Below are 125,676 nucleotides of genomic sequence, written 5' to 3'. Positions count from 1 at the left end.
GCCCATTCTCACGACATGACCAAGCCAGCACAGGTGTCTCTGTTTCAGCAGTGCATACATGCTAGGGATTCCAGTTCGTTCCAGGACTCCGCTTCGGATGTCAAAGGGGTCTGATGTGGAGCCATCGAAGACAACAGTGCCCTTCATGTCCTTGTGGAAACATCTGATGATGCTGAGGAGCCTGGGTGGACATCTGATCTTGGAGAGAATCTTGAAGAGGCCGTCCCTGCTGACCAGGTCGAAAGCCTGAGCAGGTTGAAAGCCAGGTCGAAAGCAGTTTCACTCCGCTGCACACCAAGAAGCCCACCACTCCACAGTTCTTCTTCTGCTCCATTCACCTCTTCCTTTTCAAAGTCAGGGAGTAGGAGGCAGAAGAGTAGTAGAGGTGGGTGGGTAGGTGGCAGGTACTCTTAGCCACCTCAGCTGACCTCTTGGATGGGCCATCCTGTCACCTGAGAACTGATCTTGGTCTCAGTCATGCTACCCTGTGGCTACTGTTTAACTTCTTTAAAAAGCAAACATTGGGTGTCAAACTAGTTTGCACCTTTCACGTGGCAGGTGGACTGCACCACATCACATGGTGTGGAGGTGACATTTTTGAATCTCCTCTTTGAAACAAAGGCATCTTGTCTCTGAGGTTATAGTTCATGGAAAAACACCTGCTTTGCATGCAGAAGAACCTGGGTTCACCTTGATATCTTCAGGTAGGGTGGACCAGTGGTCGGACTCAGGATATCACAGTTTTGTATGTAACCCAATATATCATGTCCTAGTCAATTTCTAGTTTAGTTCCTTTGGGGGGGGGCGGTTATAATGTTGCATTAGGCCATATGCTCGGAATTAAGAAGTTTCCAGGTTCAGTCCCTGTTGTTTCCAAGCAGGACTGGGTAAGACTCGCACCCTTCTGTCTGAAACCCTGGAGAGCTGCTGCCAGTCTGTGTTGCCAAGTGATGGACCAGTCTGTGATGGACCAAGGGTCTGACTCAGGATAAGGCAGATCCCTCTGTTTCTGTGTTGTTTTCTAAGGGCGCAATCCTAACCCCCTATGCCAGTGCTTTCCAGCACTGGCACAGTGGTGCCAGTGGGAGGTGTGCTGCATCCTGCAGTTGGGTGACACTCACAGAGGCCTCCTCAAAGTAAGGGAATGTTTGTTCCCTTAGCTCAGGGCTGATACAGGCTGGAAAGCACTGACATAAGGGGCTAGGATTGGGCCCTATGTCTTTTATGTACTCCAAAGGAAAGGTCACTATATTATAAAGAGTAAAACAAAGCAAGAAAAGTCTCCCAGAATGTCGAAAACTCCAGCACATTACAGAAGAAGGTTCTCATCCACTTCCTATTGTGCTGCTTTTCTGTTGTAGGGAAGTTCTGGGTTGGTTAGTTAGTTTATATGAGGAAGCATTAAAAACATGGGAGTGGGCTGGTGCTCTTTGCTGGCGGCACTTCAGCCACTCTGCTTTTCATCCTGTAAAAGGGTTTAAAGAACCTTGTGTGTTCATGCAAAGCGTTTTGCAGCTTTCCCTTCACCTCCTGGCAATGGGGGAAGTTCATCCCAACCCCTGCTGAGTTCTCTCTGCCCAGCAGGGCAAGCCTGGATTTGACTTGTTTTTGCTCTTGGGGAATTGCTGGACAGCTCCCAGGTGAAGGATCGCTTCAGTCTGCAGTTCATGGCTGTTCCGTCCAACTCGGAGCAAATATTGATTTCAGTGTTTGTCAATGCCTGACCCCTTTGCCAGGGATCAATTAGATGCAAGAAAACTCGATCAACAGTGCTGTCCAAACAGTCAAAGGACTTCACATTGCCAGTCTTCATAGCCAGTTCTCTTCATCTCCTGTTTCAGTTGTGAGTGAGAGGCTGTGGGAGGTCAGACCATCTGTGAGGCCAACTGAGGTCGTGGCCTCGGCTAGCAGACTGACAAGGAGGCGCCTACATTTCTCTGCCCACTGGGGACCCGCCGCCCTCCTGGGACCAGATCTGCTTACTCCACCCCATCACTGCACATACCCCGCCTGCCCCGCTCCCCCTCCCTCCTGTGTCTCCACAGCAACCTGTGGGCAGCCGCCCGAGCAGGGCTGGTCTTAGGAGCTGCAAGGCAAGACCGTGAGAAGAGCCTCTGCAGAATTCTGTCAAGAACTCCATTTTGAGAAGGCAGCACCACGACTGGATTGGATCCAGGTCTTCTCTTGCACGGGCTTTGAAACCCCCCAAACGAGGCTTTGCGGCCCCAGAGTCCCTTCTGTCCAGGCCCCTCTTTCCTTTCCAGCCCAGGGAGTAGGAGGAGCAGAGGCCGACCAGCGTTACGTCCATGAAGACAGCCCTGGCACCCCATCCGGGGTTGTGGGAGCTATTTGGCCAGGCCTAGAGAGCTTGTCTAAGGCTGCTGGCAGCCCAGTCCTAAGCTGCCCCCAAAGGGCTGCTGCTCCATCCTACGGGGCTCAGGCAGACACTGGAGTCTCCTCAGGAAAAGGGCATATTTGTTCCCTCGCCTGGGCAAGGGCGCTGCGGCCCCAGTGGGTCTCCTCAGAGCAGCACCAGTCATTTTGCTGGCGCAGGAGGCCCGTGCCTGGCTTTCTGGCCAGGAAGGGGGCAGAGGGGTCATCGGCAGAGTCTGCTGCTCCTCCTGCCCCCTCCTGGGACCAATGCTCCCTCTGGCCTGCCCAGTTCTGCCCCTTCCCTGCCCCCCAAAACCTCACCACTGGCCGGCAAAAGGACTTGCTGCCAAAGCAGCTCCAGCATCGTCTTTGGCAGCCTCAGTGCCAGCCCAGCAGGTTCACTGCATCACAGGAGTGCCTGACAACACTTTTGTGATGCCCGTTTCTGGTGCAGGGCGGCAGCCACCAGCGCTTGCCCAGCAGAGGACGGGTCCTTAGTAGGCTATGGCAAAGACTGGATGTGAACCAGAGACTTCCTGGCTTGTAGCTCGGTCTATACCCCTGACTCGCTTGTCCAGTTTATTGCTCCGGCTTCTGGCATGCGCAGTTCTTCTGTTGCTCGTCCCAGTTGCTGTTCACGTCCGTTCTGTTTTTGGAGTAGCATCCCAGGATTGCACGGCATTTGTCTGTCCAGCAGAGGGATTTTGAAACTGGAGGAAAAGATGATCTGCCACCTGGATGTGGAGCTTTACAGTGTTCCTCTGGGGTTAAATGCCCAATACACTGATTGAGTTGGCAGGGGTGGTGTTGGAGGTTGTAATGGAAGATCAGAAGATCATCGGGTGGGTGATGCGGTGTTGACAGCGATCCCATGTTTTGACAGCTCGGAGAAGGGCAGGGCTGGCTCCTCAGCTGTAATCAGTCAAGGCCAATGGGGACTCTGATGGACACCTGAGCTTCATCTGACGTTGATGGGGCTCTGAATGGTCAGGGGCTAACAAGGTAGCTCACAGCTGAGCTGCATTTTGGATAATGGGACATCCAAGGATAAAAGGCAGCTTCAGCAGGAGCAAAGACCTATCCCAGACCTATGGAACGGACACACCAGGAGAAGGGGACTGCCAGGACACTGCTGGAGGACTCTACAGAAGAAGGGACAGCCCAATCCTCAACTGCCCAGAGCGTAGTGCTGTCGCGGTGTTGAAAATGGCTGCTGCAGCATCCTAAACGCAACTGAGCAGCCAATGGCTTCTCGAGGGAAGGGGACTTCGTCCCCCTCTGGAGCTGCCACAGATTGTTCCATGTCAGGCCACACGGCCCAACACAGAGCTCAGGATCCAATGGAGCTGATCTCCACTGATCCCGCCTTCCTCCCACCCCACTTCCTCCCCGTTCTCCCCTCCTCGCACGGGGCTAGCTCCGGCGCTGGGCCAGCGTTAAGCCCCATAAAAGTGCCTTATGGCAGTAAGCCAGCACACAGAGCTCAGGATTTGGCTCTGAGTTAAGTGGGATTTACTCCCAGGTAAGTGTGCATAAGATTGCAACTTAAGATAAGTCAGTATAATTAGCAGTACACAGTTGCTTGGAGGGTGGAGGCGTGAAAAATGCCTTATTTATGAACTTTAAAGAATGGAGAAGGCTCAGGCAGATCAGAGGCGTAACTCCGAGGGTAGAGTAACTGCTTTGTATGCTGGAGGTCCCAGATTCCGTCCCTGACGTCTCCAGGTAGAGTTGCCTGAATGTCTTGACCACTGCTAGCAGTCTGTGATGGTGACAGTGACTAAACTAGGTGGATAAAGAAGCGGATGCAGTCAAAGGAGCTTCCTGGGCTGCTCACTTCCGGTTTGCTACACCGCATCTGTCTTGACCTCATGCATCTGGGGCACAAGGTGTTTGCAGTGGGGCAAGGCAGAAGATAATTCTCTGTGTACCTTGGCACCCTCTGGTCACCTCTTTATGCATTCTACTCCCAGGAAAGTGTGTCTGAGATTGCAGCCTTAGCTGCCTCACTCTTTGATAGTGGTTTGGCCTTGGAGCTACGACTGGGCGGAGTGAGTGAGCAATTCAAACAACTGCCAGTGTGTTTATGATGCATTTGTGGAAAATTACCCTCTGGGTAATTCCGAGCGCGATACCATAGTCTTTCGAGACTGAAGGTTGCCAACAACAACCCTCTTTGGGCTGAGCTTGAACAAAGTCGTTAATTGGTTGATTGATTGATTGAACTGAAGAAAGAAGTGAAAGCTGGAGGCTGGTAGTGGAGTTCACTTCATAATGGCCCAGTTAATAACGTGAATACCAGCCACTAAAATCTAGTGGATTTTAATGGTGCAGACCTGACAGGCCTATTGCTTCCTTTCCGTGTCGTCCTCCCTGTTTCCCAGAGGTGTGCTAGCTGTTTTTTGTCCAGCTCTCTGGATCTGGAAGGAAAGAGGAGAAGTGTTGGTGAGGAGCAAGAAGGGCTAGGGCATCAGAGACATTCTAGCCCACCACTCATCTCTCTTCCACACTTCCTCTTTCGCTCCATTCCCCTCCTTATTTTCAAATTCAGGGAGCAAGAGGAAGAGGAGCTGGCACCCTGCCAGATACAGAAGATGAAAACACAGAGAAGAAACCATAGATCAGTTTGTACCTTTACAGAGAGGAAGAGGAAGTATGGAATCTGACACGTGACCCCTCCACTTTGTCATTCTCCCCACACTTCCTCTTCTGTTTCATTCTCCTTTTTTAATCTAGGGAGTGGGGGAGCAGTGGAGGCAGATGGAGGTGGGCTTCCCACTGCCAATCTGCCAATTCACTGCCTGAGAGCCCAATCCTGGGCTTGGCAGGCTGGCTCACCGCTGGCGTGCACTGTCACAAACGTGCCATAAGGCACACTTGCAGGGCCTGCTGCTGGGCTGGTGTCTGACCTCTGCTGCTCAGCAGTCTCAAGCAGCGGAGAGGTAAACGGGGGGGTGTAACAGGATGAGGTAAACAGGTGGGAAGGAGGCGTTCCAGGGAGAGGGGAGGCAGGCGGAGGGTGGGGAGGGGGCAGGGAGAGGCATGCTGGGGGAGGGAGGGGTGCAGGCCCGGTGCAGCGACACTCCTCCAGATCTAGAGCCTCCGTGTTGGGCTCGCCGCCCTACACGGAGGCTCTTGATTCACCACTGACCTTTTGGTTGGCAACCTTCAGTCTCGAAAGACTATGGCAGAAGCCTACAGCACCCGGCATTCCCAGGCGGTCTCCCATCCAAGAACTAACCAGGCCTGACCCTGCTTAGCTTCCGAGATCAGACAAGATCAGGCATGTGCAGGGTAACAGTTGCTGCCACTGACCACTGACCTTTTGGCTGCTGGTGAATCAAGTAGCTCCATTGCAGGGCTACTCTCTTTACCCGCAGGAAAGGGACGAAAGTCTCTTTCTCCCAAGGAGCTGCCGGCGGCTGCCCAAAATGCGCAGGATGAGGTGGCAGCCATTTTTTGCGCTGCCACAGCCACGCGCCCCGGGCAGCTCAGGATTGGGCTGTGAGTCAGTCAGCCTCATGAAGGGTCTGGCCTTGTGTTCACTGCTCTATAGCACACTGCCGCCTCTTAGCATTTATGTGGGTTCCAGACGTCTGGGGCCGAGCCCTCAGCCGTTCTAATCCTAAACAAAAAATACATTCTGTAGACATGGGGAATATAGTTGCCTCTGAAGCATATTTCAAAGCACCAGAATGCATCCATAAAAATATTGATGACCAGAGAAACCCCTGACATTTCACAACAACTTCCCCTCTTCTTTTATCCAAGATCTTCTGATTATCAGATGTTCATTGTCATTCTCCATACAAAGCCTATAGATGCTACTCCATTCAGGGCAAAGAAAAAGGCTTTCCTTACCTTTCAGTAAAAATAGTGCCACAGAAACGCCACCCTTTTGTCTCTGATACTTGAGTGGCTGTTTAACCCTCCAGCTTTACCATTGAAAAAGGAGGGGGAGGAGAAGGAAGAACTTCCTGGAACATGATTTCCTTGGACATGATTTCATTTTTTGTGGATTTGAACGTGCTCAGTCACACTTCTTACAACAGACACCTTTCCACAAGGCACACCAGTAGCAGATTCTCACTGTGGTAGGGAATTGCTTAAGCCAGTTGGGGTTGGCTTGGCCCAGATTAAAGATTTCACTGGAGATTAATTTTGAAGCTTTCTTGCTAAGTGAGACAGAGTATTATGAGAAAATGAATGAAGAACTAAAAAATGGGAAGGAAAGAGATATAATTCAGGGAGGAGACTTTCATACTGTCAATGATCCGTTAGAAGATTCTTTTAATCAGAGCTCAAAGCATGTCAGAATATGGCAAATATTTAAGAAAGAGTTAACATAAGAACATAAGAACAGCCCCACTGGATCAGGCCATAGGCCCATCTAGTCCAGCTTCCTGTATCTCACAGCGGCCCACCAAATGCCCCAGGGAGCACACCAGATAACAAGAGACCTGCATCCTGGTGCCCTCCCTTGCATCTGACATAGCCCATTTCTGAAATCAGGAGGTTGCACATACGCATCATGGCTTGTACCCCGTAATGGATTTTTCCTCCAGAAACTTGTCGAATCCCCTTTTAAAGGCATCCAGGCCAGATACCGTCACCACATCCTGTGGCAAGGAGTTCCACAGACCAACCACCTGCTGAGTAAAGAAATATTTTCTTTTGTCTGTTCTAACTCTCCCAACACTCAACTATACTGTCCCACAAGGCAGTGGACAATCAAACAAAAACTATAATAAAAGTGACATAAGAAAAGCCCTGCTGGATCAGGCCAAAGGCCCAGCAACTCCAGCTTCCTGTATAAGAACATAAGAACAGCCCCACAGGATCAGGCCATCTAGTCCAGCTTCCTGGATCTCACAGCGGCCCACCAAATGCCCCAGGGAGCACACCAGATCACAAGAGACCTTGCATCTGGCATTCTGACATAGCCCATTAAACTATATAAAGACAAACTTCCAAGGAATACCTTTTGAGAAGAACACAAGTTGAAAGATAGTGCCCTTGAAAGAGGACGGATATGTGAAACAAAGACACAGGCCCCAGCAGTGTCAGCAGTCTGCTGCCTTACCCCCTCACCTCACTCCTGCCTCATGAGGTCCCTTTAAACCAGGGGTCGGCAACCTTCTTGCACACAGGGTCTGTGGAACTCCTTGCCACAGGATGGTGATGGCATCTGGCCTGGATGCCTTTAAAAGGCGATTGGACAAGTTTCTGGAGGAAAAATCCATTACGAGGTACAAGCCATGATGCGTATGCGCAACCTCCTGATTTGAGAAATGGGTTATGTCAGATGCAAGGGAGGGCAGCAGGATGCAGGTCTCTTGTTATCTGGTGTGCTCCCTGGGCATTTGGTGGGCCGCTGTGAGATACAGGAAGCTGGACTAGATGGGCCTGTGGCCTGATCCAGTGGGGCTGTTCTTATGTTCTTAACTACAATTCCCAGGAGGCCTTGCAGGTCTCTTGTTATCTGGTGTGCTCCCTGGGCATTTGGTGGGCCGCTGTGAGATACAGGAAGCTGGACTAGATGGGCCCTTGGCCTGATCCAGTGAGGCTGTTCTTATGTTCTTAACTACAATTCCCAGGAAGCCTTGCAGGTCTCTTGTTATCTGGTGTGCTCCCTGGGGCATTTGGCGGGCCATTGTGAGATACAGGAAGCTGGACTAGATGGGCCTGTGGCCTGATCCAGTGGGGCTGTTCTTATGTTCTTAACTACAATTCCCAGGAGGCCTTGCAGGTCTCTTGTTATCTGGTGTGCTCCCTGGGGCATTTGGTGGGCCGCTGTGAGATACAGGAAGCTGGACTAGATGGGCCCTTGGCCTGATCCAGTGAGGCTGTTCTTATGTTCTTAACTACAATTCCCAGGAAGCCTTGCAGGTCTCTTGTTATCTGGTGTGCTCCCTGGGGCATTTGGCGGGCCATTGTGAGATACAGGAAGCTGGACTAGATGGGCCCTTGGCCTGATCCAGTGAGGCTGTTCTTATGTTCTTAACTACAATTCCCAGGAAGCCTTGCAGGTCTCTTGTTATCTGGTGTGCTCCCTGGGGCATTTGGCGGGCCATTGTGAGATACAGGAAGCTGGACTAGATGGGCCTGTGGCCTGATCCAGTGGGGCTGTTCTTATGTTCTTAACTACAATTCCCAGGAGGCCTTGCAGGTCTCTTGTTATCTGGTGTGCTCCCTGGGGCATGTGGTGGGCCGCTGTGAGATACAGGAAGCTGGACTAGATGGGCCCTTGGCCTGATCCAGTGAGGCTGTTCTTATGTTCTTAACTACAATTCCCAGGAAGCCTTGCAGGTCTCTTGTTATCTGGTGTGCTCCCTGGGGCATTTGGCGGGCCATTGTGAGATACAGGAAGCTGGACTAGATGGGCCCTTGGCCTGATCCAGTGAGGCTGTTCTTATGTTCTTAACTACAATTCCCAGGAAGCCTTGCAGTTCTCTTGTTATCTGGTGTGCTCCCTGGGGCATTTGGTAGGCCGCTGTGAGATACAGGAAGCTGAACTAGATGGGCCTATGGCCTGATCCAGTGGGGCTGTTCTTATGTTCTTAACTACAATTCCCAGGAGGCCTTGCAGGTCTCTTGTTATCTGGTGTGCTCCCTGAGGCATTTGGTGGGCCTCTGTGGGAATCAAGAAACTGGACTAGATGGGCCTATGGCCTGATCCAGTGGGGCTGTCCTTATGTTCTTAACTACAATTCCCAGGAGGCCTTGCAGGTCTCTTGTTATCTGGTGTGCTCCCTGGGGCATTTGGTGGGCCACTGTGAGATACAGGAAGCTGGACTAGATGGGCCTGTGGCCTGATCCAGTGGGGCGGTTCTTATGTTCTTAACTACAATTCCCAGGAAGCCTTGCAGGTCTCTTGTTATCTGGCGTGCTCCCTGGGGCATTTGGTGGGCCGCTGTGAGATACAGGAAGCTGGACTAGATGGGCCTATGGCCTGATCCAGTGGGGCTGTTCTTATGTTCTTAAACTACAATTCCCAGGAGGCCTTGCAGGTCTTCTTGTTATCTGGTGTGCTCCCTGGGGCATTTGGTGGGCCGCTGTGAGATACAGGAAGCTGGACTAGATGGGCCTATGGCCTGATCCAGCGGGGCTGTTCTTATGTTCTTAAACTACAATTCCCAGGAGGCCATGCATGTCTTTTTGTTGTCTGGTGTGCTCTCTGGGGCATTTGGTGGGACACTGTGAGTTACAGGAAGCTGGACTAGATGGGCCTATGGCCTGATCCAGTGGGGCTGTTCTTATGTTCTTAACCACAATTCCCAGGAAGCCTTGCAGGTCTCTTGTTATCTGGTGTGCTCCCTGGGGCATTTGGTGGGCCGCTGTGAGATCCAGGAAGCTGGACTAGATGGGCCTATGGCCTGATCCAGTGGGGCTGTTCTTATGTTCTTAACTACAATTCCCAGGAAGCCTTGCAGGTCTCTTGTTATCTGGTGTGCTCCCTGGGGCATTTGGTGGGCCGCTGTGAGATCCAGGAAGCTGGACTAGATGGGCCTGTGGCCTGATCCAGTGGGGCGGTTCTTATGTTCTTATAGGGGCCAGGCATTGGGTGCATCAACAGTAGGATCACACGCACATTCAATATGCATGCATCAACCTCCCAATAACACAATGTGCCAAGGCGGAATGAGGAAGGAAGCATCTTGTACAAACCACCATGGAGTCAGGTGGTGGTGGACGGAAAGGAGGAAGGCAGTGGCAGTGAAGAAGAGGAGGAGAATGAGTGCGGTGAGACAACCAGTGAGTTAATGAACAGGGTGTCCCTGATGACGTGTCTGAGGTGACCCCCTTGAGCTGCTTCATTATAGGTCTACACTGGCATCAAATCCTTGTTTGTCTTCCAGTAGAGTCAAAAATCTAATGTACACTTTGGAATCAAACAGAACAGACAAAGGTCAGGCTTGGAACACTGCTGAAGAGAAGCTTCCCACCGCTTATCATGGCTTTCCTGTTTATAAATACAAGAGTTCAAGGTAGCACAATCTCTGGAAACCTCGGAGGGTGGCTGTCACCTGCATTCTTTACAGTCAAGTCACCTTTGAGTTTATTATTACAAAAAGAATAAATAAATGAAGACACTTGGCAGCCACCTGGTAAATCAATGACCCATCACATGATAGTGACTCCTTGGGCCTCCCAGCCAGTACTGAAGAAAAGATACCACCATAATGCCCCCAATCCTATCCCACACCACTTGCACTAATGCAGCCGTGCCATGGAGGTGTGTGCTGCATCCTGGGGGAGGGGGGAGGTGATCAGGCCTCCTCGAAGTAAAGGAATGGCTGTTCCCTTACATCCAGGTAAGCCCCCTATTACCCTATTTGGACAATGGGTCTATTTGGAACTGCAAGCTCTTTCAGCAAGGCCGAGAGCACCCAAGGGGACATGGCAAGGCCAAGAGGGGGGTCATAGAATACTGGCAGCAAAGAATACTTTGCTACTGGTAACTGCCCTCAACATGCCTCCTGGTGGCCCTGATCTCCACCCTTATCCTCCCCCTCCCTGCCTGCCCCCTGCACCAACTTACCAGTGCCAGGGAAACCAGGCAAACCACTGCCACATAGCCAGCACCATTGGCCATTTACAGCAGCGGCCCAGTAGCATGCGACAACATGTTGTGTTTTATGACACCACAAGCAGCGCAGATGGGGATTGAACAGCATGTTTACTAGTGTTACTAGTAGAGCTGGCCCCCAGTCTCAGATGGGCTCACAATCAGAAAAGAAAGTCAGTTTCATATGTCATCCAGTATTTTGCAGATGAATACAGAGATGCATTTAGGATACTTTTATTCTTACATCAAAGGTTTTAAGTGCTATGCACACTTTCCTGGAACAAACTCCCATTGAACACCATGGAACTTATTCTCAGTAAAAATGGCATGATGTTGCAGTGTTAATTTATGTCTTATAAATTATGTCTTAATTTATGTAATATAAATATTACAACTTCCTTGAAAGTTGAAGGTGAAAGTTGGTTACCAGGCTATGTAGGCTAGCATTGTATGTCATGTTGCCACAGAATATCTACAAAGGGACAGGGAGAGAGCACGAATTGGAGGGGAGAGGGTCTTCAACCCTTGTGTTCCTGGTCAGGCAGAGTTAACTCGTCTACTGATTTGAGCAATCTCCCTGAGTGTCAGTTTTCCCATCTGTAAAATAGAGAAAATAGTGACCAGAGGATACAAAAATTCAAAAGAATTTTCAGCATTCCAAAATGTGATATAAACAAAGACTTCCAAATGTTCAGTTCAGAATCACATTCCTTCTCTAGGGCTGCAATCCTAAGCACCTTTACTTGGTAGTACTCAGCACTGAACATAATGGGATTTATCTCTGAGTAAACATGCATAGGGTTGCACTGTATGTTATAGGGAATTGTGGGGTGGTAGATTTTGCCCTTGCTTCTGGGGTTCTTGAAATGCTTTTCTCTTTCAGCCTACCATGCTACAGAGTTGCAGGAGAGAGGCTTGCACCATTGTGAAAGGACCAAAATTAAATACAGATTACCCAGTAATTCCACACATGTTCATATGACAAAAACAAGACTTAAATATCTCACATCTGCTTTCAAGTTTTAATCTATAAATAAAATCTTGCCCAAATGTTTTTGGTCTTGTAAATTGCTAGCAAATGAGGAACAGGCCACCCAGATCGTGAAAGATCAGTCCTCTAAAACAGCTGCCATGGGTACATCTACTTGTGTGAAGATATCTAGACAAGACATTTACAGCGCAATCCTATCTTGTGCTGGAACAGGCAGACCAGAAGGCCTGTGCTGTATCCAGTGCAAGATTGGGGCCAGAAGTGGCTTAGGGCCCAATCCTATCCAGCTTTTCAGTACCAGTGCAGCCGCCCAAGGTAAGGATGCAAACATTCCCTTATCTTGAGGAGGCCTCTGTGACTTCCTCCCCACCAAAGGATGCAGTGCACACCTCACTGGCACAGCTGCACAAGCACTGGAAAATTGGATAGGATTGGGCCCTTAGACAGGGGTAAGGGGAAACTCTTCCCCTTACCTCTGAGTAAACCACCAGGGCCCCAATGGGCCTCCTTGAACTTGTGCCACCTCAGGAGGTGGAACAAGTTTGAGGAGAATGAAGTGGCTTCAACCTGCTCCGCGCTGCTTGGGGAATGGGGTTAAGATCCAGCATAACAGCCAGGTCCCAGACCTGCTTCCCACCTGCCCACCCCCGGGACCACTGAGAATGCCTCCCTCCCTCCCACCTCCTCCCTGCCTTCCCCAGACTCCTGTGTTGGCCGAGCTTAGTCAATGCATCTCCCAAGGAGGTACAAACGTGCTTGATGGCACATTTACAACCCTCCTGGGCCGGCGCAAGGGACTTGCACCAGCCTAATCCAAGATTAGGATTGCGTCCTTAGAGGAGGCTTGCTCATGAGGCAAACTGGGGCCGTGGCTTCAGGTCAGGGCTGGCAGGCTGATGAGGCCAGCCAAAGCCTTTGTGTAGACTGCCAAATCTGGGAGACAGCAAAATTCACCGCCACATTAATACTGTTTGGCCTCATCACTCTTCCTGGCCCAGCCCAGCCCATCTAGTGGGGCTACTTACTCCCAGTTAAGTGTGCCTAGGACTGTAGCTAAACTCTGCATAAACATGCACAGGGTTGCAGTGTTTACCAGCAGTCCTAGGCACACTCAGAAATGCCCTGCCCCCAGTGCAGCCAGTGCCTTCTGTGCCTGTCAGCTGGGAACTCTGTGCGAGTCTGGAAGGCAGCTCAGTGCTGGGGGTGTGGACTGCACCAGAGAGCAGCAGCTGTAAGTCGTTTGCTGCTGGGTGGGCCTTGCTGTGCAGCCTTGTCAGTGTCCACCTCTCTTTTTCACCAGATGGAGAAACCATTCACCAATCACTGAGTGTGCTTTGATTTTCAAAGTGAGAGGGTGGACTGTGTTCTCTTCTCTTGTCTCCCCCTTCCCCTCTCCTCTTCCCCCTGACTACCTTCTCTCTTCTCCCCCCATTTTCTCTAGCTTTGTCCTGATTCCAACCCTGATTCCAACCCTAATCACTACAGTCGTCTCCCCATCTCTGCATTTTAAATAGCCTGCATTTTTCAGGTTTGGACTGTAAACTAGACTTGCATGGACTGGAAACGTAGGCAAGCCTATGCCTGTCTACTCAGAAGTAAGTCCCGTTCTCTTCACTGGGGCTCACTCTTGGGGAAACTGTGTATACAATTTCATGGAATGTCAGGCACAACCCATTATGACAGTGGAAGTGAATTCTGCTGTCGTACAACAGGGTGTACCCAGGTGAATATACTTAGGGTTGTAGGCATAATCTAACAGGAACTACATGCCACCCATCAGGCAGCCCCCCCCCCCCCGCAAAAGACGACGGCCTAAACACAAATATGTACCCTTAGGCAAATTTCTCCATTTGCTTTCTCTTAGCCTGATGTTCAGCCTGATGATCCTGCTGATGACATCACTGTTCCTTCTGTAGAGAAGTCCTGGATCTCCACCCCTTCCATGTTCCACCTCAGTGATGCCCCTTCACACACTCAGACATCTTTTACATACATCCTTTCACATATGAATGAGAAATTGTGCCAGTCATCACAAGGATGACATGTGGGTGACACTCATCTTCTTCTGAGCATGCACTGCAGCCACGGTCCTCTCGTGCTTGGATCTGGCATTTCTCTAAACTGGAGTCCCGTCAGCTCTGATCTTACCTGCAACCCTCGTCCTATAAGATGATGATGACGGCTCCAAGGTCACTTGGTTAAAACGTAAGCATGGATGCCGTCTCCTCTGTGCTATTAACCCTCTGGGAGTAATCACTAACTCAGGCAGGGTGCAGTTCACAGCTTTGCCGTGCGACACTTTCCAGCGCGACTGGAGCACTGTCGCCTTCCTTTGGAGGCCCTGTTTCCGTGCAGAGTGCACTGCCAAGATTGCTTCTTTCTCAGGAGTAGTGGAATGTCAGCAGAAAAACACCCAGGCTGATCTGGGATTGTGGGACACACATCCTTTCTCACTAATGTACCCAAATGAACTCAGTAGCAATAAGCTGAGCATTCACAGCCATGAACCACCCTCAGTTAAACACTCAGAGCAGGGGTCCAGGCTGCCAGAGGAAAGTAACACCCTTGCTACTTTTTCAAATTCATGTCCCACTTTTTCTTTGTTCAGAATTCCTCTCCAAAATCTACTTGTTGGGTGATGTACTTGACTCCATTCGTTGGTTCTTATCTCAAACTACCATAACTTCTAAGTACATGTAGCTTCACTTGATTATATGCATCCCTTTCCATGCATGCCCCACCCTTTCCCAGGGCTAGTCCAAGACCCCCCAACACTGGAGGTGGTGCACCAAATGCTACCTCCCCTTACCTGGCACTGTGCCAGCTGCCACCACTGAGCCTCGCACTCCCACTCCCTGGATGAAAATCAAGAAGGGAATGCAGTGTTGGTCTCGTGGATGGGCAGGCGCTGTCCTTTCCTCCCTCTCCCTTTGCCCCTCCCTGCGTCAGAGCTCTATTCTCAGGGCAGAGCTCTGTCTATTTTGTTATCTCAATAAACCATGTTTGTCGGTGGTGTTCTATTTTTAAACCTATAACTCTAAAACAATGTGCTAACTGTGTTCAGCAGCATCAGGTTGATCATCCCTGTGCACAATCACTCCAGTGCAACCACTGGGCGACGCCAGTGCCATACAATCCCCAGTGCAACTGCATAGGCTGCTGGTCAGCTGGCTCTGTGATGCAGGTCTCCTACCTCCCTGCCCCGGTGCTTGTCAGCAAGTGCTACTTCACAGTATGGCATGTTGTTAAAAGTTGAATCACAATCCAAAATATTTAGGAGTGACTCTTGATTGGTCTTTAACTTATAGGGAACATTTAAGGAAAATTAGGGACCAAATGAAAACTAGGAACAATATTTTGCATAAAGTTTCTGGCAGCAGCTGGGGAGCAAGCACCTCAACTCTTAGAGCAGCAGCTCTTGCCCTAGTATATTCAGTGGCTGGGTACTGTAGCCATGCATGGTTACATAGCGCCCACCCAAAAGTAGTGGACAGCCAGCTGGCAGTGCAATCCTGTCTTGCGCTGAACAGGCAGGCAAGGAGGCCTGCACTGCAGCCAGTGCAAGATAGGGGCCCAAAGTGGCTCAGCAGGAGGTATGGGGAAACTCTTCCCCTTACTCCCAGGTAAGCCATTGCAGCCCTAATGGGTCTCCTAGGACTTGCACTTCTTCCGGCAGTGGCATAAGTCCAAGGAGAGAGGAGTGGCTTGTAGCTGCTCCGCGCTGTTCGGGAATGGGGGCTGGGACTGGGCAGCAAAATGGCAGATGCGCTTCAATGTCAGTAAGTGTGAAGTCATGCACATTGGGGCAAAAAATCAAAACTTTAGATATAGGCTGATGGGTTCTGAGCTGTCTGTGACAGATCAGGAGAGAGATCTTGGGGTGGTGGTGGACAGGTCGATGAAAGTGTCGACCCAATGTGCGGCGGCAGTGAAGAAGGCCAATTCTATGCTTGGAATCATTGGGAAGGGTATTGAGAACAAAACGGCTAGTATTATAATGCCGTTGTACAAATCTATGGTAAGGCCACACCTGGAGTATTGTGTCCAGTTCTGGTCGCCGCATCTCAAAAAGACATAGTGGAAATGGAAAAGGTGCAAAAGAGAGCGACTAAGATGATTGCGGGGCTGGGGCACCTTCCTTACGAGGAAAGGCTACGGCGTTTGGGCCTCTTCAGCCTAGAAAAGAGACGCCTGAGGGGGGACATGATTGAGACATACAAAATTATGCAGGGGATGGACAGAGTGGATAGGGAGATGCTCTTTACACTCTCACATAATACCAGAACCAGGGGACATCCACTAAAATTGAGTGTTGGGCGGGTTAGGACAGACAAAAGAAAATATTTCTTTACTCAGCGCGTGGTCGGTCTGTGGAACTCCTTGCCACAGGATGTGGTGCTGGCGTCTAGCCTAGACGCCTTTAAAAGGGGATTGGACGAGTTTCTGGAGGAAAAATCCATTATGGGGTACAAGCCATGATGTGTATGCGCAACCTCCTGATTTTAGGAATGGGTTAAGTCAGAATGCCAGATGTAGGGGAGAGCACCAGGATGAGGTCTCTTGTTATCTGGTGTGCTCCCTGGGGCATTTGGTGGGCCGCTGTGAGATACAGGAAGCTGGACTAGATGGGCCTATGGCCTGATCCAGTGGGGCTGTTCTTATGTTCTTATGTTCTTATGTTCTCCAGAAACTCATCCAATCCCCTTTTAAAGGCGTCTAGGCTAGACGCCAGCACCACATCCTGTGGCAAGGAGTTCCACAGACCGACCACGCGCTGAGTAAAGAAATATTTTCTTTTGTCTGTCCTAACCCGCCCAACACTCAATTTTAGTGGATGTCCCCTGGTTCTGGTATTATGTGAGAGTGTAAAGAGCATCTCCCTATCCACTCTGTCCATCCCCTGCATAATTTTGTATGTCTCAATCATGTCCCCCCTCAAGCGTCTCTTTTCTAGGCTGAAGAGGCCCAAACGCCGTAGCCTTTCCTGGTAAGGAAGGTGCCCCAGCCCCGTAATCATCTTAGTCGCTCTCTTTTGCACCTTTTCCATTTCCACTATGTCTTTTTTGAGATGCGGCGACCAGAACTGGACACAATACTCCAGGTGTGGCCTTACCATCGATTTGTACAACGGCATTATAATACTAACCGTTTTGTTCTCAATACCCTTCCTAATGATCCCAAGCATAGAATTGGCCTTCTTCACTGCCGCCGCACATTGGGTCAACACTTTCATCGACCTGTCCACCATTGTATTGGCAACCTTCAGTCTCGAAAGACTATGGTATCGCGCTCTGAAAGGTGGTTCTGGCACAGCGTCTAGTGTGGCTGAAAAGGCCAATCCGGGAGTGACAATCCTTTCCACACCGGGAGCAAGTGCAGTCTGTCCCTGGTCTGTCTCCCTGGCCATGGGCCTTCCTTCAATCAATCAATCAACAGTATTTATATACCGCTTTTCAACTAAAAGTTCACAAAGCGGTTTACAGAGAAAAATCACATAACTAAATCAACTAAATCAACTAAATCAACACATAACTATATACAACATATAATGTAATTTTATTCATAATTTTATTCTTTGTGTGAGTTTAAACCATTATGGTGGTCACCTGACACTGGTCTAGCTGATCTGACCTCAGTGGAAGTGAAGACAACTGGGGTGGTGGCAGTCCGGTGGGCAAGATGTGACTGCAGCTTCCTAGCGCTTCACAAGAGGCACAGTTTGGACTCTCCAGTTCCCCACTCTCTTCTCCTCTACACATCCTCTTCAACTTTGTCCCCTTTTTCCTTTTTGACTACAAGAGAAGTGCTGATCTCGTTTGTGCTTTCTTTCTTTCTTTCTTTCTTTCTTTCTTTCTTTCTTTCTTTTGACTTATATTACCATTGAACCTTCTCTTCACTTCGATTGAGCTTCAGCTCAGGGTGTGGCCAGGACTTGTCTTTTCATCCCATTGTCCTCCTTTGTTGAGGCGTACACCATGTCCCCAAGATGGATTTCATTCAGAGTCTGTAACAGAAGCAAAGTCAGAACATTATGCAAGGAAGTGATGGGTGGAATGATGCAGAATGACAGCTGCTTTTCTTGCAAGCAATGGCAAGTTACTTCTGCACATATTGACACTGTTGTGGTTCCTTAGCTATCAAAAACCAATTGCATTACAAAACCACTTGTCCATGTTGTGTTGTGGTAACATGCTGTGTTGCCATGATGTCATTGATCGGTCCACACCTCTGTGGTTAATTATGTTGGCAAGAAGAGCAAGAAAATCAGAGGCAGTGCTGGGTGTTCTTTGTCTTTCCATGTTCTGGTACCTGCAGTGCATTTCCTTTGAGGGTAGGTGCTATTTTGAAGAGAGATGCTTTATTTATGCTCCTGAGTCCTCTGTAGCATTTGTTTCAGAATGTGGGTTACAACTTGCTTTCACCTAATATAGGAGTGGCTCCACAGCTGGGGTCTGTATGACCATGCTTGGCCATGTCAATACATGACCACCCCATGAGGCAATAAGAGACTGCTGCTGTCACTGATCCCTGGGGGGGGGGGAGCTGTCTTTGCCCCCGATTAAGTCCCTCTGATAGGTGGCATTTTCTCCCAAACTTCATGGATCCCAACAGGAAAAGAACTGTGCTGTCGGAATCTGGCAACCTAACCATCAACAAAATGTCTTGCAGGCCACACTTAAAACCCTAATGGACTGATGCGGTCCATTCATAGCCCACTGCTGAACTAGAGGGTGGAACAGAGGTGCTGAGATTTTGCTTGGGTTCACAGCTGAAAAGATGTTCATGCCAGGTGATCTCTTTACATCATCCCTGTGAATCTACCTAGATGAAAAGTCCTGGACAAAAAAAAAATAGCAGGAGTTACGTACCGCCTTGTTGCACTAAACTCTATGTTCTAAATAAATGTTGGATTAGGTGACAGTTCTCTTTCAACCCTTGAAAAAGGTTCACTGCATGTGAAAAGAGCTTCTAAAATTTCGCCCATTGATATTACTCATGCAATTCCCATTTAGGGATTAGTTCCCACTCAAGGGAAGCCAGAAGGCAGAATAAATTCCCAAATTCCTGGTTCATATGAAATGCTGCAACTTCCATACCACAGTTTTCAACCATGTTGGGTCAGCATTGGCTGGTCCTGTGTTCCTATGAGCAACCAAAGGGCTGTTATCATAAGTCTCTTAGTGCCCCTCCCATCTGCCCAGTGCTTTTTTTGTAAATAAAAAGGTGCAGGAACTCACAACTTGTTAATCTTTTATTTATTTATTTATTTATTTATTTATTTATTTATTTATTTATTTATTTATTTATTTATTTATTTATAAACCATTTTTTATTGGAGAAATAAAATATTTATGTGCTTCCCCCCTAAAGATGAACTTACTTCCGAGTAGACATGCATAGGATTGGGCTGTCAATCTCCACATCCCCTTCCCCCTAGCTACTTTTTCTACATATGGGGAAAAATACTGTGCAGGTGCACTTGTAGCGTGTAGTATGTAGTGTGGCACTACTTCAAGGAGAGGAAGCAGTGAATGGATTCCGAAAAATGGCTTACATGAGTTCCATGTAATAAAATTACTCGAAGCAGCTGTGGGAGTAAGAACAAAAATTCTTACACGAGAGGGGTCCTTAGGTGCACATAGAAACAGCTACGTTTGCAAACAAGCGATTAAATATGGTTTAATTCAGGTATCAGAATACTTTGTGTCTTTGGGAAGGCGCTTGGCATGCAATTGTATGTTCTCTGCTGCCCTGAGCAGCTGCTGTGCATTGCTGGAGAGGAGCTGCAAACGCTGGCTGGCGGAGGGCATGCTTGTGGGGGAAGGATGAGGAGGATCTCTGGCAAGGCTGGACAGCACGTTGTACACACATAGAATCCCTTTTCACCTGCCCTTAGCATGAGAAAATGGGTGCAGATATATATCTCTGCCAGGATTAAGAGCCCAATCCTAGGTATGTCTACTCTGAAGTAAGTCTCGTTCTAGTCAATGGAGCTTACTCCCAGGAAAGTGCCTAGGATTGCGGCCTAAGAGCCCAATCCTATGCATGTCTACTCAGAAGTCCACTTTAGTGAATGGGGCTTACAGTGGATAGGATGGCAGCCTCAGGGCCCAATCCTGTGCCTGTCTACTCAGAAGTCAGTCCCATTAGAGGCAGTGGGGCTTCCTCCCAGGAAAGTGTGGACAGGACTGCAGCCTCAGAGCCCCTCCTGTGGCTGTCTACTCAGAAGTCAGTCCCACTAGAAGCAGTGGGGCTTTCTCCCAGGAAAGAGGACTGCAGCCTCAGAGCCTTCCTCTGCCTGTCTACTCAGGCTGCAAGGCTATGACACTTTCCCAGGAGCAAGCCCCATTGAGCCCCACCCACCCAGCCCCACCCTTGGAGATGGGGGCAGGAGGGGGTCATTGTGCAGTCAGGCAGGGGCCAGGCACCTGCCCACCCTGCACCCCTCAGCACCCACCCAGTGAATGCCACTATTTTGCTCCCCCCCCTCCTGGAATGCCTCCAAAGGGGAGGGGCCCCTGCAAAAAGGTGCCGGAACTCCGTCCCCCCACGTTCCATTAGAAAAAAAGCCCTGCATCTGCCATAGAAATAATGGAGGGCAGGGTTGCTGGGGAGCTGGGATGAGGAAGAGAAGAGGGTTCTTTCCAAGCCTCACCTCAGCCTTCATTGTCTCAAGAATCCCGGATTCCTAGGCTGACCTGTGTATCTTATCATAAGACTTGGGGCACTGGTAAATGTGCTCCTTGTCCTGCCAGCCAGTTGTTACTTTTCTGATTCTTGTCACATGCAGGATGGGGATGTGCCTTCCACCCCACAGTAGAACCAAAGAACTACAAAGTTGGAAGGGGCCTTCAAGGCTACCTAGTCTGACCCCCTGCATGAAGCAGGAAAATCCTTTCAAGAGCATTTCCAAAAGGTGACCATCAAACCTCTGCATGAAGATCTCCAGTGGGAGAGAACTCACCACTTCCCTTGGTAGTGGTGGTTTCACTGTCAAATCACTCTTACTGTTAAGAATTTCTTTCTGTTATCCATCTGGAATCTTTTCTCTTACAGCTCATGTTCATTAGATTCAGCTCTACTCTCCAGAGCAACCGAGAACTTTTTTTTTCTTTCTTCCATGTGACAGCCCTTCAAGTGTTAGAAGAGCACTTTCATGTCCCCTCTTAACTTCTCTTCTCCAGGCTGAACATAGCAAGATCCTTCAACCTTTCATCATAAGCCTTGTTTTCCAGACCCCTTCTTTGAACCTGCTTCAGTACTTCAAGTGTGGGGCCAAGAATTGGACACAGTACTCTCAATGAGGTCTGGCCAGCATGGAATAAAGTAGAACCACTCTTTGTTAGTTTTACCCAGTATTCCATTCTATCAAGGTTCTCCTGACAGCTTCAACTGTCTTCTGTGGTGTTAGCGATTCCTCCCAGCTTAGTGTCATTGCAGATTTAATAAGGATGCATTTTATCCCTGCATCAAAGATACAGATGTTGAAAAAAACAGGCCAAAGACAGAGGCCGGGGTACTCCACTTGAAACTGTCCTCCAGATTGATGAGGAGCCACTGATTAGCACTCTTTGTGTACAGTTGTCCAACTAATTGTGAATCCATCTAATGGTTGTATCAGCCCATACTTACTAACTTGCTAATCAAAATGTTCTGGGAACAACTAGTCTCTCGGCATGTACATGTGAGGATTCACTTTATACAATTGATGAAGTGGATAAAAGCCTAGGCTGATGTAAATTGGTTAGTTTCTAAAGTGCCACAACGGCATCTGTCTTGGGCTATAGATTAAGGACTACCCTTTGGAAGTTCTCACAAGATGGGTTGTTGTGAGAATAAAAGATGGGAAGCAAGAGATCATATGCGTGGCCTTGATTTCCCTGTAGGGCAGTGTTATTCAAACTGTGAGGCCCAGCTCTTTAGGGCAGCACCAGGAACTCAAAGGGGAGGTGCTGGATGTCCTCTTGCAGCAATACAGTCACACCCCTGGGCAGAATAGAGTCTGCGCTTTTATTTTAAAGCAGATGAAAGGGGAGTTGCTCAGCTTCTGGAGTGGCTGCTGCGCCTCCCTCTTCCGAGGATGCTCGGCTTGCAGTCCTTAACCCTCGCTGATCCTTGTCTGGTTGGTTCTTAGTTCCCAGCCTGGGATCGCTTCTCAACAAAGTGAAATCTCTCTTTTCAACTCTGCCCTCTTCCACTCCCCCCTTTCGATCTCCAAACCTTCCCGCTTTCCTCCCCCTCCCCAAATAAAACGCTTCATATTTGACCAGTCACCAGGGGTCTTAAAGTTGCTTCCATGCAGTTGGCAAAGGGGGGGGGGGAGAGAAGCACACACTTTACTTGGCCAGGAGCAGAAAAAGGGGACTGTTTTTAAAGTGATTGATTAATCTTGTTGTTTGACTGAAGAGGAGAGGCTGTATTTTTAAAGTGATGAATCTTGCTATTTGAAGGGAATTGATGAATGGAATGGAATTCAGCCATTGATGAAGTGATTGCCAGCCCAATCCTATCCACACTTTCCTGGGAGTAAGCCCCATTGACTCTAATGGAACTCACTTCTGAGTAGACATGCATAGGCTTGAGCTGTGCATCTCCTAGTATAGGAGACAAATCAGCTTCCTGACCAAACCCTTATCAGCTCTGATAGATTTTCATGGTCTATTTTTGTTTTCCCCACCAGCTGCTGGAAAAATTTAATTTCATTAAATTAATAAAGGGTTCAATCCTATCCAAGGAGATGGGAGAAATGACTAGTTGGATTGGGGTCCACAGGGGTGTGTGTGTGTAATGTTGGTCAGACTGGTTGTTCACAAAGTTCATTTGATAAAACAATTCTATTGGTATGCTTACAAAGTTAAAAAAACGAGTCTTCCTGGACCAGACAAAATCTACCTACTCCAGCATCCTGTCTCCAACAGTGATCAGCAGCTGATCATTTATAAAGCATGTATATTGCTGTGTATTAATAATATATTTTTAAGATCTGCATTTAATTAATGATATGATTAATATAATTAATATTAATAAAGTCAATATATATTTAATATTTAATATTTAATATTATATTATAATAAATATATTATAATATTATATTTAATACATTTAATATAATTAATATTTCTGGCCACTTCCTGTTTAATGATGTCACTTCCAGCCCTCAGGAACATGATGGGGAGTCATGGCCAACAGCCATGGGGGTCAAGGGAGCCACTGGCTGGAAAGGTTCGAGTGCCACTGCTGTAGGGGGTAGGAAGGGGAGGGCAGACGTAAAAGAAAAAAAATTGGAAAGTTCACGGTTTACACTTTTTCAAGACGTTAATCTTGTAATGGCAACAAATAAACCCTTGAGAACCCTGCTGCTGCTGTTTGCGGCTGGTGTGTTTCATTTTGCAACAGCCTGAAAGTGCCTTACACTGCCTGAATGCTCATTCCAGCAGTGTATAGCACTGATAGGATTGGACCAACAGTCACATACAGTTTGGCCCTAAATCTGAGGTGGGGCAACATCACTGAGAAAGATCAAAGCTCACTGGCAGAAGATAGCAGTTTCAATCCCAGCACCTCTAGGTAGGGCAGAGAAAAATTCTTCCTTGAAACCCTGGAAAACTGCTGCCAGTCAGTGTCCACTACACTCTTAGATGGGCCTGTGCCTGACTCAGTATAAGGCAAATTCCCTCTGCTCCTTTGACCTCCAGTGTCACAGTGGCATATGTTCCAGCTGTCCCAGAGAAGTCCCTATTTCATACTGTCAATCCCTCATGATCAATTGAAACTACAGATATTACTGACAAATGAGGAAATGGTAAAACCCACGGCAGATTTTTTATATGAGATTTTAACTAAACGTAAAATGGAGGGAAATTTTATTTGAACCTACATATATTTTATGTTCTGATGACCTGCTCGAATGTAATCCTTTGTGTAAGTTGCTCAGGCAATTGCCAAGTTTTATGCCTAATTAAGGTCGTCTGTCTGTCTACTGTCAATCCCTGGTAATTCTCAATCCCTATTTTGCCTCTAGTTTTGCTTTGCGGGAACGTTACAGCCACTTTCTAGTTGCTACAGCTACCATCCTTTGGGATTCAGTTCCCTTCCCAGGGTCTCTAGGATATTACAGTAGGGAACAGATGTGTCTTGCCTCTAGCAAACATGTAGAGAATGGAGGGAAACATAATTGTGCCCATGTACAGAAATGTAGGTAAATGTAATGTTTAGTCATCATACAGTACTCAGGGCCTCATCCTATCCAACTTTCCAGCACTGGGGCAGTCCCAATGCAACCCCAAGGTGAGGGAACAAATGTTCTCTTACCTTGAAGAGGCCCCCATGGCTACCCACCCCCACCCATGAATGCCCTGTTGGCGAGGCTGCATCAGTGCTGGAAAGTTGGATAGGATTGGCCCTCAGTATGCCCAGGGGTGGCCAAAGTCTTGCCAGTGTCTGAGTTGAAACACCAAATACTGCCTCTCCTCACTTGTTAAGATACCAGCCACTCCTCCAGTGCTCTTGCTTTCTTATTCCCTGGAATCCAAAGGAAGAGGACAACCATGGAAGAGGAAGTGTGAAGGAGAAGAGTACTTTCGTTTGCTACTCTTGTCTGCAGTTTCTCTCTGTTGCCCTGTTCTTTTCCTATCCAAGGAGTGAGGAAAAAAAGGAGCAGCAGAGATGAAGGGATGGACAGAAGTGGGCACCAATCACTGAGATGACCACCTCCGTTAGTCTCATGGATGAGCTTGGCCATGAATTTGAAACTGGCTAGTTGCTTTTGACAGCTTGCTGCAGAACTATTAGATTCTTCTAACACATCTTGCACTGAAAGCACTCTCCTGGTACTTAAATGGTGCAAGACAAGTGATTGCAGAATAAATTAATACAGCATATTCAGAAATGTGAGATATTCTCTGTATATATTTATTTCTGGATTTACACCACATCTTACTGAGATGTCTTAAGGAAACCAACAATTATGCAGAAACATTTTTAAACAGCTACAATAGAATCATAGAGGTTGGAAGGGACCTACAAGATAATCAAGTCCAACCTCCTTCCAATGCAAGCTGTCCATAATTGCAACAGCCCTGCTAGGTGGCTATCCTACCTCTGCTTATCTCTGTTGGAGATAATGGGCAAAACAGAAAGAACAGAGAGAACAGCAGAGAAGTGCAATTCTGCAGCTGCAGCGTGTGGTGCTCAGAGCACAGGGGAGAACGCCAGAAAAAGGAGGCAAGACCCAGGGAAGTCCCAGCACCAGAGGCTATTTACAGGCAGTATTGACAAGTAGAAGGCAGTTCTAGAAATCGGCAGTCAGAGGCAGTCCAGCAAACAGTCCAAGTAGTCAGCAAGTCAGGTGTCTGGCCAGCAGAGATTCAAGCAGCAACTCGCTCCTACAACCCACACAGTGGAATGTGCTGGTTGGACATTTATACTCCTGTCAGCCAATGGGGGGCGCCATGACCTCATCACTGAGGTATGTCATTGCATCATCCTGGGCGGGGATTGCATCAGCTTTTCCCATCTCTCCTTGTTCTGTGCAATGACTCAGCACTTTGCCCTGATTGGTCCTTGCCCCCTTGTCTGACAGGTATGCTTACACTTGGCACACACATCAGCAGTCTGGTAGGCCTGCCTTTTCCAGCCACCAAATTGCCTTACTGTATGGGGCACATACTGTAACAACTCCAATGATGGAGAGTCTACTGCAGGGGTGCTCAACACGTCGATCGCGATCGACCGGTCGATCGCGAGGCAAAATGAGTAGCTCTTGAGCCAAAAAAGTGTGAGCACCCCTGCACCACGCCTATTGGTCGCTTCTTCAGTCAATCATAGCTTCCACGCTCCCACAGGAGAATTCTTTCTCCTGTCTCTGTCCCCTTCCTGCGACTGCGAGACCAGATGCCGTCACGTGACACGGCCGGCATCTGGAGGAGGTCGTCGCTTTGATTGGTTATGGGGGAGGCTCGGCGCTCCTTGCCACTCCTAAAATGGCATCTGGGCAGCGCTGCGGGGGGTGGGGAATGAGGCGGAAGTGAAGATGGAGTGTGTTGACAGGAGCAGGAACAGAGGGGAGCCTGCCTCCTCTGCCTGGCGTCGGGATGATTCCCACGGAGGAAGCCTCTGCCCGGAGGAAGGAAATAGAAGAGAAGCTCAAGCAGGTGGGACTGGCTTGGACTCAGCCACCCCATACCTGGACTCAGGTGCTCACACCTCACCCCACACCTAGACTCAGGTGCTCCCCTGCCTGCCATCCTTGGAGTCCCCCCAGGCAGCCATGGCCCCCCTTCCCCTCTTGGTGCACTTCTGCAGCCACTGCACCCTGGGCATGGCCTGGGCCTGAATCTGCTCCACAGGCTCTCTTCCTTCCCAGTGGACCTTCTCAAGAGTTTAAGGCTACCGTCCTGTCCACACTTACCTGGGAATCAACCCCATTTTTTTACATTTAAAAATATTTCAATTGGCAGCCTAATCCTAAGCATGCATACTCAGAAGTAAGTCCCATTAGAGTCAATGGGACTTACTCCCAAGAAAATGTGGATAGGATTGGGCTCCCAGTTTCCTCCTCATACATGCCTGCGCACATACAGAACTAAAGAGTAATGTTCTTTTCCCCACCCCTTAACAAATATTTTCCCTGGAGATCCAAAAGCAAAGCCCCCATTCTTTCAATTTGCTCACCTGTTTTCCTACAGGATTTGGGGGGGGGGGGGAAACTGATTTCATCTAGGATAATTCTGTTATGGCAAATGCTATTATTGTAAAAAAAACTCTGGTAGATCTCCGGGCCTTGCTGGGTTTCAAAGTAGCTCTCGAGCCAAAAAAGTATGAGCACCCCTGGTCTACCACCTTCCAAGACAGATTGTTTCACTGCCAAAGAGTTTGTACCAAAAGGAAGTTCTTCCTAATGTTTAATTAAAATATCCCTTGTTATACATAAAACAGAGAAAGTTTTGAGTTGGAAGGAGTTTTAGAGTTGGAAGGGACCTTCAAGACCATCTATTTCACTGCCCTGTTTGAAGCAGGAAAATGGACAGACAGCAGCAAAGCAACAGCTCAACAAAAAGCAATTGCTCCCACAGCAGCACCCATACACCCACCAAAAACATTTGCCCACCAAAAATGGACGAGAATAGGTGCATCTTTAAGGCCATAGTTAAAAGACAGGGTAGAGGGAGAATCAGGAACCCCTGTGGAAGGTCTACAACTTTGAGGGACATTCTTGGGAAGCTTGGGGACATGGCTCAGTGACTGAGAGCCTACTTTGTGTGCAGAAGGTCCTGGGTTCATCCTCAGCATCTTCAGATATGGCTCCCTCCATGACTTGAGAATGGCTCCCTCTCTTGAGATTTTTCAGCGAGGCCTGAAGACCCTGCTGTTTAAATAAGCCTTCTGACTTCATGGCCTTTTTAACATCTTTTATACATCTTTTAGTTGTTTTTTTACAGGCCTGATTCCTCTATGAACTGCTGTTTTATGCTCTTTTTATTCTGACTTTTATCTGACTACTGTTTTTATGGTTTCTGTTAATGTGTTTTTAATATGTTTTTATCTGTTTGTTAAATTATGTTTTAATCTGTTTTTAATATGTTGTAAGCCACCCTGGGTCCCTTTAGGGAGAAGGGCGGGATAGAAATAAAGTTTATTATTATTATTATTATTATTCAGATAGGGCTGGGAAAAACCATGTTATAAAACCCTAGAGAGCCCCTGCCAGTCAATGGAGAGAAGCAAGTACACAGGAGGAATGACCTGACTTAATTTTCTACTATGTGGTTTCATATATTCCCAGCAAGGGACCGCCACAGAGAGAATCCTGTCTCATGTGCTTGTCAAAAGTGAGTAAACTCCAACTGCAAATATATACATTTGGAAATCACTGTGTGTTTTCATATAAATCAAAAAAGCATTCTTATAATACTCTCTATCGCTGGTTCTTCTCCTGTAAAGAAATATGTTAATACAACATCAGTTGCAAAAAGTGCTGAATCCCAAACTCAAAGGGTTTCAAGAAAAAATGATAAAGAATAGCCAGAGTGGAAGAGAATGACTTTCCAGAACTCTGGGACAGCCAGTACTGGCCAACAAATTTTCTAGAGCAGTGTTTCTCAAATTGTGGTTTAGGACCCACTAAGTGGGCTGTGAGTCACTTTCAGGTGGGTCCCCATTCATTTCAATGCTTTATTTTTAATATATTAGACTTGATGTGACTGCATTTGGGGAAATGTTATAGATTTGTACTTTTAACTAGCTATATGCTTTTAACAATGATAGTAAATGGAACTTACTCCTGGGTAAGTGTGAGTAGGATTGCAGCCTAGGAGTGTTAAAACTCTTCCTGTTGATGATGTCACTTCTGGTGGATCCTGACAGATTCTTATTCTGAAAGGTGGGTCCTGGTGCTAAAAGTTTGAGAACCACTGTTCTAGAGAGCCCTTCCCAGGCTCAGTTAAACACACAGCTTATTTTATTTTTAAAGATTATCTTAATCCTGTTATGTCACACTGTGTTCTCCACCCTGTTGTACTCTGCCAGTAGTCAGATTTCAAGGAACTTGGTCTTTCCAGCAAAAGAGGTAGGTTATATAAGATAGTTGAGTTTGGTAGTCAGATTTCAAGGAACTTGGTCTTTCCAGCAAAAGAGGTTATATAAGATAGTTGAGTTTAGTTTCCCCTGACAAGGTCAGATGGACAACATCCAGGAGTGTTGCTCCTAGAGCAGTCACATAACAGGACTCCCAGGACAAAGTGACAAGTACAAAGGGCTGTTGAGCAAACAAAAGGGGCAGAATTCCTCAGGCCATCTGAGAGTGCTAACAAATGCCAGAAATTTGGTTTTGTAGTGGAGGAGACTGATGTCTTCTGAATCCTGCCCCTGACAAGGCTGTATATAGACATGAGCTTTCTCTGGCTTGAAAATACTCGTAGATTGTTCTTTTTCTTCAGGCTGCATTCGGTTGGGTCCAACTTTTGGCAATCCTCTGGGCTAAGTGGCGCCAAGGTTTTCGGTCTTGAACCATTTCTTTCAGTTGCTCTATGTTCCGTTGCTCTATGTTCTGATTAATGTTCTAATTAATGTCAGCCTTGATGGTGTCCAGCCATTTTGTCCTTTGACAACCTGGCTTTCTTCTTCTGCCAACCATTCCAAGCATAATCGCTTTTTCCACTAAATTTGATTGCATGACATGCATGCATTCAAGTTTTATACCATCAACTGTTATCTTAACATTCACATTGTGCATGATTTTCGTCTTTTGGATGTTTAGGGTAAGGCCAAATTTCTCACGGGGGTGGGGCTGGGATCCAGCTGTTATGCTGGATCCCAACCCCCCTTTCCAAGCAGTGTGAAGCAGCTGCAAGCCGCTCCACTCTCTTCAGACTTATAATAATAATAATAATAATAATAATAATAATAATAATAATAATAATAATAATAATAATAATAATAATATACAGTATTTATATACCACCTTTCTTGGTCTTTATTCAAGACTTTATTCAAGGCGGTTTACACAGGAAGGCTTATTAAATCCACGCAGGGATTTTTACAAATTGAAAGAAGGTTCTCTCTTTCAAGAACCACCACATTCAAGGTGTTACACTCCGATCTGGTTTAACATTCTGGCCTCCATCCTCCCACGCTCCGAGCAGATGGAACAGCTCAGCTGCAGCTTGCCAGCTGCTTCAAGGTCGCACGGTGCTGGTGGTCTCGAACTGGCGACCTTGTGGATGTTAATCTTCAGGCAAATGGAGGCTCTACCCTCTAGACCAGACCTCCTGCCACCTCCTGAGGTAGCACAAGTCTGAGAAGACCCAAAGGGGCTGCAGTGGCTTACCCAGCGATAAGCGGAAGAATTTTCTGTTACCTCTTGCTGAGCCACTTTGCGCCCTATCTCGTGCTTGATACAGCGCAAGCCTCCTGGCCTGCCTCTTCCAGCACAAGATAGGATTGCGCTGTGAAGCCTTTTTCTCTTGCATAAGGTGATAATCAGAGAGCTGGACAACGTGACTGAGATTTATAACATTATACGGGCTGTGCACCTGTGGAGAAGGTGGAGAATGAGCCTTTTTTGCCCCCTCTCTCAGAATACTAGACTGAGGGATTGTTCCATGAACTCTGGTTGGCAGGAGACTGAAGACTTACAAAAGGAGGGACTTCTTCACATAGCACATAATTAATCTGTGGAATAAACTACCACAGGAGGTGGTGAAGGCCACTGGCTTGCAAAGGGGATTGGAGACATTTGTGGAGGACAGGCCTATCAATGGCTAGGAGGCATGCTGGTTACGTGCCACTTTGGGGTTCAGCTGTTGCCTGCCTCCAAACCCTGTTGCAGGAGAGCAATGGTGGGCTGGTGGGCTTGCCAGAGCTGAGCCCTGGTGGGAAACAAGAATAGAGGAGGTGGACCCCCTTTGGTCTGATCCAGCAGCGCCTGTCTTATTATGTTCTTAAGGGTATAAAACTAGTCTCTCTTGGTTAGCACTTGGCACAGCTGTTCCGTCTTGCTTGTTCTTTCTTTGCACTGTTGCTTCAGTTTTAATTTTTGTGTGGTCTGGATTCTCCTTTGGGCTCGTGCTCGTACGCTTCTCAGAGTATGGGAAAAGCAGCTAACAAGTGAATTCAATCATCACAATCTCATATGGATGTACATGAAATGAAATGGGACAGAATGTTATGTAAGAGGCATTCAGACGCTTGACACAACTTGTTTTGCACAATTGCATATTAAAACACTGCCTGCATGGTAACAGCGATGGGACCAGGGCCGGGCCCTTTGTTTGGGCTGTCATCACAAAGGACTGGCAACTCACAGGGCAAATCTGGCATGAACAATGATCTGCAGCCTCCGGCACCTTTGCAAGTTTGAATCAAAAGGCAGTGCAAATGTCACAATTTTTCTGAGGAAAAGAAAGTGGCTGAAAACACGGTGACTGATGGAGACACTCCGCTTGCAGCCTTCACATCTCAGAGCCAAGTCCAAAACAGGTTCTCTCACTGGGAAGCCCCTGGGCAGTGGTGTGGGGCAGTGGTCTTCAGCTTGTCAAGATATGGGACCCACCTCCAACTCCCCGCAATATGGGACCCAACTTCAAGAGCACAGTGGGCGTGGAGGATGGGCAAGCAAGCTGCCTGTGCTGCTTTTGTGTTTTTTGCTCCTTCTTTCCTTCCAGGAACAGGAGAAAAAGACAGAGAGCAGCATGGCAGCAACTCACACTTCAGTTTGAAAGACGGAGGGGAGAAAGAGGAGGGGAGGGAAGGAGTGCCGGAGAACAGGGTGGGAAGTTGAGGGGACCTGCTAAAGGTTGGGGGCTTGACCAAAGCAACCCTTCCAAAACCAAAGGCAGGATTTGCCTCCTCTAACACCCCTAACCCTGCCCTTGGCTACTGTTCAGACTGTGCAGGCCTGAGTCTCAACACAAAATGCTGTGACCTGCCTGAGGCTGGATTGCAGCTGACTTCTGGGCCCCAACCCACCTGTCAAAGACTTCTGGTGTAGCGGTAAATGGATGTGTGGGAACTCCTTGTGTGCCCCACAAGGACTATAACGGCAAATTCACTGCGTATTCCTTCATTACACTTTTTCTTCTCTGGTAGATTGAAAAGGTAGATTGAAAATACCCTCTTGCTGAGCCCGACGCCTCTTCTTACCTCAGGGCCCTTGGGAAGCAGCTCCTGAGCACTGCTGCTGCTATCACATTCCTGCCATCAGAGGAATGCTGACACTGTGCTCTGCCCACCCCCCGCTCAACTCTACCCCTGCCAGCAGTACCAGGAGCTACCAGAGCTCCTGCTAGGAGCCCATGACCACGAGTGCAACTGGCCTGCGCACTGAGCCGCCAGATTACAGGTCAGAGCACTTATCTGGGCAGAGTCCCAGGTTCTAGCATGGCACTGCCATTCCATTGGCTTGCCTCCACAGGAAAATGTAACATAAAGCCTTTCTTGTTCAGCTTGAGACTTTGCCTGGGCAGTTATGGTCTTTCCCAAGGACCCCCACTTGATATTCAGCTCACAGCCCAATCCTATCCACACTTTCCTGGGAGTAAGTCCCACCTGACTTTCATGGGACTTATTTCTGAGTAGCTATGCATAGGATTGGGCTGTCGGATACTAATTTATAAGAAGATCCTGTTCAGCAAAGCTCCCTGAAAATGTTCTTTGTCTTCCTCCCCTTGTAGGTTTTGCCCGTGTTATGGATTCCAGTTCAACGTGTCTAGAGGAGTGGTGGTCCCTTCATATCTCAGAATCTGCTCCCTGCAGAGGGCTGGGAACGGGATGGTTTTAACACACTTTTCCATCTATTCTAGACCTAGCAGATAAAGTGTTACTAATTTAACTAATTTCATGATTACTAATTTCACTAATAAAGTGAAATTCACTGCACCAAAACAACTGTGATGATTATATCAAAACCCAGAAAAAACAACTGTGGTGATTCTATCCTGTGAACTCCCTGTTGCTGTGCCTCTCTGAGGAAAATTTCTAGGAAACAAACAATCCTACTAACATAGAACAGATATGGTACCAATCACTGGCACACTGGGAAACAAATGCTAGTCCCTGGTGCATTGGGGGAAAACTGCCAGTTTGCCACATCACATAGTTGAGAAGCACTACTCTAGCCCACAACTCTCCTCTCCAGTCCTGCACAATTTCTTTTCTGCTCGGGATTTGACACATTGCGGGTTCCAAACCCGAGGCTGGAAGACCCACTGAGAACCTCCCGGGTGTGACTGGAACTTTGTTCTGGTCACATCTGGGGGGCTTTCTGAAGCCCACAGAGGCTGCACGCAGCCTCTCCGCGCCTCAGAATGGCTCCAGACATGATCAGAATGAGGTTCTGGTCACGTCTGGAGGCCCTTTAGGACCATAACCCGCTGATCTAATTATCCGCCTGAGGAGACAGGAACAGATCCCCACAGATATGGAGGTCCAACCTGTATACCCGCAATCACTGCTATTGTACAGGCCTAGCTCGCATACTGTCGCACAACGACCGGACTCCTACAGGTGCCATGAAGACGTTTCTTGCAAGCTTGCTTCTCCCTATTCCCAGGGTAATGGTTCCCCGGGCTGAGACTCTGGCTTCAGTAATGGATGCCATCATGCACTGTCAGGAACAATATTCCTAAAAAATATTAATAATGTTTAAAAATTATTTTCCCACAGGTTCTGACATCCGCAGATGCATTTTACAGTGCATTTTAGAGATGATGGAAGGAGAAAGGAAAAAACCGATAATCCTTCACTGCCACCCAGTGGCAAAATTATTTCACAATTTTGGAGAGTTGCCAACAACCATTGCTGTGTGTATATGTGGGTGCTATTTACGTCAAAGGATGCTTCCCTATAGGAGAGGTTGCGGGTATCGGGCATCCTAAACGGTGCTGGCACAACCAGGCCACATGGCCTGCGCTGTATCTAGCACAGGTTAGGAGGCAGCTGGAAGTGTCCTCAGGGTAAGGGGATATTTTTCCCCTTACCCCAGGTAATGCCCTAGCCTGCCCTATGGGGCTACTATAAAACTGGCAGAAGTCAAGAGGCCTCGTGTAAGGCTGTCTGGCCTGGGAGGGAGGACAGGATATGGCCTCTGCTGATTCCACCCCTTTCCAGCCCTGCCCAGAAAAGCCCCCTCCCTGCCTCTGACACACCCTCCCACCACCTTCTCCCAGCCCCTGCGCCACTCAGTGTAAAACTCACTCTGGAGGTGGGCCTGGAACTGGATGCAGTGCCAGCAGGTTGGTGCAGACCTTCCCACCGGTGTTGTCAGCTTTAAAGTAGTCGCAAACGTGCTTTTCAGCATGTTTGTGACACTCTAGGCCAGCAGAGCGCTGCGTAATATACAACTGCTGTGTGCTTTTCTTTTATGAAAGGATGTAATAGTATTGTCAGGATATGGAAGCAGAATTTACAAGCATAAACAGAACAGGGCATGGAGTGTACTAAAGGTCATGCTGAACAGGTGTCTGTAATTAGGCAGAAGGCGCAGAGTCATGATGACGGTGCAAAAGCTGTTGCAATGCATGATTTGATGTTAAACCTGATTGGTTTAAGTAGAAAGGCAGAGGTAATGTACCAGGATGTCGTTTATTTTTTTCTGCTCTGTGCCATTCTGTCTGAACTGTGTGGCTGTGAAACCGCTGTGATTTTTTGGCTGCTGTACATTTTTGTGAATAGACTTAGTAGTGGAAACTACTGTGTCTGTGTTTTTCTCGCTGTGAGGGCCAACAACCTCGAGAGCAGAGATTCCTGCCTTATCTGTGCGCTCTGACAAGTATTTCACAGTTGCTGTTTTTCAAAACAACACAACACAAGATCAGAATTCTCCCCTTCTCTCTCTCTGGCCTCCTTTCATCCCTTGCACACTGGCTCATCTCTTGTCAAATCACCACTGCAGGTGGAACAACCTTGTACATCCACATGGGACCTTTATGTTCCCTTCAGGCTAGAAGCAGCATGTTCTCTGCTCATGTTCCTATTGCAATGACAGAACTGTGTCCTGTACTTTACATGTGATCTATGATTCCTGTTTTATGCTCTCTGGATTACTGGAGAAAGGGGGAGTAGCAACGGCCAGGTGATGGCAAGGGCCTTGTCTAGGGCTAGTCTTCATTTGTGTAGTGCCATGTACTGTATACAAGAGGCCATCATTGCCCCTAATTATAAGGATTTCATTAATTTATTTTCATACTGTATTAAGGTGTTCAAGAGAAGCGTTGCCTCTCCCACCCTTGCACCCTGGAAGAGGTTGCCACCAGTGGCGTCGCTGAGGGGGTGCAGGGGGTAGCAGTTACACCAGGCATCAAGCATCAAGCTTTAGGGGGGCAAAAAGCAGAGCTTGACACTAGTGACCGAAATTGTGAAAATCTTGCTATGTATGAATAATACCATCATGTTATATATCATTGGAAAGGTAATTTAATGCTGAATGCAATGAAACAAACTGCATTGGGATATCTGTATGCTGTCAAAAGTTATGGCCAACTAACCAGAAAATGAAAAAAAAACTGCCTTATGGAACAAAAACTGGATTTTCTTAACTCAAAACCGATCTATGAGATTGATTGTTCTGAGAGCCAGTGGCATGTCATTATGTTATTAACATGTTGTAATGACATGTTATCATGATATAGCATGAAACCAATAAGATGTTAATATGAGCCAGCTCTCATTTCCATCTATCATAATATAGTTACGCCTGCTAACTGGGTAAAAAGGCACTGTTTCAAGTGGTGCCCCTCTTATATTTAGCAGGGGGAGAATGACCATCCCTCTTCATCCCAGCACAGTGTCTCAAACCAATCAGGGGCACACTCTTTATTTACTTAATTAAATTTGATTTTGTCGGGGGGGGGGCTACAAATCTTTTTTGACCCCAGGTAGTAGATAGATGCCTTAACTTTGCCACTGGCTGGGGAGAAGCAACAGAGCAAGTGTTTGCCTTCAAACACAGCCAATATTGATTTCTTACAAGCAGGAGGGGGTGTAAGGTAGGAGAAGACAACATCATATTTGTGGTTCGTGTTTACCTCAGAAATTCTCTTTTTACTTATCTACTTATCTTTCTACTTATCTAATTCTCTTTCTACTTATCCTCCAGTGCTGGGGGAGAGGTAGTGGCTGTGGTGCATGTCGGCACCAACGACGTGGGCAAGTGTAGCCGGGAGGTCCTGGAGGTCAAATTTAGGCTTTTAGGCAGGAAGCTGAAAGCCAGGACCTCAAAGGTAGCGTTCTCTGAAGTGCTACCTGTTCCACGCGCAGGGCCAGCTAGGCAGGCAGAGATCAGGGGTCTCAATGCGTGGATGAGACGGTGGTGTAGGGAGGAGGAGTTTAGATTCGTTAGGCACTGGGGAACGTTTTGGGACAAGCGGGGCCTGTACAAGAGGGACGGGCTCCACTTGAACCAGAATGGAACCAGACTGCTGGTGCATAACATTAAAAAGGTGGCAGAGCAGCTTTTAAACTGATCCCTGGGGGAAGGCCGACAGGAGCCGAGGGGCATCCGGTTTGGGACTCCTCATCCCTATGGGATGAGGATGGGGAGGTTAGAGAACAACAAGACAAAGGCAGAGTAGGAGATGAAATTAGGAAAGGTAGCGTGATGGGATGTGATAGACGGTTTGGCACACTGAGAGGATGCGGGGACAAAGGAGCGAATAAGCAGCCCATCCTAGGGCATTCCGTGTACAAATGCTTTTATGCGAATGCCCAAAGTCTACGAGCAAAGGTGGGAGAACTGGAATGTCTGGTGACAAGGGAAAACGTTGACATAGTGGGCATAACGGAAACCTGGTGGAATGCGGAGAATCAGTGGGATACCGCAATCCCGGGCTATAAACTCTACAGGAGGGACAGGCAGGGGCGTGTTGGAGGTGGGGTGGCCGTTTATGTTAAGGAAGGGATAGAATCCAGCAAAGTAGATATTGAAGACAGGTCAGACTCCACTGTAGAATCTCTGTGGGTTAAATTACCAGGCTTGTGCAGCGATGTAATACTGGGGGCGTGCTATCGTCCTCCAGACCAGAAATCGGATGGGGACCTTGAAATGAGGAAACAGATCAGGGAGGTGACAAGGAGGGACAGGGTTGTAATCATGCGGGACTTCAATTATCCTCATATTGACTGGGTCAATTTGTGTTCTGGTCACGATAAGGAAACCGGATTTCTTGACGTGCTAAATGACTGTGGCTTAGAGCAGCTAGTCACGGAGCCCACCAGAGGACAGGTGACTCTGGATTTAATATTGTGCGGTATGCAGGAACTGGTTAGATATGTAAACGTTACTGAGCCATTGGGGAACAGTGATCATGCTGCGATCCGTTTTGACGTGCACGTTGGGGGAAGAATACCAGGCAAATCTCTAACAAAAACCCTTGACTTCTGACGGGCAGACTTCCCCCAAATGAGGAGGCTGGTTAGAAGGAGGTTGAAAGGGAGGGTAAAAAGAGTCCAATCTCTCCAGAGTGCATGGAGGCTGCTTAAAACAACAGTAATAGAGGCCCAGCAGAGGTGTATACCGCAAAGAAAGAAGGGTTCCACTAAATCCAGGAGAGTGCCCGCATGGCTAACCAGCCAAGTTAGAGAGGCTGTGAAGGGCAAGGAAGCTTTCTTCCGTAAATGGAAGTCTTGCCCTAATGAGGAGAATAAAAAGGAACATAAACTGTGGCAAAAGAAATGTAAGAAGGTGATACGGGAGGCCAAGCGAGACTATGAGGAACGCATGGCCAGCAACATTAAGGGGAATAATAAAAGCTTCTTCAAATATGTTAGAAGCAGGAAACCCGCCAGAGAAGCGGTTGGCCCTCTGGATGGTGAGGGAGGGAAAGGGGAGATAAAAGGAGACTTAGAGATGGCAGAGAAATTAAATGAGTTCTTTGCATCTGTCTTCACGGCAGAAGACCTCGGGCAGATACCGCTGCCCGAACGGCCCCTCCTGACTGAGGAGTTAAGTCAGATAGAGGTTAAAAGAGAAGATGTTTCAGACCTCATTGATAAATTAAAGATCAATAAGTCACTGGGCCCTGATGGCATCCACCCAAGAGTTATTAAGGAATTGAAGAATGAAGTTGCAGGTCTCTTGACTAAGGTATGCAACTTGTCCCTCAAAACGGCCACGGTGCCAGAAGATTGGAGGATAGCAAATGTCACGCCTATTTTTAAAAAGGGAAAGAGGGGGGACCCGGGAAACTATAGGCTGGTCAGCCTAACATCCATACCGGGTAAGATGGTGGAATGCCTCATCAAAGATAGGATCTCAAAACACATAGATGAACAGGCGTTGCTGAGCGAGAGTCAGCATGGCTTCTGTAAGGGTAAGTCTTGCCTCACGAACCTTATAGAATTCTTTGAAAAGGTCAATAGGCATGTGGATTTGGGAGAACCCGTGGACATTATATATCTGGACTTTCAGAAGGCGTTTGACACGGTCCCTGACCAAAGGCTACTGAAAAAACTTCACAGTCAGGGAATTAGAGGACAGGTCCTCTCATGGATTGAGAACTGGTTGGAGGCCAGGAAGCAGAGAGTGGGTGTCAATGGGCAATTTTCACAATGGAGAGAGGTGAAAAGCGGTGTGCCCCAAGGATCTGTCCTGGGACCGGCTTTTCAACCTCTTCATAAATGACCTGGAGACAGGGTTGAGCAGTGAAGTGGCTAAGTTTGCAGACGACACCAAACTTTTCCGAGTGGTGAAGACCAGAAGTGATTGTGAGGAGCTCCAGAAGGATCTCTCCAGACTGGCAGAATGGGCAGCAAAATGGCAGATGCGCTTCAATGTCAGTAAGTGTAAAGTCATGCACATTGGGGCAAAAAATCAAAACTTTAGATATAGGCTGATGGGTTCTGAGCTGTCTGTGACAGATCAGGAGAGAGATCTTGGGGTGGTGGTGGACAGGTCGATGAAAGTGTCGACCCAATGTGCGGCGGCAGTGAAGAAGGCCAATTCTATGCTTGGGATCATTAGGAAGGGTATTGAAAACAAAACGGCTAGTATTATAATGCCGTTGTACAAATCGATGGTAAGGCCACATCTGGAGTATTGTGTCCAGTTCTGGTCGCCGCATCTCAAAAAAGACATAGTGGAAATGGAAAAGGTGCAAAAGAGAGCGACTAAGATGATTACGGGGCTGGGGCACCTTCCTTATGAGGAAAGGCTACGGCGTTTGGGCCTCTTCAGCCTAGAAAAGAGACGCCTGAGGGGGGACATGATTGAGACAAACAAAATTATGCAGGGGATGGACAGAGTGGATAGGGAGATGCTCTTTACACTCTCACATAATACCAGAACCAGGGGACATTCACTAAAATTGAGTGTTGGGCGGGTTAGGACAGACAAAAGAAAATATTTCTTTACTCAGCGTGTGGTCGGTCTGTGGAACTCCTTGCCACAGGATGTGGTGATGGCGTCTAGCCTAGACGCCTTTAAAAGGGGATTGGACAAGTTTCTGGAGGAAAAATCCATTATGGGGTACAAGCCATGATGTGTATGCGCAACCTCCTGATTTTAGAAATGGGTTATGTCAGAATGCCAGATGCAAGGGAGGGCACCAGGATGATGTCTCTTGTTGTCTGGTGTGCTCCCTGGGGCATTTGGTGGGCCGCTGTGAGATACAGGAAGCTGGACTAGATGGGCCTATGGCCTAATCCAGTGGGGCTGTTCTTATGTTCTTATGTTCTCCCCCTTAGGGTGACCAGACAATGTCCTCTTTTTCCAGGACAAGTCCTCTTTTTTAGCCTCGAGTCCTAGAAAAGAACTTAAATTTCCTCCTGTTCCCTGTGAGAAGGCACCTCATAACCTTCTTGTAATTAATAAATTATATGTAATAAAATATGTAATATAGTTTTAAATTTAATAAGTAATATAGTGTTTAAATTAATAATCTGAAATCAATATACGAGTGTTCTTAACTTTTATTTTGTCACATCCTACATTCTTCTTGGATGTCCTACATTTTGGGGTGCCTTGTCCTCTTTTGCGGTTATGACATCTGGTCATAACCTGTCGTCCCCCCTTCACCAATGTTGAGGAACTAAATGATATCCATGTGAGAGAAATTTTTTGGTTTTGTTTCATTGTTTCCATTTTCATTTATTTGTTTTTGAATTCACGGTGTAAAATTCTGTTGTCAGCCTCTTGTTGTCTTCTTTCTTTTTCCTCTCAAAACTTTAATGTCCATTCTTCACTTTCTTTTATCCCTCACCAGCAACATACATTTCCTCATGGATCCATTCACGTCATGAATTCAGTGACTACGGGGGGGGGGGGGCCCTTTGGGGGGCATTGTTTGGTTTTAATGAAATGCTTGGACTTTATTAACCTCAGAGAATATTTCAGGGTGCAATTGTCTATACAGAAAGAGAGAATGAACGATTGCAGGTGTAATTCTTTCACGTTCTGGAAAATGAAATGTTCCCTGAAGACAAAGCGTTTCTGATTTCTTAACAGGATTTGCTCTGAGCCCTCAGAGCCTCTCTGCCATGTTTCTGCAACCCTGTTAACAGCCCAGTCCTAATTTGTGCTGGAGCAGGCAGGCACTGCGGCACAGCCCAAGGCAAGAGAAACTTTTCCCCTTACCCTAGGGACAGCCAGTGGGTCTACTCGAATCTGCGCCCCCTCCAAACAGAGCAGCCTGGAGCCACTCCACATTGCCCAGGGAACGGGGCTAGAATCCGGCATCACTGCCAGGTCCTGCCAGGTCCTGGTCCCACCTCCTGCTACCCACCTGCCCACCCCAGGAGCGTCTCCCTCCTGCCTACGCCTCCTCCACACACTTCCCAAGCCCCCCAGCCCAGACCCCTGCATTGGCTGAGCTCACCCGACACAATCTTACCATGCTGGGCCTGGATCCGGTGCAGAAAGGCCAGCACAACTCCTTGTGCCGACTCTTAAGTCAATGCAAACTTGCTTTATGGCATGTTATGGCATGTTTGCGACACCCCTGGGTTCGCACAAGTGACTTGCACCGGCCTAACCAGGGCATTAGGATTGCACCTGAATTGAACCTAGCTTCCTGTCTGAGCAGAGGCATAGCTAGGTCATTTGACAGCCGGGGCCCATAAATTTTTGTCACCCCATATGACTTAATTAATAATTATATTGCTTAATTAATTAATTCACTTTTTATACCACCCTTCCTCTAAGCAGCTCAGGGGTGGTGTGCATGGTTCCTTCCCTTATTTTGTCCTCACAACAATCCTGTGAGGTAGGTGAGACAGAGATAGTAATAGTCATGACATGGAATGAATAATAATAATGGCCAGAAAAATAAATGCAGTGAATATTTCCCCATTAAGCTATGGATGAAATTCTGCATCAAATGGTACCATAACATGATGATATTATTCCTAAAAGCCACAATTTCCAGAATTTTGGTCACTAGGGTGTCACCCCCCCACCCCGGATGTCTCATTGGCCTGTTTTGAGTTAAGGCAATGGTTCTCAAACTTTTAACACTGGACCCACTTTTTAGAATGACAGTCTGTCCAGGACCCGCCGGAAGTGATGTCATGGCTGGAAGTGACATCATCAAGCAAAATAAAATAATTATAAATAATTAAATTAAAGAAAAACAGATAACTAAGGGGAAGCCGGCCCTGTTTCACCAAGTGAATTTTCTCTGTAGCCTGCCTCAATAACACCCCCCCCCACACACACACACAGATAAATCAGTGAGGTTTTCAGCCCTCCCCAGTGCCCACCTTACCAGCTCAAGCCTCTGGTTTATTCTTTGGGGGGAGGGCTGCCTTCTGGAGCATTTGTTGAGCTCCACTTCCATTAGATGGGGACCATGCAGCTAGCCTTGCATTCCCCTTTGCCTGACTTGACCAGGAGCCAAGGCACATTTGCTTACTCACGAGTAAATGCAACCGTGTGGCTTACTTTTGCTTTCTATAGGGCTCCATACATTCATCTGCTTGGAGGGAGGGACTTCCTTCTTGGGTGTTTTTTGGGGGCTGCTTTCATTGGATAGGAACCATTCTGGTGTCATTGGATTCCTCTCAGCCTGCCCTTTCTGACAAACAATGGCAAGTTTGCCTACTCAAGAGTAAATGCATGATATGGCTCAGTTTCATTTTCCATAGGATTCCATGCATTTTTTGTTTCTGGTTTTTTGGCCACAACTTTTGATGGAAAGGAGTTATTTCAATCCGGTTTTTTGCACTGTGTTCCGCTCAAAATTCCACATCCAACGGTATATGGCATGATGGGGTTACTCCTAACCTCCATGATGTTAGCGATGTTGGAGCATTTGTGGTGTTACACCCCCCCAAGGGTGGTAGCCGGGGTGGACCGCCCCCCGCCCTCCTCTAGCTACACCACTGTGTTTGAGGCAATTTATTTTGACCCTTTTGGAAGTAAGAGAGAGAAGCTGGTGAAATACATTTCATGAGAGTCCCTGAGGGGAGGGGAAGGACTAGATTTTGTGAGGAGATCTGAAAGGAAATTTGAGAGAGGGAAAAGCCTGCAAGCACTGGTGTCGCTAGGGGGGTGCGGGGGTGCGGGCTGCACCAGGTGATGTGCGCGAGGGTGACACGCCCTGGGGAGGACGCGCTAACATCGCGGGGTTAGGAGCTACCGCATCAGGCCATACACTGTTGGATGTGGAATGGCCAGCGGATTGCAGTGAAAAAATAGAATTGAAATAGCTCCTTTTGTTCAAAAGTTATGGGCAAAAACCTGGAAGGAAAAAATGCATGGAGCCCTATGGAAAGTGAAAGTGAGCTGTATCGCATGTTTACTTGTGAGTAGGCATAAAGGGCATTTACTCGTCAGAAAGGGCAGGCTGAGAGGAATCCAACGACACCAGAATGGACCTGATCCAGTGAATGCGGGACCCCCAAAACACCTGAGAAGCTCCCTACATCCCAGCTGCAAGTCTGAGCCCGAAACGAAACCACATGGCTGCGTTTACTCAAGAGTAGGCGGACTTGCCTTAGTCCAGGCTTGCTGAGAGGCTCCAAGGACGTTGGAATGGTCCTCATCCAATGTATGCAGCCTCCAAAAACACGGAGAAGAAGGTTCCTCCCTCCCAGATGCCTCCCTCCCAGTCTATGGAGCCCTATGGAAAGCAAAGCAGCCTCACAGTCGCGTTTACTCGTGAGTAGGCAGACGTGCCTTGGCTGGTGGTCAGGCCAGGCAAAGGGGAATGTGAGGACACCAGAAGGGTCCTGAGTCGATGAAGCTGCTCCAGAAGGCAGCCTCCTCCCCCCTAAAAAGAACATGATTGAGACATACAAAATTATGCAGGGGATGGACAGAGTGGATAGAGAGATGGTCTTTACACTCTCATATAACACCAGAACCAGGGGACATCCACTCAAATTGAGGGTTGGGAGAGTTAGAACAGACAAAAGAAAATATTTCTTTACTCAGCGTGTGGTTGGTCTGTGGAACTCCTTGCCACAGGATGTGGTGACAGCGTCTAGCCTGGACGCCTTTAAAAGGGGATTGGACACGTTTCTGGAGGAAAAATCCATTATGGGGTACAAGCCATGATGTGTATGCACAACCTCCTGATTTTAGAAATGGGTTTCTATGTTATGTTAGAATGCCAGCTGCAAGGGAGGGCACCAGGATGAGGTCTCTTGTTATCTGGTGTGCTCCCTGGGGCATTTGGTGGGCCGCTGTGAGATACAGGAGGCTGGACTAGATGGGCCTATGGCCTGATCCAGTGGGGCTGTTCTTATGTCCTTAACTACAATTCCCAGGAGGCCTTGCAGGTCTCTTGTTATCTGGTGTGCTCCCTGGGGCATTTGGTGGGCCGCTGTGAGATACAGGAGGCTGGACTAGATGGGCCTATGGCCTGATCCAGTGGGGCTGTTCTTATGTCCTTAACTACAATTCCCAGGAGGCCTTGCAGGTCTCTTGTTATCTGGTGTACTCCCTGGGGCATTTGGTGGGCCGCTGTGAGATACAGGAAGCTGGACTAGATGGGCCTGTGGCCTGATCCAGTGGGGCTGTCCTTACATTCTTATGTTAGTAAGTTGACTCGTGTGTGTGTGTGTGTGTGTGTGTGTGTGTGAGACTCTACAAGTTTTCAAAATCACTAAAATTGGAATTTGGAGGACCTTCATGTTATATATCAATCAATGTGTAATTTCATGCAGAATGCAATGAAACAAACCACATTGAAATATCTGTGTTATAACAAAAGGTACAGCCAAAAAACCGGTGGGGGTGGGGCGATGGTACATCACCACGCCCACCTGGGTCGTTGCCCCGCCCACTACCTGGGGTGACGCACAGGCCTCCCGCACTGCGTGACGTGAATCCTAGTGACACCACTGCCTGCAAGGCATGTTACATGATATCCTAAATGTGGTCTGGTGTGTTAGTTTGGTGGAAAGCCACAAAAGGGAGTGAAACTGCAGCAGCTGGATTGGGAGCCGTTTAAGATGTTGCCCCCTTCCTGATAAAGGTCCCACATTGCCCTGCCCTGCTCTACAAAGGCCTCTGGATTTATCCGGCAGCATCTTATTCAGGCCCACTTGCCCCTGGCTCCCTTGCTGTTTTAAGTGTGGGGGGAAAACACAGAAAGGCAGATGAAACACTGAGGAGAAAAATGACCCCAGGAAGGGTGGGGGTCAAAGTATTCAAAGTGCACTAGGAGATAACCCATGGTATATTCATGGCTGTCCTCTGGTAACCATGTCACCAGTTGTTTCATGCACACAATTATCGGGTAAATGTAGCACACCCCTCCCTCCAGAAAAAAAGTGAGAGGTGTAATTTGGCACAGGAAGGGGGGATTTTAAAAGCAGCATTGGATATTTTAAACATCTAATGGAATATGACTAACAAGGGAGGATTAAGAATGCTGACGAGAAGGCTGCAGCCCAGGTGGATGAAGGTTCAACTCCCAGGACAGGGAGGCGGTTGTGATAGCTGAAGGTCAGCATCAGAGTGAAGCATAATTTCTGATCTGTCAACATTGCCTGACTCCAACCTGCTGATGGAGTAACTGAAGGACTGGAACATGGCTTTCTCAGCATGCAGGCTAGCCAGGGCTTTGGTTTCTCTGCTGCTAGAAGAAGAGCAGTACCCACGACTGAAAAAACAAGGCCATTTGAGCAGTATTACTAGTGGAGGCTGCAGAACAGCTCAGGCTAAATATTCTTAGGAATTCTCATATCGGGAGGGGGGAAATATCCCAATCGCCCCCTTTAAGGAGGTGGTCGGAGTTTGTTTTGTCTGACCAGGACACGAGAGTCCCTCCCCAAGGGGGAGGTGTAGGGGGCTGGGTCGGGCAGCTACGGTGGTCCTTTAAAAGGGGGCGAGACCCAGCCCCCTTCCTCCTTGCGCACGTGGGCACCGTGGGAATACCCACCCGCCCACCCTAGAGACAGTCTGAGTTTAACTGGTCGCCGTTTGGGGCCGGGTAGGAATTTTTTGCTGCCTGCCAAGATTGGCCAAAGGGCAGGCAGTTTTTTCGCCTACCCCAGACTGTTATGGGCTAGGGGGTTACACCCCCCGGTTTGCAAAGCTGCCATCGGTCACTTTTAAAGGGCAGGTGGTGCGGGTTAGGAGGCGTTAATGGGACTCTGGCATGCACCTTCAGGCAGCATAGGCAGGGCAGAACCCTATTTCAGTCCTCAGGGGCTTGGCAGCACGAGGACTTAGATGGGGCCGTGGCCGGGATCGCAAGGCACACCTCAGAGGCTCAGCGGCTCGAGGTGGCGCCGTCTGCTGTCCGGCTACCTTCCCCTTAAGGGATAGACATGGATGAGACGCGCTGTCCCAGCAGCGGGGCGTGACTCGGAGTCGGGTGCATGCCCGCCTGGGGGCAGAGGTTTCTGGTACCACCCAGAGGTCCCTCCCCGCACCACAGGGGCTTTCGCTGCCTTGGATACTGCAGGTCTCAGCCTCTGCTCCTCTTGTTAATGTGCAATAAAGTGGCCCTTTCTTCCATATCTGTTGTCTCGAGTGTTCATTGGACAGTGTGTAAACAAACACAGGGATTTCCTTTCCTCAAGTAACATATCCTGTAACTTCCTAGTTCCCGTTATGGCTGAACAGTGGCAGACCTCTCCTCTAAGTGCCCTGGGGCAAAGCTCCATTAAGCCCCCCCCCCGCGTAAAGCCGTCTCCCCCACTCACCTGGACCAACACGGAACCTTGCATGACTCCAGGACTTGCATGACTCCAGAGGCTGTCTGAGGCTTCCTTGCAGTGGTCCTTCTTCTGACAGTGTCAGGAGCCTCATTATGGCTTCCCGCGTGGTCCTGGAGGCGCACGAGTTCCGCTAATGGGAGGTCCACTGCTGTAGCTGAAGGTTCAAACCACACATCTACCCTGACTGTATAGGTCATGCTTCTTTCCTCAGTTAAATAGGCAAAGCTGTTTCTTTCCTTTCCCAAATAGGCAAAGCTGTTTTTCTTCTCCAAGAACACAAGGGCTTAACAGTACTTAAAACTAACCCCACTTTCCCAGTATTGGAGAAATATAACTTGTGTATAAGAGGTTGGAGTAGGTTCCTACCACTTCATAAGAACATAAGAACATAAGAACAGCCCCACTGGATCAGGCCATAGGCCCATCTAGTCCAGCTTCCTGTATCTCACAGCGGCCCACCAAATGCCCCAGGGAGCACACCAGATAACAAGAGACCTCATCCTGGTGCCCTCCCTTGCATCTGGCGTTCTGACAAAACTCATTTCTAAAATCAGGAGGTTGCGCATACACATCATGGCTTGTACCCCGTAATGGATTTTTCCTCCAGAAACTTGTCCAATCCCCTTTTAAAGGCATCCAGGCTAGACACCATGTTTTGTTTTTAAGCATCTTCTTATCAGAAACCACAATGTGAATGTAAACACCTCAGATTTTAGACTTTTTGCAGGAATGGTACTGAAAGCATTTTTATTTGGCTTCTTCAGCAATTCTCTAAGCACTTGATTATGCTGAATTTTATTTAAATTAAGACACGTTATAACTTATCCAAGCATTACAGAATGCCATAAGTATTTCTGAAATTTTAATTTGAGCTATCTGCATGCCTTTGATGCGCTAATTTTGCAACTCATTTATAAACTCTTCTTTGAGGCTATACTTACTCTTAATGTTATGTATCCCAAAATGATAAAATAACTTTCAGTTCGATTCTATTAATATTTACTTGAAAATAGGTATTGCTACATTTGGTGGGGCTTATTCCTGGGTAAGCAAGCATAGGATTTACCCTTAGTTAGCTGAGATGTACAGATGCAGGTATATTTTAGGGGCACTGACAATGTCAGTATTACACATTCATGGAGATTGGTTTCTAATATAGCGAAGTGTCTTTGCAAGAAAGAATTGTTTTATAAGCCATTTCTGCCCAAGGTTGCATATATGCAACAGGGACCAAATGTGTACCCCTGTGGGTTGGGCAAAAAAGGATTAAACAAATAAATAGGCCAAAGCGATTGCAAGGCCCTCATCAGACTTCTGTTTAATACAACTCCTCCCTCTCCCCTTAACTGCAAAATTAAGCACTACATCAGAATCAACAATGAACATAGGTGTAACCAGGGTCAGGCTATATACCAACTGTTCATAAGGCATCTTGGGGGGGGGGGAGCTGATGCATCTTTCTACACCCAAATCTCAGTTTCCCTCTGACACCCCTATGAGAACATCCCTTCTGTTGACAACCACAAAAACATACACACCTACCGAGAAGGTGCTGTACATATCTAAAGGGTAGAGAGAGCAAGATAATACCAGACAGCAACAGAGACAGGTTACTGTCCCCAAGACACATTGTAACAATGCTGTTCACAGGCCTTAAGCATATGGGCAGAGCTTAGTCTCTTGGTCTGCCAGCCAACAAATGCATTTAGCAGATTATAGAATGTATACCACAACACCGTAAACAATTGTGCACCGAAGAAGTGAGAATAGAAGGGAATTTAACACTGTTCTGATGGTGCATTTTCCCTTAGGCAGAAGCAGAGAATCTTCCTTCTTGCTTCTTGCTTCCTTCTTGCTTCTTCCTTCTTGCTTCTCTCTAGTTACCCAGGTTATTTTGTATATATGAATTCTCATGTGCAGGATTCTTCCATAAAGTTTGCAATTGTAAGGACAAATTGCTATCGGAAACACACAAAATATAGATTACATGTTGCAAAAAAGTTGTCATTTATTATAAAAGAATTTAACAAAAGTCATAATTTCTGCTACTTCAAAGCAGAAGATTAAGCATGTCGCAGTGTAGGCCTTAGGCATGGTGACACAACATTCAAAGTTCCTCAACATGAAGGTCCTGTAATGGCTCTCGAAATACTTCAAGTTTCTGCTTATTGATCCTTACTAGACTTATAAGTAGAGGTGTTTCAAAATAGTGTTATTTGTTTTATTCAGAAATAGTGGAGTTGGCAACCTTCAGTCTCGAAAGACTCTGGTATCGCGCTCTGAATGGTGGTTCTGGAACAGCGTCTAGTGCGGCTGAAAAGGCCGATTCGGGAGTGACAATCCCTTCCACACCGGGAGCAAGTGCAGCCTGTCCCTGGTCTGTCTCCCTGGCTATGGGCCTTCCTTCTTTGCCTCTTAGCCTCAGACTGTTGGCCAAGTGTCTCTTCAAACTGGGAAAGGCCATGCTGCACAGCCTGCCTTGCAGTTTTGTACACAAAGAGAAAAAAAGCTAGAGTCCCTGCCCCAATGAATGCACTTCCTGTCTCATCACAGTGGGGAAAACAGGAGGAAAAGGGTGACCTAGGAGAGTGTAAACAAAAATGAAGAAAGAGCTTGTGCTGGAAAGGCACTTCCTACAAAGCTTTCAAGAGAGCTAACCCTTCAAAGGTTTGCATTCTAGCTATGTCCATACCTTGCTGCAATGGTAAGAAGCGACAGCTACATAACCCCATTCAAAGCCGTTTCTGATCGAGCCAGCTATACTGGTTAGGTTGACAATGGCAGCTTTGCTGCAGCTCATTCCTTTCTTTGGGCTTTCTTGAGCTGCCTTCCTCAGCAATGGCAGGAAGGCCTGGAGACGGAAAGAAACAAATAGAAGCAGCTGTATAATTTTGGGGCAGGAACTGGTGAAATGGACATCCCTTCATCAGTGCAAAAAAGAAAATGGGAATCCAAATGAGTGTCCAGCAGTTATTTGCCAGTATTGTGCCAATATTCTGCTGTGGCACATCCACATGGCAGCTGCCCACAATCTTGGTGCAACATTCTTTCAACAATTCGCCTGCATAATGTGGGAAGTATCACCTGTTGAATTTCTGTCTGCCATGCAATTTTTAAAGGCACTGTGATATTGTCCATAAATTGGTAGGAATCCATGTATGGCACCATCACTAGAAAATAGACCAGGTCTGCAAATGTTAAGCACTTCCAAAATGACAAGTTTCCAAGAAGAAAGGGCCTCAAGATGCACTTACCTGGGTCACTACCAAGGGTCCTAGCACATTGATCTTCTACACCTCAGACATGTTTTCTGGTGTTTCGTTTTCCAGAGGTGATGGAACCCCAGCAACCCCAGCATTGTTGATCAGGAGATTCAACCCGGCCCCTTTTAGCTGCTCAGCGACTTGGGCTGCAGCAGCCTTGACACTGGGTAGGTCAGAAACATCTACAGCAGCAAAAGAAAAGATTTCAGCAGGGTTCAGAACAACCCTCCATAGGTAGGACACATCCCAGCAGAACTACCAGCGTTTCTGTCCTCCTGGCCCTCCAGGAGTTCAGAGAACTTCACACATTAATTTTCCTTATGCACTCTTGCATTTATGAATACGAAGAGCCCAATCCTATTTCCCCCTGGCCCCACCCATGCAACAGCACCAGATGGCTACCGCTGCGTCTTGCGGGTGGCAGTTGCGGAGGCCTCCTCTGGGTAAGGGAACAACTGGAGCAAGGGGCTCTACAGACCTGCACTAGCTGAAGATCTGCGTGACTGAAGCCACAGGATCGGATCCATGATATATATACCATGAAGCGAGTTAGGAATTGGTAGCGATTGCTGCCATCAAGCCTGAACCCTTCCAGGACCCAATTTGCCTATCCTCTGTCCCGGTTGCCATACCAATCAGCCCTTCTTCCATCCTAGCGCTGCATTGTTTTGCCTTCCCCAGCCCCTATTCTGCCCTTCCCCTATGCCTGCTTGCCTCCCCACATCTTACCTTTGGCAGTGGGGAACTCCGGATCTGCTGGCAAATAGGTGGGAAGGCTCCTGCCTTCTCATCATATTTCCTGGCAGCACGCTACTGAACAAGCTGCCGGAGTATCTTTTACCCCTGGCGGTGACTGCTTTAGGGCAGTCAATGCCAGCAGAAAAGGAGCACTAACATCACTTGGCCTGGATAGGATTGTGCCATAAGAAAATAATGTAATGTGCACACAGACAAGTGTACATTTTGAAATAGCTGTGCTTCCCTTTCCTGTATGAATAATAATAGTTGGCAACCTTCAGTCTCGAAAGGCTATGGTATCGCGCTCTGAAAGGTGGTTCTGGAACAGCGTCTAGTGTGGCTGAAAAGGCCGATTCGGGAGTGACAATCCCTTCCACACCGGGAGCAAGTGCAGTCTGTCCCTGGTCTGTCTCCCTGGCTATGATGCATGTCTGTCTCCCTGCACTGATGCATGTGTTTCCTGTATGAACACAGTGGCAAATGCCATCGTTCCTTCTTAACATGTGAAGTAGCCCTGATTTATTCTACACTCTCAAAGAAAAGCTGTATCCCAACCCTGTCATCTCTTCCACATTTACAACTCTGCTCTGTTCTGCTCCCTCCTCAAATCTAGGAAGCAGAAGATGGAGCTGGTGGAGGCAGGGGGGTTGAAAGAGGCAGGCAGCAGGCAGCTTTCCCGTCCACAGCCTGAAGCAACAGCCTCAGCCGACCTCATGGATTTGAAATTGCAAAGACTATGGGGAAAGCAGCCGCTTCAGGATTAAATGGGGTGGAAAAACAAGCCCACGACAAAGTATTGTAAACCTAGTTTCTAAAGTGCACATTAAGAGTCATAAAAAGTAAAGAAAGGACAGTAATATTTACCAGAGGCCTTTTCTGAACGCTGCACTGATGCAAATAGCAACGGCTGCTAGTCTGTCTCAGCCCCCAAAATGCAGTGCCTAAGAAGTGAATTGCATTTCTTCAGACATGAAATGTCTAATCCGGTGGTTCTCAACATTTGTTCTCCACCGTACCACTTCACATGGTCCATCTATTCAAAGTACCACCCAAAGAAACTAGCAATTACTTCATAGCCAGTTACTGGGTTGGGAGGCCAGATGCCATGTGACAAACACTAGTAAGAGGCTCAGGGTGGACGGGAGGGCTTTTTCAAGCAAGGAAAAGCATGTTTTGGAGCCTGCTACCATTGTTTGTTGCGTGTTGTTCGTGGTCTTCCTGGTATCGCTGTTGGGCAGCAGGCGTCCAGGGGTCCTGCGAGTATCACCAGACATGACCTCAAGTACCACCAGTGGTACTGGGACTACCAGTTGAGAAACACTGATCTAGTCTCTGACATCTCAAAAAACTGGAGAAATGTGACCTGGGCAAAACAATCTTGAATGAGCCAGTCCACCTTTTATCTGCAAATAGTGGTCCTGTGAAACACACTGAAGTCTCAATGCATGCCCCCACTAATTACAAAGCGACCATGGGGGCCAGGGAGAGCGGCAGGTACGTACCTAGTGGGACAATCACCACTCCCTGATGTTTTGCAGCCAAATTCCTCAACTCCTAAAAGATCCAAAGAAACAGAGGCATTCATGCAAGAGCCAATGAACAGACTCAAACATGATGAGAAGTGCAGAACAGTCACAGGAGGTGACTGTATCTCACCCAGTTTAATGGTGTGTATGCAACTGTTCACCATAGAAGAGATCCTTTGGGATCCAGCCATCATCCATTCTCACAACATGACCGAACCAATGCAGGCGTCTCTGTTTCAGCAGTGCATACATGCTAGGGATTCCAGCTCCTTCCAGGACTGTGTTGTTTGGAACTTTGTCCTGCCAGGTGATGCTGAGGATGCGTCGGAGGCAGCGCATGTGGAAAGCGTTCAGTTTCCTCTCCTGTTGTGAGCGAAGAGTCCATGACTCGCTGCAGTACAGAAGTGTACTCAGGACGCAAGCTCTGTAGACCTGGATCTTGGTATGTTCCGTCAGCTTCTTGTTGGACCAGACTCTCTTTGTGAGTCTGGAAAACGTGGTAGCTGCTTTACCAATGCGCTTGTTTAGCTCGGTATCGAGAGAAAGAGTGTCGGAGATCGCTGAGCCAAGGTACACAAAGTCATGGACAACCTCCAGTTCATGCTCAGAGATTGTAATGCAGGGAGGTGAGTCCACATCCTGAACCATGACCTGTGTTTTCTTCAGGCTGATTGTCAGTCCAAAACCTTGGCAGGCCTTGCTAAAACGATCCATGAGCTGCTGGAGATCTTTGGCAGAGTGGGTAGTGACAGCTGCATCGTCGGCAAAGAGGAAGCGCCCTACAGGTAGACCACAGCTGCGATACAAGGACATCTGCAAGAGGGATCTGAAGGCCTTAGGAGTGGACCTCAACAGGTGGGAAACCCTGGCCTCTGAGCGGCCCGCTTGGAGGCAGGCTGTGCAGCACGGCCTTTCCCAGTTTGAAGAGACACTTGGCCAACAGTCTGAGGCTAAGAGGCAAAGAAGGAAGGCCCATAGCCAGGGAGACAGACCAGGGACAGACTGCACTTGCTCCCGGTGTGGAAGGGATTGTCACTCCCGAATCGGCCTTTTCAGCCACACTAAATGCTGTTCCAGAACCACCATTCAGAGCGCGATACCATAGTCTTTCGAGACTGAAGGTTGCCAACAGAATGCAACTGTTGCATTCCTGAGATTCAGTCTGAGTAACCTCATGCTGAATCTCAAGTTTTGACAACGGCGTTACTCTGAATGGGGAGCATTCAAGATATACAACTCACAGCCCAATCCTATCCCACACTGGAACCGTGAGGAGAGCTGGCCTGCCCTGTATATAATGTGGGTTTGGAGCCGGTTGCGGCTCACCCAGGGGCAAGGGGAATTCCTTCCCCTTAGCCCAGGGAAAGCTGCAGCAGCCCCATCAGATCTGCACCACCTCAACAGGTGGCGAAAATCCTAGCGGCCCAGAGCTGCTCTGGACCACCTGGAACTGGGTTTAGGATCCGGCACAAGTGTGGACCCTGGCCCCGCCCCCACTGAACTGCCCCAACACACAGGCCTGCCTTCCCCCCACCTGCCCTGGAACACCTCCCCCCACCCCCTCCCAGACCCCCACGCTGGCCTGAGTCAGCCAGCACAGGCTTGCCTGTTTCAACAGCCCCGCAGGGCTTGGGCCAGCCTCCCTCCTGTAATGGTAGCACGAGCGTTGCTAAGGGACTTAGCAACTTAAAAGTTATGCAACTCAGTTCTTAGAGAACACTGCAAGAGAAACTCTGCAAAGGCCCCACCTGGACTGTCACTGGGAGGGGGGACACCAGCATTAATCCAAATCCTTCTAGTCTTATGCTTTGAGCATGTTGTATCAATTGGTCCCCTCTGACTACCCTGAATAAGCTGTGAGAATGTTTTCCTCCCTTTTGTAAGTAATGAAAGCAAAGGCATGTTAGCTTAGCAAACATGAAAGCAAAAGCATGTTTACTCAGAAGTAAGCCCACATTTAATTGAAGTTATGGCTTTGTGATATTCATTCCCTTTTGTATTACAGAAAGTTTCATCTGGTTACCGTGTTCTCATAATTTCCAACAACTCTGACATTCATCACATCTCTCTATAACTGCTCTTCAGAGGAATGGCAGAATGGACCCCTTTCCAGCTCTTTAACCTCCCAAATTGTGCAACCAAAAGGCAAGGCTTGTCGAGGGATATTGACAGAAAGTTGATTAATTTCCTATTTAGTTAATCAATCAATTAGATTAATTCCATTTTTAAATAATCTATTTGTAAGGGACCTTGTGAACACTCCCTAGTACCAATTCAGCCTCGCTAATACAGTATTAAAAATAGCAGAATAAATTAGAAAAATGGGGCTGAAACAATTGTGCCAGAGAGCTCAGTTCTACTGGGCAAAATTTTCTCAGCATCAAAAGGAATTCCCCTTTTTATGCATCCACCCTAAAGTCCAGCTTGGTCCACCTTTGGGCTCACCTGGGCACCTGCACCTTCTGGGTCCCGGCAGGTGGCGAAGATCCATTCTGGTCGGTTCTTTTTCCCAGCCAGCTGCCTGACAATCTCCAAGCCGATGCCCCGGTTGGATCCAGTCACCAGCACGCTACGTGTCTCCAAGGCTGCCATCTCTCCTTCACCTTCCTGCGATTGACTAGCAGAGATTGGTGTCCAGACTCTGTGCTCAGGCTTGCAGCCCCACCCAATAAGCTCCTCCTTCAGCCCATACTCTGTATTTGGCAACACTCCGGTGGCACAGAGCTGAGTGTGGCAGAGGGAAATGGGTGGAGACCTTGCATGGTCTCTACTAGAACTGCCTAGAAAGGGGCTGGAGAAGGAAGACACCTGACCCAGTTGGGGAAGACATTTGGCCAAGGCCTGAATAAAGTAGTTTGGAAGACAGAAGGAGAGCAGGGAGGGCTCTGGGCTGCTCCAGCACCCATTGTCCCGAGGCAGCAGACCAGCAACCCAATTCTGTAACACACCCGAGCCCTGAGGCAGCTGTGCCAATGGAATGTGCACTACATCCTACATGGGGGGGGGCAGTCCTGGAAGTCTCCTCAGGGTAAGGGAGTGTTTCTTCCCTTTCCTTGGGGCAAGGCTCAGCTTCTTCACAGGGTCACCTTTATCTGCGCCAGCCATCTGAGTTCCCTGACCCTACAGGTCAACTTTCTTTCCTTAGTCAAACCCCCTCCCCAGTTAGGCAAAGCTGCTTCTCTTCTCCAAGAACACAAGGACACAGTTTTCACAAGTAACCCCACCTCCTGGGAAAATATACCCTCCAAAAACATAAGGGGTTGAATCGATTCCTACCACTTTCTTTTTCCTTATCTCTAGTTCCCCAAGTTATTTTGGATATGAATTCTCATGCACAGGATTCTCCCACAAAGCTGCTTATTATTATTATTATTATTATTATTATTATTATTATTATTATTATTATTATTATTATTATTATTATTAATTTATACCCCGCCTTTTTGCCCAAAGGGCACATAAGGCGGCTTAGAAACAATTTAAAATACAACATTAAAAACAATCATTAAAACAATTTACAATAATTAAAAATCTAAAAAACAAACAAACCCCGTGGATTTTCATATAAAAGCAAGAACACCAGCCAGCCTGTCAACAATTAAAGGCTTTTTGAAATAAAAAGGTCTTCAGTCCACACCGAAATGTTAGCAACGAGGGAGCAGTTCTCAGTTCTAAGGGGAGGGCATTCCACAGTTCGGGGGCCACCACTGAGAAGGCCCTCTTCCTGGCCGCCACCCCTCTCACATCTCTTAGTGGCGGCACAGTCAAAAGGGCCCCCCCAGATGATCTAAAAGCATGGGCAGGATTGTAGGGAAGGAGGCGGTCCCTCAAATACCCCGGACCCGAATCATAAAGGGCTTTAAAAGTCAAAACTAGCACCTTGAATTGGGCCCGGAACAGAACCGGCAGCCAGTGTAGCCGCCGAAGCAACGGCTCGACAGAGTCAAACCGACGTGCCCCGGCAACCACACGAGCAGCCGTGTTCCGTACTAGTTGTAATTTCCGGACCGTCTTCAAAGGCAGCCCCGCGTAGAGCGCATTGCAATAATCTAATCTAGATGTCACTAGGGCATGGGTTACTGTGACCAGGTCTGCGCAGCTCGGGTACGGTTGCAGCTGGCGAATCAGCTGTAGCTGAGCAAAGGCTCCCATGGCCACAGCCGCCACCTGGAACGCCAGGAGCAGCTGTGGATCCAGGAGAACCCCTAAGCTGCGGACCTGCTCCTTCAGAGGGAGTGCAACCCCATTCAGAGCAGGACGATAGTCCAGCACCCGAGCTGTGGATTTCCGAACCAAGAGCACCTCTGTCTTATCCGGATTTAATTTCAGCTTGTTCGCCCACATCCAGCCCCTAACCGCCTCCAGACAGCGATCCAGGACCCCAACCGCCTCCTCAGAATCAGGGGGAAAGGAGAGATAAAGCTGGGTGTCATCAGCATATTGATGGCAACCCACTCCAAATCCCCAGATGACCTCTCCCAGCGGCTTCATGTAGATGTTAAAAAGCATGGGGGATAAGATGGAACCCTGCGGCACCCCAAACCTAAGAGGACGGGGTGCCGAACAGGCGTCCCCCAGCACCACCTTCTGGGATCTGTCAGCCAGGAAGGAGCGGAACCACTTCAAAACCGTGCCTCCAAGCCGCAACCTGGCCAGCCGATCCAGAAGGACACCATGGTCAATGGTGTCGAAAGCCGCCGAGAGGTCCAGCAGGACTAACAGGGTTGCACTCCCCCTGTCCATCCCCCGGCGAAGGTCATCCACCAAGGCGACCAAGGCAGTCTCCGTCCTGAACCCCGGCCTGAAGCCAGATTGGAATGGGTCCAGATAATCCGTTTCCTCCAGTACCCTCTAAGCTGGGACGCCACCACCCGCTCAATCACCTTGCCCAGGAATGGGATATTCGAGACCGGCCGAAAGTTGTTAAAATTAGTGGGATCCAGGGAGGGCTTCTTCAGGAGGGGGTGAACCATCGCCTGCTTCAAGGCAGGCGGGAGCACCCCCTCCCTCAGAGATGAATTCACCACCCTCCCCGTCCACTCGGCCAGCCCTTCCTGGGCAGCCCTATAAAGCTTATAATTGTAAGGACAGATTGCTATCAGAAACAGACAGAATACACAGTACAGAATACAGATTACATGTTGCAAAGAAGTTGCCATTTATTTTAAAAGGATTTAGCAAACGCCATTATTTCTGTCATTCCAAAGCACAAGATCATATAGGTTCAGTGTGGGAATTGGGCACAATGACACAATATCCAAAGTTCCTCAACATGATGGTCCTCCAGTGGCTTCCCATTAATTCTCCGTGTTTCTCCATATAGACCCTACCAGACCTGTACATTATGGTTGTGAGATTGGAATTTGATATTGTGAATGGTCACAGCTCAAGAGTCTAGCTATGAAGCTATGCTTAGCTAGTACCCCTGAATGGACAAAAAAGGGTCAGCAGATCTCAATGGCCAGGAAACTCTTTGGATGGGAGCCTCCATGAGAAATCCTAGAGACCCTGGGCATCTACTTCAGAGAAAGGACGAAGATGTTTTCTCCTCCTCCTCCCCTGATCCAGTGGCAGCTTGTGCTGGCTTTGATCAGACCTGTAGATGTTTCCAATAAAGGTCAACTACTTGGAGATCTGAACAGATGTTTAAAACTATCATAAGAAGATGTAAAGTGCCACCTCAGAAGCTGCTCAAAGTAGCACACACAAAAATTCATTCATTCATTCATTTATTTATTTATTTATTTATATTCTGACTTTCTCCCCGAAGGGCACCCAAGGCGGCTCATTTGAGACGCTTGAAGGAGTCTGCCACCTAACTCCACCCAAACGCTCAAACCCTGCACTGGTCCTGGCAAGGAATTACCCTGCAGCGCAGGGAAGCTGGCATTCTGGTGTGTCTCACCAGGGAATGATTTTCCCTTCCCAATCCACAAAAGTGCCACTGTCTTTCTCAGAGAGACGACCAAGTGTGCTCAGGATGCTCTGCACACTCCCCTCCTGTGTCATAGGAGGCGATCCCTGGAATGAGAGAACAGGTGAGTTGTACAAGGACAGTGGGAAAGTGACCAAAAATGAAGGAAATCAACTGAAAGGAGTCTTCCTAATACCCTTGCACCTGATTCAACGATCAAAGGCAAACAGAAGTAAGCTGCCTTTTTTCTGAGTAGATGCTACTCTACAACGCCATTCCTACAACGCCCCCCCCCCCAAAAAAGGAGGCAGGAGGAAAAAGGGGAATGGCTAAAAAGGAATGGGAATTTTTATTTTCAATCAATTTTTGGAGACAAAGCCATCAAGAGTGGTGCTTTTTTTTTTTTGAAGGGGGAGGAAAACGAGAAAGGTGAGGATCCTGGGTTAATCTGACACCGACCCCAAGCCTATGTAGGTCTACTCAGAAGTAAGCACCATTTGAGGCAACGGGGCTTCCTCCCAGGAGAGTGTGGAAAGGATTGCAGCCACATACAGCAAGATGTACTCACCCCAGAGTAGATGGGGGCTGCTCACACACACACACCCAACATGCAGATGCCACCCCTGTTCCCCCCAGGCAAGACAGAGCGATGCAGGCTGGGGCATTTGGACACACACACCCCCACTAGGAGCAGGCTGGCTCCTTCCTTCCCAAGCAGCCTTGACCAATCCCAGGATGCCCAGGGCGAGGGGAAATGTAGTCCTTGGGCCAAGGTTGCACATGGAAAGAGCTCCATGATGAGATGCGGCACCTCTGCCTGCCCAGCCAGCCTTCTCTCCCACCTCCCCCCACCATGTTTCACAAGCCCTTCCAGCCTCACGCTGCCCCACCCACCTCATTCACAGCTGCAGAAAAGCAGCAAGTCAGGAGGCAGCACTTGCAGCAGAGCAGCCCAGCCCAGCCCAGCCCAGCCCCTCTCCCTGAGATGCCTGGCAACGCCCCTGGAGGCTAGCCACGCCTCACTAGGGAGACGGGATGCACAGATTGAATACCTCAGGTTTAAAGCCTTGGGAAGCTTCAAAGAGGCTTCCCCAAAGCAGTCTATGGTTGCACGAGGCTCCGTGAGATTCTGGTAAGTGGGGGTGTGTGGATTTGTGCACGGGGGGTTGGCGAGAGCCTGCAGGGGGTGCCATCGTGGACCTTTGTCCTGGGGCGTGGGGCTGGGGAGGTCCGCCACTGCCTGGACAATTAGTATTTTAGCTGGAGAGTGATCCTAGAATTTGTTCCTGGATCAGACCAAAGGCAATTTTAAAATAGGCAGGGTATTGTACAAACAGAGAGTTCGGATGGTTGAGCGCTGCAAGTAAAACACAGCCACTCACAGATGCAATACCCTGAGAGTGTTGAAGTGGGTGTGTTAACATGAAAAGAAGGGGAGACTCCCTCTGCCCAGAAAACAGTCAGCTATAGACTGACCATATTCAGGGCTCAGTCCTAAGTGCTGAGCTCTGGTGCTGAGCTCTAGCGCCTTACATGCTGTAAGGCACGTCTGCAACATCCTGCAAGGAGTCAGTGTTGGCGCCGGCCCAATGCCAGTTGGCGCTGAGTTCAGTGCCAGATGGATGCTGCCCAGAGCACAGTAGGTGCGCTGGGCAGTAGTGAGGGCCTTAGGGGTGGACGGTAGGCATCCAGGGCAGGGGGAGGGCAGGGCCAGGCCATGCTGGGCCAGGCCGGATTCTGTGCTCCATGTTGGACTGAAAAGCCAAACATGGAGCTCCTCGAGTCTCCGCCGGCAAAATAGCTGGCACAGGAGACCCATTGCAATCCCTGCACCCTTACTTGGAGAAAGGGAATGCAAGTCTCCTTCCCCTAAGGAGGCCTCCAGAAGCCCCGGCAGTGCTGCTGGATGCAGTTGATCCAGTGCCACTGCACCCGGCAGAGTCGCCGGGGATAGGATTGTGCTGCCAGTAGCTTCAGAGAGCGACAGGATCTTGAAGTGTCTTTTGAGAAAAAAGAACAGCCACACACTGGAAGACCGGGAAGTGACCTGCTTGGGGCAAGTGGGCACTAGGTTTGAGGATAAACTACATTCTGTTGCAGGTTCAAAATAAAATTTTTAAAGGTTCTGAAATATTTTTTGAAATATTACTTGGACATTAGACCTCGTACTGAAATACATTTTATTGCATCTAAGTCAGTATAAGATTCCGTGATGAAGCACCTACCGACATGTTTCCCATGTCTGTCTGCACCCACCCAGGATGCAATGATATGCACAGGATCTCGTCTTTGGCAAATCCTAGTGACATGCACCGGGTGAGCATGTTCAGTGCAGCCTGGAAGGGAAAAATGGCAGAAACAGGGTAGTCAATGATGCGTCCCAATTGAAAGAAAGGACATGAGGTTAAAAGGTGGGATCGATAGGCCTAAATGATTTTATTTGGTACACTTTCTAGTGACAGATTTCTGTTTTCTTCTCTTTCCAGTGCAAGTTATAGAAGGAAATGCAAACTGCCATCAATGTCTGCTTCACACATTTATAATCCAAGAATGAGTTCCACCCATCAAGGAGATTATATTCTCCCTTCTGACAGTGGTAGGCAGGTACCCTGTTCTTTCTAACTGTGGTGGTGGCAGACAACAGAGAACGGGAAAAGAGTTGAATCCAGTTAGTCAAGGATTGGGAGTGTATGAGAAGGACTTTTGTGTTATTTTCTTTTGTTGACTTATCCATGCCACTTTTCAGAATTGCTTTACAAAGAGCTTTACAATAAGAATACACAAACACAGTGGCTGAAACCAGCAAGTCTAAAGAACGACATTGTGGGTCCATACCTTTAATTCTATGCGCACTTCCCAAGGAGTAGCCCTCATTATACAGAATAGGACTTACTTCTGAGCAGACATGCATAGTATTGTGCTATAGAAAGCAATATTAGCTTCTCTGCATAGGGACCCATAATTTTTATTTACCAGTGGTAAGCAGATAAGGCCCTGAACAATGTTTTACACTACAGAAGTTGGAAAGCGCCTCTGACTTGTTATAATTCATTTCCAATATTACTGAAGCACCATTGATGTACATGATACTTTGCAGTTTCATACATAAAGAGAAGGAAGAGTCCCTGCCTCAATGAATGTCCTGTACTCCCTGTCTGTTCACAGTGGTAAAAACAGGAGGGGAAAAGGATGACCTAGAAGAGGGTGGAAGAAAAATGAAGAAAGAGCTTGTGATGCAAAGGCACTTTCTTCTTCCTGCCATGCTGTCAAGAGAGCTAACCCTTCACAGGTTTGCTTGCTGGTTTTGTACATACTTTGCTGCAACGGTAAGCGATGATATGTACAGCAAAATCCCACCCAAGGATTGTTTCGAGGGAGCCAGCTTGACTTGAAATGTTGACAATGGCAGCCTTGCTGCAGCTCATTCCTTTCTTTGGGCTTTCTTGAGCTGCCTTCCTCAGCGAGGGCAGGAAGGCCTGGAGACAGAAAGAAAAAAATAAAAGCATCCCTATTATTTTGGGGCAGAGCTTGGTGGAGAGGACATCCCTTCATCAATGCAAAAGCAACACTTTGAATCCAAACGTGAGTCCAGCAGTTACCTGCTGGTGGGCAAATATTATTTTGTGGGACATCCACATGGCAGTTACTCACATGCCTGGTTCAAATGGTGTAATGTTTTCTCATCAATCCACATACATAAAGGGGGGAAGCCTCACCTGTTGAATTTCTGTCTTTGATGCAGCTATTAACGGCACAGCCACATAGTCCAGAAATTGGTGGAAATCCATGTGTGACCTCATCACCACGAAATACTGGCGCTGGACTATTTGGTCTGCAAATGTTAAGCACTTCCAATAAGTGTTTCAAAGAAGAGGTGCCAGGATCATCCTGAGAGGATGCACTTACCTGGCTCACCATCAGAGGTCCTATCACATTGATGTTATACCCTTCAGACATGTTCTCCGGTGTTTCGCTCTCCAGAGTAGAATGCTTTGCAATCCCAGCATTGTTGATCAGGAGATTCAGCCCAGCCCCTTTTAGCTGCTGAGTGACTCGGGCTGCAGCAGCCTTGATGCTGGATGGGTCAGAAACATCTGCAGCAGCAGAGAGAAGATTTCAGCAGCGATCAAAATCTGCTATCCATGCCCAGAATCCATCCCAGCAGCACTATTGCCTTGCTATCATCACGGCTTTCTGAAAGTTCAGAGTACTTCATGCACATAACTTTTTCTTACGCACTACTGTGTTTATGCATACTGAGAATCCAGTCCTAATTCCCTCCCCCCTCAAAGATGCAGCAGCATCAAAATGGCTACCATTGCATCCTGCAGTGGGGCAGCTGCGGAGGTCACACTGCCTAAAGGGACAATTGTTCTCTTGCCAGGGGTAAGCCTCGGTGGCACAGGGGAGTCTACTAGGACTGCAATCGCTGAATAGCTGGCACAGATCCACATGGACCCATACAGGAGAAAGTGATCCGGGAAGAAGACTGGGATTTGGCAGCTGCCAAACTCACACTTTCCCAGACCCGATTCACCCTTCCCCTGCTTCGCTGCTACATTGTTTCATCCCTGCCCCCATTCTGCCCTCCCCCACTCCTTCTGACTTCTGGCCTCCCCCACCACCTTAGCCTGTCATCTCGACAGCATTCCCAGCTGCGGAGTCCCTGTCATGTGCAAAGGCCACATCTCCTTCTTAATGTGTGAAGCAGTTCTGAATTATTCCACACTCCCCAAGAGACCCTGCATCCCAACACCGTCTCTCTTCCACACTTACGTCTCTGCTCTGTTCCCCAACCCTTTCTCAGATCCAGGGAGCAGGAGAAGGAATAGCAGAGACAGAGGGTGGGCAGAGGTGGGCAGCAGGCGTCCTTCCCATCCACAGCCTCACAGCCCAGTCCTGTCCCCGGTGGTGCTGCAAGGTGCAGCAGCACCAAATGGTGACCACCGGATGCAGCGTGGCGCCCCAAGTCTCCAGGATACAGCGGGATGCTCGGTGCTGCCAGAGGTACCCTCAGGGAGACTTTCATCCCCTTCCCCCGAGGAAAGCCCCAAGTGCCACAATGGGGTTCCTCAAGTCTGTGCTGGCTTTTTTGCTCCGTGCAAAGCCCAACATGGAGGATAGGATCCAGCAGAGCAGGGCTCTGCCAGTCCCCCAACCCTTCCGCCCCAGTTGCTCCTGCCCTGCCCTCCTCCTGCCCCAGAATGCCTCCCACGCACCCCAACGGTCCTTACCACTACTCGGAGCTCTTTCCTTGCTCCGGGCAGCGACCATTCAGCACTGGGTCGAGTGCTGGCTGGCGCTGGACCAATGTTCCCTCCTCAGAGGGTGCTGTAAATGTGCTTGTTGATGACACCTGGCACCAGTGCTGGAGCTCGGCGCCAGAGCTCTGAGTCCTTAGCACTGGGATCTCAGGTGACTGCCTGAATTTGAAACTGCAAGGACTACGTTGGAAGGGAAAGCAGCGACTTTGGAATTAAATGGAGTGAAAAAAGCATGCGATGAAGTGTTTTCAACCTTGTTTCTAAAGCGTGTGCCATCTGGTCATAAAAAGTAAATAATGATAATATTCTTAAGAGGCCCTGATGGAAGACAGCAATGCCTGCTGGTCTGTCTCAGTCCCAAAGTGCAGTGCCTGAGCGGGGAAGTGCACTTCCACAGACACAAAAGATCTAGACTCAGACATCTCGGAAAACGGGATGTGCCTGTAAGGGAGATGTGACCTGGCAAAACATTTCTGGAGCAAGGACAGCAGATGAGGACCCAATCCACCGGTTATCTGCAAAGAAGCTATCTTGCGCAACAGTCTGAAACCTCAACTCATGCCCCCACTAATTCCAAAGTGCCAATGGGTGGTAGAGGAGAATGGCAACAGCTACCTACCCAGCTGGACGATCACCACTCCCTGATGTTTAGCAGCCAAGTTCCTCAACTCCTAAAAGAGCCAATGAAACAGATAAAGATTATTATGCATGAGCTAATCCATTCCATTCTATTCCATTCCAAAACCTTTATTGGCATAAGCAAAAATTAAATAAAACATTAAAACACAGTACAGGAAAATAATCAAGACAATGGCTGTGCTACTGAGAAAAGATCACAACGAAACAGAGATACATCAGGTTAAAGGTTTTAACTTGGCAACTGCAGATAGAAATTCTGCTACCGCACCAGTGGTGGATACAACCGAGTCACTCAAAAGTGCAGATAAGGTCTCTGACAAAGAACTTAGAGGGAAAGAAAGTACAGAATGTAAATGAATTTCTTGGAGTAGTTGAAGGGACGGACAACAGAGTAAAATGTGGGCCACTGTGTCCAGCTCCAAAGAGCAAAGGGGACACAATCTATGTTCCAAAGGGATATTAAAAAATCTGCCAAAATGTATGGCTGATGGAAAGGTGTTAAATCTCGCCAACATAAATGCCCTCCTTTTAACAGGATTAATCAACATAGTAAAATAGTTGTGTGGATGGCCAGATGAAGGAAAAAGGCCAAAAAACCGGGGAGAGCAGGTAGGATTGAGGTTGGATGAGAGATGAATAAATTCAAGTTCCCATAGTTTGGTCTTAATAACTGAATGGGCTCGATGAAGACTAATGTCCGCAAGAGATTCAAAGGACAATCCCAATGATAGAAGTTTAGAATCGATCGCTTGAAACCACTTAGAAAAAAAGGAATCTTTTAAAAGATCGTTTAAAAGAGATTCAGGGTGGATAGTTAAATGCAGACAAAGCCAGAACTTGAATGTAAGGGACCACGCCATAGTAGAGGGAAGGTGGATCCCTAATTCGAGAATGAGAGTGGATAATCTGATTAAATTAGGAACCCCCAAGATCCGTCTGAGGAAAGAGGCTGCAACTTGGTCAAGATCATGACTTGCAGCCTCTATCCAAATGGCGGCACCATACAGTAATTGAGAAAGAATTTTAGTTTTGAAAATGTGAAGGGCGGCAGGGACATACTGATTCCCACAAGAAAAATGAAAACGTGCAATCGCATTTAAATAAGGTACAACTGAGGAAATGGCAGATTTCGGGTGCGGTGACCAACTATGGCGAAAATGAAAAAGAATCCCTAGATATTTAAAGGACGGTACTTGTTGGAAAGAAAGAGTACCAATCGTCCAGGGAAACAAAGTCCAAGACTTAGCGAAAACCAAAATTTTGTTTTTTTCAGAATTCATTATTAAGTCATTGGATAAACATTGGATAATCCAGAAAAGCAAGCAAAGAATGACACAGGCCAAGTCTGGTAACAGACAAAAGGACTGCGTCATCTGCATAAAGGAGGATAGGGAGGGGAGCACCATTGAGGGAAGGGGAATTCTGACAATTTAATAGATGCGAAGGTAAATCTGCCAAAAAAAGACTGAAGAGGAGGGGAGCGAGAATACAGCCTTGTCGAACTCCCTTACTAATAGGAATTTTCTCAGTTGTAGAACCCAGACTATTAAAACGTACCCTACAATAATTAGTTGAATGGAGACGTCGAATTAGGAAAAGGAGGCGGGGATCAATCCCACAACCGGCCAATTTGTTCCACAGCATAGCCCTATTAATGGAGTCAAACGCTCCGCAGAGATCGATGAAAGCCACAAAGAGTTTGGCACCATAATGGGCAGAGTATTTCTCAACCAAGAAGGAGAGTAAAAAGGCATGATCAACAGTAGAGGCGCCTAGGCGAAAGTCAATTTGTTCTCTACCCGGAAGGGCTTTAGAGGAAGCCCATGATGAAAGTCTAACTAATAGATATTTAGAATAAAGCTTCCCTATAACAGAAAGCAGGCTAATGGGCCTATAATTTTCTGGGAGAGACGGATCACCCCTCTTGAAAATAGGAACAAGAATTGATGAGAGCCGGGAATCTGGAAAAAGACCAGATGGATTAACTAGAGTGAAAAGATTTGCTAGTGGTACCGACTACCAGGTGGGATTGGTGGTTAATATTTCACTCAAAATGTCATCCGGGCCAGGAGCTTTCCCGGGTTTCAAAGTGCTAATCAACTCAACGACCTCGTCAGGAGTAACAGGTGGCCATTTGGGACAATCTGAGGGAATAGAGATAAAAGGTTCACAAGAATCAGAGGCGGAAAAAATTCCTGAAAAATGAGCAACCCAAGCAGACGGAGAAATGGGAGAAGGGACAATATTAAAGGGAGGCAAATTAGTACGGGTAACTAAGGACCAAAAAGATTTATAATTGTTAGTTGAAATTGCATCGTGTAGTTGGAGCCATTTTTGTCGGGCAAAAGAGAGTTTTTTTCTATCCAAAAAGATCTGACAACGTTTCCTCAAAAAAAAAAAAAATCTTAAAGATTCGAGGGAGGGATTGAGGCGTATTTGATGGAAAGCCTGCCTAACACACCTCTTAGCTCGCCAACACTCTGAGTCAAACCACGTAGGAACATGGTTGACGGAGCGAGAGGAAAGAGAAGCTCTAAGAAACTGAATTAAAGACTCGAAAAGGGAATCATAGGATGAAATAGCCATAGAAGGCGAATTGGTCCCTGCCAGCGTGCCCCTCAAATTGATAGACTCTGCCCGCCTGGACCAGTGATTAGCATGAGCTAATCTACAGAGTCAAACGTGATGGGACAGGGCAAAACAGGAGGTGATAGCATCTTATTCGGTTTGGTGATGTGTATGTGCATATTAGCTCACAACGTGTGCACCTGTTGCATTCTTGAGACTTGCCAAGAGTATCCTCAGGCAGAATCTCAAGTTTGGACAATAGCCTTGCTTGGAATGGGGAGCATTGAAGTTATGCAACTTAGTTCCTACAGAACACTGCAACAGAATCTGCAAAAGCCAAACCTACCTTGTTACTGCAAAAGTGTGTACAAGCATTAATGCACATCATTATTGACGTAGGCTTTGTTTCCCAATTCTTCTCAGTGATTATTCCCCTCCTATTACCAATCTGGCGGCGGAATTTTTAGCGGTAGTCTCTAAGGCCAAAATTTGAAGTTAACATTCCCAAAGCTGTTCTATTTTATTATGTTATTTATTCTCTGTAAACTTTTAATATGCCAATAAAGGTACTGAAGTGTGTGACTTAGGCTTTGAGCACGTTCCGACAATCAGGGCCCAACCTTTTCCAGTTTACCAGCACAGATACACCCATGCCAGCTGGGTGTGTGCTGCCTCCTGCAGTGGGCAGGGGGATTCATGGAGGTTACTCAAGGTTAGTGAATGCTTGTTCCCTTACCTTGTGAGGGTCTGCATTGTGGCTGCACCAGCGCTGGAAAGTTGGATAAAATTGGACCCTTTGTCCACTACATTTGCCCTGAACAAACTGTGAGGATGTTTTCTTCTTGTAAGCAGCTTTCGATGAAAGCAAAGGCAGTAATCCTAAGTATGTTTACTCAGAAGTAAGCCCACATTCAATTAAAATTATTGGTTTGTGGTATTCATTCCCATTAGTATTACTGGAAGTTTCATCTGGTTATTCTCATAAATTCCACAACTCTGAAATTCATTACATCTCTCTATAACTGCTCTTCAGAGGAATGGGGGATTAGCCCCTTTCCAGTTCTTTAACCTCCCACATTGTGCAACCAAAAGGGAAGGGAAGGCTCACCAAAGGACATGGGGGGAATTAATTTGTAAGGGACCTTGTAAACATTCCCCGACACCAATCCTGCCTCACTAATATTAATAATAACAGCATAAATAAGAATAATTGTGGGCTGAAGAAGTCGTGCCAGAAAGCTCAACTGCATTTGGCACCATTTTCTCAGCATCAAAAGGAATTCCCTTCTTTAAGCATCCACCCTAAGATCCAGCTAGGTCCACCTTTGGGCTCACCTGAGCACCTGCACCTTCTGGGTCCCGGCAGGTGGCGAAGATCCATTCTGGTCGGTTCTTTTTCCCAGCCAGCTGCCTGACAATCTCCAAGCCGATGCCCCGGTTGGATCCAGTCACCAGTACACTACGTGGCTCCAAGGCTGCCATCTCTCTTTCACCTTCCTGCAATTGACTAGCAGAGATCCGTGTTCAGGCTTGCAGCCCCACCCAATAAGCTCCTCCTTCAGCTCAGACTCTGTATTTGGCAACACTCCGGTGGCACAGAGCTGAATGTGGCAGAGGGAAATGGATGGAGACCTGAATATTCTTGAATGGGCTGTGTGGAAGCGCTGTCGAGAAAGGGGCCAGAGAAGGAAGACTTGTGGCCCAGTTGGGGAGGGTATTTGGCAGTGGACTGAACAAACAGTACTAATTAAGAAGAGAGATGAGGAAGAGATTGTCTGCCTTCCCTCTCCCTCATCTCCTTTGGTACCTTTGACTGTGCAATGCGTTGTACAGGTCATCCACAAGGTGCTTGCTAAGTTGCCATCATCAGCTATGTTTTCATTATCAACCACAGGAGACTTTCTGGTCTGGAAAGGGAAGAGCATCCCCTGGGGAAGGATTCAAGAAGAATCCAACACTGGCCCTCAGCTCCCAAAGCACCAGTCTCAACAAGCCTTTACGAACCATGAGGCTGGGCCGGAAAATCCTGAGAACATTTTTATAAAATGGTTGGCAACCTTCAGTCTCGAAAGACTATGGTATAAGCCTACAGCACCCGGTATTCCCAGGAGGTCTCCCATCCAAGTACTAACCAGGCCTGACCCTGCTTAGCTTCCGAGATCAGACGAGATTGGGCATGTGCAGGATAACAGTGCTGGAAAGCACTGACATAAGGGGTTAGGATTGCACCCTTAGTCGCTCTCTTTTGCACCTTTTCCATTTCCACTATGTCCTTTTTGAGATGCAGCGACCAGAACTGGACACAATACTCCAGGTGTGGCCTTACCATCGATTTGTACAACGGCATTATAATATTAGCCATTTTGTTCTCAATACCTTTTCTAATAATAATAATAATAAACTTTATTTCTATCCAGGGCGGCTTACAACATATAAAAACAGATTAAAACAATTTCACAAACAGATAAAAACATATTAAAAACACATTAACAGAAACCATAAAAACAGTAGTCAGATAAAAGTCAGAATAAAAAAAAGCATAAAACAGCAGTTCTTAGAGGAATCAGGCCTGTAATAAAGCAACTAAAAGATGTATAAAAGATGTTAAAAAGGCCATGAAGTCAGAAGGCTTGTTTAAATAGCAAAGTCTTCAGTCCTCGCCGAAAAGTCTCAATGATCCCAAGCATAGAATTCAATGATCCCAAGCATAGAAAGTCTCAATGATCCCAAGGATTGTAATGATCCCAAGCATAGAATTGGCCTTCTTTACTGCCGCCGCACACTGGGTCGACACTTTCATCGACTTGTCCACCACCACCCCAAGATCTCTCTCCTGATCTGTCACAGACAGCTCAGAACCCTTTAGCCTATATGTGAAGTTTTATTTTTTTTGTCCCAATGTGCATGACCTTACACTTACTTACATTGAAACGCATCTGCCATTTTGCTGCCTATTCTGCCGGTTTGGAGAGATCCTTCTGGAGCTCCTCACAATCACTTCTGGTCTTCACCACTCGGAAAAGTTTGGTGTTGTCTGCAAACTTAGCCACCTCACTGCTCAACCCTGTCTCCAGGTCATTTATGAAGAGGTTGAAAAACACCGGTCCCAGGACAGATCCTTGGGGCACACCGCTTTTCACCTCTCTCCATTGTGAAAATTGCCCATTGACACCCACTCTCTGTTTCCTGGTCTTCAACCAGTTTTCAATCCAGGAGAGGACCTGCCCTTTAATTCCCTGACTGTGGGTTTTTTTTTTTCAGTAGCCTTTGGTGAAGGGTACTGGAAAAGGCACAACAGTCTGCATTCCTCTATATTTCCCCCAACTTTTGTCTCTAACGTTGCCAATTTCCTGCCGTTATGCTCTGGACCAGACCACCTCCCACAGCACACCCAGTTTTACCTTCAGAGCTGCATTAAATTGCAGCTGGAGGAGGCCACCTTGGTCAAGAAAACATCACAAGGAGAAAGGGTCAACCCCCCTCCTCTTATACCATGATCCCAGTCAAGATCATTGGACTCCATCATCTTCATTTCAGAACATTAGAATATAATATCTTGTAAGTGTCAGAACCAAAAACAGCCCAGAGAAGCTTTGTGCTCTACCCTGAGTTACTGTGGTTTGGGTGCTCATCTGCCTTCCTGATTGGTCAAACTGGTCTGGTGGAAAGGAGGGAGTGATGGAGTGACAGGTGCCATTCTCAGCAGGTGAGCTGGCCAGGGCAGGGCCCATAATAGGGGAGTGCAGGGGGTAAATTGTACCCAGGTCCAGGGTCAAAAAGGGGACGAAGTAGCCAAAGGAGAGGGCCTCAAATTTCCTGGGATTTTACATTTTCCGATCTCATCAGGGCCCATGAGAGGGGAATGCAGGAGGTACATTGACCTGGATCCCTTCAGGGAGAAATACTGTAGATAAATCATGTCTAGGCCTGGGGTCAAAAAGGGGGTCTGAGTGCCAAAGAGGGGAGCTGGAAATTTCCTGGGATCTCAGAAAATGTTTGCATATATTGTGTGAAGTCTAGCATTCACATTTTGTGTAAGCCTACATAATTTTACATATCATAATTCATAGAAATTATGGTCCAATGGAGAAAGGACGGGGCCCAAAAGAAACTTGGTATCCCTTAAGGGGGCCCAACAGGCACTATGGACCTCCTGATAAAATTTATCTCAGGGGCTCTGGGTCAGGTCTTTTTTCCTCTGGCCACGTGGCCAGTCTTACTGATGGAAGGCCAGACAAGCTCAGCTCATTTCAGACGTTCTTAGGGGATCTCAGAAGGGGAATAGGGGAAAACAAGTAATGATACAGGATATTCATCACATCAAGTTACAAATCCTATGGCTTCGTGCCCCAGTTATGCCTATTCAAACCACAGGTCAACCTCAACCCTACAGATCACCTTTCTTTGCTCAGTTAAATCCCCAATTTAGCAATTTCTGCCCAACACTTCAGATACACAACAGGGACCAAATGTACACCTGTGGGCCAGGCAAAAATGGGTTAAGCAAGGCTGCATTGTTTTTCCACGTAGGCAGAGAGTGATGAGTGCTCACAACTAAACTCAGTTTCCCAGAATTGGGAAAATTTTCCTCAAGGTATAGGAAGCTGATGTGAATTCCTTCCATTTCATTATTTCTTATCCCTAGTGTCCCCCAATTTTTTTGGTTATGAATTCTGACATGCAGGATTCTCCCACAAAGTTTTCAATTGTAAGGCAAGTTTGCTTTCAAACAGATACTACATACAGATTGCACATAGCAAAGCAGCTGTTGTTTATTTTTAAAGAGTTTAGGAAAAGCCATAATCTCTGCCATTCCAAAGGACAGGCTCCTACAGGTTGTAGTGGAGACCTTAGACATGAACTCACAACATCCAAAGTTTCCCAACATGCTATTGCTCCCCGATCACTCTGAATTTCCGATTATAGACTCTACTAAACCTAGAGGACATAGTTGTGAGATTTGAAGTTGTGAATAAACATGGCGCCACAGCCATGAAGCAGTGCTTAGCTCAGTGGCGTCACTAGGGTTTACATCACCCAGTGTAGGAGGCCAGTGTGTCACCCCCACGATGGACTTCCCATACAGTTGGCGGGGCAACGCCCAGGGCAGTGGACATGGTGATGCGCCATCACCCTGTACCCGCTGGTGTTTTTTTGGCTATAGCTTTTGGTAGACTAGAGATATTTCAACGTGGTTTGTTTCATTGCATTCTGCATGAAATTATGCACTGAGTGATATATAACACAGTGGTGTAGCTAAGAGGGTGCAGGGGGTAGCAGTTGCACCGGGCATCAAGCTGAGCTTCACACTAGTGACCAGAATTGTGAAAATCTTGGTATTATGAATGATACCATCATGTTACACATCATTGGAAAGGTAATTTAATGCAGAGTGCAATGAAGCAAACTGCACTGGAATATCTATATTCTAGCAAAAGTAAGCTGAAAATGAAAACACAGTTGCCTTATGGAACAAAAAGTAGATTTTCTTAACTCAAAACTAACTTGAGACTGATTGCTCTGAGAGCCCGTGACATGTTATCAAGATAATAATAAATAATATAATAAACTTTATTTGTATCCCGCCCTTCTCCCTGAAAGGGACCCAGGGCAGCTAACAACATGTAAAAAACAGATTTAAAAACATAAATTAAGACAAATAGCAGATAAAAAACATATTAAAAACACATTAACAGAAACCATAAAAACAGTAGTCAGATTAAAAGACAGAATAAAAAGAGCACAAAAGAGCAAGTCACAGAGGAATCAGGCCTGTAAAAAACTACAAAATGTGTAAAAAATGTTAAAAAGGCCAAAGAATCAGAAGGCTTATATAAACAGCAGTGTCTTCAGGCCTCGCCGGAAACTCTCAAGAGAGGGAGCCATTCTCAAGTCAAGGGGAAGGGAGTTCCATAATGTTGGTGCCACTACCGAGAAGGCCCTATTTCTTGCAGTCACCCCCCGGACCTCCTTGGGTGGCGGCACTTGTAAAAAGGCCTTCTCTGATGACCTGAGAGGGCGAGCCGGATTGTACGGGAGTAGGCGGTCTCTAAGATATCCTGGCCCAGAGCAGTATAGGGCTTTAAAGGTCAAAACCAGCACCTTGGATTGGGCCCGGAAATGAACGGGCAGCCAAGGTAGTCCCCGGAGAAGCAGGCTGACAGAGTCAAACCACCTAGCTCCAGTGACCACACGGGCTGCCGCACTCTGCACTAATTGCAGTTTCCGAACCGTCTTCAGGGGCAGCCCCACATAGAGCGTGTTACAATAATCTAACCTCGATGTCACCGTGGCATGGATCACCGTGGCCAGGTCTGCACGATCCAAGTACGGCTGCAGCTGGCGCACCAGCCGAAGCTGAGTGAAGGCCCCCCTAGCCACAGCTGCCACCTGGGAATCCAGGAGCAGCTCCGAGTCCAGGAGGACCCCCAAGCTGCGAACCTGCTCCTTCAGAGGGAGTGCAACCCCATTCAGAGCAAGCCGATAGTCCAGCACCTGCATCGAGGATTTCTGAACCAGGAGAGCTTCTGTCTTATCTGGATTTAATTTCAGCTTGTTAGCCCCCATCCAGATCCTCACTGCCTCCAGACAGTGCTCCAGGACTTCAACCACCACCCTGGAGTCTGGAGGAAAGGAGAGATAAAGCTGGGTGTCATCAGCATATTGATGGCACCCCACTCCAAGTCCCCGGATGACCTCTCCCAGCGGTTTCATGTAGATGTTAAATAGCATGGGGGACAGAATTGAGCCCTGTGGCACCCCACACCTCAAGGGCCAGGGTGTTGAACAGGCATCCCCCAGCACCACCATCTGGGACCGACCCTCCAAGTAGGAGCGGAACCACCGCAAAACAGTGCCTCCAACTCCCAACTCGGCCCATCGGCCCAGAAGGATACCATGGTCGATGGTATCGAAAGCCGCCGAGAGGTCCAGCAGGACCAACAGGGACGCACTCCCCCTGTGCGATACAGCATGAAATATATATAGCTCTCATTTCCATGTATCTTAATACAGTTACCCCTGCTGACTGGGTAAAAGGCACTTTTTCAAGTGGTGCCTCTTATATTTAGCAAGGGGAGAATAACCATCACCCCAGCATAGTGTCTTGAAGCTATCAGGGGCACACTTTTTATTTATTTACTTAATTAATTTGATTTTGTCTTGGGGGGCTACAAATCTTCTTTCACCCTAGATAGCAGATAGATGCCTTAGCTATGCCACTGACTAGGGGGAGGCAGCAGAGCAATTAGTTGGCAAGCTGCTGGGGGAAGAGGTGGGTTCCTCCCAATTTTCACTTTTAAAAAAGCCTGGGTGTCATGCCACTTCTGGTTGTGACGTCACTTCTGGGGCAACATTTTGAGCTTGGCACCGGGCTGCATGATCATTAGCTTCGCCACTGACATAACATGCTGGTGTTAGTCAAATAATACCAAGATTTTGAAAATTTTGGCCAGTAGTGGTGTCACCTCCCTGTGTGCGTCACCCAGTGCGACCCACACCCCCTAGTGACTCCACTGGCTTAGCTAGTTCCTTGGAATGGACAAAAGAAGGTCAAAAGCGCCGCCTCAGAAGCTGCTCAAAGCACCGCTCATCTGAGTCCTTGCAGAAATCTGCAGCATAGCTCCATGCCAATGCTCAAAGCTTCCACGTGACCTAGCAAGGGTTCGCGCCTGCAGTCCATTCAAGCTGGCATTCTGGTGTCTCACCAGGGAAGGGCTTTTCCCTCCCAATCCACAAAAACGCCATTGTCTTTCTCAGAGAGGCGGCCAAGGGAGTTCAGGATGCTCTGCACGCTCCCATCCACCATCATTGGGGCCAGTCCCTGCAAAGAGAAATTAGGTGAATGTCCCAAGGACTGTGCAGGCCGGAAAGAAAGGGGCTGAACAGAGCGGTGATCAAATGAACTTAAGCATCTTTCAACACAATGAAGCAAATCTTCAAGGAATTTGGAATGCAAAGGCAGGTGTGGCGGCCACAGCACATGAGGAACCCAACCCCTTTTCCCGAGGTTGATCCACCTGCAGTATCACTGGTGCAGGTCCATGTTGACCCATTGCAGCTGCTGGTGCTTATCCTGGGGCAAAGAGAAAAATATCCCTTTACCCCGAGGAGACTTCCAGCAGCCCAAACTCCCTCTTGGAATTCAGTGGAGGACCTGCTGGAGCCGCTGCATCGCTGCATGGGGGTTTGGTAGGGTTGGGCTGAAAGCAAGTGGGCATTGACCGAGCATGTTCAGCATGTCCCCCAAAAGATACAGAATGTTGAGGTGTTGGGAAACACCTGGAGATGGAGAACTGGCCTGCTGGAGACAAAGCATTTTGTTGGAAGTTCGAAAATTTTTTAAGGTTTGGAAATATTTTTTGAAATAAAATATTACTTGGACATTGAATCATGTACAGGTGGGTGCCACTTAACGATGGGGATACGTTCTCCTATCCCTGTTGTTATGTGATTAGGTCATTAAGTGAACATTCAGTCCAATCTATTGCCTTTGTTGCGTAAACAGACACTCCCTGCCAGACACTAGCTGGCGGCTGGAGATAGACTGCCGTTCTTCTATCTTACCGTTCACTTAGCCAACGGTTGCTAAGTGGTGCGTGCCTATAGTTAAATAAGTATATTTAATTGTATCTATGTTTGGATAATATTCCATGATGAAGCACCTACCACCATATTTCCCATCTCTGTCTGCACCCACCCAGGATGCAGCGCTATGCACAGGATCTCGTCTTCAGCAAATCCCAGAGACATGCAGCGGGTGAGCATGTTCAGAGCAGCCTGGGAGGGAGACACAGCAGAACAGAGCAGCGGATGAGGCATCCCAGTCCCAAAAGAGGACAGCAGATCAAAAGGAGGGCTTGGGAGGCCCATGAGATTTTATTAGGGACATTTTCTAAGGACAGATGATTATGCTCTCCCTTCTGACAGTGGTAGGCAGGAGTTGAATCCAGTTGTCAGGGATTGGCAGAGAGTGTATGAGAAAGTCTTTGGTCATATTTCCAAAATTACTTTTCAAAGAGCTTTACAATGAAAAAGACGCTGAGAAAACACATAGGTCTAAAGGAAGACATTGTAGATTCCAGGCTGCAATCCTATAAACCCTTTCCCATTGAGTATTCCTCAGTGGCTTCTGACTACACATGCACAAGACTGAACTGTAAGAGGCATTATTGGCTGCTCTTCCTAGAGACCCATAATTTTTATTTTATTTTGCAGTGGCAACCATATATGGCACTGAATGGAATTTTTCTATTCAGAAGCTGGAAATTGCCTCTTTACTGTTGTTGTTGTTATAGCCAAGTTCATAATTTGCAGCAGCTTTGGTGTACGTGCTGCTTTGCAAGTTTCATGAATAAAAAGAGAGGAAAAATACAGTCCTTGCCCCTACTGGTTATCTCCCTGCCTGTTGAAAGTGGGAAAAATGGATAAGGAACAGAAAGGGTGAGGAGCCAGAAGACAGTGGGAAAGGACTTATGAAAGAGCATTTGAGGGAGAGGCACTTTCTCCTTGCTTTGATGCTGTCAATGGAACGAACCTGTCACGTCTTGCACCCCATACCTTGCTGCAACGGTAGGAGATGGCGGGTCCTGTATACCACCCAAGAACATTAAAAAGGTGGCAGAGCAGCTTTTAAACTGATCCTTGGGGGAAGGCCGACAGGAGCCGAGGGGCATCCGGTTCGGGACTCCTCATCCCTATGGGATGAGGATGGGGAGGTTAGAGAACAACAAGACAAAGGCAGGGTAGGAGAAGAAATTGGGAAAGGTAGGGAGATGGGATGTGATAGACGGTTCGGCACAATGAGAGGATGCGGGGACAAAGGAGCGAATAAGCAGCCCATCCTGGGGCATTCCGTGTATAAATGCTTTTATGCGAATGCCCAAAGTCTATGAGCAAAGGTGGGAGAACTGGAATGTCTGGTGACAAGGGAAAATATTGATATAGTGGGCATAACGGAAACCTGGTGGAATGCGGAGAATCAGTGGGATACCGCAATCCCGGGCTATAAACTCTACAGGAGGGACAGGCAGGGGCGTGTTGGAGGTGGGGTGGCCCTTTAGGTTAAGGAAGAGATAGAATCCAGCAAAGTAGATATTGAAGACAGGTCAGACTCCACTGTAGAATCTCTGTGGGTTAAATTACCAGGCTTGTGCAGCGATGTAATACTGGGGGCGTGCTATCGTCCTCCAGACCAGAAATCGGATGGGGACCTTGAAATGAGAAAACAGATCAGGGAGGTGACAAGGAGGGACAGGGTTGTAATCATGGGGGACTTCAATTATCCTCATATTGACTGGGTCAATTTGTGTTCTGGTCACGATAAGGAAACCGGATTTCTTGACGTGCTAAATGATTGTGGCTTAGAGCAGTTAGTCACGGAGCCCACCAGAGCACAGGTGACTCTGGATTTAATATTGTACGGTACGCAGGACCTGGTTAGAGATGTAAACGTTACTGAGCCATTGGGGAACAGTGATCATGCTGCCATCCGTTTTGACGTGCACGTTGGGGGAAGAATACCAGGCAAATCTCTAACAAAAACCCTTGACTTCCAACGGGCAGACTTCCCCCAAATGAGGAGGCTGGTTAGAAGGAGATTGAAAGGGAGGGTAAAAAGAGTCCAATCTCTCCAGAGTGCATGGAGGCTGCTTAAAACAACAGTAATAGAGGCCCAGCAGAGGTGTATACCGCAAAGAAAGAAGGGTTCCACTAAATCCAGGAGAGTGCCCGCATGGCTAACCAGCCAAGTTAGAGAGGCTGTGAAGGGCAAGGAAGCTTCCTTCCGTAAATGGAAGTCTTGCCCTAATGAGGAGAATAAAAAGGAACATAAACTGTGGCAAAAGAAATGTAAGAAGGTGATATGAGAGACTATGAGGAACGCATGGCCAGCAACATTAAGGGGAATAATAAAAGCTTCTTCAAATATGTTAGAAGCAGGAAACCCGCCAGAGAAGCGGTTGGCCCTCTGGATGGTGAGGGAGGGAAAGGGGAGATAAAAGGAGACTTAGAGATGGCAGAGAAATTAAATGAGTTCTTTGCATCTGTCTTCACGGCAGAAGACCTCGGGCAGATACCGCTGCCCGAACGGCCCCACCTGACCGAGGAGTTAAGTCAGATAGAGGTTAAAAGAGAAGATGTTTCAGACCTCATTGATAAATTAAAGATCAATAAGTCACCGGGCCCTGATGGCATCCACCCAAGAGTTATTAAGGAATTGAAGGATGAAGTTGCAGATCTCTTGACTAAGGTATGCAACTTGTCCCTCAAAACGGCCACGGTGCCAGAAGAATTGGAGGATAGCAAATGTCACGCCTGTCTTTAAAAAGGGAAAGAGGGGGGACCCGGGAAACTATAGGCCGGTCAGCCTAACATCCATACCGGGTAAGATGGTGGAATGCCTCATCAAAGATAGGATCTCAAAACACATAGACCAACAGGCCTTGCTGAGGGAGAGTCAGCATGGCTTCTGTAAGGGTAAGTCTTGCCTCACGAACCTTATAGAATTCTTTGAAAAGGTCAACAGGCATGTGGATGTGGGCGAACCCGTGGACATTATATATCTGGACTTTCAGAAGGCGTTTGACACGGTCTCTCACCAAAGGCTACTGAAAAAACTCCACAGTCAGGGAATTAGAGGACAGGTCCTCTCATGGATTGAGAACTGGTTGGAGGCCAGGAAGCAGAGAGTGGGTGTCAATGGGCAATTTTCACAATGGAGAAAGGTGAAAAGCGGTGTGCCCCAAGGATCTGTCCTGGGACCGGTGCTTTTCAACCTCTTCATAAATGACCTGGAGACAGGGTTGAGCAGTGAAGTGGCTAAGTTTGCAGATGACACCAAACTTTTCCGAGTGGTGAAGACCAGAAGTGATTGTGAGGAGCTCCAGAAGGATCTCTCCAGACTGGCAGAATGGGCAGCAAAATGGCAGATGCGCTTCAATGTCAGTAAGTGTAAAGTCATGCACATTGGGGCAAAAAATCAAAACTTTAGATATAGGCTGATGGGTTCTGAGCTGTCTGTGACAGATCAGGAGAGAGATCTTGGGGTGGTGGTGGACAGGTTGATGAAAGTGTCGACCCAATGTGTGGCAGCAGTGAAGAAGGCCAATTCTATGCTTGGGATCATTAGGAAGGGTATTGAGAACAAAACAGCTAGTATTATAATGCCGTTGTACAAATCTATGGTAAGGCCACACCTGGAATATTGTGTCCAGTTCTGGTCGCCGCATCTCAAAAAAGACATAGTGAAAATGGAAAAGGTGCAAAAGAGAGCGACTAAGATGATTACGGGGCTGGGGCACCTTCCTTATGAGGAAAGGCTACGGCGTTTGGGCCTCTTCAGCCTAGAAAAGAGACGCCTGAGGGGGGACATGATTGAGACATACAAAATTATGCAGGGAATGGACAGAGTGGAGATGCTCTTTACACTCTCACATAATACCAGAACCAGGGGACATCCACTAGAATTGAGTGTTGGGCGGGTTGGGACAGACAAAAGAAAATATTTCTTTACCCAGCGTGTGGTCGGTCTGTGGAACTCCTTGCCACAGGATGTGTTGCTGGCGTCTGGCCTGGACGCCTTTAAAAGGGGATTGGACAAGTTTCTGGAGGAAAAATCCATTTTGGGGTACAAGCCATGATGTGTATGCGCAACCTCCTGATTTTAGAAATGGGTTATGTCAGAATGCCAGTTGCAAGGGAGGGCACCAGGATGAGGTCTCTTGTTATCTGGTGTGCTCCCTGGGGCATTTGGTGGGCCGCTGTGAGATACAGGAAGCTGGACTAGATGGACCTATGGCCTGATCCAGTGGGGCTGTTCTTATGTTCTGTAATCATGCCAGCTCGACTTGAAATGTTGACAATGGCAGCTTTGCTGCAGCTCATCCCTTTCTGGGGGCTCTCCTGAGCTGCCTTCCTCAGCAAGGGCAGGAAGGCCTGGAGATGGAGAGAAAGAAAACAAGGCAGCCATATAGTTTTGGGAAGGGGTTAGTGGACATCCCTTCATCAATGGAAAAGCAAGAGTGTGACTCCAAATGTGAATCCAGAAGTTACTTGCCAGCTTTGTGCCAATATTCACTTGTGGCTCATCCACATGACAGCTACTTACAATCCTGATTCAGGGGGTGCTACTTTCTCCTGTCTGTTCACCTCCATAATGGGGGAGGTATCACCTGTTGAATTTCTGCTTGTCGTGTTAAGGGCAAACACATGGTCCAGAATATTGGTGAAAATCTATGTGTGACCCATCACTAGGAAATACAGGCATCAGATATGTGCGATGTTAGGGACTGCAAATGTTAAGGACTCACAGTGGTGTCGCTAGGAGGTGCGGGGGGTGCAGGCCACATCGGGTGACGTGCCGGGGGGGACGAGCCCTGGGGGGGTGATGCGCTAACATCGCAGCATTAGGAGCTACCCCATCATGCCATACACCATTGGATGCGGAATTCCCAGCGGAATGCAATGCAAAAAACCAAATTGAAATAGCTCCTTTCCATCAAAGGTTATGGCCAAAAAACCAGAAAGAAAAAATGAATGGATCCCTATGGAAAGTGAAATTGAGCCGTATTGCGCGTTTACTCATGAGTAGGCTTACTTGCCATTGTCCATAGGAAAGGGCAGGCTGAGAGGAATCCAACAACACCAGAATGGTCCCTTTTCAATGAATGCAACCCCCAAAATACACCTGAGAAGGAGGTTCCATCCTTCCTAGCTGCGAGTCTATTGAGCCTGAAACGAAGCCACGTGGCCGCGTTTACTCATGAGTAGGCGAACTTGCCTTAGTCCATCGGAAAGGGCAGGTTGAGAGGACTCCAAGGACGTCAAAATGGTCATGATCCAATGAATGCATCCCCCTACAACACCAGAAGGAGGTCCCCCTCCCAGCTATGAGTCTATGAAGCCCTATGGAGAGCGAAGCAGCCTCACAGTCGCGTTTACTGGCGAGGAGGCAGGCATGCCTTGGCTGGTGGTCAGGCCAGGCAAAGGGGAATGTGAGGACACCAGAATGGTCCTGATCCGATGGAGCTGAAGTGCAACAGATGCTCCAGAAGGCAGCCTCCCCTCCCCCCCCCCACTAAAAAGGACAAAAACGTGGTTTGAACTGGTAAGGGGAAAGTTTTCTATTTTGCACTTGTGAAGCCAGGAGCATCTTTGTATTGATGTGCCTGAAATAGAAGAACTTTAAACTGGGCACTGGGAGGGCTGGAAATCTCACTGTTTTTTCTGGGGGGTTCTTATTGCAGGCAGGCAACAGAGAAAGCTCCATTGACCACTGTGGGACTTACTTCTGAGTAGACATGCCTAGGATTGGGCTCACAGGCTGCAATCCTACCTACACTTTCCTGAGAGTAAGCCCCATTGACCACTATGGGACTTACTTCAGAGTAGACATGCATAGGCCTGAGCTCACAGGCTGCAATTCTACCCACACTTTCCTGAGAGCAAGCCCCATTGCCCGCAATAAGACTTCCTTCAGAGTAGATTCACTTGGTGGAACAGGACTGGCTCCCCCTTATTTAATTATTTCTTTTATTTTAATTTAATTATTTATAATTATGTATTTTAATTTGCTTGATGATGTCACTTCTGGCCATGACATCACTTCCAATGGGTCCTGGACAGATTGTCATTCTAAAAAGTGGGTCCCTGTGCTAAAAGTTTGAGAACTGCTGCAATAAAGTGTTAGTAAGTTGACACAGGGGTGTGTGTGTGTGAGACTCTACAAGTTTCCAAAATCACTAAAATTGGAATTTGGAGGAATAAGACCATCATGTTATATATCAATCAATGCATAATTTCATGCAGAATGCAATGAAACAAACCACATTGAAATATCTGTGTTATAACAAAAGATACAGCCCAAAAACCGCCCCCTGCATGGGGTGATGCGCAGGCCTCCCGCACCAGGTGACGTGAATCCTAGTGATGCCACTGAGGACTCACAACATGAAACAGTTTACAAGAAGAAGCGGTGTCAGATGCTCTTACCTTGCTCACCAGCATGGGCCCGATCACATTGGTCTGGTACACTTCAGACATGTTCTCCGGTGTTTTGGTCTCCACAGCAGATAGTTTTGCAACCCCAGCATTGTTGATCAGCAGATTCAACCCGGCCCCTTTCAGCTGCTCAGTGACTCGGGCTGCAGCAGCCCTGATGCTGGATGGGTCAGAAACATCTACAGCAACACAGTGAAGATTTCAGCAGGGATCAAAATCAGCTCTCTGTAGCCAAGATCCACCCCAGCAGAACCACCTGTGCTATTGCCTTGCTATACTCTTGGTGCTCTGGACTGTCAGCAAATGTCACATATCACTTTGTCCTGGCTTGGATAGGCAAGCTTGGTCCTGGCAAGCATATGTCCAGAAATGCAATTCAAATTACATATATACACGCATGCTGTGGCTCCCTGTTGTGTGTAAACACAGTGACGAATGCCATAGCTCCTTTCTGACACATGTACGGAGCAGCCCTGATTTATTCTACCCTCTCCAAGAGAAGCTGTATCCCAACACTGTCATCTCTGCTCTGTTCCCATCCCCTTCTCAAATCCAGAGAACAGGAGATGGAGCAGTGGAGGCAGGGAGGTGGAAAGGGGGGGCAGGCACTCCTCCCATCCACAGCCTGAAGTAACCGCCTCAGCTGACCTCACATGGCTTTGGAACTGCAAAGGCTGGAGGTGGTGGAGGGGAAAACAGCGGCTTCAGAATTAAATGTGTTGGACAAACAAGCACACAGTGAAGGTTTTTAAACCTAATTTCTAATCATGACATTTAAAGCAAGAATAACAGTATCCACAAGAGGCTCTTTTTCTGAATGCTGCACTGATGCTAACAGCAGTGTGTGCTAGTGTGACCTGGCCCCCAAGTGCACTGCCTGGGAGGCAAACTGCCTTTCTTCAGATACATAAGATTCATTCTTTGACAGCTTGGAAAATGGAACGTCTCTATGCGCAAAACATCTGTAGGGTGAGAACTACTCGTACAAATGAGGAACCAACCCCCATTTTATCTGCCAAATAGTGCTCTTGTGCAACGGTTGGAAACCTCAGCTCCTGCCCCCACTAGTGTACAAAACGGCAAGTGCGGCAGGGGAAAGCAGCAGCCACGTACCCAGCGGGATAATCACCACAGCCTGATGTTTGGCTGCCAAATTCTGCAGCACCTGAAAGATCCAAACAGACAGACACTGTCATGCAAGAGCTTCCACTGCAATGAGATCAAAGGCAAAACTGTTGGTGACTGAGACCCGGGTCCTACTCAAACCCCCTCCCGACAACGCACACGTTTCAAGGAGGCAAACATACTGTATCCTATGGTTGGGGGGGGGGTAATAATAATAATAATAATAATAATAATAATAATAATAATAATAATAATAATAATAATAATAAAACTTTATTTCTACCCCGCCTTTCTCCCCGAAGGGACTCAAGGCGGCTTACAACATATTAAAAACAATTTAAAAAACAAATAAAAACATATTAACACATACTAAAAACAGCAGTCAGAGTAAAAACAAGTAAAAAGAGCATAGAGCAGCAGCAAGTCATAAAAGAATCAGGCCTGTAAAAAAATATTAAAAGATGTTAAAAAGATGTTAAAAGGCCAAGAACTCAGAAGGCCTGTTTAAACAGAAGGGTCTTCAGGCCTCGCCGAAAGGTCTCAAGAGAGGGAGCCATTCTTAAGTCAAGGGGAAGGGAGTTCCATAGCGTTGGTGCCACTACTGAGAAGGCCCTATCTCTTGCAGCCTTACTTCCCCTTAGCCTGGGAAGTCTTTACTTTCCATTTGGGTCTCCTGGATTCTGTGCCGGGATTTTGCAGGCGCAGAACTGAGGGTAGCAAGGGAGAGGAAAGGCAAATAGGAGCACGAGCCCCTGGTCCCTCCCCCTCCTATTTCCATTCTGCCTCCTACTCTGCCCCCTCCCTGCCCAGAAACAAAAGATGCCTCCTCATCTTTCCTACGGCCCACCCGCACTGCTGATTTAACTGGTGCTGGAAGATGGCAGTCTCACTACTGGCCCATATGCGTAGCCACCAGCGATGTGCTGGCAGCTTCATTTCACCCACTGGTGGAGCTGATGAGCTGAAACACGTCCTAACCAGGCACTTCCACCTGGATCCCGATGCTTTCACTCGTGGAAGGTGTGTTCTGCTGGCCTGGTTGTTTGGATACAATTAGGCTGAGAATCTCACCCAGACTGGAGATGCATATGCGTGTGAACCCGTGGGCGTACTTGTTGCATTCTTGTAACTTTACAGGAGAATTCTGCAGAAAGGATCTCAGGCTGATCCTCAAGTTTTGACAACGGCCTTGCTCTACCAAGTTATGCAGCGGTTTCCAAGATGTGTGTAGCAACACCCTCAGAAACCAGAAACCTCACTTTCCACCAACCTCCATTCCCCTGGCCACCTTTTCTTGACTTCAAACTGGAGTATCCATTTTAGGATCCTTTCTAAAGTCAAGCTAGCTTCTCCTTTGGACTCACCGGCGCTTCTGTTCCTTCTGGGTTCCGGCAGGTGGCAAAGATCCATTCCGGCCGATTGCTTTTCTCAACCAACTGCCTGACCAGTTCCAAGCCGATGCCCCGGTTGGATCCAGTCACCAAAACACTTCGTGGTTCCAGTGCTGCCATCTTACTCGCCTTCCTGTGTCTGACTAGGAGAGCCCTGCGCCCAGCCTCTCTGCCCAGGCTTGTGCAACCAATCAGTTCCTCATTCAGTCCAGATTCTGAATTTTGCAAGTGCAGCCCTCCCACAGCTCAGAGCTGCATGTGGCTGACAACAGTGGAAGGAGACTTGGAATCTCCTTGGAAGGCACTGCCTAGAAAGGACTAAAGAAGGATGGCTTCTTGCCAAGTTGGGTGTGACATTTAGCAAAGGCCTGAAAAAAACTAATGTAGAAGAGAGAAGGGGGAGGGATGCTGCCCATATCTGCCGGCAGCCCCAGTGACCATTGTGCGGAGGCAGCAGATTACTGTAGGTTGTGCATTGCCAGAAGGGCCAAGGTTCGTCTCAGGTACAGAGACAAGGAGCAGATCAACGCGCCACAGACAGAAGCCAGGATTTATTACCTTGTATGAGCAACAGTTTCCTCAAATGGACAGAATACAGTACAGCCGTGTTTCTCAAACTGTGGGTTGAGACCCACTAGGTGGGTTGCGAGGCAATTTCAGTTGGGTCCCCATTCATGGCAGATGCGCTTCAATGTCAGTAAGTGTAAAGTCATGCACATTGGGGCAAAGAGTTGAAACTTTAGATATAGGCTGATGGGTTCTGAGCTGTCTGTGACAGATCAGATCTTGGGGTGGTGGTGGACAGGTCGATGAAAGTGTTGACCCAGTGTGCGGCGGCAGTAAAGAAGGCCAATTGAGAACAAAATGGCTAATATTATAATGCCATTGTACAAATCTATGGTAAGGCCACACCTGGAGTATTGTGTCCAGTTCTGGTTGCCACATCTCAAAAAGGACATAGTGGAAAAGAAAAAACTGCAAAAGAGAGCGACTAAGATGATTACGGGGCTGGGGCACCTTCCTTATAAGGAAAGGCTACGGCGTTTGGGCCTCTTCAGCCTAGAAAAGAGACGCTCCCTGGGGCATTTGGTGGGCCGCTGTGAGATACAGGAAGCTGGACTAGATGGGCCTCTGGCCTGATCCAGTGGGGCTGTTTTTATGTTCTTAACTACAATTCCCAGGAAGCCTTGCAGGTCTCTTGTTATCTGGTGTGCTCCCTGGGGCATTTGGTGGGCCGCTGTGAGATACAGGAAGCTGGACTAGATGGGCCTCTGGCCTGATCCAGTGGGGCTGTTCTTATGTTCTTAAACTACAATTCCCAGGAGGCCTTGCAGGTCTCTTGTTATCTGGTGTGCTCCCTGGGGCATTTGGTGGGCCGCTGTGAGATACAGGAAGCTGGACTAGATGGGCCTTTGGCCTGATCCAGTGGGGCTGTTCTTATGTTCTTAACTACAATTCCCAGGAGGCCTTGCAGGTCTCTTGTTATCTGGTGTGCTCCCTGGGGCATTTGGTGGGCCGCTGTGAGATACAGGAAGCTGGACTAGATGGGCCTATGACCTGATCCAGCGGGGCTGTTCTTATGTTCTTTTGTTCATTTCAATGTGTATTTCTTTTTAATATATCAGACTTGATGCTACCGTGGTATGTGCCTGTATTGGGGGAAATGTTACAGGTCTGTACTTTTAATAGGCTACTATGTACATGCTTTTAACAATGATAGTCAATGGGGCTTATTCCCAAGTAAGTGAGGGTAGGATTACAGCCTTCAGGATGTTTGGGGAATTCTTTTTAAACACATCAGCAACTGCGGGGGAGGGTTAGGAGAGATCTTCTTTATTTTAAATAAATGTTTAAACTTACTGTAAACCTTTTAATTTACTTCACTAATTGATTTTATTTGATTTTGTCATATGGGGGTGCTAAAAATTTTTCCTGCTTGATGATGTCACTTCTGGCCATGACATCACTGCCAGGTGAATGACATCACTTCTTGTGGGTCCCAGGCAGACTGTCATTCTAAAAAGTGGATCCCAGTGCTAAAGTTTGAGAACTACTGCAATACAGCATTCTTAAATCCATCCAAATAGAAGTGACACCTCCTTCTGAGGTGACATGTCCTTCTCATGGGCAAATCTGCATGTTTCCCATGTGCGGCTGACCATATGCTGAATGGCATCTCAAGCCCCCTTTTATATCATTCCATGAGGAAAAGGCAGCTGATGCAATCCTGGAAGATATGACTTCTTCCATCTTCCTGGGAGATAGGATGTAGATTCCTAACACTTCCTCATTGCTTATCCCTACTTTTCTCAGATCATGATCGTGACTCTGCGCCTAGAATATATCTTGACAAAATGAGGCACAGGAGGGATCCTGGCTAACAGGTGCAAACTAATGAAATGTGCCTCAGCGCTTCCCCTTTATTAATCTTTAATAAAGATTAGCCCAATGATGGAAGAACAGACTGGAAGAATCAGGGAGAAATTGTGTAGACCAATATCTTCTCAACATATTTAGATCTTTGGCAATGTGCCAATACAGGTTGTATACCTGTTTCCAGTCTGTGCCACTTCATGCTGCTGGAAGAGGAGCATGTAATGAAATGCCCAGTCTAGAGGTTTTAACTCAGAAATAGAAAACCTTTGCACTGTTTGTGGCTGAAGCATAGGAGAACAGGAGCATAGTCCATGGCTGGGAGGATGCAGATACCTAAATGTTGACTTCAGGAGTTACAGGTTGTTGAATAACCAAGATTAGCATCCCCTAAGCTGAGGAGCCCCCTCTGTAGCCATTTGGAAGATTGGATCAATGGGACAAGCCTTATTTCTGCCTTATTTAGCAACATTGGGCAGAAATGGCTTCAAACATGCCTCTCTCGGGCCTGTAACCTTGGATTGCCTTCTCACACAGGCACTGTGACTGTGCAATGCAGTGTACAGGACCTCCACAAGATGCTTACTAAGTTAAAAAGGGTCAAAGCCATATTTTTCCTTGCATTCAATCACTCCCTGGGCCATGGTAGGAACAACATCATTGTGTCTGTTCCTGACTTTAATTAAGACATCTAAGAAGTTGTCTAGGACATGTGGATCTTCAGGACTTTTATTTTCATATTCTAAAAGCTTGAGCTCTGCGTATACCAGCTCTGGACTAGCTTAACTGAAGGTCTATCCAGCTTGCTAAGTTGTTGCTCCTGCAAGGTAATAAATCTTGGCTTCTCTCTGTCTCCCATTGGTCTGTCCGTTGTCTCCATATCTGAAATTTTTTTTAAAAAAAATGCTTTTGTTTTCTTTTTCCTTTTGTTTGTGTGAGTGTGTGTGTTTTTAACATTTTCCTTTAATCCATGGTTTCTGTATCTGTGAGGGGGGGAGAGAGAACATATCCCCCCATGAATACAGGAGGACGCCTGTATATGAGGCAGATGTAGATTCCTAACACTTCCTCACTGTGTATCCCTCGTTTCCTCAAATTTTTTTGATACGAATTCTAATGTGCAGGATTCCCCCACAAAGTTGTAACTGTAATTGTAATTTCCAATTGTAAGGAAAGATTGGTATCAGAAACACATGGAATACACATTACACGTTGCAATAAAAAGTTGTCGTTTATTTTAAAAGGATTTAGCAAGATTTCCATTCCAAAGTACAAGGCCATACAGGTCACAGTGTAGGTTTTAAGGATGATGACAAAATATCCAAATTTCCCCAATGTCTCCCCTAATACTCCAAGTTTCTGCTTATAGGCTCTACTAGAGCTATATGGTATGGCTGTAAGATTGGGATTTGATGTTATGTATGAATATAGCACAAGAGAAAGGCCCTCAAGCAATGCTTATCCAGTTCCCTGCAAAGAACAAGAGAGAGTCAGCAAATCTTAATGGTCAAGAAACTCCTCGGATAGGAGCTGCCACCAGGAATGGACATCCCTGGACAGCTGCCTGAACATCTGCCTGAAAGGAAGGGCTAAGATGATTCCTCTCCTTTTCCTCTGATCCTGTGGCAGCTGGGAGGTCTTGTGCCAGCCCTGAAAATCTGTAGATGTCTCCAACAGCTACTTGGGTGTCTGAATTGATGTTCACAAGTATCATGAGAAGATCCAAAGCATGACCTCAGAAACGGCTTAAAGTGGCACACAGAGTCACAGCTCATCCAAGTTGCTTGCAGGAGTCTGCTACCTACACCATCTAAATACTCAAAGCTTGTGCAGGACCAGGCAAGGATTTGCTCCTGCAGTACATGCAAGCGGGCATCCTGGTATCTCACCACGGAAGGACAGTCCCCTCCCAGTCCACAAAAGCGCCATTGTCTTTCTCAGAGAGGCGGGAAAGGGTGTTCAGAATGATCTCCACATTTCCATCCAGTGTCATTGGGGCCAGTCCCTGGAAAGACAGAAGAAGCAAGTGACACAAGGTCTATGCAAAGAGTGACCACAAAAGATGTTCAACTGAAGGGAGACTTCCTAATGCCCTTGCATCTAATTCAACTCTCAAAGGCAAATAGGAGCAAGCCACTTTTCTTCTGAATAGCTGCCCTTCTGCAGTGCCATTCCTCTGGAGCTTCCCAGGACCAATTGACAGACGTATAACATTCTTGCAATTGGGCTTGAATGTGGTGGTCAGAGAGTTAATCGTCTTGTCAGTAAAATGAAGCACACTTTCAAGGAATTTGGTGGTCATGATGACCACCAGCCTACATGGCTTTCGTACAAAGAATCAGGCAAATTCATCAATGCAATAGATTCTGTAAGACTGGGGCCACACTGGGATCATTGGTGCGGTTCTGGGATCCCTTCTGTCCGGTGTCTCAGAGTCACACATTAGGAAGGAAAGGTTCGCTGGATTCTTGTTCCACTTCCTCCCAGGTCTTGCTTCTCTTGGTCCACTCAGGTTTCCCTGGAATCTCAGCTGCCCTCCTTCCATCATCAGCAATGTCTGCTGCTTAAATAGGACCGCACGGTCCGTGCAGTCATAGAAGGTCCCCTTTTGTCACCCAAGATAGGCACTTTCCACAAGGTGAATGGACAATTGCCTGTTACCTCAGCAGTGGACTTGTTTGACCGGTACTGACAAACTGTTGAGGTGCCCATAAGGAAAAAAGACTGGCTGGATACTAGGAGATGGGGAATTGGCCTGGTTGGGGCAGTCAGGCACTACGTTTGAAGAGATAAAACATTTTGTTGCAGGTTCAGAATTTTTTTTTTTAAGGTTTAGAAATATTTGTGAAATATTACATAGGTATTGGACAAAGCAGTTGAATAAATTTAATTGCATCTATTTGGGATAAGTTTCCACAATGAAGCACCTACCGCCCCATTTCCCATGTCTGTCTGCACCCAACCAGGATGCAATGCTACGCACAGGATCTCGTCTTCAGCAAATCCCAACGACATGCACCGAGTGAGCATGTTCAGAGCAGCCTGGGAGGGAGACACAGCAGAAACAGAGCAGTGAATGATGAATCCCAGTCCAATGAGAAGACAGCCGATCAAAGGGAGAGCTTGGTAGGCCAAAGAGATTTTACGTGGCAAACTTTCTAGAGACAGATTTTGTTTTCTTTTTCATGAAGAATTAAACATGTCCTAAGCATGCCCACCCTGTGACAGGAAGACACTTCTTCTTGCCTTGGTTGTGTCAGGACAGCCAACCGCTCAGTTTGCCTCCCTGGAATCTGCATACCTTGCTGCAACGGTAACAGACGCACTGTCCCAGATCCCACCCCAGCAGCTTGGAGATGGAGCCGGCTTCACTCGATATGTTGAGAATGGCAGCTTTGCTGCAGCTCATTCCTTTCTGGGGGCTTTCCTGAGATGCCTTCCTCAGCAAGGGCAGGAAGGCCTGGAAACAACACAAGGGAGGCATACAGTTCGGGGGCAGAAGCAGTGGAATAGACATCCCTCCATCAGTACAAAAGCAACAGTATGAATCCAAATGTGAGTCTAGCAGCTACTTGCCAGTGTTATGCCAATATTCTCATGTGTCTCATCCACATGGCAGCTACACACATCTCTGTTTCAAGAGATGCAAATTTATCCCATCAATTCACCTCCATAATGGGAGAAACATTACCTGTTGAATTCTGTCTGTCATGCAGCTGTTAAAGACACAGCCATTATATCCAGAAAACTGGTAGGAATCCATTCATGATCCCCCATGACGAGGAAATATTGGCATTAGGTCACCTGGTCTGCAAAAGTTATGGACTGAACTTTCAAGGAGAAGAGGCCTTGAAACTCTCTTACCTGGCTCACCATCATGGACCCAATCACATTGGTCTGGTACACTTCAGACATGTTCTCTGGTGTTTCATTCTCCACAGTAGATGACTTTACAATCCCAGCATTGTTGATCAGCAGATTCAATCCAGCCCCTTTCAGCTGCTCAGTGACTTGGGCTGCAGCAGCCTTGACGCTGGATGGGTCAGAAACATCTACAGCGGCACAGAGAAGATTTGACTGGTGATTACATTCAGCCATTCCTAGGCCTAATCCATCCCAGAAGAACCACCTGCACTATTGCCTTGCTGTACTCCAGGCCTTCTGGAAGTTCAGAGAACTTTTTTTCTTAACACAATCTTATGCTGATAAAATCATGTAATGTGCACGTGGACAAGATTATGTTTGGAAATGCAATCTGTATTACACACGTACATGCTGTGGCTCCCTTTGTGTGGAAGCACAGTGGTGAATGCCATCGCTCCGTTTTAACGTGTGAAACAGCCCTGATTTATTTCACACTCTTCCAAAGAAGCTACAGCCCAGCACTACTGTCTCCTCTACACTTGTATCTCTGCTCGGTTCCCTTCTCATATCCAGGGAGGAGGAGGAGGAGTGGTGGAGGCAGGGGTGTGGAAAGAGGTGGGTGGCAGGCTCCCCCTCCCCGACTGCGGACCTGGCCCTAGTGCCGCCCCAGGGGCTCAGGTCTGCAGAATGCCACCCCCACTCCAAAAATGGCACTTTTTTGTTTTCCATGAAAACCGGAAGTGCCGTTTTCCAACATTTCAAAGGGCTCGGAAGGCCTTCTGGGGAGGTCCTGGGCAGCCTTCCCGGCCCCTAAAAGGACTTCTAAGGCCTTAAAAACAGGCCCCCAACATTTTTAAAAAATGGAGATGGGGAAGGGTCGCTGTGCCCTTCCCCGTGGGTGCCACCTGGGGCATCTGCCCCCCAATGCCTCCCAGGTAGGACAGAGCCCCTCCCAGCTTCAGCCTGAAGCATCAGCCCTCAACTGACCTCATGGATTCGGAACAAGGACTATGTTGAATGGGAAAGGAGGGGCTTCAGAACTAAGTGGGGATGGATAACCAAGTGAACAGGGAAGCATTTCGAACCTAATTCCTAAAGTGTGCATTCAGAGTCGTCACATGTAAAGAATGGTGATATTCACAAGAGACCCTTTTCCCAAATGTAAATTTGAGATGTAAATTGCAGGGTCTGCTAGTGTGACTCGGCCCCCCAAATGCACTGCCTGGGGGGCAGGCAATACAAAACATGCTGCTGTTTGAGGTTTCAGAAAATGGGAGGTCCCTGTAATGCAACCCGGGCAAAACATCTGTGGAGTGAGGTCTACAAATGAGGCGTCAAGCCATATTTAATCTGCAAAATAGTGATCCCGTGCAATGGTTTGACATTTCAAGCCCTGCGCCCACTAATGTACACAGTGACAAAGGCAAGCAGAGGAGGGCAGCAGCCACATACCCAGCGGGATGATTACTACACCCTGATGTTTAGCTGCCAAATTCTTCAGCACCTGAAAGATCCAAACAAGCAGACATTGTCAGGCAACAACAAAACTTTGCATTCAATTGCAACGTGGCAAAGCTGGAGGCGAGTGGAGCTCAGCTGGGTCTTTGGTGTGAGTGTGCATGTGTGCTGTCTCACCAGAGTTGTGTCTGTTGCACGCTCGGGACTTAACAAGAATATCCTGCTGAAAGTATCTCAGGCAGAACCTCAAGTTTTGATCACGGCCTTGTCAGTCATTAACCAAAATCAATACGGTCTTGGGCTTGGAGCTGTTCAAACACTGTTCCAACATCAGTTAATATCTCTCCGTTCCACTGCTTGTAAAGTGTTTTCCTCCATTTCTTCAGTACCTTTTCATGACAGCAAAGGCAGCCACCCTAAGCATGGCTACTAGAGCAAACTGGAGGAGACCCCTCTGTTTTGCTCCAGCTGCCTGGAACAGCTTCCAAAGGGAGGGGCCGCTTGCATGCTGCAGTGAGGCGCAGTGCAAAACTTAGTGCTTTGCACCCCCTCTAGCTACACTCCTGGCTCAAGTTCAATTATTGCTTACTGATATGCAGGCCTTTTATGTATTTCAGATGGTTTCATTGGGGTATTTTCATAACTTGAAACACCCTTTTCAAGTTCACTTGAAAATATCACTTATATCACACAAACAATCACTTTTCTCTTCAGAAGAATGGGGGAATTACCTCATTCCTGTTCTTTAACCTCACAGTTGTTCAAAGAAAATGGTAGACTCCTCAAAGTACATCAAGGGACAATTAGGGCGCAATCCTAACCCCTTATGTCAGTGCTTTCCAGCACTGACATAAGGGCAATGCAGCTCTGCGGTAAGGGAACAAACATTCCCTGGCTTTGAGGAGGCCTCCGTGAGTGACACCCAACTGCAGGATGCAGCACACGTCCCATTGGCACCGCTATGCCAGTGCTGGAAAGCACTGACATAAGGGGTTAGGATTGCGCCCTGAATCTGTTATTAAGTGCACTTGTGAACATGCTCAAGTACCATTCCTCATAACATAAACATAACCAGTCAACATGAACAATAATACTGGGAAGCTGGTGTTTAGCTTCATTGAACTTCATTCCCCTGGGCACATCCTTAGCATCAAAAGGAAGGTTAGGCATCCTTCCTAGGGTCCAGCTAGCTTCTCCTATGGACTCACCTGAGCTCCTTTTCCTTCTGGGTCCCGGCAGGTGGCAAAGATCCATTCTGGCCGGTTGCTTTTCCCCACCAGCTGCTTGACAAGCTCCAAGCCAATGCCTCTGTTGGATCCAGTCACCAAAATCCTCTGTGGCACCAGTGTTGCCATCTCACTCACTTTCCTGTGTTTGAATAACAAAGTCCTTTGCCCAGCCTCTCTGCCCAGACTTGTGTAAACAGTCCGTTCCTCTGCGTCAGCTCAGTCAGCTCAGATTCTGTACAACACACAGAGCTGTGAGTGGCAGAAGAAGGAAGGAAGGAAGGAAGGAAGGAAGGAAGGAAGGAAGGAAGGAAGGAAGGAAACCTGGACATTCTTGCATGGTCCCTGCAGTAACTGCCTCGAAAGGGACTGGGGGAAGATGGCTTCTGGCTCAGCAGGGAAGGACATTTGGCAAATCCCGAACATACCAATTTAGAAAAGAGAAAAGGAGAGGTGTCAGCCTGTCCGCATGTCTGGCCTTGTGCCAGGGTCTTTTCCAGACAGAGCAAGAGGTCCTGTCTCCTGTTATAACCTGCTGCAGTTCAGAGTTGAGAGAGAGAGAGAGAGAGAGAGAGAGAGAGAGAGAGAGAGAGTTACCGTGAGACCCATGGTTGTATAATACTGTTCCAGTTCACATCTTAGCAATAACCCATAATTGGGTTGGGGGCTGGGGACAAGAATAGGCCCTCAGCCACAGGGTAGATGGGACTCGTCAGTCTGGGAAGGCAGCTCATCTGAGAGAAGGAAACTCTGATCCCAAACCTCCACTGCCTTGTGGCTACATCCAGTTATGGAAAAGGCTTCAGGAGTCAACCTCCAGGCAAAATCCAGAGCCGGAGTCCCTGAGGCAGTTCATGGCTGAACAGTCATGTTCTGGCAACTCCTGCGACGCCGCTGGAACCAACCGTATTGGCCTCTGCCTTTCCATTGGACCATTTCAGCGACGTGGAGAGGGGGGATTTGCTGCATGGGAAACAGTCTATTCTCCATATCTACTTTACCCAGGCTTCGCGCACTGGAGAGGACACTCTGTTCCAGAACCACCATTCAGAGTGCGATACCATAGTCTTCCGAGACTGAAGGATGGCAGCATACTTGTGATGCACTCAGATAGGAGAGGTATTATGTCAAGTGGCAAACTCTGTTGGTCTTTGTGGATTGACACTTGTCAGCGCCAAGCACAGACTGGAGATAGTGGGGAAGGGGTGCAATCTCTGCTCATGCCCCCTTTCCCCTGTCCCACAAAAGGGGGAAGGTGAAGGGCCGAAATAAAATCAAGTACCCTAAATTTCATAATTCAATCCAAACGAGGGGTTAAAGTCAATGTGCTGCTCTGTCTTAAGGTACACAGAAGGATGGCACCAGCTTCTCCCTCTTTCTTCAAAATTCACTTGTACAGGCCTTTGCCAAATGTCCTCCCCAACTGGACCAAAAGTCACCCTTGCAGTTACTGCAAGGACCATGCAAGAATTTTCAGATTTCCTTCTTTTTTCCCCTGCCACACACAGCTCTGAGCCACCCGAGTGTTGAAAAATGCAGCATCTGAGCTGACATCGGAGCTAATTGGTTACAGAACTGAGGGCAAAGATGCTGGGCAGCGGACTTTGTTACTCAGACATAGGAAGGTGAGAGAGACGGCAATGCTGGAGCCACAGAGCGTTCTGGTGACTGGAACCAACCAGGGTATTGGCTTGGAGCTGGTCAGGCAACTGGCTGGGAAAAAGAACCGGCCAGAATGGATCTTTGCCACCTGCCTGTACCCAGAAGGACCACATGCTCAGGTGAGCCCAAAGCAGGAGGTAGCTGGACATTAGGATGCGAGTGCCAAAAGAAGGGACTTCCTCTTGGTGTTGAGGAAATTGTACCCAGATAATGGACTTCTCATGCAAGACTTTTTCAACCCCCCATCAATCTTCTTTACGTCATTATTATTAACGTTTCTGGGGCAGGATTGGTACTAAGTGAATGGTCAGAAGGCCCCTTCAACACAGAGTAATTTCTCCTTGTTGTGCTTTGTTATGAGGCCAGTATTTTATTTCTGTGTAGGTCTGTTTGATTCAAGGCAGGCAGGAAACATGCATTTAAACCTGTGTTCTTGCTCCTGGGTGCCTGCCTGGAGAGCGAAGGGCCAGAAGAGTACCACAACCATTTGAAGCACTGTTGGCAGGAAGCCACAGATCTTCAGGACACACAGTTCTGATCGTGTTGTAAAGCTCTCTGCGCACGGACCCAATCCACGATAGGACTGGGCCATCAGTAATCTTTCACTGCCAAAGTACTGTGCATAGGCATGTCATTGGCGTCAACATGGCATCCCTGCACATGATTGCTGACCCTTAGTGTCCACATGTTATATGTGCTTTAAAGAGCACTGCCAGTAACAACTTTGATCAGTCTAACCTTTTCTTTGCACAATTTGGGAGGAGTGCAATTACATTTCTTTGCACAGGTAAAGGGCAAAGGGGTTAATTTTCCATTCCTCTGAAGAACAGTTAAAGAGAAGTGATTATTTTGTTGACTGCTGGAAATTATGAGAATAACCCAGTGGTTCTCAAACTCTCTGGGAGAGATTGAGCCGCTAAGTTCTTGTGTGGGTGGCAGCGGGGGCGGGGGAAGGCAGGGGGCTCGGGGGGCTAAAGCGGAAGTGGAGCATCTACTTGCACTGCTGCTCCCCACACTCCCGGGAGGTACATACGTGTACCCAATCCCCTGCAGCCCCCCTGAGCGGCGCGATCCTGGGGATCGCGCCGCTTCCTCCTCCCTGCCTCCAGGCCGCCCCCACCCCTTAGGGTGGCAGGGGCCAGGGCCCGCAGGCTGGGGCATCGCGGCACCTCACTTTGAAAAGCCCTGGAATAACCAGATGAAATACACAAAGGGGGTGGATCTCAGGGTATATAACAGGGGTATATAAAGGGGGTATATAACAGATGTATGAGATGGCCTATTATAAAACAACAGATGTTTTGAACCCACCAATGAATTGTCTCCAAATGTGTTTCAAGGAAGGAACCCCAGATTGTAATAAAAGTCAGCTAAAGGAGGCGTTACATGCTTCTCTTCTCCCCACTTCTGGTGCAAGCAGTTTCCTTTGAGGCTTCTCTTCTTCACACTTCCTATGCTCACAGTCTCCTTTGGGGACGTGGATGGATTTACAATCTTTTGCTGATGGATTTACAATAAAAGCCTGGATCTGATCACTTTTGTCTACTGAGTTTGCTTTGGTACCTAGGATTACAGTGCAACATCTGAGATCTCTTGTAACATCTAGGATCCCTTGTAACATCTTGGTTTTTGCACCTTGCAACATCAGTACTGCATACATAAACAATAGTATGCAAGAAAAAGCGATGTGCAATGATCTCTGAAATTCCAGGGGGCCAGGTGTCCAGCAAGGTTCCACAGGATGGGTCAGGGCTATGGATGTCTGAATATAATCACCAGCCAAATCTTCTCTGTGCCTCTGTAGATGTTTCTGACCCATCCAGCGTCAAGGCTGCTGCTGCCCAAGTCACTGAGCAGCTGAAAGGCGCCGGGCTGAATCTGCTGATCAACAATGCTGGGACTGTGAAACCATCAACTCTGGAGACTGAAACCCCGGAGAACATGTCTGAAGTGTATAAGATCAGTGCAATAGGGCCCATGTTGGTGAGCCAGGTAAGAGCATCTCGAGGGCCCTTCTTGGCAAGTTCTCACTTTGTTGGAAGTCCTTAGCATTTGCAGAACAAGTAGCCTGATCCCAGTAATTCCTACTGATGGGGTCATGCATGAATTCCCATCGCTTTTCAGGACAATGTGCCAGTTCCTTTCACAGCTGCGTGACAGACAGAAATTCAACAGGTGGTGCTTTTTCTATGGAGGTGAATTGATGAGAGAAGGTTGCACCTTTGGAATCAAGGTTGTGGGAAGCTGCCATGTGGATGATCCATAGCAGAATATTGGCACAACACTGGCAAAGAACTGCCAGTCTCACATTTGGATTCACACTGTAGCTTTTGCATTGATGGAGGGATGTCCATTTCACCAGCCCCTGCCCCAAAACTAAATGGTTGGGGTTTTTTGTTTCTCTCCATCTCCAGGCCTTCCTCCCCTTGCTGAGGAAGGCAGCTCAGGAGAGCCCCCAGAAAGGGATGAGCTGCAGCAAAGCTGCCATTCTCAACATTTCGAGTCAAGCCGGCTCCATCGAAAGTGGCTTTGCATGGGATCCCAGACGTGTCACTTCTTATCGTTGTAGCAAGGTATGTATATACTGAATTGGGAGTGCAAACTGTGAAAGCTTATCTAGCCTGAGAGCACCAAGGCACAAAGAAACTGTCTTTCCATCTCACGCACTCTCTAAACTCTTGTTCCGCTGTTTTCCAGACCTTCCTTCCTTCCCTTCCTCATCTGTTTTTCCCACAGTGAAGAGAATGGGAGGAAATTCATTGGGGCAGGGACTTGCTTTGTTTGTTCACTTTATTTGTGAAACTGCAAAGCATATACATTGATGTTGCTGCAAATTATGGCTTTTGCTTCAATAATTACAGTAGGAATTAATAAGAACAATTCAGAGGCAATTTCCAATTTCTGCAGAGAAAAAACTTTGTTCAGAGCCATAAAATGTAAATAAAAATTATGGAAGTTAATGAAGAGCAGCCAGTAATGCCTCCTATGTTGCACTCCTGGGTGTGTCTACTCAGAAGAAAGTTCCATTAACTTGAATGAGAGCTAGTCCTGGGAAGCTACTCCTATATACGTAGTACATAGGATCACAGCCTTGGACCTATAATGTCCTCCTCCTGATCTGTTGGTTTGAACCTAAATTGTGTTTGTGTGTTTTTATTGTACAGTCCTAAATTAAATTTGAAAAGTGGCAAGAATAATGTAAAAAAAGAAAGAAATATAGTATGATGAATGAGTTTCTCACCTGCTCTCTCCCAATAGTCCATTGACTTCAGCCTCTTTCCTCTTCCGCTGTTGTCCACCACCTTCGCTGTCAGAATGGACAAGGTTCCTACTTAACATCATTAGAATGGAAAATATAAGCTCCTTGGCGGAAGGGACTCTGTCTTGGGTGGGCGGGCTGGGGGCTTATAAAACTGTTAAACAGACATTGTTGGCACTGTAGAGGTTTGAATTTGCTTCAATCTTATAAATTAGAAATGGAAATCTTAGTACAGTGCAAGGGCATGTATAATTCTTCATGAAAAAAACAAAAACTTGTCCCTAGAAAGTGTACCAAATTAAATCCTTTTGGCCTCCCAAGCCCTTCTTTTGACCTGCAGTCCTCTCAGTGGACCAGGATGCATCATTCACTGCTCTGTTTCTGCTGTGTCTCCCTCCCAGGCTGCTCTGAACATGCTCACACGGTGCATGTCGCTGGGATTTGCTGAAGACGAGATCCTGTGCATAGCGTTGCATCCTGGGTGGGTGCAGACAGAGATGGGAAAGAGGGCGGTAAGTGCTTCATTGTGGAATCTTAGCCCAACATAGATGCAAATACTATAAATGCATTGATCTAGCTGGCCAATGTCCAAGTAATATTTCAAAAATATTTTCAAACTTTATATTTAAACCTACCATAAATTATTGCATCTCCTCAAACCAAGTGCCTGCTTGCCTCAAACAGACCAAGTTCCTGTCTCCCAGTGTGTAGCTGTTCTTTTTTCCCCAACAGACACCTCAGTATTCTGTGTCTTTTGGGGGCCACTAAACACACTCAGGCCAAATCTGTTTTCAGGGCTGAGGAAGGTGACAATAGGCAATAAGCAACTGTCCACTCACCTTGCAGAAAGTGCCTCTCTTCAGAAACAACAGATGACCTTCTATGACTGTACAGGCTGTGCAATACTATTCAAAGGGTACCCATCACTGATGATGGAGGTCAGCTGACAACTGAGGCCCAGGGGAGCCTGAATTGGCCAAAAGAAGCAAGGCTTGGGTGGAAGTGGAAGAAAGGTGTATCAGCATTCCCTCCTGCACATCCACCCCCCCCCACGCAAGTCTGAGTACTGGGCAGAAGGGATTCTGCAACAGCTCCAGTGGGCCCAGTCTTCATACTGTTGGTAGATTCATGAATTTGTCTAATTCTTCGTTTTAGCAAGGCCTGCCAAGATTTTGGACTGACGATCAGCCTTAAGAAAACATAGGTCATGGTTCAGGACATGGACTCACCTCCCTGCATTACAATCTCTGTGTATGAACTGGAGGTTATGCATGACTTTGTGTACCTTGGCTCAACGATCTCCGACACTCTTTCTCTCGATACTGAGCTAAACAAACAAATCAGTAAAGCAGCTACCACGTTTTCCAGACTCACAAAGAGAGTCTGGTCCAACAAGAAGCTGATGGAACATACCAAGATCCAGGTCTACAGAGCTTGCGTCCTGAGTACACTTCTGTACTGCAGTGAGTCATGGACTCTTCGTACACAACAGGAGAAGAAGCTGAATGCTTTCCACATGCACTGCCTCTGACGCATCCTCGACATCGCCTGGCAGGAAAAAGTTGCAAACAACACAGTCCTGGAACAAGCTGGAATCCATAGCATGTATGCACTGCTGAAACAGAGACGCCTGCGTTGGCTCGGTCATGTTGTGAGAATGGATGATGGCCGGATCCCAAAGGATCTCCTCTATGGAGAACTCGTGCAAGGAAAGCGCCCTACAGGTAGACCACAGCTGCGATACAAGGACATCTGCAAGAGGGATCTGAAGGCCTTAGGAGTGGACCTCAACAGGTGAGAAACCCTGGCCTCTGAGCGGCCCGCTTGGAGGCAGGCTGTGCAGCATGGCCTTTCCCAGTTTGAAGAGACACTTGGCCAACAGTCTGAGGCTAAGAGGCAAAGAAGGAAGGCCCATAGCCAGGGAGACAGGCCAGGGACAGACTGCACTTGCTCCCAGTGTGGAAGGGATTGTCACTCCCGAATTGGCCTTTTCAGCCACACTAGACGCTGTGCCAGAACCACCATTCAGAGCACAATACCAGAGTCTTTCGAGACTGAAGGTTGCCAACAACTAATTCTTTGTACAAGCCCATCCATGTAGGCTTGTGGTCAGCAGCAGAGCACATTCTAGAAGGCTTGCTTTATTTGGTTAAAAAGATCTTTAAGTTAACTCTCAGACCGCAACTCAGATTCTTATTCATTTTTGATGATCCTTTGCACAGTCCTTGTGACAATCCCGTGTCCTCTTTCCGCAGGGACTGGCCCCGATGACGGTGGACGAGAGTGTGCAGAGCATCCTGAGCACCCTTGGCCGCCTCTCTGAGAAAGCCAGCGGCACTTTTGTGAACTGGGAGGGGAAAAGTGTTCCCTGGTGAGACCCCTGCCTGCCAGCTTGCCTGAACTGCAGAGCAAAACCTTGCTGGGTCCAGTGCAGGGTTGGAGCATTTGGACAGAGTTAGGCAGCAGACTCCTGCAAGCAACTCAAAGGAAGTGTGTTTTGCATGTTGCTTTGAGCAGCTTCTGAAGTGGCACTTTGGTCTTCTTATGATATTTGTGAACGTTAATTCAGATACCCAAGTAATTGAGCTCTGTTGGTAACGTCTACAGGTTTTCAGAGCCAGCACGAGACCTTTCAGCTGCCACTGGATCATGGGAGGAGGGGAGGAATCGTCTTAATCTTTTTTCTCAAGTAGATGCCCAGGGTCTTTGGGACTCCTGACCAAGGCTTCCGTCCAAAGAATTTCTTAGCTATTGAGATTTGCTGACTCTCTTTCGTCCACTTCAGGGAACTGGCTAAGCATAGCTTCAGGGCTTGGCTTTTGTACCATGTTCATTCACAACAACAAATCCAATTCTTACAATCGTACCATATAGGTCTAGCAGAATTTAGAAACTTGGAGCACAGTCCATTATATTCAGTGGGGCTTACTCCCAAGAAAATATGTATAGGATTGCAGCCTTACAGTGCAATCCTATGCATGTCTATTCAGAAGTAAGTCTCACTGAGTTTAAGGGACTTACTCCCAGGTAAGTGTGAATAGGATTGCAGGCTCAGAGTATTAGGGGGAATCATCACAGGACCTTCCTGTTGGAGAAACATTGGTTCACTGGCATAGCTAGAGGGGGGGCGGAGCACTATGTTTTGCAGGGAGCCTCCCCTCGTGCAGGGGCAAATGGCTCCCAAGGGGAGGGGGAGGGGCCACTTGCATGCTGTGGGGAGGCTCCCTGCAAAACTTAGTGCCCTGCCCCCCCTCTAGCTACGCCAGTGCATGGATATTGTGTCTTCATGCCTGAGGTCTATGCTGCAACCTGTAAGACTGTGGTTCTCACACTTTTAGCACCGGGACCCACTCTTTAGAATGAGAATCTGTCAGGACCCACCGGAAGTGACGTCATCAAGCAGGACAATTTTTTGACAATCCTAGGCTGCAATCCTACTGACACATACCCAGGAGTAAGCCTCATTGACTATCGTTGCTAAAGCATATACAGAGTAGCCTGTTCAAAGTACAGATCTGTAACATTTCCCCCAATGCAGTCACATGCAATGGTAGCATCAAGTCTAATATATTAAAAATAAAATATTAAAATGAATGGGGACCCACCTGAAATTGGTTTGCGACTCACCTAGTGGGTCCCAACCCACAGTTTGAGAAACACTGCTGTAAGACCCTTGTACTTTAGAAGGGCAGAAATTATGGCTTTTGCTGAATTCTTTTACAACAAATGACAACTGCTTTGCAACGGGTAAGCTGTGTTCTACATGCTTTTGATAACAATCTTTCCTTACAATTGAAAACTGGGAGAATCCTCCACTTTAGAATTCATATCCCAAAATTCTGGGTACACTGGGGCTAAGAATTAAGGAAGGTAGAAGGTATCCACATTGGTCTTGTATACTTTGGAATAGGTTTTTTCCTAATAGTGGAAAACTGAGGTTAGCTGTGAGCGTTCTTTAGGCCCAGTAGATGAAAAGCAGCCTTGTTTAACCCATTTTTGCCTGGGCCACAGTGTATACATTTGGTCCCTGTTGGGCAGAAATGGCTTAATCGGGAGGTGATTTGTCTGACAACTTAAAGGTGATCTGTAGTGTCAGGGTAGAGTCGTGGTTTGAACTTTCAGCAGAACATGGTATTGCAGACAAAAGCATGGCTAGGTGGAAATCGGAATCACCCCGATTGAGGGGTTCCTCCTACAGTACAACCACACTAGCATTGGTCCTTTCACTGGGGCAGTACTTTCCCCTTTCAGTTGTCAAAGGGGAGAACTAAGCAAAGGCATTCAGCATCTTTTTCACACTTCCTTCCATTTTCATTGGGGCCTCTAGCTGGAAAGAGTCATTCAGAGAGCAACACAAGGACTTTTACTGAGCAAAGGAGGCTGACAGAACAAATCAACTGCGAGTACCCTTCACAAAATGCTCCCATCAAGTTCACCTATCAAAGGCAAACAGAAAAATGTTCCCAGCAGTGGCTCCATTTGGAGTTCTCAGTTGCACATTGGAGTGTAAAATCCTTGGAAATGAGATAATATTCAAGGACTTAACTGAAGCAGAGAAACAAAAATAAAATAAAATAAAGCAAAATGTAACTAAATGATAGTATTCACTGCACTCAGATGGCCAGCAGCTTAGAAAGCATTTTAAAATAGATTGGAAAAATACATAGTTATGGATCTCAATGAGTGTTATCCAAAAGAACCAAGAATAAAAACTCTTTCTTAAAATGTAGTGTACCTCTGAATGACTAGTGGTGGAGACCAGTAACAGTCATCAGCTTTATACTCTGTGCTTCTAGCTGGCTTCTAGCTGGCTACAGGGGGAGGTTCAGTCACAGCTCAGTACTGAGTTAAGACCATAAGGAGACCCTTGTCAGATCAGGCCATCTACTCTGGCATACTGGTTCCCACAGTAGCCCACAAATTAGCTCTGGGAAGCCCACATGCAGAAGATGAAGGCACAACCTTCTCCCACAGTTGCTTCCCTGCAGGTAGTACAAAATGGGCGCAATCCTAAGCAACTTTCCGGCACTGACATAGCCACAGTGCAGCCCCAACTTAAGGTAACAAACAGGCCCTTACCTTGAGGAGGCCCCCTTAACTGCCTCCCCACTGCAGGATGCGGTGCATGCCACATTGGCACAGCTATGTCAGTGCTGGAGAGTTGCTTAGGATTGCGCCCAATGTCACTCAACCTGGAGGCAGTAGCATACAGCCATGGTGTCAATCCCCTTTTCAAGTCATCTGAACAATCTCTGCACCTTGTGGTAGCAAATTTTACTTGCTTAATTATGCATGGTGTGAAGAAGTTTCTTTGGATGATCCCTAGTTTTAACACTATGAGAAAGAGAGGAGTTTTTCTCTATTCACAGCCCCCCCCCCCATTTCATAAGCCTCAATCATGTCCTCAGGTCTATGTCATGGGGTGGGGCAAGTGCTTTCCCCTTAAGATGGATTAAGTTGGTTGTTGGCTACCCAGGTGTAGTGTATCAGTAATTTCCAGAATAAAACCTGGGGTGGGTGCCTGAAAAAGCGTACAGCAGGAGGAAGGGAGCTTGGAGACCTGTAAGGTGGTAATTTTAGCCTATTTTAGTTATATGATCTTTTCTTGTTTTTAGCTACTGTAATTCATGTAAATATGTTTTTTGGAGCACTTGAAGCTCCCTTAAAGTTATAATAAAAATCTTATACATGAAAATTGAGTGCAATAATTGACCAAAGAAATGTATGTAAATAGGACCTGGGGCTTGAAGGAAGTAAAATAGAAAACATTGCCCTTGGGGGTTTATAGAGGATGGTGTAGGTCAGGGGTCGGCAACCTTAAACACTCAAAGAGCCATTTGGACCCATTTTCTGGAAAAAATAAAACCTTGGGAGCCACAAAACCCTTTTGACATCTAAAATGCAGATAACACTGCATATATAGTTTGCGCTCCCCTCTTATAGGTCCCAGTTATATAATACACTCCCCTCTTAGAGGTCCCACTAAAAATCAGGTCCAGACCCACAGTTGGAGAACAACTGTTTTAGATTGTGCACAGGTGAACTGCTTGTGAAGGATACTGTCATTCTTTACTGTCATTTACTTCTGTAAATGCCTTTCCACACAGTACTACCTCTGAACAAGACCACTTAGTACTACTTAACACTGTTCACAAAAGTGCTCCTGAACAAACAAGCCAAGAGTTCAAAACTGCATAAAATAAAAGGCATACTAACAGTGATTACTTCCCAACCATGAAATAGGCTTTGGTGCTACATATACAGTATGTTACACATACAGTATACAAACATATACAGAATACCATCTGGTGCAGGGGTCTCCAAACCCCTTTCAAGTATCCAAGTGAAAGAAAAGGAGCAGTGAGCGTGTGAGTGAGTGAGGGGGGGATGCTGAGTGGGGAGTTTGAAGGCTGTAAACCTGTGCACACTTTCCTGGGAGTAAGCACAATGGGACTTACTTCTGAGGAGACATGCACAGGATTGTGCTCTGAGCTTGGGAGGAGGACAGAGCAGCTGCACTCAATTGCTTGCTTTTGCCTTGGCTCCGTGGGGTCAGGGCTACTTCTGGGAAGCGGGGTCATCAGGGTGTTCAAACCCCGTTCGTTTACATGCCCTCCCCTACACGGGTAGGCAGCTGGCGCTGCGGCTCGGGCGGGAGGGAACATGTGGCGGCAGTTCGCCCTCAGTGGCAGTGCGGGCTCTTTTTTTTCAATAGCGGTGGTGCGGGCTCTTGGCGGTGCAGGCTCTTTGGGCAGGAGCTGCTCCGCCAGCCGTTCGCGCCCTCTCCTATAGGGTGCAGCCGCAGGAGGTGTGGGAGCTGCGCGCGTGTGCTTGGGCTGGTGAGCAGTGGCTGCATTGCGGGAGGGGTGAGCCCCTCCCCCCAGGATGGGTTGGCCCCACACGGAGCTGCAGCAGAAGGCTGAAAGAGCCGCTTGCAGCTCCAGAATGGCAGGTTGCCGACCCTAGGTGTAGGTGGGTTAAATCCTGCATGACTTGGGAATCTCCCCTGGTCCTTCCCTACCCCAAGGGTGATGTTTGTGACAGTCTAGTGACATCTACGAGGCTGAATGGAACAGGTGTCTCAGGCAGTAGACTGATGGGGGACATCCATCTCTGTCTACCTACCTGCCCCTATTTCTCCTACTTCTTTCTACTCCCTGGTGTGAAAAAGAAAGAGGGGGATTGAGAGCAAATTTGGAAGGGACAAGACTGCTGAACTAGAGCATTGGAGAACGGGAGGAGTAGAGGCTGCACATCACTGAGTAAGGGCAGCATTTGGCACACCTCCTGAGGTATCGGGAGGTCACGATTCAGCTCTGCATTTTTCAGTGCTCCTAGGCCCCTCCTGCAGCTGCCATTTTCTGAACTGAACATCCCCAATCTTGTACACTTTTGTTGAATGGATCCTTGCCCTCTATGCGTCTAATAATACTACTGTAACTTGACTGCCTCCCTGGACTGACTTTAATTGTTAGTTTTTGTTACGTTCCACTATGCAAAGTGAAAAAATGGTTTTTAATGCCTTATTTGATGTTTTTACCTTTGACTAAACTTTGTACCTGTTTATAAGCTGTACCTGTTCATAAGTTTTGTTAGCTACCTTGGGCATTTGCCTTGGCATGGGCAAGGTGGAATATAAATAAATAAATAAATAAATAAATAAAGTGACTTCAGTTTAGTAATGTGATCCAGGCCAGTCCCCCTCTGAACAGCAAGGCGGAGAAGAATGATGGCTGTAGCCCATGACCGAAAACATTGTGTGGGGGCCTCTTACTGGTGGGCTGTGCTCAAGCCAGAACCAATATGTGGCCAGTCCCACCAGTGGCAGTTGAAGACATGAGGGAGATAACACAGGGCTACAAGATTGAGGGTCAGAAAAGATTTTCCCAAACCTTATGGTGGTTTGATATGAGTTTGGGGTGCCGATTCCAAAAATGGCATCCGTTTTGTCCTATCACGTCTAGTTTTAGAGATATAGTATAGCCTCATTGGTGAATGGTTCAAGTAGCTTTCTCATGAGGAAGCTGCTTGAACTGTTCACTATAGAGGCTGTGCCGTGTCTCCAAAACTAGATGTGATAGGGCAAAACAGATGCCATTTTTGGAAACAGCACCCCAAATATACCCAGGAATTGGTGTAACGTTTAAAGAATCAAAATGTGTGTTGGCCTCTGTAACTGGACAAGTGAAAGCGGGAAAGGCAGCGGGACCAGGTGCCATTCCCCCGATCTCTTAAAATGCAACCCTGATTAGTGGGCATCGGCTCTCGCGCCCCTCTTTGCATCCATTGACAAAATGGGTAATCCCAGATAGCTGGTCCAATGCAGCTGTTGTGCCGATCTCTAAAAAAGGAGATAGCTGTCTGCCTTCGAGTTATAGACCAATGGCCCTTTGGTCAATTTTCAACAAGGTTTATGCGAAACATCTACCAAATAAACTGATGGACTGGGTTAATGAGCAGGCTATTTTAGGTCCTGAGCAAATGGGCAAATCTACTCTCAATAATTGCATGATACTTTTGCACTTAATTTTTCTTGATCTTAAGAGAGCCTTTGACTCAGGCGATAGAGTCATCTTCTGGGGTAAGCTTTTGAAACTAGACATGGACAAGTGTCTCCTTCTCCTAGTTAAGAGCCCAGTCCTGGGCTTGGTGCACTGGCTCACTGCTGGCACACACTGTCACAAAATTGCCATAAAGCATGTTTGCGGGCCCTAATGCTGGGCAAGCCCTGGTGGTATCCTGCCGGGCGGGCACCCAACCTTGGCTGCTTGGTGGTCACGCAAACAACCGAGCAGTGGAGCGGTAAGCGGGGGGTGTGGGGGGAGGTGTTCCAGGGAGCAAGAGGGTGGGGGGATGTGTGCTGGGGGAGGGGTGGAGAGGGAGGGAGGTGGGACCAGTGGATCAATGCTGCACTGGATCCAAAGCCTCCGCATTGGGCTTACCGCCCAACATGGAGGCAGTTGATTCACCACCGTCCTTTTTGTTGGCGGTGAATCAAGTAACCCCATTACTGCATTTACCCGAGGGAAGGGGATGAAAGTCCCCTTCTCGTGATGTGCCACCTGTGGCTGCAGGATGCGGCGGCAGCCATTTTCAGCACCGCCGCAGCCGCACACCCCAGGCAGCTCAGGACTGGGCTGTAAGATACTCGTATTATACTCGATACTTCTAACCAGGTACTAGTACCTAGAAAGGGAGAATTATGGAGTGGATAGTTACTAATAAGGGCTTCAAACAAGGTTGCATTTTAGCCCCTGTGCTATTTAATCTATTCTGGAATGATCTGGCTCCTTTCTTCAAGGGTGTGGAGTGGCACAGCCCAAAATTGGGGTCTCGCCATGTACCTATACTGTTATACACCAGTGATGTGGTGATCCTCTCCCAGACGCGTATTGACTTGATGCGACTTATTAAACAATAAGTCCTGATTGCTTATTTAAACAATAATAACCTTTATCTAAATTACAAGTCCAAAATTATTGTTTTTGGGGGGAGATGGAGGCCCAGGAGGGGGAAAATTAATGAGAACTCAAAAACTGATTATAACAAAGATAAGTGGGCAGTTTGATCAGGATAAGATTATGGTGGAGGACGTTAAGACTCTTGAGTGGTTCCTGAAACTAATGGCAAAGTGGAGAGGAATGAATATTTTTGATTCTCTGATTTGATGTTGTTATGCTTCTGCGTTTATTTTCTAATCATATTGTGCCAATAAAGGTTTACTACTACTACTACTACTACTACTACTACTACTACTACTACATGGCCAGTCCAAGAGCAGTTTGGTCTGTGCTTGATGGTCAAGTGACCACTCAGAGGGCAGACTGGTGGGAGAGCAGTGTCCGCATCTGACGCACCTCCTTTTCCTGCTCCTGGCTTTGAAAAAGGAGGGAGGAAAGTGAGGAGAAGAGAAGGGCTGAAGGAGAGGCTGGCCTACCACCCTCTTCCTCCCCCCTCCATACTTCTTCCACTCCATTGTCTCTTCCCTTTGAAATCCGCCTTGGGCATTTGCTTCAGCATGGGAAAGGCAGGTTACACACTTTTCAGATAAATAAATCCAGGGAGCAGAAGGAGTTGTGGACAACTGAAGCACTGCTGAGTAAGAGGGTGGCATTTGGAGCATAACTTCAGGCCTAGACAGGTGTTGGACTGACCCAGCCAATCGCATGTTATGTCAAGTACATCACTGAGCATGGCATTGTCGGGTTCCCCCCCCCCCCAAAAAAAAAAAAAAAAAAATAACAGCCATGAGGAGAGGGGTATGACAGATTGGGACTGTGGTGTGAAAAGACTGATTTTGAATCATTTGCCTTTTTATTTAAGAGAAAGTATTTGTGTGCTGCTGACTTAACTCTAATAAGCAATCAGGACACCAGCGTTTCATAGGAGTCACATAGCACAAAGATACTGATCGGAAGGTACTTCTAGTATGAGGCTGCAGCACAGAGAGGGGGCATCCAGCTTGCATGTGGAAGGGTCCAGGTTTCACCCCAGGCATGTCTGGTCAACAGATCGCAAGTAGCAGAGCTGGGAAAAGCTTGGAGCCCTTGGAGACCCACCACCAGAAGAGAAATTACTGCCTGAGATGAACCAAAGCTCTGATTCCACAGAAGTCGTATGTTTACTTGGCCCTCTCTGAGAAAATATCATTGGTTCTGTTCCCAGACTCTGCCTTCAGCATATTTGGATGGAAAACAGAACCATGCTGGAAAGTGAGTGTGGTCAATGCCCTGGTAATGCCTGCCAACTGGGCAAAGGGGCACCAGGACAGATAGACTTTTCTCCACAAAGATGGTCCTTTCAATGGCTTAATAGGGGGAAGTAAAACTGTTTCCATCCTGTAGGTGAACAGTTGTTATGAGCCCCTGTGAATTTAGGGGCACCTCTCTCACATGACCCCCTTAATCCTCTGAATCTCCAAATCTTTTCCAGTGTCCTCTCCAATTGTCCACCAATTGAAGAGGCACCTTTTCAAGGGGGAAATGCCCTTCCATCTGCCTGTTCACGTCTGCTGCTCCTGCATCTCCTCTCATTCCCCAGACTGGAAAAGAGGGGGATGGAGTGGAAGAATGGAGGAGAGTCAGACTAGAGCATCTCTCACACTGTGCAGCCCACCACTCTCCTCTGCTTCATCCCACTTTTTCTTCTCCAATGCAGGAAGTGGGAGGAGGAGATGCTGCCACATCACCAGGTAATGGGGGCAACATTTGGCCCCTGCCATAGGTGCTGGAGGGTCACAGGCTAGCCATGGCCCTATTTGAAATCTATTTAAAAACCATGTGCCCTACCTTCTTAATACCTAGATTGCCAGGATCTGAACCTGTAGGGCAGTTCAAAGGTGGGTACTGATCATCATTCCAAAAACAACTCCATGTATGCTTTGGAAGACTCTTGGCAGCTGCATTGTAGGTGCATTGTAGGAGTGAAAAGCTCATGTTGTAATCTTGCCTGAATGTTAGAGATTATCTGGAAAACATCAAGTTATCTCTCTGGATGGTACTTTGTCCATCTGGCTGTGTTCATGCGGCTTTGAGCTTTCTAGAGCAGAGGAGGCCGAGTGCGTAGGAGTAGGCCGAGGCAGGAGGTCTGGTCTAGAGGGTAGAGCCTCCGTTTGTCTGAAGATAACATCCGCAGGTCGTCAGTTCGAGGCCACCGGCACCGTGCGACCTTGAAGCAGCTGACAAGCTGAGCCGAGTTATTCCATCTGCTCTGAGCGTGGGAGGACGGAGGCCAGGATGTGATACCAGATCAGAAAGAAACATCTGAATGTTGTGGTTCTTGAAAGATAGAACCTTCTTTCAATTGTAAAAATCCCTATGGGGATTTAGAAACGCCTGCCTATGTAAACCGCCTTGAATAAAGTCTGAGGAGAAATCTGACGACCAAGGCAATTACCTGTTTCAAGGACCTTTCAAGGACCTGTTGCTCATCTGCTTACATGTTTTCCAAATGTGTTCTCCTGGCACGCCTGCCAGGCACGTAGAGGGAAGGCAATGAAATAGTACCCATTTCCATACGGGCTGTCATGTTAGCCCATTGCAGCTGAAGCAACAGGAGCCCTGTGTCATCGTAAGGAGGGAGGGTCAAACTGCATGCTGTATCTAACACACAGTTTCACACTGCTTGCTTCTGTCTTGCTTTGGTTTGCTTTTCAATTAAACAGCAACTGCAGGAAATCTCAGTCTGGATTGGGGCCGCACCGCAAAAAGGTTTGATCTGCAGCTTTAAATGAAAGAGTGCGGCATCCACTGAGATCACTAAAGCCTCAAAACTGGTCAGGATGCATTTTATTTAAATCTATTGAATTTGTAAACCCTCAAGAATGTGTATTTCCACCTCAGTTACATTACATAATTCGTTACGTTTCTGGGAAGCTCTTCTGGGCTGACGGGTCCTCGAAAAGACTCCAATAGAATAGTTTATTGTGGATCTATAATAAGCTAATTTGTAAAATGAGCCTCATTGCTGATATTGTTATATCTGATTATAATCCTAGATCTGTACTCAGATATTATCTTATTTGGTTATGTTTTATTTTACATATGCTGATTTTTCAAATGAAATTTCAACAAAGAAGACTTTTAAAAATTGGATTGGGACCATGGTACATGGGAAGGGGATGCTATACTCTTTTCCACTGCAGTCTCATGGAAAACATGCCCCCAGAACTGCCATTAGCCTCTGAAGCAGACATCCTAGTGCTGGAGGTGATGCATCAAATGCTTCCTATCACCCTTGCATGGTAGCATGCCAGCTCTCCACCAGAGTGGAGGAGAATGGAACAGAAGAGGGAGGCAAGAAACCCATTGGCATCCTTCAGTCTCGGGTGACTCTGCTATCGCGCTCTGAAAAGTGGTTCTGGAACAGCGTCTAGTGTGGCTGAAGAGGCCGATTCGGGAGTGCCAATTCCTTCCACACTGGGAGCAAGTGCAGTCTGTCCCTGGTCTGTCTCCCTGGCTATGGGCCTTCCTTCTTTGCCTCTTTACCTCAGTCTGTTGCACAAGTGTCTCTTCAAACTGGGAAAGGCCATGCTGCACAGCCTGCCTCCAAGTGGGACGCTCAGAGGCCAAGGTTTCCCACCTGTTGAGGTCCATTCCTAAGGCCTTCAGATCCCTCTTGCAGATGTCCTTGTATCGCAGCTGTGGTCTACCTGTAGGGTGCTTTCTCTGCACGAGTTCTCCATAGAGGAGATCCTTTGGGATCAGACCATCGCCCATTCTCATGACATGACCAAGCCAGCACAGGTGTCTCTGTTTCAGCAGTGCATACATGCTAGGGATTCCAGCTTGTTCCAGGACTGTGTTGTTTGGAACTTTGTCCTGCCAGGTGATGCCGAGGATAAGTCGAAGGCAGCGCATGTGGAAAGCGTTCAGTTTCCTCTCCTGTTGTGAGTGAAGAGTCCATGACCCGCTGCAGTACGGAAGTGTACTCAGGATGCAAGCTCTGTAGACCTGGATCTTGGTATGATGTCACTTCCAGCCCTCAGGAACATGATGGGGAGTCATGGCCAACAGCCATGGGGGTCAAGGGAGCCACTGGTTGGAAAAGTTTGAGTGCCACTGCTGTAGGGGGTAGGAAGGGGAGGGTAGACGTAAAAGAAAAAAAGAGAAGAAAAGTGATCTAGAGAGATTCCAAATGCTCTAGGCCAGGGGTGTCCAAACTTTTTGGCAGGAGGGCCAAATCATCTCTCTGACACTGTGTAAGGGGGCCGGGAATAAAAAAGAATTAATTTACATTTCAAATTTGAATAAATTTACGTATATTTACATAAATTAATATATTAGAGATGGAACTTATATGAATCAATGAAGATCTTGCAATAGCCCAAGGCCTATAAAAGTTCTTACACAAAGCAAGACCGGCCTTTCCTTCACTGCTGCTGCAGCATCACAGTCATGAAACAGCAAGCAGTGGAGGGATCCCTCATTCACAGTTCATGCGAGGGGTCAAACTGTCGCCCTTACACTGAGAACAGTTGCATTGGGCCAGCAAGGGCTCCAGTAAGTCTCCGGAAGGCCAGATTCTCATTGGAAACTGGAGGCTAATCGTGGGCCAGATTGGGAGTCCTCAAGGGCCTCAAGTGGCCCCCGGGCCAGGGTTTGGACACCCCTGCTCTAGGCCACCACTCTGCTGTCCTGCTCCAGACATCCTCTTCCATTCCACTATTCTCCTTTCAAACACAGCATGCCGAGGATGAATTATGGAGCAGTTTGTCGTGCGTTGCCACTGAGTGGTGGTGGCTGAGGAGGAGGATGGCAGATGAATTGGAAGCAGGAAGGAGGCAGGGCATGGCCAGCCCATCCATGAGGCTCACATCAAATTACAGAATGTGGGGAGAGACAAGCAGACCACCTCCTCCAGCTTGACACAGATGGAACTGTACTAATCCGCTACATCTTCACTTCTTCCTCACTCAGCCCCTTTAAACAAATCAGAAAATGCAGCTCCTTGTTTGTTTAATCGAGGGTAGGCAACCTATGGCCTGTGGGCCAAAACTGACTTGCCACTCAAAATAATTTGAATTGTAGTCCCAAAAAGATATACTCACCCTGTCCATGGTGGTCCTAAAATGAATTCAGATTTGCAATTCTATCTCTGTAAGGGTTACAGTGTAAGTAGAACAAGTGCAGAAGCTTCCTCTGAGCACCACTCTCTGGGTGGGCATGCACCCCTCTGTGCCAGGTCCACCTCCTTTTTCTTAGCTCTGTAGGCTAATTGGGAGGTTGATGCATGCATATTGAATGTGCGTGTGATCCTACTGTTGATGCACCCAATGCCTGGCCCCTATAAGAACATAAGAACCGCCCCACTGGATCAGACCACAGGCCCATCTAGTCCAGCTTCTTGGATCTCACAGCGGCCCACCAAATGCCCCAAGGAGCACACCAGATAACAAGAAGAACTGCAAGGCTTCCTGGGAATTGTAGTTAAGAACATAAGAACAGCCCCACTGGATCAGGCCATAGGCCCATCTACTCCAGCTTCCTGCATCTCACAGCGGCCCACCAAATGCCCCAGGGAGCACACCAGATAACAAGAGACCTGCAAGGCTTCCTGGGAATTGTAGTTAAGAACATAAGAACAGCCCCACTGGATCAGGCCCTAGGCCCATCTAGTCCAGCTTCCTGCATCTCACAGCGGCCCACCAAATGCCCCAGGGAGCACACCAGATAACAAGAGACCTGCAAGGCTTCCTGGGAATTGTAGTTAAGAACATAAGAACAGCCCCACTGGATCAGGCCCTAGGCCCATCTAGTCCAGCTTCCTGCATCTCACAGCGGCCCACCAAATGCCCCAGGGAGCACGCCAGATAACGAGACCTGCAAGGCCTCCTGGGAATTGTAGTTAAGAACATAAGAACAGCCCCACTGGATCAGGCCATAGGCCCATCTAGTCCAGCTTCCTGGATCTCACAGCGGCCCACCAACTGCCCGAGGGAGCACAACAGATAACAAGAGACCTGCATCCTGCTGCCCTCCCTTGCATCTGGCATTCTGACATAGCCCATTTCTAAAATCAGGAGGTTGCGCATACACATCATGGCTTGTAACTCATAATGGATTTTTCCTCCAGAAACTTGTCCAATCGCCTTTTAAAGGCATCCAGGCCAGATGCCATCACCATCCTGTGGCAAGGAGTTCCACAGACCCTGTGTGCAAGAAGGTTGCCGACCCCTGGTTTAAAGGGACCTCATGAGGCAGGAGTGAGGTAAGGGGGTAAGGCAGCAGATTGCTGCCACTGCTGGGGCCTGTGTCTTTGTTTCACATATCCGTCCTCTTTCAAGGGAACTATCTTTCAACTTGTGTTCTTCTCAAAAGGTATTCCTTGGAAGTTTGTCTTTATATAGTTTAATGGGCTATGTCAGAATGCCAGATGCAAGGTCTCTTGTGATCTGGTGTGCTCCCTGGGGCATTTGGTGGGCCGCTGTGAGATCCAGGAAGCTGGACTAGATGGGCCTATGGCCTGATCCAGTGGGGCTGTTCTTATGTTCTTATACAGGAAGCTGGAGTAGCTGGGCCTTTGGCCTGATCCAGCAGGGCTTTTCTTATGTCACTTTTATTATAGTTTTTGTTTGATTGTCCACTGCCTTGTGGGACAGTATAGTTGAGTGTTGGGAGAGTTAGAACAGACAAAAGAAAATATTTCTTTACTCAGCAGGTGGTTGGTCTGTGGAACTCCTTGCCACAGGATGTGGTGACGGTACCTGGCCTGGACGCCTTTAAAAGGGGATTGGACAAGTTTCTGGAGGAAAAATCCATTACGGGGTACAAGCCATGATGCGTATGTGCAACCTCCTGATTTCAGAAATGGGCTATGTCAGATGCAAGGGAGGGCACCAGGATGCAGGTCTCTTGTTATCTGGTGTGCTCCCTGGGGCATTTGGTGGGCCGCTGTGAGATCCAGGAAGCTGGACTAGATGGGCCTATGGCCTGATCCAGTGGGGCTGTTCTTATGTTCTTATGTTAACTCTTTCTTAAATATTTGCCATATTCTGACATGCTTTGAGCTCTGATTAAAAGAATCTTCTAACGGATCATTGACAGTATGAAAGTCTCCTCCCTGAATTATATCTCTTTCCTTCCCATTTTTTAGTTCTTCATTCATTTTCTCATAATACTCTGTCTCACTTAGCAAGAAAGCTTCAAAATTAATCTCCAGTGAAATCTTTAATCTGGGCCAAGCCAACCCCAACTGGGTTAAGCAATTCCCTACCACAGTGAGAATCTGCTACTGGTGTGCCTTGTGGAAAGGTGTCTGTTGTAAGAAGTGTGACTGAGCACGTTCAAATCCACAAAAAATGAAATCATGTCCAAGGAAATCATGTTCCAGGAAGTTCTTCCTTCTCCTCCCCCTCCTTTTTCAATGGTAAAGCTGGAGGGTTAAACAGCCACTCAAGTATCAGAGACAAAAGGGTGGCGTTTCTGTGGCACTATTTTTACTGAAAGGTAAGGAAAGCCTTTTTCTTTGCCCTGAATGGAGTAGCATCTATAGGCTTTGTATGGAGAATGACAATGAACATCTGATAATCAGAAGATCTTGGATAAAAGAAGAGGGGAAGTTGTTGTGAAATGTCAGGGGTTTCTCTGGTCATCAATATTTTTATGGATGCATTCTGGTGCTTTGAAATATGCTTCAGAGGCAACTATATTCCCCATGTCTACAGAATGTATTTTTTGTTTAGGATTAGAACGGCTGAGGGCTCGGCCCCAGACGTCTGGAACCCACATAAATGCTAAGAGGCGGCAGTGTGCTATAGAGCAGTGAACACAAGGCCAGACCCTTCATGAGGCTGACTGACTCACAGCCCAATCCTGAGCTGCCCGGGGCGCGTGGCTGTGGCAGCGCAAAAAATGGCTGCCACCTCATCCTGCGCATTTTGGGCAGCCGCCGGCAGCTCCTTGGGAGAAAGAGACTTTCGTCCCTTTCCTGCGGGTAAAGAGAGTAGCCCTGCAGTGGGGCTACTTGATTCACCAGCAGCCAAAAGGTCAGTGGTCAGTGGCAGCAACTGTTACCCTGCACATGCCTGATCTTGTCTGATCTCGGAAGCTAAGCAGGGTCAGGCCTGGTTAGTTCTTGGATGGGAGACCGCCTGGGAATGCCGGGTGCTGTAGGCTTCTGCCATAGTCTTTCGAGACTGAAGGTTGCCAACCAAAAGGTCAGTGGTGAATCAAGAGCCTCCGTGTAGGGCGGCGAGCCCAACACGGAGGCTCTAGATCTGGAGGAGTGTCGCTGCACCGGGCCTGCACCCCTCCCTCCCCCAGCATGCCTCTCCCTGCCCCCTCCCCACCCTCCGCCTGCCTCCCCTCTCCCTGGAACGCCGCCTTCCCACCTGTTTACCTCATCCTGTTACACACCCCCGTTTACCTCTCCGCTGCTTGAGACTGCTGAGCAGCAGAGGTCAGACACCAGCCCAGCAGCAGGCCCTGCAAGTGTGCCTTATGGCACGTTTGTGACAGTGCACGCCAGCGGTGAGCCAGCCTGCCAAGCCCAGGATTGGGCTCTCAGGCAGTGAATTGGCAGATTGGCAGTGGGAAGCCCACCTCCATCTGCCTCCACTGCTCCCCCACTCCCTAGATTAAAAAAGGAGAATGAAACAGAAGAGGAAGTGTGGGGAGAATGACAAAGTGGAGGGGTCACGTGTCAGATTCCATACTTCCTCTTCCTCTCTGTAAAGGTACAAACTGATCTATGGTTTCTTCTCTGTGTTTTCATCTTCTGTATCTGGCAGGGTGCCAGCTCCTCTTCCTCTTGCTCCCTGAATTTGAAAATAAGGAGGGGAATGGAGCGAAAGAGGAAGTGTGGAAGAGAGATGAGTGGTGGGCTAGAATGTCTCTGATGCCCTAGCCCTTCTTGCTCCTCACCAACACTTCTCCTCTTTCCTTCCAGATCCAGAGAGCTGGACAAAAAACAGCTAGCACACCTCTGGGAAACAGGGAGGACGACACGGAAAGGAAGCAATAGGCCTGTCAGGTCTGCACCATTAAAATCCACTAGATTTTAGTGGCTGGTATTCACGTTATTATCTGGGCCATTATGAAGTGAACTCCACTACCAGCCTCCAGCTTTCACTTCTTTCTTCGGTTCAATCAATCAACCAATTAACGACTTTGTTCAAGCTCAGCCCAAAGAGGGTTGTTGTTGGCAACCTTCAGTCTCGAAAGACTATGGTATCGCGCTCGGAATTACCCAGAGGGTAATTTTCCACAAATGCATCATAAACACAGTGGCAGTTGTTTGAATTGCTCACTCACTCCGCCCAGTCGTAGCTCCAAGGCCAAACCACTATCAAAGAGTGAGGCAGCTAAGGCTGCAATCTCAGACACACTTTCCTGGGAGTAGAATGCATAAAGAGGTGACCAGAGGGTGCCAAGGTACACAGCGAATTATCTTCTGCCTTGCCCCACTGCAGACACCTTGTGCCCCAGATGCATGAGGTCAAGACAGATGCGGTGTAGCAAACCGGAAGTGAGCAGCCCAGGAAGCTCCTTTGACTGCATCCGCTTCTTTATCCACCTAGTTTAGTCACTGTCACCATCACAGACTGCTAGCAGCGGTCAAGACATTCAGGCAACTCTACCTGGAGACGTCAGGGACGGAATCTGGGACCTCCAGCATACAAAGCAGTTACTCTACCCTCGGAGTTACGCCTCCGATCTGCCTGAGCCTTCTCCATTCTTTAAAGTTCATAAATAAGGCATTTTTCACGCCTCCACCCTCCAAGCAACTGTGTACTGCTAATTATACTGACTTATCTTAAGTTGCAATCTTATGCACACTTACCTGGGAGTAAATCCCACTTAACTCAGAGCCAAATCCTGAGCTCTGTGTGCTGGCTTACTGCCATAAGGCACTTTTATGGGGCTTAACGCTGGCCCAGCGCCGGAGCTAGCCCAGTGCAAGGAGGGGAGAACGGGGAGGAAGTGGGGTGGGAGGAAGGCGGGATCAGTGGAGATCAGCTCCATTGGATCCTGAGCTCTGTGTTGGGCCGTGTGGCCTGACATGGAACAATCTGTGGCAGCTCCAGAGGGGGACGAAGTCCCCTTCCCTCGAGAAGCCATTGGCTGGTCAGTTGCGTTTAGGATGCTGCAACAGCCATTTTCAACACCGCAACAGCACTACGCTCTGGGCAGTTGAGGATTGTCCCTTCTTCTGTATCAGAGTCCTCCAGCAGTGTCCTGGCAGTCCCCTTCTCCTGGTGTGTCCATTCCATAGGTCTGGGATAGGTCTTTGCTCCTGCTGAAGCTGCCTTTTATCCTTGGATGTCCCATTATCCAAAATGCAGCTCAGCTGTGAGCTACCTTGTTAGCCCCTGACCATTCAGAGCCCCATCAAGGTCAGATGAAGCTCAGGTGTCCATCAGAGTCCCCATTGGCCTTGATTGATTACAGCTGAGGAGCCAGCCCTGCCCTTCTCAGAGCTGTCAAAACATGGGATCGCTGTCAACACCGCATCACCCACCTGATGATCTTCTGATCTTCCATTACAACCTCCAGCACCACCCCTGCCAACTCAATCAGTGTATTGGGCATTTAACCCCAGAGGAACACTGTAAAGCTCCACATCCAGGTGGCAGATCATCTTTTCCTCCAGTTTCAAAATCCCTCTGCTGGACAGACAAATGCCGTGCAATCCTGGGATGCTACTCCAAAAACAGAACGGACGTGAACAGCAACTGGGACGAGCAACAGAGGAACTATGCATGCCAGAAGCCGGAGCAATAAACTGGACAAGCGAGTCAGGAGTATAGACCGAGCTACAAGCCAGGAAGTCTCTGGTTCACATCCAGTCTTTGCCATAAGCCTACTAAGGACCCGTCCTCTGCTGGGCAAGCGCTGGTGGCTGCCGCCCTGCACCAGAAACGGGCATCACAAAAGTGTTGTCAGGCACTCCTGTGATGCAGTGAACCTGCTGGGCTGGCACTGAGGCTGCCAAAGACGATGCTGGAGCTGCTTTGGCAGCAAGTCCTTTTGCCGGCCAGTGGTGAGGTTTTGGGGGGCAGGGAAGGGGCAGAACTGGGCAGGCCAGAGGGAGCATTGGTCCCAGGAGGGGGCAGGAGGAGCAGCAGACTCTGCCGATGACCCCTCTGCCCCCTTCCTGGCCAGAAAGCCAGGCACGGGCCTCCTGCGCCAGCAAAATGACTGGTGCTGCTCTGAGGAGACCCACTGGGGCCGCAGCGCCTTTGCCCAGGCGAGGGAACAAATATGCCCTTTTCCTGAGGAGACTCCAGTGTCTGCCTGAGCCCCGTAGGATGGAGCAGCAGCCCTTGGGGGCAGCTTAGGACTGGTCTGCCAGCAGCCTTAGACAAGCTCTCTAGGCCTGGCCAAATAGCTCCCACGACCCCGGATGGGGTGCCAGGGCTGTCTTCACGGACTTAACGCTGGTCGGCCTCTGCTCCTCCTACTCCCTGGGCTGGAAAAGAAAGAGGGGCCTGGACAGAAGGGACTCTGGGGCCGCAAAGCCTCGTTTGGGGGGTTTCAAAGCCCGTGCAAGAGAAGACCTGGATCCAATCCAGTCGTGGTGCTGCCTTCTCAAAATGGAGTTCTTGACAGAATTCTGCAGAGGCTCTTCTCACGGTCTTGCCTTGCAGCTCCTAAGACCAGCCCTGCTCGGGCGGCTGCCCACAGGTTGCTGTGGAGACACAGGAGGGAGGGGGAGCGGGGCAGGCGGGGTATGTGCAGTGATGGGGTGGGGTAAGCAGATCTGGTCCCAGGAGGGCGGCGGGTCCCCAGTGGGCAGAGAAATGTAGGCGCCTCCTTGTCAGTCTGCTAGCCGAGGCCACGACCTCAGTTGGCCTCACAGATGGTCTGACCTCCCACAGCCTCTCACTCACAACTGAAACAGGAGATGAAGAGAACTGGCTATGAAGACTGGCAATGTGAAGTCCTTTGACTGTTTGGACAGCACTGTTGATCGAGTTTTCTTGCATCTAATTGATCCCTGGCAAAGGGGTCAGGCATTGACAAACACTGAAATCAATATTTGCTCCGAGTTGGACGGAACAGCCATGAACTGCAGACTGAAGCGATCCTTCACCTGGGAGCTGTCCAGCAATTCCCCAAGAGCAAAAACAAGTCAAATCCAGGCTTGCCCTGCTGGGCAGAGAACTCAGCAGGGGTTGGGATGAACTTCCCCCATTGCCAGGAGGTGAAGGGAAAGCTGCAAAACGCTTTGCATGAACACACAAGGTTCTTTAAACCCTTTTACAGGATGAAAAGCAGAGTGGCTGAAGTGCCGCCAGCAAAGAGCACCAGCCCACTCCCATGTTTTTAATGCTTCCTCATATAAACAAACTAACCAACCCAGAACTTCCCTACAACAGAAAAGCAGCACAATAGGAAGCGGATGAGAACCTTCTTCTGTAATGTGCTGGAGTTTTCGACATTCTGGGAGACTTTTCTTGCTTTGTTTTACTCTTTATAATATAGTGACCTTTCCTTTGGAGTACATAAAAGACATAGGGCCCAATCCTAGCCCCTTATGTCAGTGCTTTCCAGCCTGTATCAGCCCTGAGCTAAGGGAACAAACATTCCCTTACTTTGAGGAGGCCTCTGTGAGTGCCACCCAACTGCAGGATGCAGCACACCTCCCACTGGCACCGCTGTGCCAGTGCTGGAAAGCACTGGCATAGGGGGTTAGGATTGCGCCCTTAGAAAACAACACAGAAACAGAGGGATCTGCCTTATCCTGAGTCAGACCCTTGGTCCATCACAAACTGGTCCATCACTTGGCAACACAGACTGGCAGCAGCTCTCCAGGGTTTCAGACAGAAGGGTGCGAGTCTTGCCCAGTCCTGCTTGGAAACAACAGGGACTGAACCTGGAAACTTCTTAATTCCGAGCATATGGCCTAATGCAACATTATAACCGCCCCCCAAAAGGAACTAAACTAGAAATTGACTAGGACATGATATATTGGGTTACATACAAAACTGTGATATCCTGAGTCCGACCACTGGTCCACCCTACCTGAAGATATCAAGGTGAACCCAGGTTCTTCTGCATGCAAAGCAGGTGTTTTTCCATGAACTATAACCTCAGAGACAAGATGCCTTTGTTTCAAAGAGGAGATTCAAAAATGTCACCTCCACACCATGTGATGTGGTGCAGTCCACCAGCCACGTGAAAGGTGCAAACTAGTTTGACACCCAATGTTTGCTTTTTAAAGAAGTTAAACAGTAGCCACAGGGTAGCATGACTGAGACCAAGATCAGTTCTCAGGTGACAGGATGGCCCATCCAAGAGGTCAGCTGAGGTGGCTAAGAGTACCTGCCACCTACCCACCCACCTCTACTACTCTTCTGCCTCCTACTCCCTGACTTTGAAAAGGAAGAGATGAATAGAGCAGATGAAGAACTGTGGAGTGGTGGGCTTCTTGGTGTGCAGCGGAGTGAAACTGCTTTCGACCTGGCTTTCAACCTGGTCAGGCTTTCGACCTGGTCAGCAGGGACGGCCTCTTCAAGATTCTCCCCAAGATCGGATGTCCACCCAGGCTCCTCAGCATCATCAGATCTTTCCACAAGGACATGAAAGGCACTGTAGTCTTTGATGGCTCCACATCAGACCCCCTTGACATCCAAAGCTGAGGGAAGCAGGGCTGTGTTCTTGCGCCAACCTTGTTTGGGATTTTCTTCGCTGTCCTGCTGAAGCAGGCCTTTGGAACTGCAACAGAAGGCATCTATCTCCGGACCAGATCAGACGGAAAGCTCTTCAACCTCTCCAGACTGAGAGCAAAGTCCAAAGTCCAGCTGAAATGTCTGCGTGACTTCCTCTTTGCCGATGATGCAGCTGTCACTGCCCACTCTGCCAAAGATCTCCAGCAGCTCATGAACTGTTTTAGCAAGGCCTGCCAAGACTTTGGACTGACAATCAGCCTTATTAAATATATTATATTTATATTGATTTATTTATATTTATACTATATTAAATATATTAAATATAATATTATAATATATTTATTATAATATTATATTAAAAATTAAATATATATTAACTATATTAATATTAATTATATTAATCATATCATTAATTAAATGCAGATCTTAAAAATATATTTATTAATACACAGCAATATACATACATCCACTGATCCACTATATATAAGACTTTGGACTGACAATCAGCCTTATTAAATATATTATATTTATTTATTTATTTATTTATTTATTTATATTTATACTATATTAAATATATTAAATATAATATTATAATATATTTATTATAATATTATATTAAAAATTAAATATATATTAACTATATTAATATTAATTATATTAATCATATCATTAATTAAATGCAGATCTTAAAAATATATTTATTAATACACAGCAATATACATGCTTTATAAATGATCAGCTGCTGATCACTGTTGGAGACAGGATGCTGGAGTAGGTAGATTTTGTCTGGTCCAGGAAGACTCGTTTTTTTAACTTTGTAAGCATACCAACAGAATTGTTTTATCAAATGAACTTTGTAAACAACCAGTCTGACCAACATTACACACACACACCCCTGTGGACCCCAATCCAACTAGTCATTTCTCCCATCTCCTTGGATAGGATTGAACCCTTTATTAATTTAATGAAATTAAATTTTTCCAGCAGCTGGTGGGGAAAACAAAAATAGACCATGAAAATCTATCAGAGCTGATAAGGGTTTGGTTAGGAAGCTGATTTGTCTCCTATACTAGGAGATGCACAGCTCAAGCCTATGCATGTCTACTCAGAAGTAAGTTCCATTAGAGTCAATGGGACTTACTCCCAGGAAAGTGTGGATAGGATTGGGCTGGCAATCACTTCATCAATGGCTGATAAGTATTCCCTTCAAATAGCAAGATTCATCACTTTAAAAATACAGCCTCTCCTCTTCAGTCAAACTACAAAATTAATCAATCACTTTAAAAACAGTCCCTTTTTCTGCTCCTGGCCAAGTAAAGTGTGTGCTTCTCTCCCCCCCCCCCCCTTTGCCAACTGCATGGAAGCAACTTTAAGACCCCTGGTGACTGGTCAAATAGGAAGCGTTTTATTTGGGGAGGGGGAGGAAAGCGGGAAGGTCTGAAGATCAAAAGGGGGGAGTGGAAGAGGGCAGAGTTGAAAAGAGAGATTTCACTTTGATGAGAAGCGATCCCAGGCTGGGAACTAAGAACCAACCAGACAAGGATCAGCGAGGGTTAAGGACTGCAAGCCGAGCATCCTCGGAAGAGGGCGGGGTGGCAGCAGCCACTCTCACTCTCCCTTGTCTTCTGCCCAGGGGTGTGACTGTATTGCTGCAAGAGGACATCCAGCACCTCCCCTTTGAGTTCCAAGCCTTTCCAAGCAGTGTGGAGCAGCTGCAAGCCGCGCCGCTCTCTTCAGACTTATGCCACCTCCTGAGGTAGCACAAGTCCGAGAAGACCCAAAGGGGCTGCAGTGGCTTACCCAGCAGTAAGGGGAAGAATTTTCTGTTACCTCTTGCTGAGCCACTTTGCGCCCTATCTCGTGCTTGATACAGCGCAAGCCTCCTGGCCTGCCTCTTCCAGTACAAGATAGGATTGCGCTGTGAAGCCTTTTTCTCTTGCATAAGGTGATAATCAGAGAGCTGGACAACGTGACTGAGATTTATAACATTATGCAGGCTGTGCACCTGTGGAGAAGGTGGAGAATGAGCCTTTTTTGCCCCCTCTCTCAGAATACTAGACTGAGGGGTTGTTCCATGAAATCTGGTTGGCAGGAGACTGAAGACTTACAAAAGGAGGGACTTCTTCACATAGCACATAATCAATCTGTGGAATAAATTACCACAGGAGGTGGTGAAGGCCACTGGCTTGCAAAGGGGATTGGACACATTCGTGGAGGACAGGCCTATCAATGGCTAGGAGGCATGCTGGTTACGTGCCACTTTGGGGTTCAGCTGTTGCCTGCCTCCAAACCCTGTTGCAGGAGAGCAATGGTGGACTGGTGGGCTTGCCAGAGGTGAGCCCTGGTGGGAAACAAGAATAGAGGAGGTGGACCCCCTTTGGTCTGATCCAGCAGCGCCTGTCTTATTATGTTCTTAAGGGTATAAAACTAGTCTCTCTTGGTTAGCACTTGGCACAGCTGCTCCGTCTTGCTTGTTCTTTCTTTGCACTGTTGCTTCAGTTTTAATTTTTGTGTGGTCTGGATTCTCCTTTGGGCTCGTGCTCGTACGCTTCTCAGAGTATGGGAAAAGCAGCTAACAAGTGAATTCAATCATCACAATCTCATATGGATGTACATGAAATGAAATGGGACAGAATGTTATGTAAGAGGCATTCAGACGCTTGACACAACTTGTTTTGCACAATTGCATATTAAAACACTGCCTGCATGGTAACAGCGATGGGACCAGGGCCGGGCCCTTTGTTTGGGCTGTCATCACAAAGGACTGGCAACTCACAGGGCAAATCTGGCATGAACAATGATCTGCAGCCTCCGGCACCTTTGCAAGTTTGAATCAAAAGGCAGTGCAAATGTCACAATTTTTCTGAGGAAAAGAAAGTGGCTGAAAACACGGTGACTGATGGAGACACTCCGCATGCAGCCTTCACATCTCAGAGCCAAGTCCAAAACAGGTTCTCTCACTGGGAAGCCCCTGGGCAGTGGTGTGGGGCAGTGGTCTTCAGCTTGTCAAGATATGGGACCCACCTCCAACTCCCCGCAATATGGGACCCAACTTCAAGAGCACAGTGGGCGTGGAGGATGGGCAAGCAAGCTGCCTGTGCTGCTTTTGTGTTTTTTGCTCCTTCTTTCCTTCCAGGAACAGGAGAAAAAGACAGAGAGCAGCATGGCAGCAACTCACATTCAGTTTGAAAGACGGAGGGGAGAAAGAGGAGGGGAGGGAAGGAGTGCCGGAGAACAGGGTGGGAAGTTGAGGGGACCTGCTAAAGGTTGGGGGCTTGACCAAAGCAACCCTTCCAAAACCAAAGGCAGGATTTGCCTCCTCTAACACCCCTAACCCTGCCCTTGGCTACTGTTCAAACTGTGCAGGCCCGAGTCTCAACACAAAATGCTGTGACCTGCCTGAGGCTGGATTGCAGCTGACTCCTGGGCCCCAAGCCACCTGTCAAAGACTTCTGGTGTAGCGGTAAATGGATGTGTGGGAACTCCTTGTGTGCCCCACAAGGACTATAACAGCAAATTCACTGCGTATTCCTTCATTACACTTTTTCTTCTCTGCCACTTATTCCTACTTTGTAGGAATGTCACCATTCTTGATTTTAAAATGAGCTAATGAGTTTCATAGCAAACTTTTATAGTGAGATAAAACAAATGTATAAACATGTAAAGGTAGATTGAAAATACCCTCTTGCTGAGCCCGACGCCTCTTCTTACCTCAGGGCCCTTGGAAAGCAGCTCCTGAGCACTGCTGCTGCTGTCACATTCCTGCCATCAGAGGAATGCTGACATTGTGCTCTGCCCACCCCCCGCTCAACTCTACCCCTGCCAGCAGTACCAGGAGCTACCAGAGCTCCTGCTAGGAGCCCATGACCACGAGTGCAACTGGCCTGCGCACTGAGCCGCCAGATTACAGGTCAGAGCACTTATCTGGGCAGAGTCCCAGGTTCTAGCATGGCACTGCCATTCCATTGGCTTGCCTCCACAGGAAAATGTAACATAAAGCCTTTCTTGTTCAGCTTGAGACTTTGCCTGGGCAGTTATGGTCTTTCCCAAGGACCCCCACTTGATATTCAGCTCAAAGCCCAATCCTATCCACACTTTCCTGGGAGTAAGTCCCACTGACTTTCATGGGACTTATTTCTGAGTAGCTATGCATAGGATTGGGCTGTCGGATACTAATTTATAAGAAGATCCTGTTCAGCAAAGCTCCCTGAAAATGTTATTTGTCTTCCTCCCCTTGTAGGTTTTGCCCGTGTTATGGATTCCAGTTCAACGTGTCTAGAGGAGTGGTGGTCCCTTCATATCTCAGAATCTGCTCCCTGCAGAGGGCTGGGAACGGGATGGTTTTAACACACTTTTCCATCTATTCTAGACCTAGCAGATAAAGTGTTACTAATTTAACTAATTTCATGATTACTAATTTCACTAATAAAGTGAAATTCACTGCACCAAAACAACTGTGATGATTATATCAAAACCCAGAAAAAAACAACTGTGGTGATTATATCCTGTGAACTCCCTGTTGCTGTGCCTCTCTGAGGAAAATTTCTAGGAAACAAACAATCCTACTAACATAGAACAGATATGGTACCAATCACTGGCACACCGGGAAACAAATGCTAGTCCCTGGTGCATTGGGGGAAAACTGCCAGGTTGCCACATCACATAGTTGAGAAGCACTACTCTAGCCCACAACTCTCCTCTCCAGTCCTGCACAATTTCTTTTCTGCTCGGGATTTGACACATTGCGGGTTCCAAACCCGAGGCTGGAAGACCCACTGAGAACCTCCCGGGTGTGACTGGAACTTTGTTCTGGTCACATCTGGGGGGCTTTCTGAAGCCCACAGAGGCTGCACGCAGCCTCTCCGCGCCTCAGAATGGCTCAGACATGATCAGAATGAGGTTCTGGTCACGTGTGGAGGCCCTTTAATAACCCGCTGATCTAATTATCCGCCTGAGGAGACAGGAACAGATCCCCACAGATATGGAGGTCCAACCTGTATACTCGCAATCACTGCTATTGTACAGGCCTAGCTCACATACTGTTGCTCAACAACCGGACTCCTACAGGTGCCATGAAGACGTTTCTTGCAAGCTTCCTTCTCCCTATTCCCAGGGTAATGGTACACTGGGCTGAGACTCTGGCTTCAGTAATGGATGCCATCATGCACTGTCAGGAACAATATTCCTAAAAAATATTAATAATGTTTAAAAATTATTTTCCCACAGGTTCTGACATCCGCAGATGCATTTTACAGTGCATTTTAGAGATGATGGAAGGAGAAAGGAAAAAACCGATAATCCTTCACTGCCATCCAGTGGCAAAATTATTTCACAATTTTGGAGAGTTGCCAACAACCATTGCTGTGTGTATATGTGGGTGCTATTTACGTCAAAGGATGCTTCCCTATAGGAGAGGTTGCGGGTATCGGGCATCCTAAACTGTGCTGGCACAACCAGGCCACATGGCCTGCGCTGTATCTAGCACAGGTTGGGAGGCAGCTGGAAGTGTCCTCAGGGTAAGGGGATATTTTTCCCCTTACCCCAGGTAATGCCCTAGCCTGCCCTATGGGGCTACTATAAAACTGGCAGAAGTCAAGAGGCCTCGTGTAAGGCTGTCTGGCCTGGGAGGGAGGACAGGATATGGCCTCTGCTGATTCCACCCCTTTCCAGCCCTGCCCAGAAAAGCCCCCTCCCTGCCTCTGACACACCCTCCCACCACCTTCTCCCAGCCCCTGCGCCACTCAGTGTAAAACTCACTCT

At 47.7% G+C, this 125,676-nt stretch overlaps 3 protein-coding genes and 3 pseudogenes across 3 annotated transcripts; 1 reads left to right on the top strand and 5 right to left on the bottom strand.

Moving 5' to 3' along the window:
• Window positions 1–17,847: 17,847 nt before the first annotated feature.
• On the bottom strand, window positions 17,848–53,655 carry LOC136660691 (uncharacterized; annotated as a pseudogene).
• Window positions 53,656–56,964: 3,309 nt separating this feature from the next.
• LOC136660419 (C-signal-like) lies at window positions 56,965–66,930 on the bottom strand. The gene is made up of 6 exons (XM_066637586.1): window positions 66,784–66,930; window positions 62,861–62,912; window positions 60,884–61,071; window positions 60,292–60,453; window positions 59,203–59,313; window positions 56,965–57,084 (listed from the first exon to the last, which is right to left on the bottom strand). The coding sequence occupies exons 1-6, from the start codon at window positions 66,928–66,930 to the stop codon at window positions 56,965–56,967; spliced, it is 780 nt and encodes a 259-aa protein (XP_066493683.1).
• A 601-nt stretch (window positions 66,931–67,531) lies between these two features.
• Window positions 67,532–67,651, bottom strand: LOC136661011 (5S ribosomal RNA; annotated as a pseudogene).
• Window positions 67,652–73,150: 5,499 nt separating this feature from the next.
• On the bottom strand, window positions 73,151–83,081 carry LOC136660404 (C-signal-like). The gene is made up of 7 exons (XM_066637554.1): window positions 82,935–83,081; window positions 81,559–81,610; window positions 80,437–80,624; window positions 78,270–78,381; window positions 75,007–75,053; window positions 74,116–74,226; window positions 73,151–73,270 (listed from the first exon to the last, which is right to left on the bottom strand). The coding sequence occupies exons 1-7, from the start codon at window positions 83,079–83,081 to the stop codon at window positions 73,151–73,153; spliced, it is 777 nt and encodes a 258-aa protein (XP_066493651.1).
• Window positions 83,082–86,710: 3,629 nt separating this feature from the next.
• On the bottom strand, window positions 86,711–92,099 carry LOC136660200 (C-signal-like). Its single transcript, XM_066637298.1, has 6 exons — window positions 91,865–92,099; window positions 90,651–90,702; window positions 89,199–89,386; window positions 88,636–88,794; window positions 88,266–88,376; window positions 86,711–87,339 (listed from the first exon to the last, which is right to left on the bottom strand). Exons 1-6 carry the CDS (start codon window positions 92,009–92,011, stop codon window positions 87,220–87,222), a joined length of 777 nt encoding a protein of 258 aa, XP_066493395.1. The 5' UTR covers window positions 92,012–92,099; the 3' UTR covers window positions 86,711–87,219.
• Window positions 92,100–93,522: 1,423 nt separating this feature from the next.
• On the top strand, window positions 93,523–99,178 carry LOC136660449 (C-signal-like; annotated as a pseudogene).
• The last annotated feature ends 26,498 nt before the right edge of the window (window positions 99,179–125,676 follow it).

Source organism: Tiliqua scincoides, chromosome 9 (assembly GCF_035046505.1).
Source record: "Tiliqua scincoides isolate rTilSci1 chromosome 9, rTilSci1.hap2, whole genome shotgun sequence".
Taxonomy (NCBI): Eukaryota; Metazoa; Chordata; class Lepidosauria; order Squamata; family Scincidae; genus Tiliqua; species Tiliqua scincoides.
Note: the sequence above shows the minus strand (reverse complement) of the source record. Positions and strands in the feature narration are given on the sequence as shown.

Coding starts and splice junctions, on each gene's coding strand:
- LOC136660200 (XM_066637298.1), bottom strand. CDS start 92,011: ATGGCAACACTGGTGCCACAGAGGATTTTGGTGACTGGATCCAACAGA. Junction 88,377..88,635: donor TCTGTTACCGTTGCAGCAAG/GTATGCAGATTC, acceptor TCTCCCTCCCAG/GCTGCTCTGAACATGCTCAC. Junction 87,340..88,265: donor CAGACATGGGAAATGGGGCG/GTAGGTGCTTCA, acceptor CTGTCTTTCCAG/GGACTGGCCCCAATGACACT.
- LOC136660404 (XM_066637554.1), bottom strand. CDS start 83,081: ATGGCAGCACTGGAACCACGAAGTGTTTTGGTGACTGGATCCAACCGG. Junction 81,611..82,934: donor CAGAAGGAACAGAAGCGCCG/GTGAGTCCAAAG, acceptor TGGATCTTTCAG/GTGCTGCAGAATTTGGCAGC. Junction 78,382..80,436: donor GGCCCATGCTGGTGAGCAAG/GTAAGAGCATCT, acceptor CTCCATCTCCAG/GCCTTCCTGCCCTTGCTGAG.
- LOC136660419 (XM_066637586.1), bottom strand. CDS start 66,930: ATGGCAGCCTTGGAGCCACGTAGTGTACTGGTGACTGGATCCAACCGG. Junction 62,913..66,783: donor CAGAAGGTGCAGGTGCTCAG/GTGAGCCCAAAG, acceptor TGGCTCTTTTAG/GAGTTGAGGAACTTGGCTGC. Junction 61,072..62,860: donor AGTGGTGATCGTCCAGCTGG/GTAGGTAGCTGT, acceptor CTGCTGCTGCAG/ATGTTTCTGACCCATCCAGC.